This window comes from Arachis ipaensis, chromosome B1 (genome assembly GCF_059453495.1).
Source record: "Arachis ipaensis isolate K30076 ecotype BB chromosome B1, ASM5945349v1, whole genome shotgun sequence".
NCBI lineage: Eukaryota > Viridiplantae > Streptophyta > Magnoliopsida > Fabales > Fabaceae > Arachis > Arachis ipaensis.
The window spans coordinates 133894797-134038975 of NC_142436.1; the positions used below are offsets into that span (position 1 = coordinate 133894797).

Genomic DNA, 144179 nt, shown 5'->3' on the forward strand with positions numbered 1-144179 from the left:
TTGGTGATGGACCTGACCCGCTATTTGTGCCACAAGCTTCAAAACTCTCTGCTGGCTTGTCATTATTCCTCTGCGTTATGTTGAATGAAGAATTGAAAATCAGTTTTTGGATAAAAGATGTGACGATCATTATGGTTATTTCTGAATTCAGAAGCATATGCATTAAACTGCCTATATGATACTAATGACTCTATCCACTGGAAAACAAACAACCATGGTCAAAAATTAAAATCCCTCACACCATATAAGAGCAGTTCGTATGTTATTTACCCATGGCATCAGTTTTTCTGGCTCGTGGTTCCATCCTTGGAATGAACCTTCATACTTATGCACCTTCTCTTGTAAGAAATGAATATACTCAATGACCTACATATAGTTCAAATAAAGCATTAATAATAAATAGAACACATAAATAAGAAAAATCTGTCATAACATACATAAGAATGTGAATGTGAATGCACCTCGAGCAAAAAAGATGCTTTGTCTCTCTTTTGGTCACTGTGTGGAATTAACTCTCGTAGCATCTGGAATCTGCATTTTGAATTCAGTTGTTCCATGAGATTATTATTGTTATTATAGAGGTAGACATCTTATGCAAGATAGGTAATACTCGCCTGTCATTAATTTTGCTCCTCCTCCGCTGTTCTGTTGCTGAATGTTTTGACCTTGGTGTGTTTGGCTTTTGATCACTACTCTTTCCATCAACTTTCACCCTGAGTTCTGCTGTAAACAACAGCTTACGTTAATCCCCTAGTCAGAAAATTTCAAACCAAAGCAGACATATATGTGGACAATAAAATGTAGCTGTGTGCAATTGTCAATTGATCATTCCTTCTTACTTACTTATGATTGTAAGCAGTAATATAAAAATCAGAAACAACGAAAATGCATGGCATACATAACAACACAAAAACAAAGCCGTATCCCATTACCTGGGACAATAATGGAAAAAACAAGAAGTATAATTGTATTAAAACAGGGGTTTAAGGAGGACACATGTTAAGGTTATTGATTAATAAATTTTTTATAATAAAAAATATATAATTTAAATTTTTAATATGTTTATTGTGTATTTATTAAAATAAAATGTAAAACTTTTACTAAGAATGGTTTTCAGAGCACATATTAATTAAATCTATATCATAAAATCTATTCTGAAAACAGAAAATTGTTGCCGTCACAGAGATTCAACGGAAGCCATCACCTAATTTTAATTGTCAATTACTCAATTGAGTTCTAAGAAATCAGCCAAGCAGTCTTTTATAGTCCCAAGAAGAAGAAAGAAACACTACTGTTCAGAAATTTGAAGATAGACAGCGGCGGACCATTATTTTCGAGTACTGTATACATTTTTCCTTTCTTTATTTCTTCAATTCAAAGCACACATCAACATTATTTTCGAGTACTTACAAAGTATTACGTTAGTTGTATTAGCTAATAGGAGAAATTCAACACAAACAATAACTGGGCCAGCTAAAGTATTCCAAGTTATATACATACCTCTTTCAGGATTCGAGGACTCTTTCTTAAGAAAGTATGTTTCTTCATTGTCTAGCTCTTCATCTTGGGCACAATCTTTTGCTGACTTCATCATTTCTATGAAACTCTGATTCCTCTGTCCCGTTGTCCTATTGAATCATAACCCATAAATCCAGTACAACAAATATTAACAACTCAAGTTACAAAGCCAAGTATATATTATTCAATAATCTTTTTCAAATAGTGTTAGTAATAGAAACTCAAAATCATGGGAGAAGAGGCAGAGACATAATGACTTACTGAGAGGAAGAGCGAGAGTTGAAGCTGTTGTGACGATTGTTAGAAAAGGACTGTGGCGTTCCCTCCGTGGACGTCCAATGCCCTTGCTTGGCAGACTGTGTCTCTGAGAGAAAAGTGGTCAAGCATTAATACCATTATTTCATATATAGAACTTGATATTTAGTATACTATTTTACCAAGATTAATAGATCCATCAGCTCTAGGTGATGCCTATATATATACACACAAAGTGGAAAGTGATGATTGTTTCTATATGAAGACAAGTACTATTAGCCAAACCATTACACTTGAAAACTGTATCTCCTCTAAAAACCTTGAAACAATGTAACCTGATTTACCCAGTTTATACCGAAAGTAAGTATGCAAAATTTCAAGTAATGAACAACTAAAATTGAAAAGAAATATATTAATTATTCATTAGGAACATTTCAAGTTATGGATATAAATAAAGACAATTATTACTCTACCTAATTTTGTATCTTTGGAATCATATTATTGAATTAGAAGTCAACGTTTCGAAAAATTTATATTACATAATAATTTTTGAATGAGTGATAAATAATTGAGAACCTTAAAATTATTTAATATATTTGACTAAATTATTACCTAAATTATATATGAGTTTTGGCCTAGTTGTTTTCTTCAACAATAAATGCGAAAGCACATAGGCGAGAAACATTTTTGTCTGAGTAATAATATACAAATTTTTCAGTTAACATACAGTACACAACGACAACATGCACTTCATTAACTACGGTATATAATATTATAAGAAAAAATCAAAGGTAAATAATTTTATTAAATTCTGGCCGTGTAACCAGTAAAAGAAAAATAAGTATTCTTATATCATTAGATGAAATCTTACACCATTAAAAACATCATTGATAATTATTTGATGGCTACAAATCACAAAAATTGTTGACCCCTAGTACTCCTCATATTATAAATGAACAAAATTGAGAAAGAAAGGTGGTTGGTTGAATTGATTCTTGTTTTAACGTAAAAATATGGGCCGGGGTTAGGTTTCATGCACGTGTAAATGGCAGTTACATTGTACAGAGCCCCAACCCCCGGGGGGAAATTATTCTCAGGAAATTGGTGGGAAACATTTAATATAAGACACGTATAATAGAAGGAAACTTTATGGTTTACCTCCGGGAATAAGCTTGTCGCCCACAATATTATTCTCCTTCCCTGTCTTTCCCTTCTTAACTGCAGACTCATCCCATAGAGTGAAACCACTTGAGGTATAAGAACTGCAGTTGGAGTTTTCATCGTTTCTATCCGTGCTAGTTGCTTGACGCACAGTGAAAAGGGGTGCCTCTGGCTTTGGAACCCTTTGATTATTATTATTATTATTATTATTATTATTATTATTATTATTATTATTATTATTATTATTAAAATAAGAAATGTGGCTAATACTGTAAGTTCCAATCCCTCCAGGCAAGAGGTGCTGGTGGTGCTCAACAGAAGGTGGCGGTTGTGGTGCTGCAGGTGGTAGCTTTTGAACCGTCGATGATGTCTCGTCCGAGGCTTCTTCCTTTGTATTGGCTTTCGTTTCTACTCGCAAGAAATCATGGGTCTTGAGGTAGCTTCCTGTTCACATGAAGGAGGCAATTTATTAGGACACTGGGCTATTAAAATGTGTTAAAAGTAAGCTTTCTTAACTTTCCTTGTCTAAAAGAGTAAAAAAGTATCCAATAAATAAACTCATGTTTAACAATTTAGTATTTAAGATACCCTCATAATAAAGTTGGTTTATTTTGAAGGAAGTGTTAAGAGTAATTCCTATGCGTGAATTTTCACAAGGCTGTAACTCGTTCCCGCATTCACGATAAATTTTAAACAAAGCGAATGTCATAGCAAAGAACTAGAGCTTAAAGAAGATTATGATGAAAACTCTTATATATCGTATTCATTTCTTCTTAAGGGCTTCTATTATGGTTATTTTGGCAAGCAATAATGGAGCTAGAACCAAGTACAGATAACTGAACACAATAGCCATAACTAATATAAGCCGGCTTCTCTTACGTTTTAAAAAGTACTTTTAACTGAAGAAAAATATTAGTACTACTTCAAAGGCAAAAGCAGAAAATGAAAGTTCTTTCCTGTTTACAGAAAGTTAATAAAAACATAAGAATCCATATTATCGTTGAGTTTATCCGAGAAACTATTAAAAAGGGATAGAAAATGAAATAATAATAACAATAATAATAATAATAGTAATAATAATAATAATAATAATAATAATATGGATCACTTGTATTTTAGCTATTACCTAGTTGTACTTCGGATGAAAAATTACAGAAAAAAATCTTTCAAAATAAATAAAATTATAAAATAATAATAAAGATTATTAGACTTTGATATTTTTATTTTACTACTTTTCTCACTTATCCAAAGCTAGTTTTGATAATTTTTTAAGTCCTGTCTACGACTCGATCTATTTTTGTTTTTTTTTTTTTTTTTTTGGAGAGGACGACTCGATCTGTTAAACTGTGTAGTAAAAGTTTAAATATACGTGAGAATAGAATAAAATAAATTACTACAACCGTTTTCTTTTCTTTAATATAGTATCAGCCCGAACATATTGTTAAATTATCACTTATTCTAAAAGGAGAAATAATTAAGGCCAACCAAAGTACCAAACTGCATTATTCAGAGACACCAAAAAAAAAACTGCATTATTCATAACGAAGTTTATCGCATGCAACTTAAAAGTAGGTAAAAGCTACTTGCGTCAGTGTATGATAGAGGAAGAGAGATGTACACCAGGACAAAACTGAGAGAAAGCAAAACCAGAGCCCAGAGGTCCCAAATACATTGCATGCTACCAGACTCTTCCAAAATCAAGGCTACACATTTATCTCAGCAAAAAGACGAACCTTCCTCTTTGAGTAAACCGAAAGTGAAAGAAATATACAGCGCCCAAAGAACGAACATAAAAACGTAACAAAGTCTCTCGTTTTAAATTTCAAAGGTTAAAAAAGCTACCTGGAGCTGAGGGTGATGTGTTAGTGAATCGTGATTCATGAAATGGAGAAAAAAGAAAAAAGGAAAGGTAAACAAAACAGAAACAGGAATGCTATGTGGCTTGGCCTGATGTGAAACGTCAAATCAGCTGCAAGTCCAATTCCGAACTGGGCCCCGTTATCTGACGGTGTTAATTACATCGTGACTGACACTTTTCCAATGGATCGTGAAAGCATCGATCGGGTTCCAAATACGAATTAAAAGGACCATAGGAAATTTTGTTAAATTAATAAATGCCATAGGCCATAAGATTCATGGCCCAGATCCCTGATTAAATAGCAGTCACGTGCGCGAACAACCATGATGTATACACAACCGCTTTCAAAAATTCAATTATTTTTCAAAAACACACCGTGATGCATAATTTCATACGATATTTACGCCACCACGATCCCACGTCAAAAAAAAAAACATGGCTAAACCAAAACCGAGAAACACTCACTGTATATCATCTTTTTCCCCCTTCATAATTATCAGAAAATAAAAATAAAAAAATATGAAAAAAGCGGGAGTACCTTGAGAAGGTGGTCGTGGATCTTGTTGGGAAGTTGAATTACTGTAGAGTGACAGAAAGTCATGCGTAGGTTTTCTTCCTGCTCGTTTTTCAGCAAGGGAGAGAAAAAAAGAAAAAAGAAAAATAAATCAGACTATCTCACACAGTCATACATATCGAACGGAAATTCAGAAAACAAAATTAACGAAAAAAATATAGTAAGGATCAGTTTCCATGTGGAAATAAATATTAAATACCTTCGGTTCCAAATGACCGCGCTTGAGGAAGTTCCATCATCAAAACCAGAAAAATATTGCTATTCTTTTCCGTCTCTTTCGTGTCGTCCTCTTATTCCTTCCTGGTAATTCAACGGAATTTTGAATTTCAATCTTCCAGAATCTCAATTCACATAGAATCCAATTCCGTTACCACGTGAAAAAGGCTTGAATTCGTAAGACAGCGCTGGAATTGAGAGCTTCAAGCTTCGATCTCACTATCTCGCTGATGGAAGATCCTCAGATCCGAATTTAACAGAAACCGTTGTTTTCTTCGCTCCTTGGTTTAGATTCAAGTCCAAAGCAAGCTTAAGATCACAATCGCACCTACTCAATTTTCTTCTCCAAGTTCCTATATTAATCTAAGCTCTCCGTTCGTAATCAACAATCACAATTCTGCACGAGACGATAGATGGCTTAGCTTGTTTACATCAAAGGAAACTCGCATGATTGATTTCCGTAAAAAGAAACTTGAAGAATTAAGCGGTTTGGCTCCAAAATCGTCAATCGTGATGAGAATTTAGCGAATCTGAAATCAGAACTACACATAAATTCAATTTCCGAGAAAAGTAACTGTCGCTGAAGAAATTAAACTTGCAAGCTACCACAATTCAGCTTATAACACACCAAAATTAAGAAATCAGCAACTTTAACAAGACGAAACAGGAAAAAAAATACATTCAAATTAATTTCAAGTAAGAATCGCCATAAACAAAACTGTGGAGTGTAACAGTGAAAGAATCAAAGCTAAGGATGAATTGGAATAGCACCTGAAGTGGAATCCGGTGTAAAATAGCACACCTGAAGTGAAGAATAAGAATCTTAGAGCGTCGAAACAGAAGAGAGAGAGAGAGAGAGAGATATCTTCTTTCTTTCTTTCCTTTTTCTCCGTGGATTCCTTTGTTAGCTCTGAAAACAAGCACTGCGGCGAAAGAGAAGGCTTCGGGTCGGACCCTCCTCTTTCACTTTCTCTTTCTCTTTCTCTCTCTTGTGTGTCTGTTGATTTGAGAATTTGAGATGAAAGTTGTTTTTATATATAGTTTTGTTCCGCCTTCTCTGTGTTTTCTCCATCCATTTTCATCTCCTTTATTTTGCTTTTGGTTTTCTAATCCGTCAACTTGCAAACTCCGTTTACAAACGTCGTTGCGGCGGGTAACGCCGTTAGTTCCCACCCCAATGTAAACGGTTTATGCAGTGCCACACGTCGCCGTTTTTATACGGTAATTAAGGACAGCAGCTGATCACGTACTACTCAATATACTCCATTTATTGTTTTTTAAATATAAAAAAATAAAAACATTATACAAGTATTTTTAATTATAAATCTAATATTTTTAGTCTATTAGTCTAACATTATTCTTTTAATCAATACTTTAAATATTATTAATTAATTACTAACTAAAAATAATAAATTATACTAACTCTTTAATATTATTCTTAAAAAATATGTAATCAAATATTTTTTTACTAATCATATTTTGTGTATATCAAAATTAATTATTAATATAAAATATATATTAAAAATAAATTAAATAACATATATATAATTTTAATGATTAATTTTAGTGTATAAATATTTTATTTTTTCCACCTACTTAAAATTTTTAAGGCAATTAATGAAAAGTTAAAAAATGAAAATATTAATTAATAGAGTAGTAGGAATTGTAATCACATATGGATATTTTAATTACTCAAAATAAATTCTACCAGGAAAAAAACTTTTTTTTTGTCTAACCTATTTTTTTCTGCTCGAAGACTTAAACTAATTAAGCCAGTCCATTATTCGAATAAAAATTTTCAGGTTAGTCTTTTCTATTATAAATTTAAGATTTTATTTAAAGAATATAAATGTTAAATTACCTTTTTGCCAACTAAAAGTTAGTTATATAATTCAAACACTGTTTAAAAAAACACTTTTTTCCTAAATATTTATAAAACCTCTTTAAATATTCTTAAAATATTAGTATTTTAATTTTAATTAATATATTATATAATTAAAATTAACAGCTAAAATTCCTCCCCGCACCTATAAGAGAGATGCAGATAAAGATATATTATGTTACTGTATGAGCGTAATCACCAGCTTTGCTACTTTTAGAAATGAAAGCGAAAAAGAACATAATTGACATGTAGAGAACTCGGAAATTGTTATCTATTATCTATAGCTTGGGGTAACACAAAGTTCTACAAGGAAAAAAATCACTTTTCCTCTTCAATTTCAGTAACTTGCTACATAATTTTACGGTGTAAAAGTCGAAACAGTAGATTGTAGAGTTTTAAAATTTAAAAAAAAAAAAAAGAGTGTCGCGTGGGGAAAAAAGGTCACGTGACTACGAGAGGAATGGGAATAGTAAGGAGAGCGTTGACATAGGAACAGTAGGCAGTTGACGACGGCATTAGCCATGAAATTAAGAAAGGGAATAAATACGGAGCTGATGATTAGTGCACAGATCCCTAGCAATATTATCTGACCAAATTACACTCAACTGAAACTCTTCCCTTTTTTAATCTCCACAAAACATATTTACAATTCTTTTCCTTGTTTTTCTCCCCACTAATGAACATCACATTAAAAAGATAAGAATATTATTTTTTCTATTTCTATTTTGTTAACAAATATTTTTTTAAAACAAAAGAGAGAGAGTAGAAAATTGGTGCTGGGGGTAAGGGAGGAAATGTCACGTGCGGCGCGAGCTCTCTCGTCTGAAATTGTGAATACCGTGGAAGTGAACTTTTGAGCTGTGCCGGAAAACGCGGAATTATTTTATGGTTTCTTTTTTTTTTTTTTTAATCTCTTTGCTCTTTACTCTTTTCTTTTATCATGTCATGCCCTCTCTCCATGTGCATTGTGCATGCTCCTTCAAGATTCTCTCTCCTAACACCCACATCAACCATTTTTAGTCAAAAACTATTTTATTTTACATTTTATTTTATGATATATATACTTCCACCAACTGTTCTTGCCCTATAGTATTAATAGCTGGCCAATAAAATTTTACAAACATGCTTGCTTAAATTCTTCAGTTTTTGTTTTGGTCGCTTATATATACAACCTATCCATTAATTTTATGTACATATACATATACATGGACTATATACTAATTTATATCAATTATATCGGATATATATTAAAATTAATTACTAAAATTAATTATTAATATAAAAAATTTATTAAAATATAAAATATATATTAAAAATAAATTAAATAATACATATATTTATATATAAATTTACAGTGATTAATTTTAATGATTAATTTTAATATATAAATAATATTTTTAAATTTATATTTATATACTGACAATGGTAATTGAATTGGTATAATAATTCAGAATATAGGAACATTAACTCATGGTCATAATAAGAAAAATGCTTTTTGATACGCCCATAAAATATAATTCATTATATGATCTGCAATTAACGGGAAATTTACAAATTTGTCACGTTCTTAAGTTTAATATGTCCTCCTGGCATGTGAGTTTAATTACAATGTATGTACTTTCCATGGGCAGCAGCTTCCCCCTACCTTCTTTAAATTTGTTTTGTATTATTAGTAGCTTAATTTAATTAATTAAGCGTGATTTGTTATAATTACTAACACTCAAAACTAAACAATTAGTTCGATATTGATTTATTAATGAAAGGATTCTTTCGCACTCCGACAATCATGGCAAGCATTTACATTGTAATGCAAAGATACAATGAGACAGCTTGGCGTGACGATATCTTTAACTTTCTTCTTTCTCTTTTCGGAATATATAATTTTTTCACCCATATATGCTTCTCTCTATTTATTTATTTATCCATAAATGTACTTTTAATTATGTAACCCTAAAATATATCTCCTGATTAAATAATCCCTTGCAAGAGCGAAAGCGACACGTCCCCCTCTAATTCTCCTTATATTCCACTAAACATAATTACTCAAATTTCGACCCATCACTTCGCTTTTAATTTCCATAACTATATATTAAACAAGTGGCCAAGCTGGTATAACACAATTTTAAATGATAAAATTTTACGTACAGTGTTCGTTATCTAAAATTAATAGTTAAAAATGGTTAGATAATAATTTTTATTAAATATATTAAAATTATTTAATAATTATGTCAATTTTATATAAAAATAATTTCATATGATTTTTTTGAATTAAAATATGTAATTTCTTCTACCATATCACTAATTAAAAAATTTTACATGATTATATAATTAAATTTATATTTTAAATAATAAATATTATAAAATTAATAGAATTTATTATTTTTAATTATCACTTAATTATTAATTTAATTTTTTTAAATTTAATTCTTTTAATTTAATAATAATTTAATAATATATTTTATTCTATATTTTTAAATATTAATAATTAATTAATTGATGGTCAAAAATAATAAATTTTGATGATTTTTTAGCATTCTTTTTAAATCTATTATATATCTCTAATTTTACAACCAACATGTACCACATGTCATTTTTTTTATTGCAATTAGAATCAAAATTTTTCCTCCAAAATTAAGGAATTTTTCTCTCTTCCTTACTAATTTTACAACCAAAATGTACCACATGTCACTCTTTCATTGTAATTGAAATTAAATATTTCCTTCCTTCTAAAACTAAAGAGTTCTTTTCTCCTCTTTACTAATTTTACAACCATGTCAGATATCACTCCCTCATTACAATTGAAATCAAATCTTTCCTTCCAAAATTAAAGAGTTCTCCCATCCTCCCTCTTCCTTTCTCTATTTCTCTCATTCCTTCAACCACTTTATCTGTTTTATATATCGTTATCAATATCAATGATTAATTACTAATTTGACTATTAAAATGTGTAACATGTCATTCTTTAATTGCATTAAAATTAAAATTGAAATATTAAAATTAAAATTAAAATATACCTATATTATGTATCATATATTATTATCTAGTTTAATAATTAAATGTGTTACATAACACTCTTTTATTAAAATTGAGAGAAAATATTTTTTTTAATTAATAAACTCCCTTCCTAAATTCTCTCATCTACCTCTCTCCATTTTTTCTATTTCTCTCTACTATTTTTACTCTATATATAATTTATATTTTATATTAGTAATTTGACAAATCAAAATATGTCATCCGATATTTTTTTACAATTAAAATAAAAAATTTTCTTCCAAAATTAACAAATTCTCACTCTCATTCTCATTCTTCATCTTTATCTTTCTCTCTTTTCTCTCATTCTCTATTTTTTCTATCTTTCTGTTCTACAGAAAACAAAATTAACAAAATAATATAATTCAAATAAAAAATATTATTATTATATAATTTTTTAGTTTTTTATTTAGTTTTAAATTTTCACTGCTTATCTTTCTAATCTATATTTTCATTTCTCTTCTTTCAAATATTTATTACATATAATTTGAAGAGTATACTAATATTATAATTAAAAGTTAGAATCAAGATTCAATTGTTTTAAAAAAAATTAATTTTGAGTTAATTTTATAACTATCAGTATAATTTTTTTATATTAATATCTAATTATATTTTTATATACATAGAGAGAAAAAATATTATTTTTGAATAGCAAGTATAAAAATTAATTATTTCTATTTGTGCAACAGATTTAATACCTAATTAAATGTAAATTTATACACGTTAAATTGTTTTAAATTTTAAATAACAAACAACAACAACAACAACAACAACAACAACAACAAAGCCTTGTCCCACTAAGTGGGGTCGACTACATGAATCAAACGACGCCATTATGCTCTGTCATGTATCATGTCTACAGAGAGACCGTTTACATGTAGATCTCGTTTGACCATCTCATAGATGGTCTTCTTAGGTCTTCCTCTGCCTTTCGCCCCTTGTCCATCTTCCATCTCATCCACCCTCCTGACTGGATGTTCTATCGGTCTTCTTCTCACATGTCCAAACCGCATGAGACGCGATTCAACCATCTTTTCCACAATGGGAGCTACCCCAACTCTCTCCCATATATATTCGTTCCTTATTTTATCCAATCGCGTATGACCACTCATTCATCTCAACATCTTCATCTCTGCCACACTCAGCTTATGTTCGTGCTCTCTTTAGCCGCCCAACACTCCGTACCATAAAGCATAGCCGGTCTTATAGCGGTGCGATAGAATTTACCTTTAAGTTTTAAAGGTACTTTTTTGTCGCATATAAAACCAGATGCACTCCACCATTTTAAATAAAATTAGACTTTTTCATATAAAAATAATAACTAAAAGTCTTATTATTTGATTTTTTATCTACAGATATCTTGGTCTTCTTAGTTAGAGACTTTTGCCAACCTACAATTTTTGTTGTAAAAATAATTTGATTTTATAAATATTTCGTGCCATATATAATCTATGCTATCAGAATAAAAAATAGACCATAATTTCAAAATATTTAGGGTTAAGTTCGATTTTGGTCTCCAACGCAGATGTCGAAAATCGGAATCGTCCCTAACTTTTATTTGCTACAAAATAGTCTCCAAAGTTTCAGTTTGTTTTAAAATCGTCCCTCGGACGAAAATACCCCTCCCTCCCCTCTTCTTCCCCTTCTTCCCCAAAATTATGCAAAAGCACCAGCAGAAGCACCTCCCTGCCCTCTTCTTCCCCTTCTTTTCCAAAATTATGCAGAAGCACCAGCAGAAGCATAAGCAGAAACAGATCCAAAAGCAACAACAACAATTAATCAAACAGAAGCAGCAACAGGACAACAACAACAATAAATCACCAATAATTCAACAATGGAATCAAGTAGAAATAGAAGAAGAACAACAATAACAATGAAACAATATAATCAATCAGAATCAGAATCAACCAGAAACAACAATAATAAAAAATCAACAAATATAATAGAAGCAGAATGAAAGAAGAAGAAGAAGAATGATGGAAGCAGAAGCAGAGAAGTGCAGCGGTGGCGGCGGCGAAGACCCTTCCCTCTCTTCTTCCCGAACCCCCTCCCCCCTCCCCCCTTCTCCCTTCGCATAACCCCTTCCCCTTTTTCCCTTTACTTTACGCATAAAACCCCTCCCCTCTTCTTCCTCAACACCCCCTCCCTCCCCCTTCTTCCCTTTCCTCCCCCTCCCCCCAATCCAACAGTATTCCAAATTCAAGCCAAATTCAGTAACAACAATATTTCACAAAAAATTCAGAAATTCTACAAAAAATCTAGTTCACAGAAGAAGAAGAAGCGGTGGGCGGTGAGGGCGAGGAGGAAGAGTAGTGGCGGAGAAGAAGCTGGTGGTGGTGCTGTGCGATGCGGCAGGCGGCAGGGCGGTGGTGGTTCGGTGCAGTGCGGCAAGCGATAGGACAGCAGCGCGGCAGGGCGGCAGTCCCCCTTCTCTCCCCCCTCCTCCCCGTCCTCCCCCTCCTCTTTTCTCACCCCCCTTCTCTCTCCTCACCCCCGGGCTTCTGTTATCCATTTCTTTCTTTTTTTTATTTATTTTATATTTATTTTATTTTATAATTTTTTTATTGAGGAGTAATTTAGTAATAAAAAAATAAAATTGGTAAAAATGACGATTTTAAAACAAACTGAAACTTTGGGGATCATTTTGTGACAAAAAAAGGTTAGGGACGATTCTGATTTTCGGCCTCTACGTTGGGAACCAAAATCGAACTTAATCCAAATATTTATATTTCCGTAATGTTATTACGGATAAAAATACTAACAAATACTAAATTTAAAAATTATTTATTTCAATTAATGTGATAATATTCGGCTACTCGACTAACTGTTTATATAAAACGGTTTTACGTGATAAATATGTGAATTTAAATTCTATAAATATATGAGTAATATTTTATCTTTATTTTGGGGCAGATCTAAATCATACTTCATTTTGATTGCAAAGGCAAGCATATTGAAGTTCCTTGTTGGCGTGGCCACCAAAGAGACCTGTGAGAGAAAGAAGAAAAAGGAATACATCTTCCCTGGAGTCATTAATATACCCTCAATTTCCAAAAATAATATAATTAAGCAAGTGAATCACAAGTCTTTGATTTTGTTCACATTTTTTATTTAGAAGATGTTTTCGCTTTAGTTATTTTAAACATTTCAATTGTAGATATTTTTTCCCCTACATACAAAATAAACTAATTCAAATTGAACCGGTCAAAACTTGTACACTATAATATAAAATTAATAAAAGAGTAATATTAGATAATTAACAAATATTATTATTTTTTATTAATATTTATTATTAGTCAATAATAATTTATATTTATATTTATAAATATTTTATACGTAAAAAATATATAATTTATAATTATATTTATTAGTCTTATATACATTAATTAATATAATTTACACTCATAATTTTTAGAATTTATAACATGAATTAATAAATTTTATTTATTAAAAATAATTTAATATTTATGAAAAATTAAATAATGACTAAAACTACTAAAAATTACTATTTTAAAATTTTTTTTAATAAAAACAGGGTCAATCTCACCTTTATTTTTAGTTAAATTAAAAAATATACGGTGTAATAATTTAGTTTATAAAAATATATTTTGAAAAAAAGTAGTTCCCAATGAAAAAGAATCCGTATTATACTTATGCAAATGATATTATCTAATTAATATAATGCTTTAATTTATTCACCTGTATTTACTTTTCTGCAAATTTTTTCTCCTGTTTTACATATTAGGCTAATACATATTAACTGTTTAAAACATAAAAAAAATACACATGATATTAATTTAGTTTTTAAAAATTAGTTTAATTGATCCCACTTTCTAGAATATTTTTTTGTCACTTTAGCTGTAGTTATTAAAAAAAGAAAAAGATATGACTTTAGTAATTTATATTTAATATCACATAAATCTTTTAAGAATAACCAAAGTTATATATATATATATATATATATATATATATATATATATATATATATATATATATATATATTAAAAAATTGTAAAGACGAAATTAATGATACATAAAATTACGATTTTCAAAAATTAAATTGATGCCATGAATTTATTTCAATAATCAAATCAATATGATGACATATATCTGACAAACTAATATTCAAACTAGTTGATATAAAATCTAAATATAATACTTATACTGTGGCATGCCATGATTGGAATAGGTATCACTAATGAATTTGACGAGAATGAAGGATAAAACGTTAAAATAAAACGTGAAAAGGTGATAAAGGGTGGGTTTGTGTGAGTGAGTGAGTGTAGGTAAGCTGGTAAGGTATGGGGGCCACGTGAGTTGACCCCCCAGATCACGTGCAGAAAGAAAGAAAGGACTGTGCATATCACGAAGCGGCATAACCTAACCCTAACCGGTAGTACCCTCTTGTGTTTAACACTGTACTTGCAATTGCGAAAATACATCTATCATAGACTAAGTCACGGGTCCCCACAATTTTCCAGTTATTTTCTCCTTCATACAAATATATAACAACGCCATTCCACATACAAAATTACTGCTGCCTCCCCAATAGGAAGTTTTAAGACCAAGCTTAGGTTCCACACTATCATATATAGATGTTAATTTCACTATAAATATTTATATCGTTTTTTTTTTTCCACTTAAACATTTAGCAAGGTTAAATTGGAAAGGTAGTTAAAATAATATTGTTCCAGCTAACTTGAGTTCGTTTAAGTAAGCATTAAAAATTTAAATCTCACTTTATACATATAATAACTTATTAGTCAACTCAAAATTTTTAATGAAATTCAGATTCGTGATAAATTAATTATTTACTTGTCAGAATAAAAAATATCATAAAAAATTAAAAAACTTAATAATATTGTTTCTGTTCCGGTATAAATTAACTAGTTTCGAGATATAACTCGTTCTACTCGTGTTTAAACTCGCTTATTTTCGAGTAAAACGAAATACAAATCGATTCTTCAAAAAACAATGACAATAGACACTTATAAAGATATTCCAACATTTAAATTAAAAAAAAATAAAATATTAAAAATAATATTCAAAGTGAATAACATATCATCTATCCTTTTAAGTCTTGTTGTAATCCAACTTGAGGAGCAAAGCTTAAAGTTTTTCACTATTATAAATTCTACTCATGTAAGAGGAGTATTCTACACCATGCAAAAATACCCTTGCATTAAACTTGGGAAAAAGCCCCCACTTTGAAATGGTTAGTTATTATTTCAATTACTTTATAAATACCTCCATACAGCACGTAAATTTAATCTAGAACCACACTCTATTAAGATACTAAGTGATTTTGGTATCAGAGAGTCCTTTACAGATATTTCCAACTACCATTCAAACACATATGGAGAAGCACTTTAGAAATTTGGACTTCCATCAACTCAAATCCAATCTCCACAAGAAGCTTGAGTAAACACTTTGGAACAGATATCTTTGTGTATATATGAGCCTATTTTATATATTTTTAAGGATAATATTTAAAATTGTCTTAAAAAATCATGTGTAAATCAATTGGAAAATTTACCAATTCAATTTAGTTTCCAAAAATATTAGTCAAATTTCTCATTTCATTTACATTTTATTAATGTGTCACTACTAACTGATGTAGGGATATTCATGGATCAGATTCGATCCGCATATTTGTGGTATTTATTGGAATCTGATTCGAAAATTGCGAATATAAATATGATCTACAAGGCTATTGGATTGGATTACGAATTTTATGTAGGTATCCTCATATTTACAAATCTGCAAAATAAATAAAAAATAATTAAATATTCTTCTTATGTTTTATTTCAATTAATAATTATAATATATGTTGTATTATTTTAATTTTATTATTTAAGAAAAGTATGTTTTTTTTTTTGTGACTTAAGAAAAGTATGTTTAATATTATTTTAAGAGTAAACATATATATATATATATATACCAAAGTTATGAGACTCAAACCCGCAACTTCTTAATTGAGTATGAGGAGACTATGCCATTTGAGTTATTACTCATTGGCAAGAGTAAACATATTTAAAAGAATAGAAAAAAAGAATTTTATTAATATTTTTTAATAAAAATAAGCTCTTAAAAATATTTTTATGTTTTGCGGATATATCCGATCCGATCCAATCTACATATGTGCTGATCGGATTGGATCCAAACTTAAAAACGACGGATATTGAATCCGATCCGATGATTTTAGTGCGGATCAGATCGAATTTAGTCATATCCAATCCGATCTGATCCTGTTCATCACTAAGGCTGCGTTTGTTTTCAAAGACAGGAAAGAACATGGCACTGAGACACTAAAAATTATTGTTTATGTATTGTGTTTGGATATGATGTACAAGACACTAATGTAATGTCCAGTATTATGTTTGGATACACATGGACAAGACTAAAATATTATATGAAATTACTAAAATAACCATATGATTTCAAATTTTATACATCAAGTACAAACTAATTTAATAGACCATGAGAATACGTAGGAGTACAAACGAAACTTAAAAAAATATTTGAAGAGACCAACAATTTTAATAACAAATATATAATAATATTTATATTAAAATAAAAATTATAAATATATTTATTTTATTTTTAAATTTATTATTAATATGTAAAAATACATATGGTTAAAATTAATAAAAAAATAGATCTGAGTTTGATTAATAAAAAAATTTGTTTAGGTTAATAATTCAAATTTATTTTAAATAAAAAATCAGTTTTAAAAAAGAATCCGTTTTTACATGAAAAAAAAAAGTTTTTGCACATAAAAATCTATTTTTATTTAGAAAATCAATTTTTTTATCTAAAAACTGATTTTTTTTTAAATTATATAAAATCAATTACAACTTATAAATTATTTTTTAACATTTTAAAAGATCAATTTTACCTTTAATAATATTTATCTTTTAAAAGTTTCAAGACTAATTATAGAAAAAATAAGAAAGAATAATAGTGGAATAATAAAAAATATCTATGGACAAAAAGGAAAATAAAATTTATAAAAAAGTCTGTGTCTACTCTTCTAAATTCTGTGTCCATCATTGTCCTCCGTAAAAGAGTGGACACAAAAATATAAAAAACTGTCTTGGAGACAATGTGTTCCGTGTCCATGTCTCTGCTTCCAAACATATTTTAAATATGTACTGTCCATGTCTCTGTGTCATGTCTCCGAAAGCAAACGCTACCTAAATTACTGACGTGTCACGTTCTTAATGTGAAATGTGTCTTTTATCGTTGATACATTATTACAAATTTTTTTAAAATGATTAATTTGATTCATATATAACGATCGGTTTGAACATTAACCATGTATAAAATACTAATACTGATCGTCTTGGTGGATCAGTATGATGGCTCATCAACCCTCATTATTAAGTAATAAGGAGTGTTTCATTTTTTATTAATTAAAAAAAATTTAATATTTTATATAAATAGTTCAAATTAAAATTTAATATAGAATTCAAAATTTATAATTTATAAAACACTATTCTTTATTTTTTCCAGAACATTTTAACATTCGAGAAACGAGATTAATCATTATTTGTAGGAGACATCTTTGTAAACATTTTTTTGTTTCTTAAATATATATATAATCCATCTTATTGGACATATGTTTTATTTCCATATTGTTTCTATATGATTGACAAATGCAAGCAAAGAAATTGACTGTTGAAGTTTTATTTGCGGTATCTATCTCCAAAACGGCAAGGACCACACACCACAAAAGGATTCCAAGGGATAAAACTTTGTCGTCTACATGGTTGCTTAGAAAATAAAGAACAAAAATTTGCACATCTATGATAAATGTAACATTTATTAGTTGTATAAACCCTCCTAATTGACACTTTCATACGCGGCTTTGCACATGCTGCTTCATCATGCATGCCAAGCTTAATTACATTTCCAAATAATCTCTTCCAAAATTTTAATTAGTAAATATTGTATACCATAAACTTCATGATTTAATCTAAATACATTGATAGTGTATATATAGGTTTTTAGATAAATGTAGGTAAATAATAAAAATCAATTAACATGAACTTTAGTTGTGTAGCTTTTATTTGTTAACTATTTATTGGTTGATTTTTGTTATTTTTATAAGAAAAAATATATGAAATTAACTTTTAAGTAACATTAACCATTTTTTATTGTCAAATTATTTTTTTAATCTTTATTTTGGGAAACTTAAAATTTAAAATCTAAAATATAAAAATTAAGATTTAAAAATTAAAATATAAAATTTATAATTTAAAATGATAAAATTTAGTTGATATTGACTGAGAAAAATTAGCTTCTTAGTTAAACTCTTTTTATAATAATAACCAATGTTAATGTTGGTTGAGGCTAGTACATTTATGATTTATCACGCTATAGCACTATTCAAAGTATAATTAAATGGCGTGCGTTTTATATTTATATTTATAACATTAGAAAAAGTAAAGATTCTGATACATAAAGAGCATACCAAGTTCATGTACGCAGGATACAAACGATGTTTCCTGAACATAAAATTATAATTGAATTGCTTAAACACCTCCTTCTTCGCGTCGTGCATGATCCATAACTTATAATCACAATTTATTTTATAAATATTTGATGATACCGGCTTAACTATTCTTTAATGATATACTAACTTTAGTGCCGGATGAATTACATTATCATATTATTTTAACTAGAGAAAAGAAAAAGAAAAGATGCTATATAGAACGTGACGTTTCTAAAATATAATTCATCTGTAATGCAATGCACTTTTCTAGTATAGTTGTTAATTTAGTTTGAATATATAATTTTTTATAACGAAGATCTCAATCATTAGTTATGCTTTACATATCAAATTCTATTAAATTGTTCAATTATATGGATGCAGCAAAAGGCTGGGTGGATTTATATAATTGATAGTAGTGCTGATTAAAAATTGAATTATACGGTAAATTATGAAACATTGTCTCACTGGTCCCGGCATGTATATATAAAAAGCTAAGTACAAAAAGTATAGGGAGGTAATGAGTTTAGTGAATAATATGAATAATAGAATTTAAAAAAAAAAATTAAAATATGATGATAATTAATTTAAATAATTTTTAATGATTTTGAATTTTAAATTTAAAAAAAATTAAAAATTTGTAAATGGTATAGTTACGTATATGGTAATTGATAAAACTTAATTTTGTGGTTTATTTTGTATTTAATTTGGGAGATTTTATTAACTTATCTCACATTTATTCAATGAAATAGTATGATTTTGTAATTTTCCCTAATTTTGTGCTTAAGTGTGAAAACATGCTTTTTAGGCCTTAAAATATCTAAATTTAATTCACTTTAATTCTATTCGATGCCTTAATATGTTTGTTGAGTGATTTGAGATTCATAAAGTAAGTATTGGATAGAAGAGGTGAAGAGAAAAGCATACAAAGTGGAGAATTCATGGAAAAACAAGGATTTGGAGCATTCAGAGCGACGCGCACGCGTGACAGACGCGCACGCGTGAAGAGGTGCATCATCCAGGCGACGCGTACGCGTGACATGACGCGTACGCAGGCACGGACCCACCTTCATGAATGGGGGGGCACTTGCCCCCAGTGACATTTGATATTTTTAAACCCAAAAAAAAAAATATATATATATATATATATAATATGCCCCCACTTTAAATTTTAAATGACCCCACTACAAATAAACTAAGCCCAATTATTAAAAGTCTAAGTCCATTTTATCTTTTTATAATTTTGACTATTAGTTAACCTAATTAAATTTAGTCTTCTTCTGTTTTTAAATCCTAGCCGTCACTCATTTATTCTCTTAAACCCTTTTCTTAGTTTCATATTTTCAATCTTCTTTTTCTATTCCTTGTCTAGTGGTCATCTTCTCTTCATCAAAAGGTAAATTTTAAATTCTCTATTTTATTTTATATAGCTCTCTATGACTCTATGTATCTTTCAATTTCATTGTTTCTCTTTTTGATATTTTCAATTGCAAATTTTAATTCAAACAATTATAGTTTAAGTATTAATCTATTTTTTATTCTTTTCATGAATTTATATATTTTATTTTATTCTCAATTTAGTGATCCTTATTATTTATTTGTTTATCTTTCGTTCTATTCTATTATATGTAATTAGATTGCATATAAATTTTTAAAGTGAATTGATCAATTTACTAATTTAGAATATATATTTTTATTTTTAGAAATAGTAATGGAGAAATATTTCAAAAGAAAGCTACCACTAGAATCTGAAGTCACTCCATTAGTCTCTTCTAATAAAAAGTTCTTAGAATTCAATGTGGAAAGTCTGGTAGCTGATCCTGGACAACGACCCAAAATTTCAAATTATGATCCAAATGACAGAGATGAAGTTAGACGAGCTTATTTGCAAAAAGGTCCTTGTCAACCAAGAGAACATGATTTTCCACAAACATATTTTGGAACTTCTCTCCGTAGATTTAATGCTGATTGGTTTGATGAATTTGGCAATTGGTTGGAATATAGTATTTCAAAAGATGCTGTATTTTGTCTTTGTTGCTATCTTATGAAACCTGATGGTGCGAGTGGTGATGCTTTTGTAAAAGAGGGCTTTTCAAATTGGAAAAAGAAGGAGCGATTACAAACACATGTTGGAAATCATGATAGTGCTCATAATCAAGCTCGAAGAAAATGCGAAGCACTCATGAAGCAAAAACAACATATTGAAGTTGTTTTTCAAAAGCATTCAGACCAAGCTAAAAGAGATTACCGAACTCACTTAACAGCAACAATTGAGTGCATTAGGTTCTTATTGCGACAAGGATTGGCCTTTCGTGGTGATGATGAATCGCACAATTCAAATAATCAAGGTAATTTTTTGGAGCTTCTTGACTTTCTTGCTCAACATAATACAGAGATTGATCGTGTTTTCAAAAATGCTCGTGGAAACCTTAAGCTAGTAGCACCTAAAATTCAAAAAGATATTGTTAGAGCTGCTGCAAGTGAAACTACTAAAGTTATTATTGATGATCTTGGAGATGATTTATTTGCTGTTTTAGTTGATGAAGCTCGAGACATCTCTGTTAAAGAGCAAATGGCTGTTTGTTTGCGGTATGTGAACAAAGAAGGGATTGTAATGGAGCGATTTCTTGGCCTTGTCCATGTTTCTAGCACAAATGCGTTGTCATTAAAAGTAGCTTTGGAATCTTTATTAACAAAGCATAATTTAAGTTTAGCAAGAATACGTGGACAAGGTTACGATGGAGCTACTAATATGCAGGGAGAATTTAATGGCTTAAAAAGTTTGATCTTGAAAGAAAATGCTTGTGCTTTTTATGTTCATTGTTTTGCTCACCAACTTCAATTAGCACTTGTGGTTGTTGCAAAGAAACAGGTCGAAATTGCACTACTTTTTAATTTGCTTGCTAGTTTGTGCAATATTGTTGGAGCTTCTTGTAAACGTAAAGACATGCTTCGTGAAAGTCAAATGCAAAAGACAATTGTTGCATTACAAAATGGAGATGTTTCTAGTGGGCGTGGCTTAAATCAAGAAACAACATTGAAAAGGGCAGGTGATACTCGATGGGGCTCACATTATGGTACAATACTTAGCTTGATTTCTATTTTTTCTTCCGTGGTAGAAGTTCTTGAAGTTATTGAGGAAGATGGAAATAATCCTGAACAAAGAGCTGAAGCATGCCAATTATTGAATCATATTCAATCTTTTGAATTTGTATTCAATTTACATTTGATGAAAAGTATATTAGGAGTTACTAATGAGTTGTCTCAAGCTCTACAAAGAAGTGATCAAGACATTATAAATGCTATGACATTGGTTAAAGTGTCCAAGCAACGATTGCAAAGTATAAGAGACGATGGTTGGTCCTCTTTGCTCAACGAAGTTTTACTATTTTGTGATAGTCACAATATTCTTGCTCCAAATATGAATGATATATTTGTAACACAAGGAAGATCAAGGCGCAAAATCCAAAAGGTCTCAAACTTGCATCATTTTCAAGTTGAATTATTTTATCAAGTGATTGATAGACAACTTCAAGAGCTTAACAATCGTTTTACAGAGGTAAATACTGAGCTACTTCTTTGTATAGCTTGTTTGAATCCAAGTGACTCATTTTTTGCATTTGATAAGGAGAAGTTGCTTCGTTTAGCTGAATTTTATCCACATGAATTCTCTTCTACTCAAATTTTGGCACTTGATAGTCAACTTGAGAATTTTATATTGGATATGCGTCTTGATGATCAATTCTCAAATATAAATGGAATCAGTGGACTATCTCAAAAGTTAGTTGAGACAAAAAAGCATATTGTTTATCCATTGGTATTTCTTCTGTTGAAATTAGCTTTGATTCTACCTGTGGCAACAGCATCAGTTGAGAGAACATTTTCTGCTATGAATATCATAAAGAGTCGACTTCGTAATCGAATGGGAGATGAGTGGTTGAATGATTGTTTGGTTACATATATAGAAAGAGAGACATTCAATCAAGTTGATAATGAAACAATTATTCAACATTTTCAAAATATGAAAACAAGAAGAGAAGTACCTTCAAGATTTGAAGCGAAGAAAGTTAGCAGCTAATGTAATTTTTGGTTTTTTTTTTGTATTCGAATAATTAATGTGCACTTTTATATTTTTAAATTTAAATTAATATATATTTTGATAATAATGTGTATTATTTTTGCCCCCCCACCATAAATTTTCTGGGTCCGTCACTGCGCGTACGCGTGATAAGAAAAAGCTAGACGACGTGTACGGGTGACTCATGCGTACGCGTCACAGCCAGCACGTGACCCATTAAAGTGAATTTGCTGGGGGCGATTTCTGAGCTGCCTAGGCCCAATTCCACCTCATTTATGAGGCTATTTCATGCAGAATTTAAGATTAATCAAGGGGGGCAGTTAGATTAGCTTAGGAATCATGCTTTAGGTAGTTTCTAGAGAGAGAAGCTCCCTCTTCTCTCTAGAATTAGGTTAGGATTAGGTTAATTTCTCTTAGATCTAGGTTAATTTCTTGTTTACATCTTGTTTTCCTTTCAATTTCTTGTTATTACATATTTGCTCTCTTAGTTCTTTTGTTAATTTTTCTTTTATACCCATTTTGTGTTGATGAACTCTTGTTGGATTTGGATTTTCTTTTAATGCAATTCATGTTTATGTTCCTTTATTGTTTAATTGAGTTGTTGTGGCAATTGGGTAGTTGTAGAATTTATATTTCTTGCAATTTAACATGCTTTCCTTTTATGCCTTTCAAGTGTTTGACAAAATGGTTGGTTGGATGTTAGAGTAATTTCTTTTTAGCATTCTTGGCTTGGAAAGAGAAATTAGGCAATCTTGAGTCATTAATACCCAATTTAGATTGGTGATCTAGAGTTGTTAGTTAATATTGTTTCCATGGACTCTAATGTCTTGCTAATTCAATTAGTAAGCTGATTAGGACTTTTGGATTGGGATTAACTAGTCTTATTTGACTTTCTCTCATGTGAAGATAACATTATACCTTCTTCCATTGTTGGAGATGACTAAATAGGATTAGCTCTTGTTAATCATTGTATCATAATTAATGACTAGGATAGAAAGCCTATGTTCTCAATCCTTACCATGAATGTCTCTCTTTATTAATTGCTTTCTTTAATTGTTTGCTTTACTTTTCTTGTCCCCTTATTTGCAAACCACCCCCTTGGACACCATAACCAATAATGTGCATACCTCACTGCGATTCCTTTGAGAGACGATCCGAGATCTGATACTCTCGGTATTTTTATTGGTTTGCACTCATGACAAACAAATTAAATTTTGAATTAGCATTACTTGTTGGCTTGGAACTATACTTGCAACGAAGTTAATTCCTCTTTAACCGAGAAGAAATTCTTAGCCGACGGTTCTGTTCTTTTAAGTTTTTTGGCGTCGTTACTGGGGAATTGCAATGTGTGCTTGTTATTGGTTACTGTATATATGTGAATATTGTGAATATGTAGGACTTTGCTTTCTTTGTTTCTTGTTAGTTTTTGTTTCCATTTTTCCTTGCTACTATGAATTATAACCCCTTTGGCTATGAGTTTGGTTCTAACTATGTTGTAGGGAATGGAAGCTACAATGACAACATGCATCAAGGAATTGAAAATCAAAGGTGGGAGGAGTCTCGATCATATAGACAACCTTCTTGACAACAACCTCCTCCGGTTTCTTATGGGTATAATCCAACTCCTAATGCTTACCAATCCAATGGATGTGGTGATCCTAATTGTGGTTGTCAACCACAACCACCACATGCATACAATTCTTTCCCTCAATATAGGCCTCAACAACCTGACTCCCAAGCCCCATACCACCAAACACCTCCATATGACCCTAACCCTTATCCACCATACAAACCACCTTTTGAGCCATATGAACCATACATAGAACCGCAACAATTCCAACACAATTACTCCCAAGAACCACCTTGATATACACCATCTCCATACCCTTACCAAGATGAACCACCTTCCAATTATGAACCCTTTTTCCCAAAAAATGAACCCTCTCTTCTACCACCTCCTCCAATGGATGAATCTCTCCAAACCTTCTTACAAGAACAACGAAGAGATATTAGCTCTTATATCCAAAGGCAAGAAGAGAAGCAAAAGGAGTTAAAGAAGTTAGAAGTCATGGTTGCTACCATTGTGGAAGCCATTAACCACATGGCCTCCCGGCTAAGCTCATGCATCCTAAGTACTCTCATCGATGAATGTGGAGGATCAACCAAAGAGCACAGTGAGGGAGTGAATTTGAAGCTTCAAGGTGAAGAAGAGGAGCTAAAGCAGAATTTGCATTAAGAGGAGGAAGTTGAGGTCATTGATGTTAACAAAGTGGATAAAGAGTTGAGGGAAATTGATCAAGAAGTGGATTCCATCATTAGTGATTTTTTGTCCACATTGATCAATCCCGTTGATGATCTTATTGAGCCTTCTTCCATTGGACTAGAAAGCGATGTTGAGGAGGCTAATGCACAACCTCCGACACATGACTTAAGCAATAAGGAATGTGTAGAAGAAGTTGGTAAACAAGGAATTGAAATTGAAGATGCTTGTCAAGAGGTGGAGGAATTTAAAGAAGAGCACAAGGGAGTGGACCTTGCATTGTCAAAGTGTGAGGAGGCCCCCTTCCTAAGTCACCATCATTCCTTACATCATGCAAGTGGGTAAACCTCTTATCTCTAAGCTTTATCATCCCACTTGAATATGATTTGTTTGAAACGGATTGTCAACTTAGAGCTCTCTGTGGAATGGGAAGTAAGAGAAAGTTGGTTAGTGTTCGGCACCGCAATTTAAGGTTCACTATGGTTGAGTTTTCAAGCTCTAAGTATAAATGGTGGCATAATACTAAATTGAGAAGATCTAGGAGGAGAATTTGGTGCCTAAAGGAGAATTCCATGTGCTTGCCACCCGAGTGGAGTAATGACGATCAATTAGAAGACGGGTGTAGAAATAAGATTTGGGATCCCGGCATACATAAGGATAAATTGTGGGAGCTCCAAGCTTATGGAAAACTCCACCAAAAGTTGATGCGCTTGGTTGGAAACTCTGACAACCACTTGAAGTCCAAGCATTGGTGGAAGTTTAAGGATGAATTCAAGCACAAGCCTCCTTGATTAGGGCTCTCCAAAATGTCCAATTTAAGGAGTTTAAATAAAAGTGTTAGGTGGGAGCACCCCACCATGGTAAACTCTTTCTGTTATCTTGTAGATATAATCAATGAATGAATTGAGTTGCCATCGTTAGGTTGTTCTTTCCTTTTATTCTTTTGTATGTTTTGTTTTGGTTGCTAGGTTGTTTGTTGGTTTTATGCTTCGAATAAGGATGATTCTTTGAATTTGAGTTTTTGCCTGAATTGCAAGTTTTCTTAAATTTTGTGAAAACTCCGCAAAAACTCAAAAATATTGTTAATTTGCATTCTAGTTGGTCTGGAGTTGTAGATAGTGTTAAGGGAATTTTAAGCTCTGTTTTGGTGTTTAACAAAAAAAAAAATAGAGGGCAGCTCACGCGTGCGCATGCCTGACGCTTACGCGTCACATTGTTTCTCTTGCATTCCACGCGTGTGCGTGAGCGACGCGTACGCGTCAAAATGCTGCTGCTGCTGCTCCATATAAAATCCAGAGAGTTGCGCAAAAGGGGCATTGAAATTGTGCGTTTAGCACAATTATGCGCCACACGTATGCGTGGTTGATGCGTACGCATCATCTTCCATTCTCTCCCCTCACGCGTGCGCGCCGAGGATGCGTACGTGTCATACTCTCTTTTCCTCGTTCCACGCTCGCGCGTCAACGACGTGTATGCGTCGATACCTATTTTGCCTCTTCCACGCTCGCGCGTTGATAAACCCATATTTTATGATGTATTTTGTGCTCAATTTAAGTGATTTATTCAATCCTTCACCTACTTATTCATGTAAATTGCATGGTTTTACTTTTCCTTCCTTATTATGTGATATATGTGAAAAACATGTTTCCTATGCTTTAAAGATATTAATTTTAATTACCCTTTATTACCATTCGATGTCGTGATTTGTGTGTTAAGTATTTTCAGATCTCCTAAGGCAGGAATGGCTTAGAGGACAGAAAGAAAACATACAAAAATGGAAGGAAAGCACAAAAATGGAGTTTTGAAGAAAAGGGCAGCGACGCGAACGCATGGACGACGCGGCCGCGTGCCTAGCGCAAAAAGGCATCGATGCAAATGCGTGACTGACGCGGACGCGTGCCTTGAGCAGAACGCAAATGACGCGTACGCGTGACCGAAGCAAACGCGTGACAAGGAAAACTCTCAGATGACGCGAACGCGTGACCTACGCGAACGCGTGACCTACGCGAATGCGTGACAGACGCCACGCACCAGAATCTGCAGAAAATGCCCCCAGCGATTTATGGACCCTTTTTCGGCCCAATTCTGAATCCAGAAACATAGAATATAAGCAAGAGAATGGAGGAATCAAAAGGGAGAGGGGATCATACATTCATAATTTATAATTTTAGGATTGGATGTAGTTTTTAGAGAGAGAGGTTCTCTCCTCTCTCTTAGGATTTAGGATTTTAGGATTTCTATTAGTTTAGTTCATTTCATCTTCAGTCACAGGTTCAATACTCCTTTTACTTTATATTTCTCTTCTACTTTCAGATACTTTAATCCTTTTATTTGTTAATTACTTATGTTGCCAAATTGGCTTATGAACCATTCATGTTAGGATTTTCTTTATTTAATATAAACTGAGGTATTTCAGATTTATGATTCTTTTTTAGCTTTTTATATTCTTGGCTTTAATTGATTAATTGGAGACTCTTGAGTTATCAAACTCATCGTGATTGATAATTGTTATTTTTGATGATTGAATTGAATTCCAATAACTCTAGTCCTTTCTTAGGAATTGGCTAGGACCTGAAGATCAAACTAATTAGTCCACTTGACTTTTCTTTGCTTTAGTAAAGGTTAACTAAGTGGGATTAAAACTCAATTCTCATCACCATCGATAAGGATAACTAGGATAGGACTTCCAAATTCTCATACCTTGCCTAGAGTTTTCTTAGTTATTGATTTACTAATTCCTGCAATTTATTTCTCTTGTTCAAACCTTTTCAAAACCCAAAAATACTGTTTTCCATAACCAATAATAAATCATACTTCCCTGCAATTCCTTGAGAAGACGACCCGAGATTTAAATACTTCGGTTTATAAATTTTATTGAGTTTGTTACTTGTGACAACCAAACGTTTGTACGAAAGGATTTTCTGTTGGTTTAGAAGCTATACTTACAACGCGATCATATATTTGTGAATTTCTTTACCGACTGGAAAACCGATCGTCAAAATGGCGCCGTTGCCGAAAAACTGCAAACGTGTGCCTTATTATTGGTTATTGTAAATATTTTTCTTTTACTTGTTTATTTATTTTTTTCCCTTTTTATTTCTAATAGCTACTATGAGTTCTCACCCCTCTTGCTTTGAGTTTGGTTCTAAATTCGTTGAAAGGAATGGAAGCTATAATAGGACTATGCATCACGGTCATAGCAATCAAAGATGGATGGAGCCAAGAGGATCTGATTAACCCTTTAGGCAACAACACCCTCCAAGATATCATGGACAAGGACCATTCTACAATGCATACCAAGCTGATAGATATGGTGGGCCCCCTTGTATTTACCAACAAGCCCCAACCTGTGCTTATAGACCATCCTCTCAACATAGCTTTGAACCACCACACTCACAAGTTCCTTTTCACCATTCACCACCGTATGACCTTTATCCACCACAATTCCAATCCAATTACTCCCAAGAACCACCACCGCAATATTCACCATCTCCATATCCTTATCAAGAAGAACCACCTCTGTATTATGTGCCTCTCTCCCAATCAATGAACCCTCATATCCACCCCAATCTCCAATGGATGACACCCTTCGTGTTCTTCTTCAAGGGCAAGCAAAGATGCAAAGGGTCGTACTGGAACTCGCTACTGCCTTAACCAGGGTAGTAAATAAATTAGCTTCCCAACATCTGAGCACTCAAAATACTCCCATGGCTACATGTGGGGAATCAAAAGAAGAGCGAAGCATGAAGGAGACACTAGAAACTTCGGTGGACAATGAGGAGCATGGCTTTGTATTGGAACAAGTGGAGGAAGCCTAATAGTTGTAGAGGAAGAAGTGGTTGGAGATTTAGGAGATGTTGAACCTCCATGGGAATCGAGAACTGTAAAGGATTCCGCCGAGAAGTTCGAATTTGATGCCAAGGAGGATAGTGCACAACCTCCAAAGCATATACCTTATGAAAAATTGGACGGAACAGACCAAGAAGTTGATTCCATAGGCAGTGATGATCATGAATCAAGCTCTCCTAGTCATGAACTTGCATCCGCAACTGAACTCCTTGAGCCTGAAGAACCTTATCCAAGTGAATACGAAGATGATGTCGAGGTAGATTTCTCTCAACCTCCAACTTATGACTTGAGTGACGAGGAAGACATAGAAGACTTTGATCAAGACGCAGTTGCAGTTGAAGAATTTTGCAAAGAAGTGGAGAAATTCACAGAAGAATACAAGCTTCAAGTGGGTACAATCCTTAACCTTTATCTTTACTTTTCCACTTGAATATGGTTTGCTTGAAACAGATGGCCAGCTTAGAGCTCTCTGCGGCTTTAAGAGTAAGAGGGAAATGGCTCATACTCAGAGCTGGTGTGCAAGATTCAATAAGGTTCCACGCTTCAATTCGAAGTGCACGGATTGGTATCAAGTTCAATTGAATGGGTCTCGGAAGGCGTTTGGTCATCTCGGTGAGAATACAACTTTCAAACCGCCCGGCTGGAAAAATACAATTCCAGACAAAGGCGGGTGCAAAAGCAAGGTTTAGGATCCTGGAATCTATTCTGACATTCGTCATCCCGGGAGCCTGAGAATCAGTTTGAAGCTGCTCAAGGGCTTTACATGCCTAGTTTGGGACCCCGGAGGCTGTCGGAATTCCAAACACTGGTGGAGATTTTTGGATGAATTCAAGCATAAGCCACCATAGCAGGATGTTCATCAAATGTCCAACTTAAGGACTTTAACTAAAAGTGCTAGGTGGGAGACAACCCACCATGGTATGATCGTTTCTTTTTCAATTTTATTTCGTGTTGTTTGTTTTTATTTTATTTTAATTTCATTGAACCTGGAATTATTCATAGCATCTACATTAGCACTGCATAATTGCATTAAAAAAAAAAGAAGAAGAGATCACCCCAAGCGAGCGCGCAGGCCACGCGTGGGCGTGAAAAGGAAATCGGCGTAAAGATCCAACGCCCAGAAAGCTGGGCTGGAATCGTGCGGCTGGTGTGCGTTTAGCACAAAATAGCCCACGCGCTCGCATCCCTGACACAAACCCGTGACTTGCATAACACTCAACCCACGCGAAAGCGTGAGCGACGCGTCCGCATCGCGTGGATATTATGGCGCCCTAAATGGAAACAGAGAGTTGCGCCAAAACGACGCTAGAACTGTGCGTTTAGCAAAATTTTCAACTACGCATTCGCGTGCTTCACGCGTACGCGTCACCTACCTTTTACCTAATTCATGCGATCGCGTCAACGACGCAGCCGCGTCACACCCCTTTCACCCATATCACGCGATCGCGTAATCCACGTGATCGCGTGGATTCAAAAATACTAACCCCCTTCACGCGAAACCCTAGCCCCCCGCGTCACCATTTCCCCTCCCAACCCCCCTCTGCACTCTCTCTTCTCCCCACCCAACTACCACCACACCCAGCCGCCATTTCGACCATCGCGCCGCCATCCCGACCGTTGCACCACCCTCGCGACACCCCCCTCTCTTCCTTCTCCCCTTCTTCTCTTCCCTCCCCTTCCACTCCCCTCCGCCACTGCCCCCACTGCGGCCAACCTCAGACCGCCGTCTCCCACCACCACAACCCTCGCCCCAACCTTCTTTCCATCACTGCCCTTTACCCCTAACAAAACCCCAACCTCCACACCGCCCCTGCTCCACCACCGCGCCGCCGTGCTCCCTCCCAGCGCCGCCACGTCACCACCACCATCTCTCTGCCCTCACCTCTGTTCATACACACCAGGTTCCGCCATACTGCGATTCCTCTTTTCGATTACTTAGTTGGTTTTTCAATTGTTGTTCAGAATAGGATAGTTAGAGATGCATGTTTGTAGTGGATTCTAGGTGGTTAGGTAGCTAGGATGTGGTTAGTGAATTTAGGCCTGATAATTGCGCCGTTCTTGTTACTTGTTTTACCTATTCTGCAATTTTGATCTGGCTGTGATGTTAATACTGTTCATATGTTGTTCTTTAATGTTTCATGCTGCTGTTAGACTATTCTTTACTACTCCTATTGTTTGTGACTCTTTGCAAGTGTTTTTTGATCTCATATGAACTGTTTTTCTTGCTGTTTCTTATCTGGGAACATCCAATTTTAGCCGAAATGCTGCCCAATTTTCTGCAAATTGTTTCATTTTTTTCATTCATGTATTGGTTTTGGCAATTTTGAATTTTGCACTACTTGGCTACAACCAACCAATGCATGAATGCACGGGATAGCATTCTTATTCCTTTTTGATTCCCTGGCTAGTAAATTGCATTATTGATGATTTCATTTTAATTTTTGCTACTCTCGTATCTATCTGAATTATCATCAATAACCTGATATCCTTGCTTGAATATGAGTTGACTGTTCTTTAAATTTGTGAATCTCTTGTTACCTAGGAAACCGATCATCATGCTACTTACTTTAACTTTCTTTTTACTAACTCACTGCTTTAACTTTCTAACTTCCTTTCTCACTCCTAACCATTTTCACTTTCAAACTTCTCTTTTCGGTTTTTCACTAACTACTTGAACTTTCTAACTCAGGGCATGATCATTGTTTTTCCTATTTAACTTGACTTCCACTTATCCTATATTTTGGATTGCACTTCTTCTTTTCAGACTTTTTCACTCGAATACAATCCAAATTGCACATATATTTAACTCATTTCATGCTTCTCTTGCTCTTTTGCCACTTTATGCTTATATTGCTATTATTCTATTTGCCTACTTATTTTTTCTACTTTTGTTCTTCAATTATATCCTGGAATTTCTGCTTTTCAGGATGTCTGACCCTCAACACAAAGGGAAAGGCAAAGCAACCACTGGCAAAAGGAAAAGAGGCGAATCCTCTATGACTATCCTCGATATTTTGCATGATGATTCCTGGCGGGAAAAGAACTTTACCCCGCAGGAAAAGGCTGACTAGCTCCTCCCCGCCACAGATCAGGTCAAATTTGCAAATAGATACTGTGAGCTAAAGTATCCAGTATTTACCACTTCCAGGAACTTGTACCTGGAAAGAACTCTAAAAATTCCAGAAGAACTACAGCAGTACACCTCCGAACAGATAAAATAGAGAGGCTGGTTCTTCTTGGAACGAAACTTGACAGAGGTCAATGCTTCCTGGGTCAGAGAATTTTACTGTAACTATTTCAAGACTTCCCTGGATGCAGTGCACCTCAGAGGGAAACAGATTTTGGTCACTGAGGAAGCTATTGAGGATATCCTTCAGCTTCAGCCTAAGTCAGATCAGCCTGACGGTTACCAAAAGGCTGAAGAGGATACGAGATTTATGAGATTTGACTGGGATGCTGTCAAGCAGAGGATAGCCCTTGATCCTACTGTCCCATGGGTCATGGGAAAGAATACAGTGATGCCTAAGGGAATCAAGCTGATATACTTGAATGATGAGGCTCGGCTCTGGCACCAGATTCTGAGCAACTATGTGATGCCGAGCACTCATGAGACGGAGCTGCCCGCTGCTATGATCACCCTCATCTGGTGTGTGATGGAGGGTAAGGACCTGTATCTTCCACGTTTCATCCGGTATTATATGGCCAGGGTCTATGTCAGCGGCACTCTCCCTTTCCCTTATCTGATCACCCAGCTAGACCGCCGAGCTGACGTGCCTTGGGAGCTGGCCGATGCGAAGCCGACTGCTGCAGATTGCAAGAAGATCATTCCTCACAGTAGGAAGTTTCAGGCTTTAGGCTACAGACCCCCATTCCTTACCGCTTCTGATGAGGCAGCCATACCTTCAGCTGCCCCTTCTGCATCCACTGCTGCACCAGCTTCATCCACTGCACATCCACCTGCCCCTGAGCCCATTTATCATCTGGTGCACCGCCTCTTCGCCCGCCTAGATCGTATGGAGCGTCGCGACAAGCGACGCTATGAGCACCTCAAGTTGATGATCCGATCCGGCAGCGACATCCCCTCCGAGCCTGACACCCCTTCTGATACATCTGAGGTGGAGGCGGATGATCATGAGGAGGAGGCACATACCCAGGCCGAGCAGGGAGGACCAGAGTAGGCTGCGCCACAACATGAGGAGCCACACCAGATCCAGGTCGCAGACCCAGAGATTCCTCTACAGTCAGAGCCTCCACTGCAGCAGACAGATCCTCCTACACTTATCCAGTCTGCAGCCCTTCAGGCCACCACAAAGACTCCAACAGCCCATCCTTCCGGAGATGACACTTCTTCACACCCCGCTTGAGTGAGCATCGAGGACGATGCTATATTTTAAGTGTGGGGAGGTCACCATCTCTGGCTTATCTTTTTTGGTGAACCACTACAGACTCTTCTATCTTATTTTGTTTATTTTTCTGTATTTTTATTTTTATTTTTATTTTTCAGTACTTGCACATTGTTCTTTTGCTGTATTTTTACTTTATTTCCGCATTTTGTACTTTAGTTTATATCTTAGACATTTAGTTTAGTTTGCAATTCTAAACTTGTTAGTTATAGAATATGTGGATTAATTAGTATAGTTTACCTTTTTAGCATATAATAGTTTGATTTAATTGAAAATAAAAAGAAGTAAACTAGAGACTTTAACATAATCAAACATCCACACACCTTATATATATAGCATTACATGTTAGTTAGTTAACAACATTTCTTCAAGGAGGAACACTAAAGATTTTAAGGGCCACCCTAAGATTTACATTGAGAATAATGGGAACTCTTGATTTCTACTTGCATGACATACACAACTGATATATGGTTTTTGAGTCAAAAGAACACACAGCCTGTGATTTTTGAGCTTAATTGTATGGTTACATTCAAACCATAAATTTCATTCCTGTGTGTTTTGCCCTTCTTTTTCATTCTGGTGTTCTTTACTTTGTTTTAATCTATATGTCCAATATAAGAATATAGATACATACCAAGAGATGATTGAGGCCATCATTTGAATTTTTCCTCACTTATCCCAAATTAGCCTACCTTTTACATCACCCTTGTTAGCCCCCTTGAGCTTTTTAATCCCCTCTCGTTCTATAACCACATTACTAGCCTTAAGCAGAAAAAAAATAAAAATCTTAAGTTGAATCCTTGGTTAGCTTAAGATAGATATTGTGTATTATTTAAGTGTGAAAAATTTTATGGGATCATGGGATGATAGAAACAAAGTAGGGATGTAAATTGAATAAGTTATTTTAGAAATTTGGGAAGCATGTTCATGTGAAATCAAAATAACTAAATTACCATGTGCATAAATATATATATATATATATATATATATATATATATATATTCAGTATTCAAATAAGGGGATACAAAAATTCTCCAATTGCAAAATAAAAAGAATCAATGCACATGAGACAAAATTTCAAAATTAAATTTAATACATGAGCTTGTAATACAAAGTGGGAAAATTTGGTTAAATAGGTAAAGGAACTTTAAATTATATAAAGTATGTATGTTAGGTGAGATCTTAGACTAATCAAGGATTCACTTTGTTAGCTCACTTAGCCTTATACATATACCCTTACCTTTACCTTGGCCATATTACAGCCTTGAGAAAGACCTCATGATTTTTGTATGTCTATATTCAATATTTATTGATTGGTTAGATGAAGAACAAAGTTTTAGAAAGCAATGATAGAAAAAGAATAGAGTGATTAACCCAATAAACACTGAGTGACTAGAGAGTAAACACAAAAATCCAGTGAGGGTTCAATAGCTCATCACCATATATCTCTGCTTAATTGTTAATTGTCTTGCAGGTTTGTGAAATACTTTTACCCATCTCAATTATAAAAGTGCTTTAACATTATCTAGGGTCTGGCTATGTATACATGATTCCTTGAAAATATGAAACAAATTAACCACATGTAAGCTTTATATATATATATATATATATATATATATATATAGGTGGATAATAACTAAAGTTGCATGATTCATGTAGGTAGTTTGCATTTAGAATAGAATGCATTGCATGAGATTCCACCATTCTAACTTTACCCTTTCTCTTGGATTTAGCATGAGGACATGCTATTGTTTAAATGTGGGGAGGTTGATAAACCCATATTTTATGATGTTTTTTGTGCTCAATTTAAGTGATTTATTCAATCCTTCACCCACTTATTCATGTAAATTGTATGGTTTTACTTTCCCTTCCTTATTATGTGATATATGTGAAAAACATGTTTCCTATACTTTAAAAATATTAATTTTAATTACCCTTTATTACCATTCGATGTCGTGATTTGTGTGTTAAGTATTTTCAGATCTTCTAAGGCAGGAATGGCTTAGAGGACAGAAAGGAAACATACAAAAATGGAAGGAAAGCACAAAAAATGGAGTTTTGAAGAAAAGGGCAGCGACGCGAACGCATGGACCACGCGGCCGCGTGCCTAGCGCAAAAAGGCATCGACGCGAACGCGTCACTGACGCGGATGCATGCCTTGAGCAGAACGCAAATGACGCGTACGCGTGACCGAAGCAAACGCGTGACAAGGAAAACTCTCAGATGACGCGAACGCGTGACCTACGGGAACGCGTGACAGACGCCACGCACCAGAATCTGCAGAAAACGCCCCCAGCGATTTATGGACCCTTTTTCGGCCCAATTTTGAATCCAGAAACACAGAATATAAGCAAGAGAATGGAGGAATCAAAAGGGAGAGGGGATCATACATTCATAATTCATAATTTTAGGATTGGATGTAGTTTTTAGAGAGAGAGGTTCTCTCCTCTCTCTTAGGATTTAGGATTTTAGGATTTCTATTAGTTTAGTTCATTTCATCTTCAGTCACAGGTTCAATACTCCTTTTACTTTATATTTCTCTTTTACTTTCAGATACTTTAATCCTTTTATTTGTTAATTACTTATGTTGCCAAATTGGCTTATGAACCATTCATGTTAGGATTTTCTTTATTTAATATAAACTGAGGTATTTCAGATTTATGATTCTTATTTAGCTTTTTATATTCTTGGCTTTAATTGATTAATTGGAGACTCTTGAGTTATCAAAATCATCGTGATTGATAATTGTTATTTTTGCTGATTGAATTGAATTCCAATAACTCTAGTCCTATCTTAGGAATTGGCTAGGACCTGAAGATCAAACTAATTAGTCCACTTGACTTTCCTTTGCTTTAGTAAAGGTTAACTAAGTGGGATTAAAACTCAATTCTCATCACCATCGATAAGGATAACTAGGATAGGACTTCCAAATTCTCATACCTTGCCTAGAGTTTTCTTAGTTATTGATTTACTAATTCCTAAAATTTATTTCTCTTGTTCAAACCTTTTCAAAACCCAAAAATACTATTTTTCATAACCAATAATAAATCATACTTCCCTGCAATTCCTTGAGAAGACGACCCGATGTTTAAATACTTCGGTTTATAAATTTTATTGGGTTTGTTACTTGTGACTACCAAATGTTTGTACGAAAGGATTTTCTGTTAGTTTAGAAGTTATACTTACAACGCGATCATATATTTGTGAATTTCTTTACCGACTGAAAAACCGATCGTCACGCGTCAACGACGCGTACGCGTGGATTTAAATGTGATAACCCCCTGATTCGCGAACCCCTTCTCATTTTCGCAACCCTCCCTCTTCTCTTCACCCCCAACATCTCTCTTCTCCCTCCAAGAACCAGAAACCCCATTTCTGCCTCTCACTACCAGCCATCATTTCCGGCGACCAAACCGCCGCCGACCACCCGCTCTCTTCTCTCTGCTTTCTTTCTTCTCCTTTTCTTCCCTTTCATCGTCTCTTTCCTCTTCAACCACTGCCATCCATCACCGACGGTGACCCCATTACCGCCAACCTCTTTTTTACCTTTCTTCCCTCTTTCTTCCTCTTCTCCTCTCTCGCTCCATTTTCCCTTTCTTGCCACCACCAGCGTCCGCCGCGGCCAGCCACTCTGCCACCACTGGACCGTAGCAGCGCCGCTACTGAACCAGTAGCACCTCCGTCCTCCCAGTCTCTATTCCCATCTCCATTTCGATTCTTTTTCCGCTTCTGATTCATTCTTCCAGGTTCCAGTTTCTACTGTTTTAATTTCTGTTTCTGTTTTTAATTTTCTTTTAATTAATTTCCATGTTAGTATTAGTTGTTAATTAAGTTCTGTTTGATTAGGTTAGCTTAGATTGCATGTGGTTAGGTATTTTTAGGATTTTGGTTAGTGGATTTAGGTTTGATTTTTGCTACTGATGCTGTCTGGAATGGCTGATTTTCATTTGCTTTGTTGAGTGATGATGATGTTGATATTCTGTGATATTTTTCATGTTGTTGTTGTTGCTAATTTTGGGGTGCTACTGCTGTTTGATGCTGTTCTGCTTAATAATGCCAATTCATACGAGTTTGAAATTGCTACTGCTGTTTGAAATTGCTGCTCATGTTTGAATATGCACCTTAGTTCATATAAAATTATGGTTGCGGATTTTGTTTGAATTGTTCTGAATTCTTATGGGCTGAGTTTTGCTGCTTGTCTATATCCGGAAACGTCCAATTTACTACTGAGATGCTGCCAAAATTTTCAAAAATTTTTATGCTATTAAGTTTCAAATTGTGAATTGAATTTGGTGCTATTTTACCTTGGTACATTTTATTATGGTCAAGTTCAATTCATAATTCATTCGGTCTGCATTTCCGCATTTCTTTTGGTTCCCTTTCATGTGTATTTGTGATTGATAGAATCAAGGAACTATTTGACAGATTTCTATATCAAATAGGGCCTTGGTTAACCAAGTCAATGCGAATCTCTTGTGTGCTTTCAATATTTCAAGTTTAAGTCAAAACCTTTTCAGCTTCTTGGTTCAAGTTCAATTTCCATTTTCTTTAACCAATGAAGCTATTTCCATAATTTTGCCATTTGACTTGAACTTGAGGTTCTTATGTTTGTAATAATTGGTGCTTTCCACTGGTGTAAACCTTTTAAACTAGAAATTGTTTTAAACCGTCTGTTGGTTACACCAAGTGCATATTTCAATTCTTTTACACCAATTTTTACAAATTTAGTGACTAACTTCATTGATGATGATCTCACCTCTTTTTGCTTTTATAGTGCATGACATCTTTTATCATCAATGACTTGAATCGTCTTCATGAATGTGAGCATGCTTGTTTTGAAAAATTTTTATCCTGTTTTTGGTTAAGCTCAATAATTATCATGCCGCTGATTTCTAACTCACTTTTCTAACTTTTGACTTAATTGACTTTCTAACTTTTCTTTTTAGTTTTTTAAAACAACTCTTTTATATTCCTTTGGGTGTGATAATTGTTGTTTCTTAACAAACAAGCATCTTTACTATCATTGCATGAATTCTTGGATTGTGTTTCTGATTGATGTCTGAATTCTATTTTTCTTGCATTCCAAGAATTTATTTCTTTGGCTCACTTCATGAATGTACCTCAATACCTTTCTGTTTTCTATTTTCTGTTTGTTGTTTATATACTTGGTTCCTATTCTCCTGCTTTGCTTAATATTCTGTATCCTATGATTTCTATTTTTGAGGATGTCCGACAGAAGTAAAGGGAAAGCCAAGGCCACCTCCATCAAAAGGAAGAGGTCTCAGTCAGCTATTGAGCGGGTGACCTCCGGTCTTTCTGAGAAGCGTCTCTCTGAGAAGGAGAAGGCGGATCAAGCCACGCCTGCTACCAACTCAAAGAAGTTCACCAATCTATATTGTGAGCTCCGATTTCTGTACTTTGAGGAGCGAAAACTCATTCTGGAGAAGAAGCTAGTTATCCCCTCCGATCTGAGGCAGTATACTGAGCACCGGATTGAGTAGAGGGGCTGGGCCTTCCTAGACAGAGAGCTAGCGAGAGTGAACGAGTCCTGGGTCCGAGAGTTCTATTACAATTTTTTTAGAGCAACCCTTGACTCAATTCACCTCAGAGACAGGCAGGTCATGGTCACAGAGGTGGATATTGAGGAGATCCTCCACTGTCAGCCTAAAATCAGTGATAAGGATGCTTTCCAAAGGGTTGAGGAGGAGTTGCATAGCATGACCTTTGATTATGATGCACTGCACAGTGTGTTTACCCAGCCGGGTGCACCTTGGGAGATGGATTCCTCTAAAGTGAATCCCAAGGGCATGAAGTTTGAGTATCTGACGAAGAAGGCTAACATGTGGCAGCAAATCCTGTCCCATTATGTCATGCCTAGCACTCACTTCACCGAGATTCCGGTTGATATGCTTGTCCTGATCTGGTGCGTCCTTGAGGGGAAGGAGCTGTACCTTCCCTGACTCATCAGACGATTCATGTAGCGAGCCCATATCAAGGGTAACCTTCCTTTTCCGTGTTTGGTCACGCAGCTCGCTCACCGAGCTGGGGTACCTTGGCTATCAGAAGACGAGTCACCACCAGCAGTCCATGGCAAGGAGAAAGTTATTCCATGGAGGACTTGGGTTGGTGACCGACCAACAACCCAGCGTAGAGACCGAGCTGCCATAGCAGCAGCATCTGAGCCAGCTTCTTCTTCAGCAGCAGCATGACCCTCAACAGCACCATCAGCATCCACCAGACCAGCACCACCATCATCATCCCTGCCGACCTACCATCTTGTCAGTGCTTCTTCGAGCGCATGGACTAGATAGAACGTCGCAACAAGCAACGTTATGAGCACCTGAGATGGATGATAGCAGCATTGGGCATCGACATTCCCTCCGAGCCCGATACTCCTTTCGACCAGTCTGAGGCGGAGGAGGAGGCTCAGCAGGCAGAAGCCCCTACACAGACTCAGGCCCCCACAAAGACTCGGGCTCCTGATGAGCAGCAGACTTCTGTGGAGGCACAGCCAGAGCCACAGCCTCAGCCAGCTGCAGACGTTGACCCTCTCACCAAGCCTAAGTTGTAGCATCGAGGACGATGCTTTCTTCTATGTGTGGGGAGGTCGCCGTCTTCGGCGAATTTTATTTTGGTGACCATTTCAGACTCTTGTTTTATTTTTCTTTATTTTGTTTTATTTTCAATACTTGCACATTTTCACTTTATTGCAATTTTGGATTCTTGTATATATTAGTTATTCTGGATACTTTTTAGTTTATCGCATTCTGCACTTTTATTTGTATATATCTTAGATTTTTAGTTTGATTTGCACTTTTAATTTGCTAGTGTGTGTGTGTGTATAATATATATATATATATATATATATATATATATATATATATTAGTTTAGTTTATTAGCTGTGATTGGAAAAAAATGCACATAATTAAGCTTAGTTTATTCTGTTCCCTATGAGAATTGATTTGGTTGAAAATAGGGAATGAACTAAGGATTTTTAACTTTTCACAATCACACTATTTCATTTAGCATATATATATATATATTAAGCTTAGCAAAAATAATAAAATTTTTCAATAATTGTATCTGTAGGGCACCTCAATCGATTGAACAAATTTTTTTTTTAGAACTTGCTTGAACTATACATTGTGAAACATGATTTTTGAGCTAAGAATACAAGCATGTGAGTTTTGAGCCTAATTGTGTGGTTACATCATATAACCACTTATTTTCATTCTTGTTTGTATTATTCTCTTTCTATGATTGTAATCTTTGATTTGATTCTTTATGTCCATTATTTTGTGTATGAATGCACTTATATGATTGAGGCCATTGTTTCAATTAACTCACTTACCCAAATAGCCTTACCTTTTATCTCCCATTGTTAGCCAACTTTGAGCCTATGCTAAACCCATTTATTCTTAATTTCAGCACATTACAAGCCTTAAAGCAAAAACAATAAATGTCCCTTGTTTGGATCTTTGATTTGCTTAGGCTAGTGAGAGTGTTTATCATTTAATTGTGGGAGAGTTGGGAACATTGATTGGGATAAAAGAGTGTTAGTGTATTTTTATTGAAAATTCTAGGAATTGGGTACATACTCATGTATTAACTAAATGCTAAACCATATGCATTGATACTTTTGTATATACCTTATTGCAAAAAGAAAAAAAAATATAAATAAAAATATAAAATAAAAAATATATATAAAAAAATAGAAAAATATATAGAAAAAAAGCAATAAGAAGGGAACAAAATGTCCCAAAATGAAGTTCAATAATAATCAATGCATATGAGTTGTGATAAAAAAGAGAATGCATGAGTGTGTGAAAAAGTGAGAATTATGGGTAGTTAGGTTTGTTTAGAATTTTATAGGTTGTTATATAGGTTAGGTGGGAAGTTTAAATTAATCAAAGATTCAAATTTCTAGTCCACTTGACCAAATACAATCTCACCTTGACCCTAGCCCTATTACAACATTTGGATAAGTCCTCGTGATATTTGTATGCATGCATGAAATAATTGTTGATTGTTAGATGAAAAACAAATCTTGAAAAGCATGATTAGAGGATAATTGAGTGAATCAACCCTATACACTTGAGCGACTAGAGCGGATAAACATCCGATGAGGGTTCGATCGCTCAATTACATGTTTTCACCTATGATCATCTTTTTTCTTGAAAGTTTGTAAAATCTTTTCAAAACCTCAATTCAATTGTGAGTTTGACATGGTTGTTAATACCTTTAGCCCTTGTGTTCGTAGATGTATTCTTGAAAAATTGATTTATTTTGACCAAGTAGTTGCATTCATTTAGATAGTTGCATTTAGATAGTTTGCATTGAATAAATGTTGATAACCTTTGTTTTTTTCTCGAGTTTAGCATGAGGACAAGCTTAGTTTAAGTGTGGGGAGGTTTGATAAACCCTAATTTTGTGGTTTATCTTGTGTTTAATTTAGGAGATTTTATCAACTTATCTCACATTTATTCAGTGAAATAGCATGGTTTTGTAATTCTCCCTAGTTTTGTGTATAAGTGTGAAAACATGCTTTTTAGGCCTTAAAATAGCTAAATTTAATTCAATTTAATTCCATTCGATACCTTGATATGTTTGTTGAGTGATTTCAGATTCATATGGTAAGTATTGGATGGAAGAGATGAAGAGAAAAGCATGCAAAGTGGAGAATTCATGGAAAAACAAGGATTTGGAGAATTCAGAACGATGCGCACGCATGAAGAGGTGCATCATCCAGGCGATGCGTACACGTGACATGATGTGTACGCGTGATAAGAAAAAGCCAGACGACGCGTACGCATGACCCATGCGTTCGCGTCACAGCCAGCACGTGACCCATTAAAGTAAATTCGCTCGGGTCGATTTCTGAGCTGCCCAGGCCCAATTCCACCTCATTTCTGAGGCTATTTCATGCAGAATTCAAGATTGATCAAGGAAAAAAATTAGATTAGCTTAGGAATCATGCTTTAGGTAGTTTCTAGAGAGAGAAGCTCCATCTTCTCTCTAGAATTAGGTTAGGATTTGGTTAATTTCTCTTAGATCTATGTTAATTTCTTGTTTTCCTTTCAATTTCTTGTTATTACATATTTGCTCTCTTAGTTCTTTTGTTAATTTTCCTTTTATGTCATTTTGTGTTGATGAACTCTTGTTGGATTTGGATTTCCTTTTAATGCAATTTATGTTTATGTTCCTTTATTGTTTAATTGAGTTGTTGTGGCAACTGGGTAGTTGTAGAATTTATATTTCTTGCAATTTAACATGTTTTCCTTTTATGCCTTCCAAGTGTTTGACAAAATACTTGGTTGGATGTTAGAGTAGTTTTTTTAGCATTCTTGGCTTGGAAAGAGAAATTAGGCAATCTTGAGTCATTAATTCCCAATTTAGATTGGTGATCTAGAGTTGTTAGTTAATATTATTTTTATTGACTCTAATGTCTTGCTAATTCAATTAGTAAGTTGATTAGGACTTTTGTATTGAGATTAACTAGTCTTATTTGACTTTCTCTCATGTGAAGATAACATTTACCTTCTTCCATTGTTGGAGATGACTACATAGGATTAGCTCTTGTTAATCATTGCATGATAATTAATGACTAGGATAGAAAGCCTATATTCTCAATCCTTGCCATGAATGTCTCTCTTTATTAATTGCTTTCTTTATTTGTTTGTTTTACTTTTCTTGTCCCCTTATTTGCAAACCACCCCTTGGATACCATAACCAATAATGTGCATACCTCACTGCAATTCCTTTGAAAGATGACCCGAGATATGATACTCTCGGTATTTTTATTGGTTTGCACTCGTGACAAACAAATTAAATTTTGATTGAGCATTACTTGTTAGCTTGGAACTATACTTGCAACGAAGTTAATTCTTCTTTAACCGAGAAGAAATTCTTAGCCGACGGTTCTGTTCTTTCAGTAACCTCGTTTTTCTGCGTGTAATTTTTTTTCCTACAGTGTCTCCTCTCGAGTATTCTCTTCTACTCTCTCTACTCTGACGCGGAAAAGAACACCACCTGTCGCTGCCCAGCACACCAGCTGACGCCGCCCAGCTGTCCGCGAACGTCTTCGCGCACATTGCGTCCGTCGCGCAGCAGCCCACTAACGTGCCATTATGTATGCAGATGGTCATTTTAGTGTGTAATTGGATGGTTATTTTTTATCAAAGATGTCGGATGTTAATTTTCATACTTAGCCGGATGGTTATTGTTACTGTTTACGTAGATGGTTGTTTTTTGGGGCTTAATGGGTTCTGTTAAAACAGCAATGTAAGAACAAGCCTTACCGTGAGTTGGTGTCCGTCCGGTAGCAGGTCAACGATGGCTAGGGGTGGGTGCCGTAGCAGCAATGGGGCAACCTATTCAGCGGTCACGAGTTCGACGGTCTGGGACGCCAGGGTGACGGTGGCAGGACGCGACCTCCAAGCTGGGTACCGGCGCGGGAGACAGCGGCGAGCTAGGCACCAGGTGCGTGCGACGGGAATAACAAAGGCCTTCCTCGACTTGGGCGGCCGGCGGATGACACAGAGACTCGCGACGGGAAGGTGGCATCCGTCTGAGTTGTTGGATGCCGGCGACAGAGACAAATGCGCGAGAGAGAGGGGGTGGACTGGGGTCGAAGCTAATGGACGGTGATGGTGCCTCTGATGCCACGGAGGTAGGATGGTTAGTGAAGAACGTCGGGGGTGCTTGCCGGCTGGAGAGGAAGAAGGATTCGGGGGTGAGAACTGTTTGTAATTAGGGTTTGGATGGTTATTTTTGTGAAATAACTGAACAGGGGGTTTTTGGATTTAGGGTAATTTGCGAAGTGGTTTTCATTTTTTATCCTTATTGGGCTAAATAACCAGTCCATTGTTCACATTGTCAAAATTTCTCATTGTCTCCCTAGCGGAGTTGAATAAGAGAAAGATAAAGTATAGAAAATTATGTTGTACATATTTGTTTTCTTTTTTCTTATTATCTTCTTCCTCCTCCTCTTCTTCCTCTTCATCTTCCTCTTCTTTGTCAAATCTGCACCGCAGCATTGCGCTACCTATCATCCGCACACTAGTCACCACACGTATATATATAAAATAAAAAACGTATAGATAACCAATTGTGTATACAATCAACTTGAGTCAAATTTTTTAAATTTCAAAAAACGCGCTCCTGGTCTTTGCGATGCATACATTTGTCCTCTTCTTCTTCTAGATTTTAGATTACTCTTTTAACTAATTTTAAATATTTCTTTTTCTTGGGATTCAAATGTATTTTTTTTATATATATTTTAGATATACTTTTCTTATGTTTAGGATGGTTCTTCTTTTTAGGATTTTGATATTTTTTTTAATAATTTTAAATGTTCCTTTTTTTAGTTTTCAAAAGTTTTTTCCCCAATATTTTTGGATTGGTCTTTTTGTTACGTTTTAGATTTTTTTAAATGATTTTAAATATTTCTTTTTGTCATGTTTCAGATGTTTCTTTTTATTAAGTCTTAGATATTCATTTTATAATGATTTTGAATATTTGTTTTTATTTTGTTTTAGATTTTTTTAAAGATTTTGGATGTTTCTTTTTATTTAATTTTGGATGTTTCTCGTGATAATTTGAATTCACATTCTCTTCAAAAAAAATAAAAATAAAAAAATCCAATTTTTTTAATAGACTTTATTTTTTTACTAGTTGATTACAATTAACTGCACTCCTAATTAATTATCTAACAAAGTTGGAAATATTGTGATAAGGATGAAAAATGAGGTGAATGACCATCATTAACATGGGCGTTTGATTTCAATACTGAATGGCTTAACTTCTTAAGGCAAACTAAATTAATGAAGTTGACAAATGTAAAACTTTCTTGCCTATAAATAGAGAAGCAACTGAGAAATACTACACACAGCAATAACAAATCTTCTCTCTCTTTTATATTACTAATACAATTCTCTCTCTTTCTTTATTTTACAAGTATTTTTGAATATTCTTCTCTCTCACCCTTTATATATAATATTAGTAAATATATTAATCATCTTTATTATATTGAGATAGTAATTATGGTACTAGAATCTTCTACTTATATTTCTTTATTTTATATTTATTTTACAACAGAAAAGTAAATGCTCAAATTATTGATTGTGTGTATATATTTTCATTTTAAGCAAAATACAATCCATGGGTAAGGTAATTTTTGTGCTATGAAATTAATTAAAAAATAAAATTAAAATAGAGTGGAAATAGGATATAGGGTAGCGAAGCAACAAATAATATGCAATCAATATATATATATTGCTTGGTAGGTAATGTGGTTTTTTTTTCAATTATAAAACTTGCTTAATCAATTTGGATTGGTTGAGTAGTCAACTTATTCATAAAATTTAGTCTTTTATTTTTACTATTTTAAAAATATTAAAAAATATTTTTAGTTTTTATTTTATTTTTTATTTTTAATATTAAAAAAATTGTGTTTTATTGTATTATAAAAATGAGGGATGTATACAAAATTATGAATGATAATTAGAAGAAATCATATGATCAGATTTGGATACCAAAAATCTAAGGATTAAATTTATGTTTATATATATATTTTTTAAAGTCAGAAATTTGAGTATTAAATTTGTATTTATACTTTTTTATTTTTTAAAATTAAAAATTTTAGAATTAGATTTATGTTTATAAATTTTTTATTATTTTTAAATCACAAATTTAAAAGTTAAATTTGTGTATCCATAAAATTCTATCATAAGTCAAATCTTTTATTTTCACATTTTAAAAAAATACACGACCTATTCATATCAGCGGATAATACATTATATTTGTCTTTATTCTATATTCTATTATCATTTTTCAATTTATTTGTCATTTTCCGATCTTCATGTCCTAGTAAGAAAAATTGAATCTGAAAATCAAAACAAAGTGCAAAAGAGAATCTTATTATGAGAAGAAAATTATTCTCATTGCCTCTTGTTATGTGCAATTGTGTATTGCAAATTTGGATTTTAGGAATGGTGAGACGAATGGGTGTTTGCTCATTATTGATATGGAGTTTATATCTTTCAATTTTAGAGAAGAAAAAGAAAAGGTTGAAGAAATGTATTTTTTCCTTGCCATTCTTTTCTATAAATTCTTAGTTTTTCTTTTCTTTTTTGTATTTTTCTTACTAGTTTTTTGTTTAGTTATTTTCTTTTGATAATCTTAAAACTTGGTTCTAATTCAATTTTCTTAAAGTATCTGATTTTGCTATTATGTTATTGGTTACACACTTACACTAGTTCTACTTGTAACCTTATTTATATTTTATAAAATGAATACCTATCTTTAACTAAAAAAATATTATTAATTTTTGTAATAGTTTATGAAAAACTATTTTTTTTATACAACTACACTACATCTATAATAATACACAAAGGAAATTAGAAAATTTAGTGTATTTTTTTTATCTTAATTCTATTAATAAATAGTAAATAATATAACTGTTATTTTAAAAATAGGTAAAAAATATAATTATTAGTTAATTTTTTTTTATTCTACTACAACAACAAACAACAACAACAAAGCCTTGTCCCACTAAGTGGGGTCGGCTACATGAATCAAACGACGCCATTGTGCTCTGTCATGTATCATGTCTACAGAAAGACCGTTTACATGTAGATCTCGTTTGACCACCTCATGGATGGTCTTCTTAGGTCTTCCTCTGCCTTTCGCCCTTTGTCCATCTTCCATCTCATCCACCCTCCTGACTGGATGTTCTATCGGTCTTCTTCCCACATGTCCAAACCACCTGAGACGCGATTCAACCATCTTTTCCACAATGGGTGCTACTCCAACTTTCTCCCTTATATCTTCATTCCTTATTTTATCCAATCGCGTATGACCACTCATCCATCTCAACATCTTCATCTCTGCCACACTCAACTTATGTTCGTGCTCCCCTTTAGCCGCCCAACACTCCGTACCATACAGCATAGCCGGTCTTATAGCGGTGCGATAGAATTTACCTTTAAGTTTTAAAGGCACTTTTTTGTCGCATATAAAACCAGATGCGCTCCGCCATTTTGACCAACCTGCTTGGATCCTATGATTTACATCCTGTTCAATCTCTCCATTATCCTGTATGATGCACCCAAGATACTTAAAACTTTTAACTTTTCGCAGGATGTTTTCTCCAATCTTCACCTCTATATTGGAGTTTTCCCTTCTCAGACTGAACTTACATTCCATATATTCCGTCTTGCTACGGCTTATGCGCAGACCATACACTTCTAGAGCTTCTCTCCATAACTCCAACTTCTTATTTAGGTCTTCCCTTGACTCTCCTATAAGGACGATATCATCGGCAAAAAGCATGCACCATGGCACAGGCTCTTGGATGTGCTCTGTGAGTACTTCCAAGACTAATGTGAAAAGGTATGGACTTAAGGATGATCCCTGGTGTAATCCTATACCAATAGGGAATTCCTCTGTCACACCACCTTGAGTCTTCACACTAGTTGTGGCCCCATCATACATGTCTTTAATTGCCCGAATATATGCGATCCTTACTCTCCTCTTTTCTAAAACCTTCCATAAGACCTCCCTTGGTACCCTATCATACGCTTTTTCCAAATCAATAAACACCATGTGTAGATCCCTTTTATTACTACGATACCTCTCCATCATCCTTCTTAATAGGTATATCGCTTCAGTGGTAGATCTGCCTGGCATAAATCCAAATTGGTTCTCTGTTACTTGTGTCTCTTTTCTCAACCTCCGTTCTATCACCCTTTCCCATAACTTCATAGTATGACTCATAAGCTTAATCCCTCTATAGTTTCCGCAACTTTGTATATCCCCCTTATTCTTGTAGATAGGTACCAAGGTGCTCTTTCTCCACTCATCAGGCATCTTCTTTGACCTTAAAATCTCATTAAAAAGCTTGGTTAACCAGTTGATGCCTTTTCCTCCAAGACCCTTCCAAACCTCAATCGGGATATTATCAGGTCCTACTGCCCTGCCATTTTTCATCTGCTTTAGAGCCTCTTTTACCTCGAAGTCTCGAATCCTTCGATAGTAGTTAAAGTTTTGATCTTCTTCCCTTGTGCATAATCGACCAAGGCTCGGAAGAGTCTTCTGTCCCTCATTAAAAAAAAAAAAAAAAAAAAAAATTTTATTCTACTATTGATACTTTTTTTATTAGACACATAACTTTTATTTATGTTGTCTTCTTTTTTATTCTCTTGAGTATAGGTAGTATTTTTTTTCTATCTTTTTTCCACTTAGTTGTATCACTTTCACCTCATAGTTTCTGTAGTTTTTTACTACGTCAACATTTACATTTTTTTTTTTCTGTTTTTTTCTACGTTTTGGGTCATGTATATTTCAATTTATTATTTTTTTCATCATATATCTTATTTCTTTTAACCATTAATTTTTTATAAATTTTATTTGTTTTTTTATTTATTTTTTATTTATTTTAGATTGTTGAACATGAATAAGACTATGATACAAAATCTTTTTAACATTGAAATAATATAAAGAAAACTTCTTGACTCTTAACCATAGGAGAACATATGATTCATTTTTGAATGTAACCGAAATAAATATGAATTTATTCAATTTTTTTAAAATTTACATTAATTATTAAAGATATGATGTAATAGATACACTCCTATTAAAAATAAAAATGAATCCATAAATATTTTTTTGTCTAAAAAATCATGATTCAATAACAATAAAGTTTAATTAAAAAATAATAGATAAGTAAAACAAGTAATAAAAATTAGATATAAATTTTAATTTTTTTTATATGTGGTATAACAAAAATATAATGTAATAGATCATACCGTTTTTATGCATAATAACAAAAAATTTAACATTATTCTTCTCTAAAGACATCTATTTTTTTAGCTTTTATGTTTATTTTTTTTGTTTTATTTTAATTTTATTAAACTAAAAAATACTAATATCATTAACTTTAATTTTAACTTAAGTTAAATTTACTCCTTTATTATATTTATAGGAATGTAGATGATTCTTTAGAGTTATGAGACTTTTTTTTAATTTATTTTTAAAGTAGCATTCATCTTGAGTATAATAATTATAAACTAATATATTATGGTGATTAATTGCGATCAAAAGAAGAGAATGTGAAAGGAGAATAAGAAAAGAAATAAAGAAGAGAGAATAAGTCAATGTAATAGTTCGTGGTGAGACAATGATAAATATATGCATGGAGAATGGTAAGAAAAAAATAATGAAAATAAAATTAATGTATGAAGATTACCTGAAACGGGGTTATTTTCAGGCCTGAACGTGAAGTTCAGACTCCTTTAAAGGCCGCGTCCGACTTGTATCGGTGCTGCGGTGCCACTGTCCGAGTTCCTCGTAAGGAGATGGGGTGGTACCTGCAAGGGATTTTGATGCTTAAATTAGCAAGGGTTCAAAAAATATTGGGTTCTGAATATACCTGAGAGTGTCAGTGTATTTACAATAAAATTGATAATCATCTGAGTAGTTCTACCTGATGGATAACCATTTCTTTTTAGCAGGGAGTTGTTGAGATCTCTTTTCTAAATGAGTAGGAGTTAGTTGAAATTCAGCTCATTCGAATAAGTCGGGCCAAATGTCGGGCCGACTTTTATAAGGTCGGATAGGTCAACTTGGACTCTTGCTCTGTAGACTGGGATTTTAATCATTTTGGTTCTTGACTAAATTGTAGGTCAGAGTATGAACAATTAAAAATTTTAAAAGAATAATAAAACTGTTCTGGGGGTTACCTAAAATCGGACTGATTGGGCTTGAATGTGTGTCCCAAACATTGGAAAGAGGGGGCCTTAGACTGGTTTGCGTCCGTGAGCCGCCTTCCGAGTTGTTTGTATGCTTGAATAGGAGGGGGTGGTACCTGCAAGACACTCCGATGCCTAAGTCAGCAAGGGGCTAAGCAGGTTTGGAATGTATTGGAACTTATGTTTACCTGAGTGCATCAGTGTATTTATAGGTGATGGACCAATAACCACCGCTGAAGTAGTTCCACTTCTAATGGTGGATAATTGTCCCTTTATCTTAGGGTTGTTGAGATCTCCCTTCTAGAAGTGGGTGAGAGATTCTAGGAGGCAGTTACTTATTTGAATAAGTGCCACTTGCCAACTTATGTCGAATCCGACTTCTTGGAAGAGGTCAGATGGATTAGTGAAGGCCAACCCTTTGGATTGGGCCTTTTTGGCTTAATGGGCCTGACCATTGTATTGGATTAGGATATGAACAGTGCTCCTACTCGAATCCGATCTCTCAGTTACGAGTTGGATTCGAGTATTGATGGAGCTCGGAGACACCGGGGTTAGTATTTTCTGGCAAAGTCGGAAACCGACGTGATTTTGAATTATCAACTGTTGCATCTGTTTGGGTTTTTCATTTACACGCGGGGGCAGTTACATTGGTAACGGTGCGCTCTTTTAATGATAGCGTTGTTTTACTGTTATGCTCCTAGTGTGTTATAAATACCTTTCCCTCTTCTTTTCTTTCTTTTCTTTCGTTTGCTTTCTGAGAACTGTTTCCCTCCTTCGCTTTTTTTTCTCGCTTCCAAGAATTCTCAGGCTTTTTTTTGTTGCCGTGTTCTATCTTCTTCTTCACAAAGGTTAGTTTTTGCATCTTCCTTTCGCTTTTTACAGTATTTTTTGTACTTAATATGCCACAAACTTTGAGAGTGAAATTTCTTTGTGATATCTTTCTATTCATAGTTGGAAGATTTTTTGAGATTTTTGAGCTCTTCTTTTGTGAAAGTATTTTTGGCTGTAGTTCTCCTTGTTCTTTTGTTTGAAAAGAATTATCTTTGGCCTGGCTTTTGATGATGCCCCTTTTTCTTTGTATAATGTAGGTATATTTCCTTATATATTACCTTTCTGAAAATGTCTTCCCAAATCTTTGAAGCCCTTTTGAGATGGGTAGATACTTCCGTCCTCTCTGAAAACTCTTTAGTGGATGACATTTTTATAACTGAACTCCGAAAGCACCATAGGATTTGTAGCCTAGATGCTGATGAACCCAAGTATGAACTAGTCGCCCCGGGCTCTGAAGACCGAGTTTGTTGTGAGAGGCTTAACGACTCTGTTCCCCACTTCATTTTCATATATAATTGCCTTTTTACCCGTTTGGGGGTCACCTTCCCTTTTTCTGATTTTGGGATGGAGGTTTTGTCCCACTGCCGAGTAGCTCCTACCCAACTCCACCCCAATTCTTGGGGTTTCTTAAAAATATACCAGCTTGTCAACCTAGAGTTTGACTTCCCGACTTCTTTAAGAATCTTTTTCTACCTTTTCCACCTTACCAAGCCTTTTAGTAAGTAGAATAAGTAGCAATGGGTTTCTTTCCGAGCTATAGATGGTCGGAAGGTTTTTTCTATTTTTGATGAGTCCTTCCATAATTTTAAAAACTTATTTTTCAAAGTTCAAGATGTTGAGGGTTATCACCCCTTTTTTCTGAATGACCACCATGACCCCGCTTTCAATTATACTGGGCAGAGGCGGCCCCCATAGAGAAGTACAATACGGTTGCTTTGGACGAGAGGGAGGAGGTGGTGGTCGAGTTTTTCCAAGAGGCTTGGGGACGGGCTCCCAACCTCGATTTTGTAGTCATTTCCTAATTCTTCCGACTTGTGCTAGTCTACTTGTGTTCGATTTGTGTGCTAATCTTTCTTAATTTCCTTTTTCAGAAAAAATGAAAAGTGGGTCGACGGCAGCTTACCAGAAGGTGCAGGAGGCTAAGAGGAATGCTCGTGCCTGGGCTGCTGCTCAGGAGGCCGGGGCTTCTGTCACTCCTCCTCGTTATCAAGTCTCAAGTTTGGGGACTTCTTCTCTGCCCATTTTGGTAAACCCTATTCCTTCTCCTCCTCCTCCTGCTCCCCAGTTCAATCCACCTCGGAACCTGAGAAGAAGAAACGTAAGACCATGGAAGCTGGTTCCTCTAGTGTTGGGGATTCCGGCTTTGATGGACCTAAGTTTACTAGGAAGCACATCCTTCCCTACAGTCAAATTGCTATAGATGATGCTACTATCCGAAATCATCTTCAGATCTTGATCCGAGGCGGAATTTGGACTGCTGGGGTCTGTACCTCTCTTCTTGATATTTTTGACAAAACTCCATTGAGCACTACTCAAAAATCTTTGGAGGATCTTAAGGGAAGATTGTCATGTATCAGGAGGATGAGAAAAGGTTGCAGGAGGAGAATGATAGGCTAAAGGAAGAGTTTGCTCAGACCCAGGAGAGGGAGAAAAAAAATGATGGGCCAGTATGTTATGGCTGAGGATCTGAAAGACAAAGCTGAACAAAATTATGTGAGGATCTTTTCGGTGAATCTCGATTTGAAAAAAGAGTTGGAGCAACTTTGGGAGGGTTATCAGGATTTGGAGGACTCCATTGTCGAGGGTACTGAGGAGGTGTTCAGGGTTCTGAAGGAACAGGTCCGAGTCCTGGCTCCTGACTTGGACTTGTCACCTCTGCATCCTAACAAGGTCGTCGTTGATGGAGAGATAGTCTCTCCTCCTCGTCCTGAGACTGACTCCGAGTTGAAGACGGTGGGGCAGCGCATTATTGAATCCCCTCCTTGTGAGGTTGATATGCCGTCTTCTTTTGTTGCTCTCGAGGTGATCCTAGCTCCTGATTTCGAAGAGATCCTTCGGACCCCTCCGTCTTCTGTAGCTGAGCCAACCTCTGTTCCTGTTGATGACCTTAATGCTCTTCTTGGTCCCCAGTGATTTAAGCTATTTAAGGCTCGGCTTGTGGGTCCTTTTATGAACTCTTTATATTTGTTTTGTTGTATTTGTGTTGATGGCTGGTGACACTTGATCCTTTTTGGTAGGATCATAAACAACAATTTTTTGTTATTTTGGTCCTTTTTGGATAGGGCCTTTAACAAAATGGTTGCTTTCTTATTTGTGTGGTGATGTGTTTGAAACTTTGAATGGTTTGAGGCCCTTCAAAAAAACCATTTTGGTACCTTAGTTTCGTGAAGCTTTGAAAAATTTTTTCTAAGATAGTTTGACTGTGGCTTTGGAGAAGCTTTTTGTTAAGTTAGGTAATCTCAACTTTGATTAGATTCCTATGGGAATGTTGCCATCTTTGACCTTAAATGAGCTTTTATGTCTCTCATTTTCCATTATTTTATTTGGCTACATTTTAACTTTGCTGTGCTTATTAAAACATTTTCGAGACTTAGGTTATTCTTGCGATGCATTTAATTTTACTCGGGCTTTCTGGCTGGTAAGTTGTTAGCTATATGGTTTTCCGAGTTGTCATGATCAACTTTTATAACCTCTTTATACTGACTTGTACCTCGTCGTTTTATCTTGCCGACCATATAAGTCGATCAACAGATTTTTGCGCTTTTCCGAGCTTAAGTCAGTGCGTATCGCAGTAATGAAAAAATGGAAATTCTAAAGAGAAATATTATTACATGAATTCAATATGGCTTTACAAGGGTGCTTTTACTACTAAGGGGTTTAAATTTCTGCCCCTTAGTCCTTGCTTTGATGCCTCGTTAAAACCCCCTTCAGAAAAATCCTTTTTTGGGAAAAAACTGTGAAGTCGGGAAAAAGAGTACATCATGGAGTGAGGTTTGCTTCTAGATGTAGTATCTCTTCATATTGCAAGCGTGCCATGACCTTGAGAGCTCGAATCCTCCGAGGTCAGTTACTTTATAATAGCCCTTTCCCAAGACCTCAACTATCTTGTAGGGTCCTTTCCAGTTGGCAGCAAGTTTTTCTTCTCCCGACTTATTTGCTCTGATGTCATTTCGGATGAGGACTAAGTCATCTGAGGTGAAGCTTCTTCAAACGACATTTTGGTTATACCTTGTCGCCATCCTTTGCTTTAACGCTACTTCCCTTATTTGTGTTTGTTCTCGGACTTCTAGGAGTAACTCGAGTTCTTCTTTATGGGCTTGAACATTACCAACATCATTGTAAAATCTCACTCTTGGACTTTGCTCGTTGATTTCTATAGGGATCATGGCTTCAAAGCCATAAGCAAGTCGGAAAGGTGTTTCGCCAGTAGTTGAGTGAGGTGTGGTTCCGTAGGCCCATAGTACCTGAGGAAGCTCTTCAGCCCAAGCTCCCTTTGCTTCTTGAAGCCTTTTCTTTAACCCTACCAATATAACTTTATTGGCCGCCTCTGCTTGTCCATTCGCCTGGGAATGCTCGACCGAGGTGAATTGGTGCTTGATCTTCATGCTAGCTACTAAGCTTCTAAATATAGAGTTAGTGAACTGTGTACCATTATCAGTTGTGATGGAATGTGGAACTCCAAATCGAGTGATAATGTTTCTGTACAAAAATTTTCGACTTCTCTGCACCGTAATAGTAACTAACGGCTCTGCTTCTATCCACTTAGTGAAGTAGTCTACCCCCACAATGAGAAACTTTACTTGTCCTGGCGCTTGAGGGAAACGCCCGAGTAGGTCCAGTCCCCACTTTGCAAAGGGTCATGGAGAAGTTACACTAATGAGTTCTTCTGTGGGAGCGACGTGAAAATTTGCATGCACCTGACAAGGTTGACATTTTTTCACGAAGTCGGTGGCATCTCTTTGTAGGGTTGGACAAAAAAATCCAGCTCGGATAACCTTTCTGGCTAAAGATCTTGCTACAAGATGGTTTTCACAGATGCCACTATGCACTTCGTCCAGGACTTCTTCCACCTTAGAATTCGGGATGCACTTCAACAATGGTGTAGATATCTCCCTTCTGTAAAGGACATTTCTTACTAAAGTGTAGTTTTGTGCTTCCCTCCAGATCTTCTTGGCCTATTTTTGTTCTTCGGGTAGGATGTCGAATTTTAAGCATTCAATTAGAAGATTCATCCATCCGAGGTCTAATCCGAAAACTTCTAAGATGTCTAACTTGGTGCCTGTCTTCGTAACTGAGGGTTTTTGGAGAGTTTCTTGGATCAGGCTTCTATTGTTTCCCCCAGGTTTGGTACTTGATAACTTGGAAAGGGCGTCTGCTCTGCTGTTAAGTTCCCGAGTTATGTGTCTCACCTCGGTTTCAGAGAATCGCCTAAGGTACTCCATAGTTTTCTCTAAGTACCTTTTCATGTTTGGGTCTTTAACCTGATACTCTCCATTAATTTGAGAAGTCACAACTTGAGAGTTGCTGAAGACTATTACTTTGGTTGCTCTGACTTTATTGGCTAGCTTTAGTCCAACAATTAGGGCTTCATATTCTGCCTGATTGTTGGAGGTTGGGAACTCAAATTTCAAGGAGACTTCTATTTGAATTCCTTCCTGGCTAACCAATATTATGCCAACACCGCTTCTGACTTTGTTGGAGGAGCTAACCACATACAACTCCCAGATTGTGGAGGTCTCCTCTTGATCCCCTACGTATTCAGCCACGAAGTCGGTGAGACATTGGGCTTTGATGGCTGTCCGAGTTTCGTATTTCAAATCGAACTCGGATAGCTCTATCGTCCATTGAACCATTCTTCCCGTAATATCTATTTTTTTGAAGGATTTGCTTCATGGGCTGGTTCGTTCGTACTCTGATCGCATGAGATTGAAAATAAGGCCGAAGCCTTCTAGATTCTATTATCAAGGCATATGCGAACTTTTCAAGTTTTTGATACTTTAGTTCAGGGCCTTGTAACACCTTGCTTGTAAAGTAGACAAGATGCTGCCCGACCTCATCTCCTGCTTTTGGCCGGAAAAGAATGGGAGGTTGGCTCAAGTACCTTTTGAACTCTAGGAATGCCTCTTCGCATTTCGGAATCCATTCGAACTGACATCCTTTTCTTAGTAGAAAAAAATAGTGGTAGGGATCTTAATGCTGATCCTGCCAAGAATCTGGATAGAGCTTCAAGTCGGCCGTTTAGCTGCTGGACTTCCCTTAAACAGGTCGGGTTCTTCATTTCCAAGATCGCTTTACACTTATTGGGGTTAGCTTCAATCCCGCTTTGTATTAGCATGAATCCTATGAATTTTTCAGCCTCCACTGCAAAGGTGCACTTATCGGGATTCAATCTCATCCCGTGCAATCTTATGGTGTTGAAGACTTGCGAGAGATCATTCAGGAGGCTGGCGTCATCTTTGGTCTTTACCAGCATGTCGTCTATATATACCTCCATTAGTTCTCCCAGATGAGGTGCAAACACCTTATTCATCAGCCTTTGGTATGTGGCCCCTGCATTTTTTAATCCAAATGGCATGACCACGTAGCAATATTTAGCTCTGGGCGTGATGAATGATATCTTCTCTTGGTCCGACTTATACATTGGGATTTGGTTATATCCCGAGTAGGCATCCATGAACGACAAATATTGATACCCGAACTGGAATTCACTAGGGTATCATTGTTTGGTAGAGGATATAGGCCTTTAGGGCAAGTCCTGTTAAGGTCGGTGTAGTCAACGCACATTCTTCACTTGCCATTTTATTTTTTGACCAACTCCATGTTTGCCAGCCAGGCCGGATACTTGACTTCTCTAATAAAGCCCGCCTCAAGCAGGGTTTGCACTTACTCTTTGACCACTTGAGCTCGTTCAGGTCCTAGCTTCCGTCTTCTTTGCTGAACAGGTCGGGATCCCAGATAAACAGCTAATCTATGTCACATTAGTTCGGGGTCTATTCCAGGCATGTCGGAAGCTTTCCATGCAAAGAGATCGGAATTCTCTTGTAGGAGCTGTACCAGCTTCCTCTTCAGATCTTCTGCTAACTTGGCTCCTATGTTGGTGTTCTTCCCGACCTCTTATCTGATCTACACCTCTTTGGTTTTTTCTCCGGGCTGTGGCCGTAGCTCTTCCTTAACTCAGACTCTTCCGAGGTCAATGGCATTAACTTCTTTGCCTTTAACTCTCAGGTTTAGGCTTTCGTTATAACACTTTCTTGCCAGCTTCTGATCTCCTCTGATGGTGGCAATCCCTTCCGGCGTTGGGAACTTCAAGCAAATGTGGGGTGTAGAAACTACAGCTCCAACCCGATTTAAGGTTGTTTTGCCTATCAGGGTGTTGTAGGCAGAAGCTACATCAACGACAATAAAGTCGATGCTTAAGGTCTTAGATTTCATACCCTTTCCAAAATTTGTGTGTAGGGGAACGAAGTCTAGTGGCTTAATGGGAGTGTCCCCTAATCCAAAGAAGGTATCGGGGTAGGCCCTTAGCTCTTTGTCGTCCAATCCCAACTTGTCAAATGCTGGTTTGAACAAGATGTCAGCTGAACTCCCTTGATCCACCAGAGTTCTGTGTAGATGAGTATTGGCAAGAATCATAGTGATTACTACCGGGTCGTCATGCCCGAGCACAATACCTTGTCCGTCTTCCTTGGTAAAAGAAATGGTTGGGAGGTTGGGCCCTTCATTCCCGACTTAATAGACTTCCTTCAAATACCTTTTTTTGAGATGATTTGGTCAACCCTCCTCCTGCAAATTCTCCTGATATCATATGGATATGTCATTCTGGGGTCTGTGGAGGTGGACTTCTTCGTCCGTGACCTTCATCGTCTCTTTTTCTTTTTCCATGATTGTCTGACCTTTGCATGAGATATCTGTCTAGCAGACCTTCCTTGGCCAGCTTTTCTGTCATATTTTTTAGGTCGTAGCAATCATTAGTAGAGTGTCCATACAGCTTGTAATATTCATAGTATTCACTACGACCCCCCCTTCTTGTTCTTAATAGGTCGTGGAGGAGGAAGCTTTTCAGTATGGCAAATTTTCCTGTAGACGTCCACTAGGGAAACTCGTAAAGGAGTGTAAGAGTGATATCTTCTAGGCCTTTCAGATCCGACTTCTTCCTTTTTCTTGGGCTCCTTATCTTTTTCTTTTGATTGGTGGGGATTCCCTATCCGCCAACTCGGTTCTCGTAACCTGGAGTTTTCCTTCATATTGATGTATTTCTCAACTCGTTCTTGTACATCACTTAAAGAAGTCGGGTGTCTCTTTGAGATGGACTGGGAGAAAGGTCATTCTCGGAGTATATTGACTAAGCCCATTATCACTGCTTCAATGGGTAAGTCTTGAATTTTCAAGCACGCTTTGTTGAACCTTTCCATGTAGTCTCTCAGCGGTTCTCTGACCTCCTGTTTGACTCTTAAGAGGCTAGGAGCGTGCTTGACTTTGTCTTTCTGAATTGAAAATCACACAAGAAACTTGCACGAGAGGTTGTCGAAGCTGGTCACCGACTTGGGGGGGGAGGCCATCAAACCACTTCATGGCCGCCTTTGTTAGAGTTGTCGGAAAAGCCTTACAACGAGTGGCGTTCGACGCGTCGGCTAAGTACATCCGACTTTTAAAATTATTGAGGTGATGCTTCGGGTCTGTCTTCCCATCATACAGGTCCATATCAGGGCTTTTAAAGTTTCTGAAAACTTTAGCCCTCATGATATCTTCAATGAATGGGTCTTCTTCTCCCGATGGGCTGTCTTCTCGATCTCTACGGGAATCCTTATTTCGGAGATTGGAGTCTAGCCTTGAGAGCTTTTCTTCAAGCTCTCTTCGTCGCTCGATCTCCCTCCTTAGGCTTCGTTCCGCTTCACGCTGTCATTCCAGCCCTGTTCTAGTTGCTCGGGTTGACCTTGGTGACCATGTAATAATCCCATTAGGTCAGCTGAGTGAGGTTGTCCATCTTTTCCGGGCTGATGAACTTCAGAGAAGATTCTTTTTGTTCTCTTGATATTCGAGGGACCCTCGCCATGCTGTCCTTTCGTTCCTTGTAGGGATATTATCGCTCTGTCGTTGTTGACCGCGTCCTGATGCTCCTGTTCAGACTCAGATGCGGTGTGTCCGTCTTCATGCTGGTCGCCAATGTTCCAGAGATTACCTGAAACCGGACTAATTGGGCTTGAATATGTGGCCCAAACGTTGGAAAGAGGGGGCTTTAGACTGGTTCGCATTCGTGAGCCACCTTACGAGTTGTTTGTATGCTTGAATAGGAGAGGGGTGGTACCTGCAAGACACTCCGATGCCTAAGTCAGCAAGGGGCTAAGCAGGTTTGGAATGTATTGGAACTTAGGTTTACCTGAGTGTATCAGTGTATTTATAGATGATGGACCAATAACCACCGCTGAAGTAGTTCCACTTCTGATGGTGGATAATCGTTCCTTTATCTTAAGGTTGTTGAGATCTACCTTCTAGAAGTGGGTGAGAGATTCTAGGAGGCTGTTAGTTATTTGAATAAGTGTTACTTGCTAGCTTATGTCGAATCCGACCTCTTGGAAGAGGTCGGATGGATTAGTGAAGGCCAACCCTTTGGATTGGACCTTTTCGGCTTAATTGGGCCTGACCATTGTATTGGATCAGAATATGAACAAAAACTAAAGATGATTTAAGATATTGAATAAAAAATAGAATAAACAATTTTTAGCAATTAAAATCATGCAAAAAGAAAAATTCTTTAAATTTAAATTTTTATATATGTTTCAAATTAAATAAAATTGAGAAAATAAATAAATTTACAAACATTTATAAATTTTTATCTTGATTGTTATACATGATAACAACGTAATGATTTTAGTATTATACTTAAATTAATTTAAATTTTATTATTCTACACATTAAAATGACTAAATAACTTATAAAATTTTATTTATTAATAATTTTTATTATTAATTTTTTATATTTTATCTCAAATTTATAATTTAAAATATAAAAATTAATTTTCTAAAAATAATATTGTAATTGCTATTTTGTTTTGAAATTAAATAAAATTTTAAGAAAACCTTAAAAATTTTATTATTTAGAGACATAGAAGTTGACATACTAGATCTAGAAAAATATTAAGAATTATTACAAATAGTGTTGAGAATAGGAGAGGCACTCAATAATGTAAACTTTTTTCTAGATTAATTGTACATGTTAATAGTAGCTAAAATAGTAGTATCTATATAATATACTCTTTTAAGAAGATATAATATATTTGATATTATGTTTTTTATAATGGTCGACAAATTTTAATAATTTGATGAACAAAAATTTTGAATGTTTTATACCTTAATTTTTTTCTTAAAGAAATAAAATATGACTTAACAGTCATGTGTGAAAAATAATAAGTATCTATATAATAGTTATACGTCTAGATAGCTAAACCAAACAAAAAAAAAATTCTTTTAGCAAATCTTCAATAACTCAAAAGTTAACATAATGAATAGTTATGGATCAAAGTGATAAACAAAAATTCAAGTTGCGATAATAATATGATAGTAATTAATTGCGATTGGAATGAATAGAAGAAGAAAATAAGAAATGAGAATAAAATAAGACAAAATAATAGTGACGGTGAGCCAATAATAATTATACATGTATAAAGAATGATAAGAAAAAAGAATAGTGTATGATATGATAAGATGATATAATCAAAATAAAAATTAATAATTTAAAAAAAAATAAAATTAAAGATGTTCAAGATAAGATTGAAGAAATACATTTTTTATCTATTAGAATTATGGATGAAGACAAAAAATATTTTGGATATAAATTTTTAAACTTGTTTCCACTTAAATAGGATTAAAAAAATAAATAAATTTAATAACATTTATAAATAATTAATCTTTAAATAATATTAGTAAATTTTTATATTAATTTTATTACATATAATAACAATTTAATATTTTAAATTTTTTTAATTCAAAATTATTTATTTTATATAATTCACATGTTAAATAACTTAAGATATTTAATTTTTTATAATTTATTTTTGATTATTAATATTAAATTTATAATTTTAAAAATAAAAATATAAAATTAATTTTTTAAATTTAATAAAAAATAACTAAACAAACACAATAATACCTGTTAAATAAACCATTAATATCTACTAAAATCAATCAATAATATAAAATATATATTAAAAATAAATTAAACTATATATATATTTAATTTTATACAAATACAGTTTATTAGTAATGGATAAGAAATCAGAAGGGAAAAAAAAACCTAATTTATTACATGAAGACTGTGTGCATAAAAAAAGGTTGACTTTAATGATTATAATGAAACTTCTATAACATGCATTGTACAATGATTTAAAGAAGCGTGAATCCATAGCCTAATATTAACACATATTAGTGCTTTGGTAATAACAAATAAATTGTAGTATGTATATTTTATAGTTATTCCATGTGCTGGCTGAGGAAGGTGGTGACATTCCTTTGCCAAGGAATCAGTTTAGGGATCAGTTAACAAATCCATTTAAGTGCTGGTGTGTGTAATTATCAATAATTCTTCACTCATCTCACTACACTCTTTTATTTTCTATCCTCTTTGATGATCTGAACAAGTCATAATCCAAATAGAGACATTCTCGCTATTAATCTAATCTAATTGCCACTCACGCACACTTTAGTTTACAACATCTGCAAGTTATATAAAGCACACTTTTGTAGCTTTATTTGGCGTTCCATTTTTTATTATCATTTAAGAAATAACAATCCATCATATTCTATCAAAGACCGATACTTAGATGAGTTGTCAAATACATTTTGAATATGACGTTTATCTGATATTTATTTAATATATATATATATTTTATATTTAATTATATTTTAATAAAAAAATATTTTTTAAAATATATTTAAATATATCTAAATATTACTAAATATTAATATGTTTAATTTTATTTTTAATAATTATTTTTAAAATAAATTTAAATTTAATATATATTATTATGTATTAAAATAAAAAATTATTTTAAATATTTTATTTAATTAAAAAATATTTTATATTTTATAAATATGTCGTATTCATATAACTCGTAAAAATTTAAAATTTATGTATTCATATATTTTGTATCTCGTTGTATTTTGAATTTGTATCAATAGTTATGTATGTATCATATATCATATAGATTAAGGTGTTACTATTTATTATAAGAATATATTTTTTATTTAATTGGTTTATGATACATCTTTTTCTTATATATTTTTTTCCATTTAAAAATTATATAATGGAAAATCATATTTTATAATATCATGTATATATAAGAATGACTACAAATAATACACTCAATGTGATTTATTAAAGAATTATATTAACTGTGAGTTATGCCCAAAGGCAAACGGAATAGTAAATGGTTTTAGGGTTGCTGTACGTCTTAATTGGAGGGACACGTGGCGGTTTCTCCGTAGAATCCGCATCGCATCACGTGATTAAAAATGTTAGCCTACCTTTCATAGTTCACGTGGCCAACTCACCCTACATGGTTACGGGCCCTACCATATTACGTTAATTGAACTTCATTCCCTTCTTCATCTTTCTCTCTCTCTCTCTCTCTTATCTTAGCATAACACTTTTCTTCTATTTCTTTGTTAAATATAAAAAGCACAAATAAAGTTCGCTCATCATTCATCAAGTGAAGATATCTATAACCAATTAATTAACCACCATAAAATTACTTCTTCTTCATCAAGTGGTTATTAGCATAAAGTTCATGTTAAAATCGTAAATTCGCACAAGTTGTGAAGTTGGTACTATGCATTATAGTCCACCAAAATAACGAGATTATTTTCCGTTGGTTGAAAGGAAAAAAGAAAAAGAAAAGGAAGAAGCAAAGATGTAGAGGAAACAACACCCTCCATATTTGGCTATATGCTTGCGAATACGGCAGCATTCCTCCAGGGGGATACTCTCCAACCTTGACAGCATCCTCTTCATTAATTGATTATTAAAAAATATTTTAATATACAAGATTAACTATTTTAAATTTTATTTTCTTGTATTATTTTCTAAATGGTTGGTAGCTACGGGTAAAATCCAAGAAACGATTATTGACTTCATATCAAATAGTTAATAATATATAAAATAGTTTTAATTTATTAATTATAAGAAAATTTTAACTATGCTCAATATTTTGTAATTATGTTGGAAATTAATTTCATTTCGTAAAAAAGATTAGAGTAAAGTATTGTTTTTGTCTCCAATGTTTGGGGTAAATCCTATTTGTGTCCCTAACGTTTAAATCGTCATATTTGTATCTTTAACGTTTATAAAAGTGATTCAATGTTATCATACTATCAATTATACTAACAAATCAAGTTATATTTTTCAATTATTCTCATTTAGATATATTCATTCTCAATTAAGTCTCACTTGAATGTGTTCGATTTTAATATTATACCCACTATTTGTGTTTAGATTCAATTATGACCCTAGAAAAGTGAATTATGTAAATGTTGTAGGAATTAGTTTCAATATTTGATGAGCTATTTTTCGGAGTAGATCATCGATTATATCCCAAACATTTGTATTCTAACTTTAATAAAAGATTTTTAAAACTCAAACTAAAGCGCTCATGATGTGTAATTGACGGCAGGATAATATTGAATCACTTTTACAAACGTTAGGAATACAAATAGGACGATTTAAACGTTAGAGACACAAATAGAATTTATCCCAAACGTTAGGAACAAAAACGATACTTTACTCAAAAGATTATTATTTTACTCACATTTATAAAAATAATTATAGTCATATTCTCAATCGAAATTATCTTTTCAAAAGGTAATTTTAATAAGTTATTTTTAAAAAATAAAAATTTTATTAAATAAGTCGTATAACCATATTAGTAATAAGTTTAGTTTTAATATATTAAGAGTGAAAAATATTTTATATAATTATTTTATTACATTTATTTTTTCGAATGATTATTTATGTATTTAATAAAAAAAATAATTATTTTTATTGATGTGACAATATATAATTAAATGTCTATATAAATTTATTTTATACATACAATACATTAAAATTAAATTTTCTTTCCTAACAAAGGTAAGACGTCTAATAAATCAATCATTTTTTTTAAAATTAAATAGGAATGAGCATCTACAGAATCTTTTAAATAAATAAAATAAATATTAAAATTACATTAATCGACACATTATTAGGATTATTTATTTACAATTATGCACTATATTACATATCTCGTCCTCAACATAGACGAGTTAGTTATTAACATATTTCGTCTATGAAATATGTAAGATAAGTAATAAAAGATTAACAGTGTATCTAGTCTAAAAAAATTAACTCGTCTATAGCAAGAACGAGATACATTCATAACTAACTTGTTCATATCAAAGACGAGATGCCTGTTTAAATTCAACTATATATAATAATTCGTTGGCAGAATAGTTCATTTTCCATATTTTTCCAAATATCTCTTTATTTTTCTCTAGAGAATATCTCGTTGGATTTCTTCGTTGATGATAACATAGCAAGCACGAGTCTTGGACATCAACCAATTGAATGCAATTATACACATTGTCGCAGTGCTCGACTGTAAAGTTGGCAACTCAATTAGTTGATTATTTTAATATTATTATTATTTGACTCATTTTGTTAGTTGCACTGCTTTAGATTATCAGATAATATTGATTGGTGTTTGGTTTAGGTATTTATATTATTGTTTTTAGGCTGAAAAGTTTGAAATATTTAGTATTTTTTGTATTTGTTTTATATTTTAGTAATTCATAGTATTTGGTTTAATTTATGTTATTTAATTTATATTATTATTTTTACTATTTTTTTACTATTTTTTTTACTTTTTTTAGAGAAATCAAATTCATTAGTTATTTCATATGTTTGTAGCTGATGAGGATGTTTTATCTTAGGCAAATTTCTCACACCACGACTCCTCCAGATATTCTGTTGTCATATCTGAGAAAGGCTAGATTTGAGCATCTGGCAAGACTCAGAAACTTTTATTTTGACAACACCCTGATATCCGTATTTGTGGAGAGATGACGTTCGAAAATGCACACATTTCACCTACCATGGGACAAGTGTTCCACCACACTACAAAATGTGGCATACTATCTTGAGTTGCGTACAGATAAAAACCATGTTAGTAGTTGCATGTGGGATTTTTAGACGCACCACCAAAGCCGACTTGGAATTGGGTAGCAAAACTATTGTGAGTCATGCCACTGCAGCAACCAATGCCATAGGTTGGACATAATTCAGTTACATGAGATACGACATTTATAGTTGTTAACTTCAATAACTCTTATATTTCTCGCTTACGTCTAGTTACTAATAAGAGTGAGTGTGTATAGTTTAGGCGGATATGAGGCCCAGCCGTGAGTACATAGATTGGGGATGGGTGCGTGTAGGGTTCGATTCCTGTCACAGGGCAACATGCTTGTTTACTCTAGAGTTGCACCACTCTCTAATGACTTTCAATTGACAACTATGTAGCCTCTCGATGCCATGCAGCTTCCACCGGATACACCCGTCCTAAAGCAAAGAAGTCAAGCTAGACAAAGAAAGTTGAAGGTGGGAGCAGGTGATAGAGAGCCGAGGAGTGCAGGTGGTGGAAAGGCTAATGGATCAGATGCTAGACAACAAAGAGCAGTCAAGCAAAGTCATATGGACGAAAAGCAGAGAAAGAGGTTGGACGCGGAGTTTGGAAATAACTTGTTCTACTACATTTTTGGTGACTTACCACTACCATCATTGCCACCACCAGATCAGCAATTTGTCGCACCAGCACACTCTGATAGATACATAATATGTCATTCCTAGCACACCATATGGCGTCAGCCAGGAGAGGGAGATAAACCTAGATCACATCTGGAACATTGCATACGCAAATACTACTATAGTACAGAAGTTGGCAGACCGATATATCCAGCATTGTGATGCAACAACCAGGACCTCATCAGTAGCAATACCACCACCACCACATCTTTTTTCCCCTCCATTTGGGTTATTCAGCGTAGATACCGATTTATGTGTCTCCTCCCTAAGTTGGACATAGTTATTGAGGATAATCACAACTAGGGGTACTATATGCCACGCCACCTTCAGTAGACTATGGTTGGATAACAGATTCACAGTATTCTCAACAATCGTTTGGGTACTCGTAGTATTATTAGTATCCACAACCATAGTTATATCCACCACTTTCGTCGTTTTTACAGGATTCTCCAGCACAGTCTTATGTGGCACCTTCACCACCGTAACTTCAGAGGCCTACCCGTTAGATTCGACCGCTAACATGCGACACAATTGGTCATCTACATCATCAGCCTCCCCATCGCCTCCCATAGTTCATTATTATCTATTAAAAAAGTGTATTATGCATATTTGTATCTCAACTTTATATTAAATGTATAATTTGAAACTATGTTTATAGTTCATGATTATATTGAATGTATAATTTGAGACTATGTTTATTTGTATTATTGGACTTTATTATGCTTATAGTAGGTATATTTATATAGTTAAAAATTATTATCCAATATGTAAAACATGTATCTCGTTCTCAACGTGGACACATTAGTTATGAATGTATTTTGTCCTAGCATATATGAGATACGTTTATAAGGATTGTGGTGTCTTATCTCATCTGCAGACTTGATAATTGCTAATCTTTCGTTTCTTATCTCGTTTATCACAAGAACGAAATACGTTAATAACTAATTCATTCATGCTAAGGACAAAATATGTAATAAAGTGTATACACATATATAAAATTCTAGTATGTCTATTAGGGTTGTTCAAGACTTGGCCCTATCCGAAACCCAATCTGGACCCGAGATATATTTTGTTAGGTTCGGGTTTGTCATTTTTACTCGGTGTTATTTTCGGGTCACTCGATCTGGACCGAAGTTGTTTTTTACATTAAAAATATATATTTTAGAGTAAAATTAGTAATATGATATTATACTTTTATACTTCAATTAATATTTTTTATATTATATAGCATTATTTTTGCTTTAAAATAATTTATTTTGATATAAATATGATATAACATTTGTTAAATTTAAATTTTAAAAATAAAATTTTATTATTTTAATATATAAAATTCACAAATTTATATATACTAATTTTACATCGAATTGATCCGATTTAATCTGATTTATTTTAGGTCAGATTAAAATAGACTCGAAAATCTTTTGAGATCGAGTCTAGATATAATTAAACCGGACTCAACCCGACCCACAAACATATCTAGTTTTTGGCTCATTTTTTTGCAAATGGAGAAGCTCATGGAATAACACCATGAAATGGAGGCATAGCAAAATATTGCACTGCTATGAGTCAGTGACAAAACGTAAGTTACGTTTTGTGTTTATTTATTTTTTTTGAATTTTGAAATATACCAAACGTAGCTTACGTTTTGGTTTTTCTTTTTTTTTTTGGTTTAATACTAAACGCAAGTTGCGTTTTACTATGTTAGAAAAAGAAAAAATTTTTTGAAGCCCACAAAATGCAGGTTGCGTTTTGTTAGGGTCAGAAATTTTTTCTTGGAAGCCCCAAAACGCAGGTTGCATTTTGTACACAAAATAATATTTAAATCCACAAGTTTGCCTATAAATATGAAGTCCGGTGATGTTCATCTTCATCTTCACTTCTCCTCTTGTTTTTTCTTGCATAAAGTCTTTAGTGGGGTATTTTTTTGGCAGATAACTGTGTCAAAAAAAATAGAGTTAGTTAAGGCTGAAGTTATGGAAGGTGTTGCAAACTTGCGAGTATATTATAACGGTGAGGTTGTAACAAACACACATGAAAGAGTGACTTTTGTTTGTGAATGTCCGTTGTCATTTGCCATTCCATGTACCATGGGTTTTGTCGAGTTGCAAAATGGTCTTTGTAATAACATTCAAAGCCACATTTTGAAAATGATGAGCAATCTTTTATACAGAAGTCATGTGCAAGTATTTGGTGGGTTAATACAGTTTCAAATAATGCCCATCACTGACGATGCCAGTATGTAGCAGATGTTGTATATTTATCAACAAACCCGATCTCACGTGCTGATGATAGAGCTGTACGTTGAGTTTGAACAGCAGTCGGGGATGAGTATGGTCGACGACGAGATCAATGTTGATGAGCTCGGGGATATAGATTGGAAAGAAGATAATAATGACAGTGAAGACGAATTCGAAGCTAACTATGAAGTCGATGAAGAAAATGATGACGGAGACTTGGCAGGCAATCCGGCGGTGCAAGATGAAGCAAATGCGATTGTAAGCCAGCACCCATTTGGTATTCCGTCTTTTATGCGGACTCTAGATCTCGAAGCCATGCATGCTCCAGAATTTTCTGAGTATGCGAATACAGGTATGTCATAATTATTAACTGAAGTTTTCTATAGTGCTTATTTTATTTGCCTTGTCTGACTGATGGCGGTGCGCATGTCGTAGGTGAAGGCAACGTTGTGGCGGAAGATGGCGAGTTTAGTGTCGGAATGGAATTTGGTTCGAGAGAGTCGGTGATATCTGCAATCAAAAGCTCCACTATCTCTGGAGGAGTTGATTACACTGTGTATGAGTCTGAGCCGCAGACATTCTATGCGAAATGTAAGGGGTATGGTACAGGGTGCGACTGGCTTATCCGAGCTAGCTTGATTCGAAAAAAAAGCTTGTTGGGAGATCAGGAGATACAATGGCAAGCACACGTGCACCATGGGCACGATTTCACAAGATCATGCCAAGTTGGACTCAGACACAATTGCAGATGCCATTAGGCCGTTGGTTCAAGCAGACCCCTTGATAAAGGTGAAGTCTGTTATTGCAGAAGTTCAAGGCAAGTTCAACTATACTGTGAGTTACCGTAAGGCTTGGTTGACAAAGCAGAAAGCTGTCGCAAAAATTTTTGGTGATTGGGAAGTTTCTTACCAGACTCTTCCAGTATGGTTGAAAGCAATGACAGTGAAGATGCCAAGGTCTCGTGTTCAAATTAAAACGCTCCCCGTTTACCGTGAGAGTGAGGAGGTTCAAGGTGTAAGAGTTCTGCACCGCGTTTTTTGGAGCTTCTATCCGTGTATTGTAGCATTCAGACACTGCAAGCCACTGGTGCAGGTTGATGGCACGCACCTGTACGAAAAATATAAAGGAGCACTTCTTGTAGCGGTTGCACAAGATGGGAATCAAAACATTGTGCCTATTGCATTTGCGATTGTCGAGGGCGAGACAGCAGACGCGTGGGAGTTTTTTCTAACCAATTTGCGGAGATATGTTGTTACCATTGATGGTGTGGGTATTATTTATGACCGCCATACCTCCATTGACGCTGCAATAGCTCGCAGTAACGGTGCATGGTCACCACCAAGGGCGTGGCACATGTATTGCATCAGGCACATCGGGTCCAACTTCTTAGGGAGGTTCAAGGCTCCATATTTGCATAAACTCGTGGTGAATACAGGTATTTCAAATTGCTGTTATGGTTCTATTCATAGTAAATTTGTGGCAACTGCTTTTGATTAAATGGTTTGTTCAACAGGCTATTCTAGGACGGAGCAGGAGTACAACAAAAACTACCAAAGGCTTAAAGAGCAAGGTGAGGCATATACTCAATGGTGCGATGAGATCGGTGTTGAGAGATGGGTGTTGGCATTCGATGGTGGTCATCGTTGGGGACATATGACGACAAACTTGGTAGAGTGCATAAATTCTGTCCTGAAGGGTGCACGCAACCTTCCTGTAACTGCCCTTGTCCGGTCAACTTTTTATCGGCTGAATGGTTACAACTTACATCGTCAACTCCCATGTCATCCAGTCCTCGCCTGAAATGCGCAGTAGGCCGCCATGATGTATATCTAGTATGTCGGCGCCAATGACTCCACCTAACAAAAAACAGAATAACAATATTAGTAGGAGTAACAAATTAATAATAATAATAATGATAATAACGATAACGATAAAAGCCAATACCGTCGCGCAAGTGGAATACCATCATCGCCGAGCTGATCGCGGGGTATAGGTGCCAAGAGCGGCATACGCTCCCACGCCCAAACAAAAAGCAGTATCAGTGGGTCATCCATCTCCTTGCAGTTGTATCGTGATGCACGACACAACGATCTGTATAGGTGTGCCAGACTGGCCGCCCCCCAACTGTATGCTGAAATCCGGTGAAAATCACGAAGTAGCGGTAGAAACTTCGAGTTCAATGAAGTCATCGACTTATCCGGAAACATAATTGTTCCGAGCACGCAGAAAATGTGCGCCCGGACGTACCGCTCAAGAGACTCCTGAGTATCACACGGCTCGATGTCTCTGCACTGCCGGACCCAAGCAATATTGACCTTCTCCAACACGTGATCTTGCGGACCGGGCTCTCGACCAAAACACGCAATGCAGTTCTCCACCAAGAACTGGTGACTGCTGTCTGTTCTACCCGTAACGGGCTCCCCATTAATCGGGAGACCAAGAATATAGCTGACATCTTCCAGCGTCACCGTCACTTCACCGACTGGAAGATGAAATGTGTGAGTCTCCGGCCTCCAGCGTTCCACCAAAGCACTCAGTAGTGCAGAATAACCTCTCATTTCGCCTACTCGCAAAACGTATTGAAACCTAGTCGATGCCAATGTCGCTGCAGCTACCTCGTTAAAGGTATCTGACGGATCCAATTTCCTTGGCAACAAATTCCTGGTAGCCTGCAAATAGAAAAATAATAATTATTAAATTCTACATAATATCAGTTAATAATTTATTCAAAAAAATTAGCAACAATAACTTAACAATATTATTATTATTATTATTATTATTATTATTATTATTATTATCTTAAAACATAATAATAAATTATTAAAAAATCATAAGTATTTATTTATTATTTATTACTAGAAAATAATAATAACTGTTAGTCAGTATTCCATAATAATAATAATAATAATAATAATAATAATAATAATAATAATAATAATACGCTAATTAAACAGTATTGTTACTACTATTATTATCTTAAGAAATAATTATTATAATAACAGTAACAACATAATAATAATAATAATAATAATAATAATAATAATAATAATAATAATAATAATAATAATAACTATTTCATGATTACCGGTACACCAAAACATAATTATTATTCATATTATAGATATGATAATAATAATAATATCGTTATGATAAAATACAACTACTATTTATATCATAGGCATAATAATAATAATAATAATAATAATAATAATAATACATTATTATTATTATTATTATTATCTTAAAAAATAATCATAAATTATTAATAAATAATAAACAATTATTAAATATTATTTACTTTCCATTAAAAAACAATTACAATTTATTACTATTATTACACAGTATTATTTATTTATTATTAAAAAATATTAATATTTTATTATAAAAATTAATAACTTATTATTAAAAAATATTAATAATATATTTACACAACCGTATCATAATAATTAATAATAAATTATTTAAAAATAATAACAAACTTTCAATTTATTTTTTTAATTTATTAGACAGTGTCGTATGATAAAAAATATAAATAAATAATTAAAAAATAATAACAAATTTATTAAAGATAATAAAAAATTTATTACACAGTATTTTTTATTACTAAAAAATAATTATATTAATAATAATAATAATAACAATAACAATAACAACATTAATAATAATAGCAACAACAGTTACAATAATCACAATAATAATAATAACAATAATAATAATATTAAAATTAACAATAACATTATCAAAATAAAAAAAAATATTTATCCATTGAGGATGATCAAGATATTCAATAATGTGTTCTTTCGGTTTGGTAAAATTACGAACCATTATTTAATCTTTTACCGTTCTTCTTCTTCTCTCCTACTTCTTCCACACTTCTTCACTTTCACTTTTTCACTTTCACCTCTTCAGCTTTTTCCTTTTACTCTCGTTTCACTCCCTTACTCCTATCTGCGTTTGGTTTTCGTTTATATAAACAAATTTATCATCTTCTATGATGCGTGTCACACATGCAGCTAAGGTGGCTGCCAAACGTAACTTCCGATTTGCTTTGGTAGGCTGACAAACGCAACCTGCGTTTTGCCTTCTCCAAAGCTGGTCAAAAGTGAAGCTGTTTTCATGCGGGGGACATAGAGCCACATTTCGTTCTTTGATTGTCTGGGCCTGCCAAACGCAGGCTGCGTTTTGCAGCGTACTCCTCTTCCTTGTTTTTCGTCCCTGTCAAAATGTTATTTGCATTTTGTGTTCTCTGACAAATGCCAGCTCTACATTTATACACAACACACTATTTATCTATTTTTTACCAATTCACCATTTTCTAATCTATTTACAAATTAATTTCTGCTAGTTTTTATTAGTGTAGTTTTAATATTTATTTTATTTATTTAAAAAGAAACCATCTATAGCCCATAGGTAAATGATATATGTTAGAATTTAATAACTAAAAGGAATATAAGACTACAAGACAAGTGTAGGGAACAAAAATAATTATGTTAAAAAAGAAGTACGTAGATAATGCAAGGAGGGAGAGAGATGAATGAAAGAGAAATAGAGAAGAAGGGGGCAAGCTATGGAACAAGGCATGTGAAAATTGTATTACTATGCAATGAGGTAAAGGAAAGAGTGGGTTGTGGGGGGTAGGGGACTAGGTACGTAGGGTTTGTTGTCATAAATACGGGAGCATTGTCTGTAGGGCACGTGACCAAGTAGGTACTCACGTGCAATCATCCACTGCCGTTTCAGTTCGCGTGCGGTGGGGACCTTCTCTTTCTTCTCTCTCTTCCTTCTTTTGTTTTCTGTTGCGACTTGCGGCATTCGGCGCCCCCTCTTTTCTATTTGTCATTCTGTTCCCTTCACGCCGTCGTCCCTCGTTAACTGCTGTTGCACTCGTTACCTTACCTCATCTCCTTTTTCCGCCTCAATTACCTATTATGACCTTCTTCATTCTTTCTAAAAATCCAATATATATTATTCAACATTAAAATTAAAGATTTACACATTTAGGATTTAATTTATAATTAAATTAAATATAAATAATATATTTTTAAATAAGTATATATTTTTAAAATTTTTAAAATTTAATTTAACTAAATTTCCAATAAAAAATTAGATTAATTTAACATATTTATCGATTTTATCAAAATTTTCAACAATTTTTTTGTAATTAAGATTTATTTTGGTGTGCATAATAGTTCTTTTAAAATAAGATATATAAAAGAAGTAGTATAAAGATCATTAATTTTGTGTCAAACTTCTTTTTTAAAAAATAAAATATGACAAAAAAGATCCGGTGTCTAACTGTCTATACAAAATTTTACAATTAAACTATGTTGATTATAACTTTTTATAGTCATACAAGAAATAAAAAAATTAATTTTTTTTTTTGTTGGATCACGGAAGAGAGTTAATCAATTTTACTTATATATAAATAGATAGTTAGGTATTAGTATAATTTTTTATTAAAAATGTACAAAAATTAAAGTGAATTAAATAATAAATAGTACTCTTCTTCTAATAAGAACATATGTTTTTTTTTTTTTTTTTTTTTTTTGGTCAAACGGATTGGACAGCCCCCAATCCTAGACATTACACCCATATTTCACACACCCACACAACACACTCACACACACTACCATGGATACTATGGGTTCTTTAAACCACAACCAGCCTCAGCTGGGATTTGAACCCGGTGCACCTTAGAGCAAGGCAAATATAATTGCCACTCAACCAAGCCTTGCGGTGCAAGAACATATGTTTCAAACTTTCAATTGATCATTGATAAGAGCCGAACAGCCAAATGACTAATCCAATGAAAGAAATACAAAAGGGCCAATAAAAACAAGTGGATCACCCCCTGTCCCAAGGGAAAAAAAATAAGTGGATCACTCGAAGAGGCAATAATTAAACCAAGACCATAACGAATTATAATAATTAAATAAGAAAAAGAAGAAAAGAATTGGGATTAAAGTTGCTGCTTTGAGGTGTGGGCACCTCGGCTGATTTTGATATGAAAGAAGGGGTTGGAGTGATAATTAATTAATGTGAGGAATATATTAATAGCGGTATAGTTTAATAGTTTATAGTTTAGGGTTGGAAAATAGGCAAGGAATGTGTTATGGGCAATTAGATTAGGAGGGATATTATGGGAAAGGAAAATTAAGTGAATACAAGCGTACGTGAAAGCACGTGGAGATGAAGAAGGTGGATGGGATTTGATGGCGGTGGCTTCTGTTTCTCTCTCTTCACTGTGTGTCGCTTTCTTTCTCGTGACGGTGTCACGTGGGGGTGGGTAAGGGACCCACCAAGATGCAACGATCAAAAAAGCAAAAACAAAAGGAAAAAAGAAAAGAAGAGAGGGAGGAGAAGGAGTAAGTTAGTGGGGGCATGTGCTCTCCTTTCTCAACTGACCTGTCGTTTATGGGTCATTCAAATCTGAAAGCGATCCAACCCACACCACTGTTCCCCCCTTCTCTCACATGACGTGGCTCACTCACGTGCCTCTTCTCCCTCACCCTTCTCTCTTCCTCTCTTTGTCGTTTACTAACACACACAGGTGCGCACCACTGGACCCACCTATGGTAGGACAAGTGTCTCCATCCACCGTGCCATTGCCACGGATTATAAATCACCAACAACGGCTAATAGTAGCACGAATTATTTCTTGTACTTGTAAAGAATGTAATTACTCAAATATGTTATTTTCGGTAAACTTGACTTATGTAATTACTACATTATATTGGGCAATATTATTATCTTATTAGCATATTCTATTCCCTCTAAGTGCCACCACCACCCTCGTGGCCCTCGCTTCCTTCCCCACTCATGTACTCCTCGTTGTTTAGAGTTGGGTATACTGATTATTATTTTGTGAAAATTCACATCTTTTTATCTAAAATTGTTAATTAAAAATTATTAGATAATCTAATATATTAGATTAAATTATTTAATATTTTTTATTTATTAACTTCACATAAAAATATCTAGATGTGATTATTATTATTATTATTATTATTATTATTATTCCTCTCTCTTTTGTTTACTTCATTTTTTTTGGTGTAACTTTTTTTTCACTTCATGCTACCATCAACGATCCTATTTGCCAATCTTCGTTGCTGTGTTTGTTGAATCCAAGCATGCACGTTCAAGAAAAAATCAAAGCATATAGAAAAAATCATTGTGGTGATGTGGACATACGCGTTAAAATTATCATTGGGCTATACGCTTATATTATTCGAAATAAAATAAAACAAAAATATAGGCTTTCATGTTTAAGTTATATTGTAATTTGTAACAGGTATATAACGTTGACTCCAGAAACAGCAACTATTATATGACTAGGCATATTTCAAGTGCACCATCTTATCTACAAACAAAAAGAAGTTACAACTTGCTTTCACTGTAGGCTTTCATTTTTTAAATATTATTTTTAAATCATAATAAAAAAATGGCAGCTTATTACTTCTCATTCTTTATAGTACAAAATTAGACGACATCATAGGAAATTTAGCACTAAGAACTAGCAAAAAGCCCGGTAGAAATGCATGACAGTATCACATACAAGCAACGAGAATTGAGAAGTTCCAGTGAAAAAAAAAAGAGAATTGAGAAGTTAAAGTTATATTTATTTTTTGCTTGGAGAATATCCATCACTCCATATTCAATGCATCTGCTTCGGCATATGTTTTCCTCCCAAATGTGGCAAAAGATATGGGAATTAACTATTAAGTAGGATAGAAGAGCCCAAAAGGCCTAAACAATCGATATTCCAGAATTGAACAAAGCTAGAGCCCAACAAATCGGTTCTTTTTGTTTTCCTTTTGCGTTGATGGGTCTTATTCCGCTTAACTTTCCGTTGGGCCCGTTTCTTGCACGTTGAACAGACCACACAGTGAAGCGAGCAAATTTGCAAGCTACTTCTGATGGAGACAGGAGTTTATGTCAAACAACAGTTATGTAGAATTTCAAATGTTATTAGAATATCGATGTTCTAGTATTTTTAATATCTTAATTATAAAAAATATATATAATATTCAAGGTTCAGAAAACCGGACCGGTCATCAAACCGTTCTAGTCACTGGTTCACTGGTTTACTGGTCTAACCGGTTCAACCGATGGTTCAACCGAAAAAACCGTTTTAGAGTAGAATAATAAATAAATTATAAATACACATCCTAAAATATAATTATAGTCTGATACAAATCTTAAAATATCTTCGAAATTAAAAACACTACATAAAATATTATCAACCAAATACATATGATCTTATCAAAATCCAAACTCAAAAGTTAAATAGTAATAAAAGCATATGTAAATATTAAATCCCAACATCATGGTTTATCAATTATCAAAATCCGCAAGAACTTGTTGCAAATCTGCTTCGGTGGGATGATCTTCACCTTCATTCCCACCCTGATCAGCAGAAGAAAGAGATGCAAAACATGTATGAAATTAATAAAACATGTATGAAATTAAACAACACAACACAATACAGAAAATGCAGTTCAGTTCAGTTCAGTTCACAGAAAATGAAATCAGAAATTGACAACACAACACAATGCAGTTCAGTTCAGTCCACAACACAACACAATGCAGTTCAGTTCAGTCCATAACACAACACAATGCAATTCAGTTCAGTTCAGTTCATAACTGAAATTAATAAAACATGTATGAAATTTAAACAACACAACACAATGCAGTTCAGTTCAGTTCAGTTCACAGAAAATGCACAGTTGACAAAGAGCAAGTTCACAGGAATTGAAATCAGAAATTGAAATCAGAAAATTGAAAGAGCAAGTCCACCGAACACAACTTGAGCTGCACAGTTCAGTTCACAAAATAGAGCAGAAAATAGAGCAGAGGACCAAACACAAATTGACCAACAAATAGAAATTGTGCAACAAAGAGGAATTAAGCTACAAGACAGAGCAGAAAATGCACAGTTCAGTTCACAAAATAGTGCAGAAAATGGCAAAATGCAGTTCAGTTCAGTTCAGTTCACAGAAAATGCACAGTTGACAAAGAGCAAGTTCACAGGAATTGAAATCAGAAATTGAAATCAGAAAATTAAGCCGAGGTCTAAGTTCAGTTCACATTGAGGACAGAGAGAAAGAGAACATGAGCAGAGGTCTAAGTTCACTCACCTGGGGTCGATGGAGGGCTACCGGTGTTGACCGTTGAGGACCGCCGATGAGAGGCTACTGCGTGCTGGTGTTGAGACTTGAGAAGATGAGGACGATCGAAATTGAGGGCACCAGGCGACGAGAAGATGAAGATGAGCAGGAACCAGGAGACGCCGGAGATTGGAGGGTTGCTGGAGCTGAGGATGGCGACACCACGGCGGCGAGGGATGGCGACAGGGCTTCAGGCAGCGCCGCTAGGGTTCTTCTTCTCCATTGGAGATGATGATTGATGAATGAATGGGGTCGGGGCTCGGGGGAAGAAAGGGGGGGTGCTTCACGGGCGGGTCGGGTCGGGTTTGTTTTTTTTATTTTTTTTTAAAACGCAAAACGGCGTCGTTTAGTGAAAGATGCATAACCGGCCGGTCACCGGTTCGGTCCAACCGGCCGGTTTTTGACCGGTTCGCCGGTTCTTGAACGGTTCTTCCCTCTGCGGTTTTCAGATAAGGACCGGACCGCTTGCAGTGCCGGTTCGCGGTTAAACCGGTTGAACCGGCCGGTCCGGTCCGGTTTTCAGAACATTGATAATATATATTAATTAAAATAAAAAGTTAAAATTATTAGAATACCAATATTTTAAAACATTTGAAAATTTTTCTCTAACTTTTAAATAGAGTACACTTTTTACTCACTTTCTTTAAAATCCTTAAACTTATACATTCTGTGATAGATTTAGTTCACATGAAGACAATTAAAATATTTGCATTAATAATTTTGATTTTAAATTTTGATTTCTTATAATATCTCCTATTTTATCGAATTAAAAACTAATTTATCACGAATCTAAACTCTATTTAATGATTTTTTGCTAGCTAATGAATTATTGTAATACAAGATAAAATTTAAACTCTTAACACTTGTTTAAACAGACGAATAAAGTCAATAAACTATCTATCCTACAACCCAAAATGGTTAATTTGGATTTTAAATTTTTAATTTACCAACTTCGGAATCTCTAGTCTCTACAGACTCGTTGGATCATAAAACAAGCAAAAAGTCGTAAGATTTATCCTTATTTTTTTATGACTATTCTAAACCCATTCTAATACACGATCAGTACACATGGTCGAGATGTTGCAGCAATGTCTATCTAATTATTTTCCCATAATTTCATCATTTACCACTATTTGCATTTTGCACTTCCTTTAGCAGTTTGCTTCTACATAACTTGCCTCGGGATGCTGCCAAAAAATAAGGCCTGTTCCCAGCAGAAACTTCTAAACTATCAATTCTTCAATTATTGTGAATTACAATGTGCAGTTGATAAGTTTTCTGATTCTGCAAGAGGGATGATCCAATCTCACTCCCTGTAGAATGCTCTACTTTCTGTTGGTTCTTTGACGAGTCCCTTGCATCTTCTTTGCCTTCTCCAACATTTTCCAAGCCTTCTCAACATCTTTCACCCCCCTCTCATTCATTATGCCTCTAGATGAACCATCTTGGACACTCGAGTGCTGAATTCTTGGCGAAGCCACACAATCAGAATGCTGTTCGTGTGGTCCGCCACGCAAAATGGGACCAGATCCTCGGTTTACCAAAGCCATAGAATTAGAATGCTGTTCGTCTGATCTGCCATGCAAAACGGAACCAGAACACCTGTTTGCCAAAACCATAGAATTAGAATGTTGTTCATCTGATCTGCTGCGTGAAACAGAACCAGAACTGGAACCTAGGCTTCCCAAACCCATAGAATTAGAATGCTGTTTGTTGGGTCTGCCACATGAAGCAGAACCAGAATCTCGATTATGACAACCACCTATGCCACTGGTTTGAATGGAACCAGAACCGAACTTCATGGAACCACTTCTCAGTGCATTCCAATTATCACGGAGCGCTTGTATGTTACGTTGCACCTGCTGGGCATTTGACAGAGGTCTCTTTCCCCTGTATCTACTTAACCTATCAGCTGATTGAATACTAGGAGGAGGAGGGGACCGGCTTTGTTGTAAAGGACATGGTATTGCACTTATCGCCCCACTTTGCTCGACACTTCGTAGCTCTAAGTCTTCCCGCTCATTGGTCTCCCTGGCAATAGCACAGTCATAACAAAACCAATCGCCTTCAGGGACAGTGTAGCCAAGGCCAACACAGTAGGTATGAGAAGAAGCATCGCAAAGATCACAAATTAGCAGAAGATGTTCATCTGCCACACCATGACAGACAACGCATTTGGCCTCAGTATGAGAGTGAGTAGGACCGGTGCTCATATTCCCATAAGGATGATAAACCTACAACATGTAACACATCATCATTATTAAATTAACATAAGACAGTTAGTTATATTTCCCATACTATATAAATTATGCAATACACATTGTAATCACCTTTCAGATTTAGGTTAAATTCCGTTTCCGCGTTTGGTTGTGGAGGAGAGGGAAAGGCTTTTGAGAGTTTAACATGGTTCATAAGTTTATTATTCGGAGGATAATTTGGGACAAGAGGAGAAAAATAATTGATGTATCATTTGCTATTAGATCCATGAACCATGATACACTCTTCTATGTATCATCTATCTTTAACATAGATCTCATTTTCATCATGTGAAGATAAAATTTGTCATCTTCAACGTAGCAAACACCTTATTATATGCTACTAAGTTACCATTAAAATCAATATGGTAACGTACCAGTCTTATCGACTCACCACAAATACCTGGCTTTCCTGCTGCATTGTGCTCAAAACTAGGAGCATGTAAAATCATTGAAGAAACTAATCTTTATTTTTGTAATTTATCTACAATAAAGCCTTAATCTTAAATTTCCATAAGAGTAAACAATCAATTTAGACACTAAAAAAAGATTGAGAGAAAGGAATAAGGACCTGATCACGGAGAGGGACCTTAATGTCCCGAGAAGAAGAGAAGATGCCATGCTTGGGGAGCCTGCGAACGTTGGAGAATCTCCGGCGGCAGATCGGGCATCGGGATTCGTGCTTGGACCACTCCATGATGCATGCGAAGCAGAAGTAATGGCTGCAGCAGTCGATTTCTCCGGCGACAGGTGCGCCGCGCTCCGCGTAGCAGATCCCGCACCATACACCCTGGTTATCATCGTCTCCGCCACCGTCGACCTTCTTCGATGCTTCTTCGGTTTTGAGGCGTTTGTTTGGGGAGGACTCTGATTCTCCGTCGCCGTTGCTGCTTCCGCCTGACATTATTTTCCGTTGGAACTCTCCGATTCCGATGATGAGAGAAGGAGTTTCTCGAGGGTTTTGTGAATTTGAGATGTGGATGAGAATTCATCGCAACTGGGAACAAGACGGATGATGTTTTTTTGGGCGGAGGTGTTGTATTGGGCTTTTTTGTCTTGAGTTATACCGGGCTTAATGGGGATATTGAGGCCCAATTCAATACCGAAAACAAATTTTGGCCCAATACAGTCACTCTCTCACAGGGGAGGTCTCCTCTCAGCTGGTGAAAATCACTTTCACTTAAAGGGAAGCCTCACCGGTCTTCCTAAGCCTGGAGGTGGTGAGTTCGTAAACTGCTTCTTCGGCGTCGTCCACGGTAAGCTCCTCGCCTCTGACCGTCCCTGACTCCCTGAATCGTCGCCGTGGGTCATTCTCTGTTCTTTATCTCTGTTTTGGTTTTTTTTTTTTTTTTTATGATTTGATTTATTTTATTTTAAAATTATAGGTTAAACTAAACTCAAATAAATTAGTAATCTGATTTTGTGTTATTGTTCAACTGATTGTTGATAAAATAAAATTAGTAATCAGATTTTGTGATGTTTAGTGTTCGTTGTTGATAAAATTAAATTACTAATAGTAATATGATTCTGTGATGTTGTTCATTGTTGGTTGTTGTTCATTGTTGATTGTTGATAAAATAACATTAATAATCCGATTTTGACATTTTTGTGATGTTTTTATTTTTCCATTGTTGGTTGTTGTACTCTGTCACTTACTTGTTAGTCAATTAGTTATGATTTTGATGTTTGAACTTGAATTTGTGAACGGTTAATGATGAAATTTTTTAATTTTATTGTTATATAAATGATTGAATTTAAATATTTAAAATTTTTTATTATATTTTTAATAATTTTATTTTATATTTAATTAAACAGGATTGATTACGGTCGACCACAGTTGGACTATGAACCAGTAATTTGACTGGTTCATGGACCGGTTTGGTTATCGCAACCTTGCTTTTGAATCACTGAAGACTTGGCCATGGCTACAAGGAGGGTACTTGTCTTTGCTTCTCGTTCTGCCTTTGCTCGTCGTTTCTCGCTAGTTCCCGCTTCAGGTGAATTTTCTACCCTTACATTTTTAGGCTTAGTTGTTTTTTTAATTGATACTCTTTTGAGTTTGTTGTATCTTTTTCAAGATCAGATAGTGGTTGTGGATTCCAAAAATGGCAAAACGGGGGTGGCATATTCCACGAGTCAGCTTCTATAGACTCCACAGCAGTTGTTGAGGTTGGCGCTGTAGTCCATTCTGAATCTGTCATCGGTGCAAATGTGCATATAGGCTCTGGAACAGTTGTTGGTCCTTCTGTTTCTATTGCTCATTCAACTATAATTGGGTACAATTGCATTCTTTTCTTTCCACTCTATCAATTTTAAAGTTCCGATATTATACAATGGGAATTTGGATTAAGCAGATGTAGATTTCAGTGTAAACAACACAAATTTGATCAATGCTCTGGTCTTGCTTATTGTATGCAGAGGCTCAAGTGCATGCTTATGTATAAACAATCACGAATATGGTTTTCTCTTTTTATCAAATTTATGTCTACTAATGCTAAATGATCTGAGTTTGCACTAATATGGTCTTGGTTCTTCCATGTTTTTTCAGGTTTAATGTGGCCCTTAGTAATTGCTGTATAGGTGATATATGTGTAATTCACAGTGGAGTCTGCATTGGTCAAGATGGTATGGGCTGGATTTCTAAGCTTACTTGTTTATTATGTCGTTTAGTATGCTTGAGCCTTGGAACATTTATAATGTGTACTTCAGATGCATCCAACTATTTGTACCAGAGGATGCTTTTTTGCATAGTATTGAATAGCTGATACATGATAAACCAATTTGGCACTTAAACATGCCTTTTGATGAATCATTTCTTGTTTGATAATCTTGATCTGTTTAACATGCAGGGTTTGGATTTTATGTGGATGGTGATGGTAATATGATAAAGAAGCCTCAGGTTGGTAAAAAGTATTGTTTTAATTTCATTTTAAACTATATATGTTGCCAGTTGCTATTTGTCCAATATGATCTACTTTTCATCTTGCTTATATTTTTCTAAACACAATGTATATTTCTTTCTTAAAATCTGTCAGAAGTTGAATGTGGTAATAGGGAACCAAGTGGAAATTGGTGCTAATACATGTATTGACCGGGGCAGGTCAGTACTTTGCTCATTTACTAGGCTTTATCATTTTCTTTTTAGCTTAATCATGTGCCAAAATATGTTATAGTATGATTATCACTTTGCATGGATTCCAGGTTTATTACTAATTTACCTTGCATTTTGCGTACGCAGCTGGAGAGATACAGTTATTGGGGACAATTCAAAGATAGATAATTTAGTTCAGGTTAGCATTTAGCCTTTGCTTAATTGCGAAAAAAGAAGGGGGCTATTTTTTCCTTTCATTCTGATTGTTCTACAGATTGGCCATAATGTAGTTATTGGGAGGAATTGTATGCTTTGTGGGCAAGTTGGGATTGCAGGTTCAGCAACGTAAGTTATCCCCCTGTTTGTTGTGCTGTTACATATGAATTTTCGATTGATCATTGATGTACTGTGCTGAATTCATGTAAGCACTAAATTCCTGCTCAATCTTTTGGGCGTCTCAAGTTTACAACATTGTGTATTTGATCGGGGTGTTCAGCATAGGAGATTATGTAACCATGGGAGGAAGGGTAGCAGTGCGAGATCATGTATCTATTGTATCTAAGGTATGCTTCTATTTGTTCATGTGATTAGTGAATGAATAAGTGTCCCTATGGTTTAGGAAAGTGATACAACAACAAACAACAACAAAGCTTTATCCCAATGGGAGGAGTTGGCTGCATGGATCAAACACACAATTGCACCCTACCATGTATTGTTGTCTGCAATAAGCTTATTTATGCTTAGATCTTTGCTGAGAAAGTAGTTATCTAAGGTTTTAAATCACTTCAAATATACCCGTGCGCTTAACTTAGCAGTTCGCATGAGGAACCACTTGCAGCCTAATGGTGTCAAATACAACCTCGGATTGCTTGTCTGCTGGCTAAATATTGAGCAAGGAACACAATTCTAAATTTGGTTACTTTTGGACTGTTTTTATTTTCTAGGAATTAAGTTGTTCGAGTTTGAAAAATATATCTGAGCATACAGCTTTTGTAGGTTCGGCTTGCTGCAACAAGCTGTGTAACCAAGGACATCAAAGAGCCTGGGGACTATGGTGGCTTTCCAGCTGTAAGGATCTTGCCTTATGGCTTTAGTCCATTTAATGCATCAATGGCAAAGTTGACAATTTGTGATGCCTATTTACTTTGAGTGGATACATGAACTACCTGCTTTGATGCTTTGCAGGTTCCAGTTCACAAATGGCGGAGACAAGTCGCCAGAAGTTCCCGACACCGGTGAAAAGGAATACTTATATTCAGCAAACTGATATTTTATATGGAGTTAGCCAAGTGTAAGTACATGGCTTAGGAAGCAACGTTAGTGCAGTATTATTCAATAGATTGTTCTCCATTAGAGAACTATTTTAGGGATTATATCCAAATATTGAATCCAATATGTATTGGCTAAAGTTTAGTTCAATAGATACCATCACATGAGTACTTACTTCAAGGGCAAAAAAGAATACATAAATACTGAATTCATTGTTGCTACCTAGTACCTACTGACTATGCCCTCAAGAAATTTATACTAAAACCAAAACACACACACTGAAGGAGATGAGATAGCACCTTGCAATTTTTGGGACCTACGCTGAGTTTGTACTTGTTTTCTTAGTCTAAAGTTTAAGCTTCCCATCACTACCAATTGGTAGATCACCCATTCACCTGCCGGGTTTAACTAATGAAACTTGACAGAAGGGAAATAATGTTTTTTGTTTATTTAGGGCGATTTCATTAATAAATAATGTTTTTTATTTATTACAGAAAAAAATCATTCAAGAATAAGTCCATCTAAAATAGGCCCCATTAATTTAATTACTAAGTATTGGTTTTTGGTCAACATAGTGAATATTTTCTTATAATTAAATACTATTTTATATAATATTAACTAAAATTATGCATACAATATTAGTATGATTTACCTTTTCCTATAGGAAGAGCAATCATTGATAATTAACTTTATGAAATCAATAGTTATTTCTAGGATTTTGCCTTAGCTACCAACCATTTAGAAAACAATACAAGAAAATAAAATTTTAAATGTTTAATCTTTTATATGAAAATATTTTTTAATACTCAATGAAGACTTTATGAGATTTTAATTTTTCGGAAAAAAATGTAAAAGATGACTTTCCTAAATATGGTTAAACCACTTGGCGTAAGACTAAAACATTTAAAAGCAAGTTGCCTATGTTACATGATATGGATATTGCAGGTGATGAGCCTTCCATTTTATAGCTCTATTGAACCACCTCTTGGACCATAACCTTTCTTACTAGCTACTATATCACTCTTATTCACTTTGAAGGATATATCATCAACTTATTACCTAAAAAGAAAATAAAGAATTTAATTGAATATTAATGTATCACAAGAAGCGCACAACTTTCATGTTGAACAGTAGTGTGATGATAAATCAAAATCAGTGATATACATCCCTCACTAATATTGAAATCTTTCTTTTACATATATTCTGTATGCATCCCAATCAACAACTAGGAAACTGACAAAAATGACTAAACCACCTAACCAAGCTTAGATAGATATACATGAGAGAATGTGTAAGCAAAAAATGCACATCCTTTATAATATATGTTCCTCAATACAGTTAGCATTGCTTCCTAGTACATACTAAGTGTGATGATGGCTTCAAAACTGGTTCATTCCTCAGTGAATCAATTATTCTTAGGAGGGTGAGGCCTTGGAACAAAATAGTCAGCGTTCAAAGGTATGAACCCATCATTTTCCTTTGTATTCAATGAATTATTTGCTTTTCCTACTACTTCTTGCTGCTGGTTATTACACTTTGCAAGTACGCAACGCTTTTTGGGCTTGATGCTTGAACTTGATAAATTTCTAGACATCATCATCTTCCTTCCGAGGATAATAAGCCTCGTACTTTTATCACTCTCACCAACTGCTGCCACACCAATCTGCTGTAGAAAATTACGCGAATTATATATTTATTTATTTATTTTTATTACGCACAAAATTCTTAATAGTTTGATTTGTGTGTTTCTAGATTAATCAGGGGCTTATTAATTACATTGCAACTTACCTCTACGTTCGGTGGGCTTCTTGCATTTTCAAGCATGCTTCCAGCGGCAACCACCAATGTCTTCTTTACTGATGACGAAACTACAACAATTGCAACATATATAGTGATGATCAAGAATAAATAAACACAAAGCAAGAGAATAATAAAATTAGGCAGTGATGACTGATGAACCTTGGTGTGCAGTTGAAAATGTGAGAGGTAGCAAAATGAATGTAATGAGGAGAATGGTAGTGAACCTTAGCGACAACATTATTGTGACCATACAGAATGAATAACAATTAAGGGTGTATCAGGCATGTATGTCGTTTTGAACAAAATAATAAGTGGAGTGTGATGAAATCTTGTTTATTTATTTATTATGGTACGGTGTCCAATATTCTTAGCTGGGTCAAAGCTTGTTAGATATCTAGCCCTTGATGATTTAACATTATATTATGCCTTTGGTGCTCGTAACTTGGGATTACTAATTTGTTAATAGCGACAACAAAGTTGAAAGGTGCATGAAATGAAGAGAGGGAGATCGTTGACGTTCATGTTCTTTTGTTGACTTCTTGAATCTTGATGATGATGTTGGTTTGAACTTTGAAGAGAAGATGAGAAATACCAAGATTTTTTTTATAGTATAAAAATAAAATATTTTATCTTCTGTTATTTTTTATAATTATTTTTATTTTTTAATATAAAAATATTAATTATTTTCTTTTACTCTAAAAATATTAACTACTAGTATTTTCTTAAGGTAAACACTCACATTCACATGCAGTTAAAAAGTTTGACATGTTTGATAAAATATCATCTAAAGATTTTCAATGGTCAAACTATATGTGAATTTTCAATTTTTTTTAAATAAAAATGGAACATATAAGAAAAAAAAGGTGTGATCGCGTGAAACGGAAGATACGACATGTTCAGCGGTTGTCGGGCGTCATCCATGCAATATTTCGTCGATCTTGGGTGTCCGGTAACTCCCACACTCCATTTCCTATGCCCTTTTTTCTATGTTTACATGTATATATAATTAATAACTAACTGAATTGAATTGTTTGTGTTAAGTATTCATTTTAAGGATTAACATAATGTATAATTTTAGGTGAGGCGTGCCTCCCTCTTTTAGGTGTCTCTGTCCAGAGAAAGGTGCTCAATTGGGGGTTAAATTAATCGTAGATAATTCTAGGGATGGGAAAAAGTGAAAACACTCTCTGGACTCTCTCGTTTCCCTTTCAATATAATGCTTTCTATTTCATAGATTTTTGAACTTGGACATGTTATGCGACCAACACGGTAATCATCACATGGATCAAATTTGCTTTATTGTATTATGTTGATATATATAGTATACTAATGAAGTTACAAGATCATCGTCTATATAGGTTTGTCACATGCATTTACATATATTTTCACATTAACACTATATGTTATTTTAATCTATGTTGGCCAGGTTTCCCATACACGTAGAGTCAAAAGGGTTGAAAGAACAGCGGGATCTTCCATGTTTCTGTTTGAAGACCGGAATTAACGAACCTTGCCATATGATTCAAATGGCCACCGAACAGTTTGTCAACAATATATATGCGTGTGTTAACAAGTATCTTTAAATAGAGAAAATAATTTTTAACATGTTTAATATTATTGAAAATTTTAATAATCTCTTATTTTGCACAAAATACTTTTTCTATTATAATATATTTCTATGTAGTATTCTTAGAATACATATCAACAAAGCATATAGTGTTTTGTACAATTTTTTCTGTTCTTGAACAAAAGAGTAACAACAAAGTAGAACATAAAAGATAATAAAGAGAAATAAAGACAAAATAGAACAATTATATTTATTTCTTTGTTATTTTTTATTTTGTCACTAAGAACTAAAAAAATAATACTACTTCATTTTTTATAACTTCTAAAAGATCTATTAATATATTTTTTCACATATAATATTTTGTTAATGTTGGTCGAAGAATTTTGACCGATTGAATCAACAGGGACGTTGCTTCGAAGAATGGGAACTGACATAGAAGATTTTGAATTTGTCTAGGTTTGTCGAGAAAAGAGGTCAACAAGTTGAATATCAAGATCGATAGTGAGTTGTGCAAAGGACAGTTACTTGGATTTGCATTTGGCAGAAACAGTTATTTTTGAACTTCTCGATGGGTGACACTTGGCAATATAGGATTGGTCATCTTGTTCTATAAAGGGATAAGTATTGTTTTGGTCCTCACGTTAAGGGTCGGAATCGAACCCGTCCCCGATGTATATTTTGATTTAAAATCATACTTAACGTTTTTTTTTGTATTAAAATCGTCCTTTTAATTTTTTTTGGACAAATATACCCTCATCACTACCAGCACAATTACATCCTCCACCACCACCACCGCCAACACCACAACCACAACCACAACCACAACCACAACCACAACCAGCAACACCAACACCAACACCAACACCAACACCACCACTACCACCACAACCAGCACCACAGCCAGCACCACCACAATCACCACCACCACCACCAAGAACACCAAACAACAGCAATAACACCAAACAACACCAAACCACACCAAACAAAAAGCAGAAACAGAAACAGAAAGCAAAGCCACCACCAACACCAACACCAACAACACCACCACCACCAAGAACACGAAAAACAGAAAGCAAAAAAAAAACAGAAAGCAAGAAAGCAGAACGGCGGTGATGGGCTTCTGCTCAGTGGGCTCGACGGCAACGGCCATGGAAGCTTCTCGGACGGCGATAGAGGCGCGAACGGCAGTGATGGGCTTCTGCTCAGTGGGCTCGACGGCGGCGCAGCGAGGACGACGACGACTGGGTGGCGCGATCCTCCTCCTCGCGGCTCTCTCTCTCTTCGTCGTTGACTTGCGATGGCGGCTCGTGGCGGATCGGCAGCGACTCCCCATAGACGGCGAAGCAGCACGGCGGCAGGAAACTGACGCGGTGGCAGGGCGCGGACAGCATCCCTTCCTCTTCCTCTCCTTCTCCTCGGCGGCGGCAAGGGCGTCTGGAGGTGGCGGCGTGCTTCTCTGCTCCCTCAACTCCACGCTCTCTCTCTCTCCCTCGGATCTCCCTCCTAACGGCACAGCGGCGGCGACGGTGGCAGTGATGCCCACCCTTCCCCCCTTCCCCTTCCCCCTTCTCATTCCCCCCTTCCCTCTCAACTCCACGCTCTCTCTCTCTCCCTCGGATCTCCCTCCTAACGGCACAGCGGCGGCGACGGTGGCAGTGATGCCCACCCTTCCCCCTTCTCCTTCCCCCCTTCCCCCTTTCCCTCCCCCCTCCCTTCGAATACCCTTTTCTCTTCCCCCCCTCACCGTGTTTTCTTTTATTTTTTTTTAAATTTTATAATTTTTTATTATAGGGGTAGTTTAGGAATAAATTAAAAAATTTTATTAGAAAGGACGATTTTAAATTTAAATACGATTTTAAGGATGATTTTAAATCAAAATATACATCAGGGACGGATTCGATTCCGACCCCTCAACGTGAGGGACCAAAACAATACTTATCCCTTCTATAAATTAAGAAGGTTCGGTAGCATCAAGCGGTTGGAATTCGTCTTCAGAAAGTACTCTCATACACTCACATCCCAATGACTTTCTGAGTCTGCTTCGAGTTCATTTTCTATAGGATTCCTTCTATGTCTTTACTTTTTATTTAAATTTTTTGTAATTTTCTTTTCTGCAATTTATCTTTCCTTTACAAATTCTTTTTCTCTTTTCTTTAAATTCTTATATTGTCTTTTAAATTTAAAGTCCTTCGATTGCGTTAGAGGCATTTTATTACTTTCTTTAAATTTGAAGTCATTTACTTGTTTCTTCTGTAATTTCAAATTCAAGTAATTCAATTTCAATTTACTTTTCAAAGTTTTTTCTTTCTTTTACTTGTTCAAATGGAGTTTTTGGTGCAATTTTGGAAACTGGTATCCATAGGAGAGAAGTAGGTTTCGCTCCTAGGCCATAAATATCGAACCAGTCCAGATTTGCTAAAAATTTGCATAACAATTTGGCATGTCCAGTGGGACAATTTTTTTTTATAAAATCGTGTCAAAAATTGTTATAGTGGACTCATTTAGTGCATGCAACTTTGAAGTAGAAAGATTCTTAATATGACTAAAGAAAATTCAAATAGTAATTTGGAATCTTCGAATAATAATGTTCCTATTGTTGTAGCCCAAACTTCTGCAAGTTTGATATCAAATGCAGAAGGGGTCATTCAAAATCCCATTTCTAGGGAAAATGATGCGGTTAATAATGCAACTGCTAGAGAAAATAGGCGTAGTCCATGTCCTAGAATTTCTCCAGCTCTGGTGCAACCGCCAGTAATCGTAAGTTGGTCTCCTTTTGGTCTTCCTCCCGGTTACACTCCACCTACAGACAATTTTGCACCCCCAGTCCAATTTGAGAATGTGACAAATGCAGTTAATGACCATCTTAGTTTTTCTCATTCTGAAATGAATCGAGAGTATCATGCTGGTTCAACTTCAAATAATTCGGGGTCTATGGCTGCTTTTCAACAACATATTGATGAAACCCATCACGACTTGGTCAATTTATTAACTCAACAAATGACTACCATTCTAAATATAATAATAGCCAATAATAAAACTAAGTATGAGCGTTTGGCTAGACAAGTTGAACAAATTGCTCAAATTGTTGATTATAATAAAGTTCAACCCCATAATCAAAATTTCGGAATGAATCCCAAAAATTTGGGTCTCAATCAAGGGAAATACATGTTAATCCCAATGAAAATGAGGTTGTGCCTCATATAGTTCAACGCAATCAGAATGATGTGTTGAACAAGATACGCACAAATCAGCGTGGAGATCATTATCAAAGGACTAGAATTGTCAAAAATATGCTCAATCGTGTAGGTATTAATGTGGAATTTATTAACCGACCTTATTTTATGTCGACTTTTCTTGTTGAAGTCCTAACAGCTGAAGTGCCAAGAGGTGTAAAGAATTCTAAGATTGTTACTAAGTTTGCTGGAGAAGTGAGAGAATCAACTATTGAGCATATTTCTTGATACATGGTCAAATTAGGGAATTTGGCGAATGATGAAAATTTAAAAATAAAGTTCTTTCCTTATTTTTTAACAAAAAATGTTGTTACTTGGTTTTCGAACTTAAGGCCTAATTTGATTTTAACATGGGCACAATTAGAAAATGCTTTCCATACCCAATTTTATAGGGGAGAATTGAATGTCATCATAACTGACTTGGTTGCTATCAAGCGTGACATAAACGATTCGATTGATGATTTCATGATTCGATTCAAACGCATGTAATCGTTGCTATATGTCATTGTCCGAGAGCGAGGTAGTCAAGATTGAAACCATTGGTTTGGTTTTTTATATGCCTAAAAAATTGTTGAATGTTCATATTCCCGATCTGGCTCATTTGGCTGAGAGAGTTTGACAAGTTGAGTTGCTTAAAAAGGAAAAAAAAAGAAGCATTTAAAAATGAAAAGAAGTCTAAGAATTATAAATCTCTTGCTCGATAAGAAAATGTTTCTTACGCTGATATGGAGATTTCAAGTGAAGATTATGAAAATGAATATTTCGAAGTCAATTTGGCTGAATTGAAAAAAAGGGCCACCTTATGTGTGTTCTTCTTTAAAGAAAGTTTCAAATATTGATAAAGTTAATGAAATAAAGCATAAAGGTGGTAAGAAGTATAGTTTTGATATCTTAAAGTCGGAACAAATTTTTGATGTGTTGCAATTTTTGATGTGTTGCTTAAAGACAAACGGTTGGTTTTACTTGAGGAAAAAATTTTACCCTTAATTAAAGATTTGAAAGGAAAATTTTTTTGTAAGTTTCATCAAGCAACTAGCCATTTGACTAATAATTGTATTGGTTTCATGGATTTGATTCAAGAAGCGATCATGGAAGGAAGGTTAAAATTCGATGAAGGAAGAAAAGATATGAAGGTTGATGTTGATCCCTTCGATACGGTTGCGAATTTTGCTAAGCCTCAATTTTTCGGAGTGAATATGGTTGGTTTCACTTCTTTTGAATTTGATACCATCTTGGGTGACTTTGAGGCAAATGTCTCACAAGTATATCCCAAATTAGAAGATGGCTTGCTAGATTTCTTGATGCACCATAAGCTGAAAGACAAGGACATGTCTTTATGTCCCAGGTGCCATGATGTTTTTGATGCAGAAGATGCTACAATATTCAAAAAGGAAAGAATGAAAAAGGAGTTGGCTCATAAAGGAGCAAGTCTGTCAGAGGTATCCTTTTCGACGACAGGAAGGACAAAGTTCTCGAAATCCTCAAGAGAACTATTCCCCTTTGTTTAATTGCTCTCAAGCAATTGTTGCTCAGTGGATTAAGAACTGTCATGAGTTTTGTAATTGCGAAGTACAAGAATATCGACAACGTCAGGCTCAAAGGGGCTATTGAGGATTTAATCGGGGTCCTTACCCATATCCTCGAGGAAAAACAAGAGAAAATTGAGGCGGAAGATATTTTTGATGAGTTGCATTAGGGAAGCCATCGGCTTCTACAAATAAGGAGGCAAATCCTTCTATTCATACGAGGGTGATTTTTTCGTCAGATGGTGAGACTTATCCAAAAGGAATAAAGTCTCCAGTGCAGGTTGGTAAAGGTAAAGCTGTCGAGGCTGATTCTGTTAAGCCAAATGAGAAAGATGTTGATCTTGGTGAGGAGTATTTTAAAGAAGGAGATGATGAAATGGTTGGTATAATTTCGATCATCCCATCTGAATTCTTGGGGAGCTATGAGGGGAATCTTATTGATGACTATGAATGTGAACTCAAGGATGAGAATGTTTTTGCTTTTACTTGTGACTATGAAGAGGTGGGTTGTTTTAATAAGCCTACTATGCTCAAAAAGTACACCTTCGTCCATTGCATATTAAAACTAAAATGGATAATATTGTTGTTAATAAAGTCTTGGTCAATGGTGGTGCAACTATTAGTCTTCTTCCAAAATGAATGTTAGTTAAGGTTGGGAAATGCATCAGTGATTTGGTCCTAACAAGCGTTGCTGTTATTGATTACGGTGTGTTTTCAACTTCGACAAAAGGACTGGTTACTCTCCAAGTTCAAGTTGGTTCTATAGTTCGAACAACTATCTTCATGGTAGTGCCCTCAAAGGCTAGTTATAATGCTTTGTTGGGTTGAGATTGGATCCATAGTATGGGAGTGATACCTTCGATAGTGCACCAAAAACTACATCTTTGGACAAATGGAGGAGAAACTGAAGTGATAGAGACTGATGATGGTCTTTATGTAGAGAAGATGCATGTTGACTTCCAAGTTTACAATAACAAGCTGAAACGTTTGGATGTTGACAGAAATCTAACTACTTCCAATTGTGAAGGTTGTTTCTTGACTAAGGAAGGCCTCAACATAAAGTTCAAGTTCCCGATACCAGAGTACACTTCCCTTGTCTGGGAGTAAGATTATCTTTTTAAAGAAAATAATAATTTGACAACTTCTATAATCGAGATGACTAATGAAGAAGATCCGTTGAATTATTTATTGTCTTTAAAAAATTATGTGTATAGTTTTTCTTCTGCAATATTTTTTTCTTTTTCTAGTAATGATTCTTCTGATGAAGTCGAATCAAGTAGGAATTTCAATTTAGAAAAATATATTTCAATTCCTAGAATAGTTTCGATTCCCAAAGTCAATTCTGATAGTACTTTATCTTATGTAGCATGTACTTTCATTTCTAGGTCTAGTGTTGTTGGCTAGTCTAGTGTCAATGTATCTTAAGATATGTGTGTTGTATAAGACTCAATAGCTGATTTGGCTGAAGATCTTAATAAAGTTTGTATTTTCTCATGTGACTTAGCTGATCTTTTTTTTTTATTGTATTTATAATCTCAAATCTTTAGGTTTTGAAAAATCTTTAGTTAATGATGATCATATCAAAAAGGGATTTGAATCTCAAGATTCAATTGAAAAAAATTAATTTAGGACTTAATGGTGATTTGAGACCTACTTATATTCGTAAAAATATTAGTGAGAAATTTCAAACAAGTTTGATTAAACTTTTGACCGAATACAAAGATTGTTTTACTTGGGACTATGATGAAATATCTAGTCTTGATCGATCTTTAGTGGAGCATCAATTATTGCTGAAACTATTTTCTCGACTATTAAAACAGGCTCCTAGACACTTTTTCCCTGAAATAAATATTAAAATAAAAGAAGAAATTGAACGTTTAATCAAAGCTAAATTTATTCAGACAACCCAATATGTTGATTGGGTTTCAAATATTGTTCCTGTAATAAAAAAGAATAGAAAATTGCGTTGTGCATTGATTTTTGAGATTTAAACAATGCCACTCCTAAGGATGAGTATTTCATGCATGTGGCAGATATGTTAAATGATTCCGTAGCTAGTACTAAAATTTTAAGTTTCATGGATGATTTTTCTGGTTATATAATCAAATCTTTATTGTTGAAGAAGATGTGTCGAAAACAGTTTTTTGATGTCATGGTGCTTTTGCCACTTATGAATGGATTATGATGCCTTTTGGTTTGAAAAATGCGGGGTGACCTATCAACGTGCTGTGAATGCTATTTTTCATGTACATTGGAAAATTTATGGAAGTTTACATTGATGATGTGATGGTCAAATCAAGTTCAATTGATCAATATCTCGATTATTTACGTAAAGCCTTTGATACAATACGTCAGAAGGGATTAAAAATGAATCCTTTGAAGTGTGTATTTGGAGTCTCTGCAGAAAAATTTTAGGATTTGTGGTTCAAAAGAAAGGAATTGCCATTGATCAAAATAAGGTTAAAGCAATTTTGGAGTTATCGCCTCCGACATCGAAAAAAGAAGTTTAATCTTTCTTAGGAAATATCAATTTCTTACGACGATTTATTTCGAATCTATCTGGTTGAACTTGAATTTTTTCTCTTTTAGTCAAATTAAAGATGGTTTACAATATGTATGGACTAAGGAACATCAAGCAGCATTTGACTCCATCAAGGATTATCTATCTAATGCACCTATCATGGTCACTGTTTGTCCTTTGGAACCATTAAAATTGTATGTTGCAGCTTCAACAAACACTATTAGGTGTATGTTAGCATAGGATGAAAAATCTGGGAATGAGAGAGCCATTTATTATTTGAGTAGAGTTTTGTCTGATATCGAGAAGAGATAATCTCTTATCGAAAAACTGTGCCTTTCCCTTTATTATGCTTGCACAAAGCTAAAATGTTATATGATTGCAGAAACTATTAGGGTAATTGCACAGACGGATCTTGTGAAATATATATTATCCTATCTGATATTACGAGGTAGAATTGGAAAACGGATGCTTGCTTTGACAGAATTCTATTTATAGTATGTCCCAGTTAAGGCAGTAAAAGGACAGGTCATTGCAGATTTTTTGGTTGGTCGACCAAATAATCTTAATAACCAGGGGAAAAATATTGTTGAAGTTGAACCTTGGAAGTTATATTTCGATTGTTCAAAGAATAAAGATAATGCTGGTGTTGGTATTTTGATTATATCCCCAAAATGGGTTCATCAAAATTTTTGTTTGAAGTAAAATATCTATGTTCGAATAATATAGCCGAATATGAGGCTTTAATATTGGGGGTTAGAAATATTGAATAATAAAGGAGTACTAGATGTTCAAATTTTAGGAGACTTCCAATTAACTTTAACGCAGTTACCGAAAGAATTTAAGTGTACAAGTGAGATAATGCAAAAGTATTTGTTGACAACATGGGAGTTGTTGGTGTCATTCCAAAAAATATCATTAATTCATATTCCAAGAGTTCAAAATGAGGTAACAAACAAGTTAGCTCATGTTGCTTCAAGATATAAGGTTTCTCCTGGAACTTTAGAAAAATTGCTAGAGGTACAATAGATCCTTATACCCATCGAAGAATGAGAAATTTTGGCAATTGACGAGTGGGATGGAAACCAATTGCTGAGTACTTAGAGAATTCTAATGTTCAGGTCGATAAAAAAAAAAGATTAAGAGCAATGGGTTTTGTAGTAATAGGTGATGAGTTGTATAAAAAAGGTGTCGAAAGAAGTCTTATGAGATGTTTAAGCAAATCTGAACAAGTAATTGCTCTTGGTGAAGTTCATGAAGGTATTTGTGGAGCACATCAAGCAGGAGAAAGAATCAAATGGGTACTTCGGCGTGATCAAGTGTTTTGTGTAAGAACTGGCTTAACCGCTTTAATAAAATAATAATTTAATCGCCTGAAATAGGTTTGAAAATATAGAAATGATATTTTGAAAATAAAGATGTAAAATTTGATTTCAATAATTTTTTCTGAGTTGGAAAATGTATCTTTTACGGAAAAATTTTGTAAAAATGCGTACTAGCGCTTAAGCCGGCAGTACCGACTCTAGTCTATCCAGTACCGCATATTTTGGAAAATAAGATTTTAAAAATTGATTTATTATTTTGAAAGGATAAAAATAATTTAGAATTGAAAACCGGACACTAATTTTAAAGGTTTAGGCCCAAAGTGGGCCAAACAGACCTAAAACGCTAATGAGTTGGACCGGGCCCAAACCAAGTCTAAGATCCAACATATATATGCTCATTTAATGAGAAATTCAGCTCATTCCACCCCAAAATAAGAGAAAGGGGCGCTGATGGGTGAGAGAGGGGAGGAAAAAGGTTACTATTCACCTCATCCTTCAAAGTTTCATAACTTTTGATCCGGAGCTCTGATTGACGAGCCGTTTGCGGCCACGCAAAGCTCTTGTTGAGTCCGTCATTTCTAACTAGAATTTGTTGGTAAGATCTCTAAAATCATACTCCAGTTTCTATCCCTAGTATTTTTGCATTTTTGAGTTTTGTTTTTTAGTAGATTTTGTGATTTTGTTTGTTTAGGGGTGATCTAGCATTGGAGTGTTGTTGGGTTTTGCCCCTAATCTCTTTGGGTAAGGTAAGTCTCTTCAAAATCTTATGGTTTGATATTTTGGTTAGCCATAGTGCTGATTCTCGGTATGTTATATGTGTATAGCTTGATAGTTGGTGAGTTTTGGAAGTGATGTTGGTGTTTGAGGCTTGTTCATCTTGTTGGAATCAAGTTTGGTATTTGAGCATATTGGGAATCGGCCAAGGTATGGTTTCAGTTTTCTTTATATAATATATAATATTTCTATACACTTAGGCTAGTAGACCTTAGGATAGGATTGAATTGATGTAATTGTTAGTTGTTATTGATTATTGTGGTTAATGATGATTGTTGGAAATTATTGGTATTGATAAGTATTTATGGTAATTGGTTATACTGATGATTCGTGAGGATTATGAGAATTTATGGTAATAAGTAACTGTACAATATTTGTGATGGTGTGGAATTATGGCTATGTGATTTATTAATTGTTGAATGGATGGTTGGTGATAATGGAGATATGTGATGTAGGAATTGTGGGAGAAATAGAGGATTTGAAACTAAATGATTTAAGTATGGTGTAATGGTTGAGTGAATTAGGTGTGGAATTGATGGGAATGGTATGAAATGGTAAGTTGTTGTGTGGTGTGATGATGGTTGAGTGGGCTTTGAATTGGTTTTAAATTGAGAGTTTTGGTGAAATTGAGTTATTAGTGAGCTTTGGTAAAAATGGATTTTTGGTGAACTTTGACGGATCATATCTTGAGCTACAGTTTTTGAAATTGAATGAATTTTATATCAAATTAAAGATAATTCAAAGAGCTTTAAAACAGTATAGATTTGGTAGAAATATGAATTTTGTAGGGAAAGATATGATCGTTGGGAGTTTGTGTCAGAAATCTGAATTCTGTGAGGTTTGCAGAATTTATAATTTTTGGTTTGTGTGCGCACGCACACTACTGTGCGCGTGCTCTGATCAGTGGTTATTTTTGACTTGTGCGTACGCATAGCCTTGTGTACACGCACACCCTGTGAAATTTTGAAAACGTGCGTACGCACACTCTTGTGCGCACGCACACACGGGGAGGTGCCTACTGTTGGGAGCGCTAGCACACTCAGGTGCGAACACACACCCTGCGAAATTTGCAAGTTGTGCGTACGCACATCCTCGTGCGCACGCACACGCTGGGAGTGGCAGTCTGTTCAGGGCGATCGCACGTATCTGTGCGCGTGTTTAAAATGAAAACTTTTACTATCTGGGTGCGCGCACACTTCTATGTGTACGTACACTGCCCTGTCTTTAAGAGAACATTGTTTTCAACTGTTTTACCTTCCCAGCAAGCTTGCAAACTTCTGTAACATTTGTTTAAAACCCTTTTTTATTAGTTTTTAGACTTTGAATCAAGGGAGGATACATTAAGTGAATGAAAGGGGTATTTTTGGTTATGAGTTTAGAAGATAGAGACTTAGATTTCTGAAGTTGTGGGTGAGCGAGCAAAATACTACATTGGGGATGACTAACAGGACTTGAGAGGTGATGATAGTTGATGGTAAATTTGAGGAAATGGAAATTGATGATGGTTATGATGAGTTGAGGACTCAGAAGGGAATGATGATCTTGTGGAATGTTGAGAGTGTGTCAGGCACTATATCCTTGGGTTAAGTATGATAGTGTACAGGGCACTATATCCCTGGAATGATTTATGATGAAATAGATGTTGTTGTTGTTTTCCTTCTCTGCCGCAAGAGTGTGCTAGGCACTATATCCTCAGAATGAGCATGCAAGTGGGCCATGCACTATATCCTCATAACGATAGTATGCCAGACACTATATCCTTGGAACAAAAGCGTGCCAGGCGCTATATCCTCGGAAGTGGCAGAAAGGCAACATTCGAAAGGATGTGTCGGGTTGGCATTTATAGACCAACAAGTGATATCACAGCCAATAGGACAGGCATTCATCATATACATCTCTTATGTGCTTGTTTGCTTTGATTACTTGCAGTTTGCCTAAATGTAAAATATGCCTACTTGCTTCTTGAATTAGTTGCTTGCATTATCTGTGTTTGAATGGTGCTGAGGAGGTTAGGTAGGCGGTGGCGATGGGATCGCATGAAGGGTAGGTTGGCGAAGGCTGTGGGATACAGCGGTGTGTTTGGTATTAGTTAGAAATCCCCTAAGTTTAGATAACCCTGTTTATGGTTTATGGTTTAAGTTATTTATTTTTACTAAGCTTGAATATCCGTTTTCGATGTGAATTTCTAGGATTGCCTTTGGTGTCCCGAAACCTTACATCTTATATTTTGGGTACTGTTACCATACTGAGAACCTCCGGTTCTCATACCATATATTGTTGCTGATTTTCAGATGCAGGTCATAATTCACCTCAGTGAAATTATGGACATGGTGACAGAGCGGAGTATGGTTCCTTCCTTGTTTACTTCTGTTTTACTTTTGTTGTAGTACTCTCTCACCTTGAGTATATTTAAATTTGTTGCCTTAGAGGCTCTATTTTCTGAAAACTTTGAGAGATAGGTTGTTGCTGTTTTAAACTTCAAAACTCTATTGTATTCAATTTGACTAGCCGGTCTAAACTCTGTAGGCTGTGACTAGTCCTCTTTTCGGTATTCCATACTTATATATATATTTTGTTTACTTAAATTATTACCTTGTGTATCCGGGAGCTATCTACAAGGTTTATATGTATTATGTCTTGTCCTATTCGTGCTTACGCATTTAGTTATCGTGTGTGAACACTTCGTTTTTGTATTTCCGCTTTACGCGACTTTGAGCTTTATTCCTTTATCGAGCTTCTAGTTATATCTATTTTTGGACATATATTATATATTATAAGCTTTAGAACTGTCGTGGCACTTTGTTGTTCTTTGCTTTACGGCTAGAGGTAAGGCTTAGGGTAATGGGGTGTTACATTTTGGCCGACAATGATTGAAGGTTGTATTGAATATGCAAAAGCATGTCAAGAATGCCAAAAACATGGTTGTAATACAACAAATACCTGCTTCTGAATTATATTCGATCATAAAACCTTGGCCATTTAGAGGTTGGACTTTGGACTTGATTGGAATAACTCATCCCCCATCATCGAAAAATCATAAGTTCATCTTGGTAGCAATTGATTATTTTACTAAATGGGTAGAAACTGTTCCTTTAGTAGAAGTTGGTCAAAATGAAATCATTGATTTTATTGAAGAACATATAATTCATTGTTTTGGAATTTCTCAAACTTTAAGTACTAATCAAGGTATCATGTTTACTGGTCAATGTATTAAAAATTTTTCAGCGTTGAAAGATATATCAATGGTAACTTCAACTTCATACTATGCATAAGCAAATGGTCAAGTTGAGGCTGCAAATAAAATTTTGATTAATTTAATAAAAAATAGATCGGTAAAAAGCCTCGCACTTGGCATGAGACATTAAGCCAAATATTATGGGCTTATCGAAATTTACCAAGAGGATCGACAAATACATCCCCTTATAAGTTGATTTATGGCTATGCTGCGATGTTACCTTTGGAATTAATCTTAACACCATGCAAGTGATGAGGAAAAATGAATTGCCAATCGAAAATTACTGGAATGCAATATTCGATGAGTTGAATAATTTAGGTAGTGAGCATATCTTAGCTCTCGATAATCTCATCCATCAAGAGGAGAGCATAGCTCATGTTTATAATCGACGGATGAAGAAAAATGTGTTTTATATTGGTAAATTGGTCTTAAAAGCTATTTTACCATTATATAAGAAGTCGAGAGTTGATAGAAAATGGTCTCCTAATTAGGAATGACTTTATAAAGTAATTAAGTTGTATTTAGGAAATGCTTATAAAATCAAACATATAGATACTAGTATCGAGGTAAAGCCGATTAATAGAAAATATCTAAAACAGTATCGATGTCTTGAAGATAACATGTGAAATAAAAGTCAAGATGTCGAAAGTAGAAAGACAACAAAATATATATATAAAAAAAGAAAAAAAGATAGATTTTGACGTGATTTTCTTCGTAGATAAGGCTCCAAGCTTCGAAAGTTCTCCTAGGTCGAATATGAGATGTATTCTTTCTTCATCAATTGAGTTGAAAATGAGAACTTCTTCATGCTCTTCGAGTTGTAACTTCTCCTATTTTGTTTTGAGTTCAGCTTAAGTGCTTTCTATTTCGTATAGTTCTCGATTAAGATCTTTTTTTCTCTTATCAGCTTTGAGGAGGGGGCCTTGCAGTAGAGCTTCATCTGCACAAACTTGAGCAAGTTTTTTTTTAAGTTCTTCTCTTCAATGAACCAGTTGATTGAGAGTATTAGTTGCATGAGCAACGCTTGTTTCATACTTTTGGTAAGTTTTCTGTGATGATGCATATAAAACTTCGAGTTGCGTAGATTTTGTCTCGATTTCTGTTATACCCTTTTTATCGTCAGCAAGTTTGCTATGAGAGATGAGCAAGCTGCTAATGATTTTCTCAAATTTCTTTACTTGTTCAAAAAAGCTGATGGGTACTTAATATTCGAGAGTTGAGCTCAGAATGTCAGAAAGCAAGTTGTTTAGATCATCTTGATTTAGCCATTCATTGATAGTGTGCTTTGATAGATGAATAAGCCTTTTAAAACTTTTGAGAGTTCGAGGAGTCAATTCTTTTGGGAATTGAAATTCTAATGACTTGTCGATGGATGAAGATTGAGGAGTCATTCTCATTTTGTGAGACAAATTGGATACAGCAGAAAGGAGTTCCTTCAGATAGCCTTCCTGTGGGCTAAGAGCTTGATCTGATGCAGTTTGTTTATGTCTTTGATTGCTGTCAGCATCAGGGTTGGCTTCATTAATGGGATTTGCCTGGTCAACTGGATTTGATGTTGTATTAGGCTCAAAATTTCCAAATGAGACAAGTTCGTTTACTTCCTTGTGTTCGTCAATCGGACTATTCTCTTTAGAAGGAGAAGACAAAAGAGTGAGGTCGACATCGATTTTGTGAGGAGAAGAATCTTTTTCTACAGATTGAATTCTTGGAGGTTTTTTTTCTTGTTTTTCTTCTTTGAAGTTAGCTTCTTTGATAGGTTGACAATTTTCTTTTTTGGAGTCAGCCTTTTCGACAGGTTGGTTAATTTCTTTGTCAGATTGCTCAACCTCTTTGTTAGCTTGGAAGTAATGTGATAAATCATGTCCACTAGACAAAGAAACCAAAGAAGCTTCTTTCTCTTTGTTATCAGGAGATTTGGTTTCTAGTGATGTCGGAATTGAAATTGCAGGTAATTCCTGAGGAGCTTTCTCAACTTGAAATGGTTCAAATGATAAGAATCGAAGTTAGTGTTAGAAATTGTAAAAAATATAACGATTCTTGTAAGTAAACAGTAGAGATTGGAGATTACTTTTATTTTTGAGGGTGGAAATCTAATGAAGATGTCAAGTTTGTTGAAGAATCATCAGAACTTGAGTTACTAGAAGCAGCGGTAGATTCACTGGAATCGATAAGAGTTTGTTTGAAAGAAAAACTGGTGGATATATCAATAGTTTCTTGAATGGGAGCATCTTCCTAAAATTAAGTTTTTTTGGAAATCACCATTAGTTAGTTTTAAAAGTAAAAGATATTTAGGTTTGAATAAGAAGATGGATTTGAAGTCGTATTTGTTACTGTGCTAGGGAGAGGAAATTTTGGTGAAACTTTGGTTTTCTTCTTATTTTTTGGCTGTTTTGATGATTCAATTTTTCTTTTTGATGACTTCGAAATTGGCACTTCAATGGTTTCTGGATAGGATTTGATATGCCTTTTGAAAATGTCTTCTAACGACCGATCATAACAAGAGTAGTAGTTATCCCACCACTTGACAAATGACTTGGTCATGTAGCTGTTACAAAGAAAAAGAGTGGGAAGTAGTGACTTCGATGCTTCTCATTGCGTTCGAGACATTTGTTGATTTCTTTCTTCCTATTGAAATTTAATTGGCAGAGAGGAGGGGAGTGCTAGAAATTGTGCTGGAATAGCTTGAGAGAAACCTATTTGCCTTGCAACGTAATGTGGGGCTTGAAGGGTGACTTGGAATTGATCTTTCTTATACTAAGGGATGCCTGTTAGGATAATTTGAATAGAAAGAAAGTTAGACCACATGTCATTGTTCGAGTGTTGTTGATCATTATTATTATCCTGTCAAACCATGGGGCGCCAAAACCAAGTTGCCCCATATTTTTGATCAACAAATAGAGTAAAGTTTAAATTTTCATTTTGAAAGCTTTTACACGAGTGAAACTTCGAAAATACTTCCCAGAAGAGTTCACTGGTAGAGTGTGAGTGAGCAAAGTTTGGTTGCAAAGTAATTGGTCTAAGTCCTCCAGTACTTTGTCTTTCAACAGGAGGAATCCCTTTGCGTTTCATGTGTTTACCAAAAACAATGTTCAGCCAAAGTTGTAGTAACCAAAGAGGTCCTCCATTGCTTGGCCTAAAAGTAGCTTGGCCAATTTGAGTTTTTATTTTTCATGAATCAAGGAGGCTAGTGGGATGTATAGTTTTTGCATTGAAATACTTCTTGAGTAGAAGACTATAACATTAAGCTATTAGTGTAGAAAAGTCACATGTTCGTCCTCCGTAACTGGGCTATTTCCTTCTCCCATGTTTTGTCTGATTAATTATCCATAAGAGCTTTTTTCAATTATATCATATTTATGCTCAGGTTTCATCTCAATAGTAACTGTTGGTCCATTTACAGAAAGTCTTATGATAGCAGCAACATCGAAAAGTGTAGGTTCGACTATACCACATGGAAGATGGAAGTTGTTAGTGTTTTTATTCCAAAAGAACAATGCAACTCCGATAATCCAGTGATGAGTTGGAGGTTGAAAATGAGAGAGTCAGAGGAGGTTGTAAATCCCTCGAAATTTCCACTCTTCCAATTTGAAGGGCTCAAGTTTCTTATACCAAGCCAGGAAGTCTATATTCTTAAAAGAGATTTGTTGCGAAATGGTCGAGCATGATCAACAAATGGGGCCACAAATAAGTCTTGTTTGATTAGCAAGTCCTGATTATCGCAACTGGGGAAGTAATGAAGAACTTTTTGTGCCTGTTTTGGAGAATTCAGGGGGATTAAGAAGTAGTGGAGTTCGTTCTCGATGAAAAAAGAAAAGAGGAGTTTTTATCGTTTGTAGTGTTGATCGTGTCCTCAATAATGGTATCCATTGCATTTAAGAGAATGTTTAAGCTTGGTTGTTTAAAGGTTCTTGTGGCCGTTTGTTCTTCCTGGTGTTAAGAGGATTGTTTTCTTTTTGTTTTTGTTGGAGAAATAGCAAGAGAAGTTGAAGCATCCATTTCTGCATGATAGAAAATAGAAAAATAATTTTAATTGTGGTTTATTCGGAATTTGGTCAAAGTAAGAATGGCGATAATTATTTTAGAATAAGAAACCCCAAATGTTATGCTCATTTACTAAAGATTAGATTTTTATGAGTGAGGGTATGATTATATTGACAAAGATAAAATAGAACTATATCAGGAGAAATGCAAAAAGTAAAATGAAGTAGGAGCATACCAGGAAAACGTAGAAGGGAAGTGAGGTTTGAAGCTTGAAATGCTTCATAGTAATGAAAACAAAATTAGAAGTTGAAATAGAGGATTCTCTGAAGATAAATGGCCTTAGAGGAAGATTTGAATTTTGAAAGAGAAGTTGTTCCTCGTTAAATTTATAATTTTGGGAAATTGAAGAATAATTAATTAAGGATGTATGTGATGTTCATAATTAATAGGTTCGTGCAAATTAAGGCAGATATTAAGCATGTGAACGCACTTTCTTTTCTTTTTATTTTGGTGATTAGGGTAAAACTTATTTAGGATTAATTATTTCATCTTCTTAAAATTTTCGATGATAATAATATTCCTAGGGGGCAATTTGTTGGTCGAAAAATTTCGACCGACTGAATCAACAGGGACATATCTTCGAAGGATGGGAACCGACATAGAATGTTTTGATTTTTCCTAGGCTTATCAAGAAAAGAGGTCAACAAGTTGAATATTAAGATCGATAGTGAGTTGTGCAAAGGGGAGTTACTTGGATTTGTATTTGGCGAGAACATTTATTTTTAAACTCTTCGAGGGTTGACACTTGACAATATAGGATTGGTCAGCTTGTTCCATAAATTAAGAAGGTTCCGTAGCGTCAAGGGGTTGTAATTCGTCTTCAGAAAGTGCTTTCGTACACTCACATCTCAACGACTTTCTGAGTCTACTACAAGTTCATTTTCTGTAGGATTCCTTTCTATGTCTTTACTTTTTATTTAAATTCTTTGTAATTTTCTTTTCTGTAATTTACCTTTCCTTTGAAAATTCTTTTTCTCTTTTCTTTAAATTCTTTTATTGTCTTTTGAATTTAAAGTCTTTCAACTGCATTGGAGGCATTTTATTGCTTTCTTTAAATTTAAAGTCATTTACTTGTTTCTTCTATAATTTAAAATTCAAGTAATTCAATTCCAATTTACTTTCCAAAGTTTTTTCTTTCTTTTACTTGTTCAAATGGAGTCTTTGGTGCAATTTTTGAAACTGGTATCAAAAGAGGAGTTGGTTTCGCTTCCAAACCATAGATATCGAACCAATCCAGATTTGCTAAGAATCTGCATAACAGTTAGTCAATTAGATCCTTTCATTTCTTATCAACCAAATATTCTAAATGACAGAAGTTACATGAAGTCAATCCATAACTTTTTATGCTCTTCTTTTTTCATATATATTGATGTCCAACTTTTAGAGTGTTGCTTTATTGTAAGCACACTACATCTACCAAGTAAACTCATCACAAACAACAAATAAATGTTGAATATTTTTAACATTATTTGTATAGTAGACACATATTGTCGCTCTGATCAGTAATGCCATATCCACTCAATCTATCCCTAGTGTTAATCTTACTAATTAAAACAAACAAGTAATCAACTTAAACCAACTCCCCTCCAGATATCTTTAGTGAAATAGTAATTTGATATATCCTCCAATAATGTTTTTGCCAGCAAAATCTATACAAAATAGGTTAGTAAAAAATGCATTTTTTTAATCAAACTTTCACACAACTTTATCTTCTATTCTTCTTGTCAATTTAGCTTATTGTAAAGTTTTATAAAGTTGGTTTAATAGTTCCAACTCCTATGTATTGACAAAGTTTCTATCTCTATTGAAAATTCTAAATCCAGTCTATTCTATTTTAGAATTTATAATCTTCTATGACAGATATTTTTTAATTTAAAACTGAGAAAAGTCTTAGAAATATAACTTTCAAAGTACTACATTGTAATCAATTATCCTTATAAAATTAAAATTTTCATCCATTCTCTAGTTTTATATACAATTCATTGATCATTTTATCTATCACATGTTATTTTTTTATTTATATTAGACATATGTCTTTTTATGGATTATTTCCTTTTTTGTAGACGGAAATACCTAAATCGACAGTATCTCATTAAAATTTAAGTTATACATAAGCACATAATCTTTTTTTTATAGTAGATAATCCTCCTAAAAAATTGTCACCACTAAATCTAACGCTCTTGATTTCTTTGTTTTATACTATTTATCTACCTAGAATAATCATGAAAATTAGAAAAGGAGTACATGATTAAATATATCTTTTAAATTTTTTTTAAATCAAATTAATTTACAATCTATTTTGATTTTGTTATCATTTGGTCTATGTTAAGCATTGTTAAAATTTATGAAGGATGCATCAAAATAAAACCACATCAGTTATGTTGTGATAAGAATGATGGATGTCCATTTAATATAGACGGTTCATATTTTAAAATATTGAAGGCTAAAGTTATCAAGAGAGCATGAAGTTAATAATGATTGAAAAGAATGAATTTATGTGTGTATAAATAGAGGAAGCGAAAGTCTGAAAAATACACAGCAACAACAAAAATATTCTTCCCTTTTTTCATATATATACGCTACAATAAACTCTCTTTCTTCATGTATAATATATATGAATCATCTATATATTATTGAGATATTAATATTGGTGGATATCAATACTAAAGTTATTTATTTATATCTCTTTATTTTATATTTATTTTCTCTTTCTTATTTATTTATTTTATAATACGTTATCAACATGATACTCTGAAATTTTACGAAGACTCAGGTAATAAATTTTTATTATGTCAAAACTCTCTCATCTTGAATTTAATACTCTTGATATATCTGGAAATAACTACTTATCATGGATACTAGATGCTAAAATCCATCTTGATTCAATGGATCTTAGAGATACCATTAAGGCTGAAAATAATACATCCCAGAAGGATAAAGCCAAATTCATGATCTTCGTTCGTCATCATCTTGACGAAGGATTGAAAAATGAATATCTCACATTAAAAGATCCTGCAGACTTGTGGAAAAACCTTGAAAAAAGGTATAATCATCAAACGATAATGATACTTCCTCAAGCCTGAGATGAGTGGACGCACTTGTGTCTACAGATTTTTAAATCCATAAATGAATATAATTCATTAATGTTCTGAATTACCTCACGAATGAAATTATGTGGGAAAAAGATAACTGATAATGACATGTTAGAGAAAATTTTCTCGATCTTTCATGCCTCGAATGTGCTCCTGTAGCAGCAGTATCGAGAAAAAGAATTTAAAAAATATTCTAAGCTAATTTCATGCCTTCTTGTTGTTGAACGTAACAATGAGTTACTTTTAAAAAATCATGAAGCACATCCAGTTGGTGCCGCTCCATTTTCTGAAGCAAATGTGGCAAATCATTACCCCATAAGAGGTAAATGGCAAAGTTTTAGTAACGAGAAAAATTATAAAAGGAAGAAAAATTATGTTCACAAGAAAGAATCTCACCAGAAGTGAGATAAAGAAAGAAATAATGGGCAAAATAAATCAACAGAGGATAAATGTTTCCGTTGTGATGGAAAGGGCCATTTGTCGCGTAACTGTCGTACTCTGAGGCACCTAGTTAATCTTTCTCAAGCATTCTTGAAAAAGGACGACAAAGGAAAGGAGAAGAATTTTGTTTCAAAGAATGTTATTGAAAATTATACCACTCATTATGAAGTATCTGATTTCTTTGAGGATCCTGAAGGAAATATTGACCATTTGATCAATGATGGAAAAGTTTAATGTGTGGGTTTGTTAAAGTACTAATGTAAATAAAAAAAAATTTCTTGTTAAGTTTTATTTTCAATGTATTTAAATTTCAAGTATAATGTATATAAATAATGTTTAATAAAATATTAATGTTTATGTTTAAGAATTTCGAAATCATTGAATGTATCAAGTTTTAAAATAATAATAATAGTAATAATAATAAAATTTTAGCATATGACACTATTTTTATGTACAGTGTTTCTTAGAAAAATAATTCCAATCAGGAATACAATTTTACTGTGCATGTACTGCTACTCATTTTATTATTATTTGTCTTTGAAAAAAATGGCAAGGATCTATAATGAAGATGTTTGCCTTACGGATAGTGCAAATTCGCACATCATTCTCAAAAGTAATATATATTTTACTCATCTTGTGTCAAAAGAAGAATATGTTAATACTATTATTGGCTCAGGCAATGTGATAGAAGGCTCCGGAAGAGCTATAATTTTGTTTTCCGGAGGAACAAAATTCATAATAAATAATGCACTATTGTCTACTAAGTCTCTAAGGAACTTGTTGAGTTTTAAAGATATTCGTCGAAATGGATATCATATTGAAACAATGAATGAAGAAAATCATGAGTACTTATATATCACAACTCATGATTCAAATAAAAAGGTTATATTAGAAAAGTTACCCTCACTTTCATCTGGGTTATATTATATTAAAATTAGTGCAATTGAATCACATACCATTGTAAACCAGAAGTTTACTAGCCCAAATAAATTTATAAGTTGGTATGATCGATTGGGTCATTCGAAAACAACCATGATGTGGAGAATTATTGAAAACTCCCATAGACATTCACCAAAGAACCAGAAGATTCTTAAATCTAGTGAATTTTGTTGTGTTGCATGTTCTCAAGGAAATCTAATTTTAAGGCTATCACCAATAAAGATTGGATTTAAGCCCCCTGAATTCCTAGAAAGTATTCAAGGAGATATATGTGGACCTATTCATCCACCATGTAGATCTTTTAGATATTTTATAGTCCTAATAGATTCATCTTCGAGATGGTCACATGTGTGCTTATTGTTTTCTCACAACCTGGCGTTTGCAAGATTACTTACTCAAATTATTCGATTAAAAGTACAGTTTCTAGAAAATCCAATCAAAGCAATTCATCTTGATAATGTTAGTGAATTTACTTTCCAAGCCTTTGATGCTTATTGTATGGCTAACGGAATAAACGTTGAACATCCAGTAGCTCATGTTCACACACAAAATGGGTTAGAAGAATCACTTATTAAACACCTCAAATTAATTACTAGACCCTTACTTATGAGAATAAATCTCCCAACCTCGCCTTGGGGGTATGCTATTTTACATGCCGGAACACTTATTCATTTGAGGCCAACAAGTTACCATCAGTTCTCTCCTATGCAATTAGCTTTTGGCCAGCAACTAACTATTTCCCATTTGAGAATATTCGGATGTTCAATATATGTTCACATTGCACAACCTTCTCGCACCAAAATGGGACCCCAAAGAAAATTGGGGATATATGTTGGATATGATTCTCTATCTATAGTGAGGTATTTTGAGATACAAATTGGAAATGTATTTAAAGTTTGATTTGTAGATTGTCTTTTTGATGAATCAAAATTTTCAACATTAGGGAGAGAGAATAAACTTCTTGAAAATAAACTTAATTGGAATGCATCATCCTTGATGCATTTAGATCCTCAATCAGGATAATGTGAACTAGAAGTTCAAAAGATTATACATTTGCAAAGACTAGCAAATGAATTGCCTGATGCATTTTCTGATACGAAAAGGATAACTAAATCATATATACCAGCTGAAAATGCTCCAATTCAAATTGATGTCACAGTCGGACAAATGGCCACCAAAAGTCCGAAACAAAATCACGTCAAAAGCGTGGTAGGCCTGTTGTAACACCCTACCACACAGAGCCTTACGCTTAAGTCGTAAAGCAGAGGTGGTGAGGTATTATGACCTCTAAAAGAAAAGACTTATATAAATATAGTTGAAGAAATTCATATCTAGGAGCCTTGAAAAAGAAGTTAAACAAAAGCAAAAACAGAAAATCATTTCACACTCGCATGGATAATCGTAAAATGGATAAGATCAAAAGAAGGCTAAAAATATAATATACAGATCAGAGTTCTAAAACACAGATATCAAGCTCCAGACTTCGACCTGCAAAGCTAAAGATGGCCAGAGTATATATATATATATATATATATATATATAACAACTCAAAATAAAACTCAAACGACAGAATAAACACCTGTTTCTCGAATTCAACCTCTAGGAGGGATAAACATAAAATATATACAAAGAAGAATTTATATACATATATACATAGCATAAATACAAAATACAGCATCCCAAAATAACCAAACTTCACTTCCACAGAAACTCCAAACGCTCAGCGAGGTGCCTCTTGACCTGCATCTGAAAAACAATAGAAATATGTATGGAATGAGAACCGGAGGTTCTCAACATGGTAAAGGTGCCCACATAGTTAATATAAAAGGTCTCAAGAAAACCAGAGGCATTCCTAGAACTTTGACACTCAGATTTCAGCTTAAAGACCCAACTAAACTAGAAATTAAGTAAGTTATCTAAGGTATTCAAGTTCTAAATCTAACTTTAATTTAACACTTCACTTTCTGTCTCCTCCAATCCTTCGAATTGCCGGTGGAACAACCCCCCTCACACCTCCGCTAAAAGGGGTCTCTTAGAAAATATACACACACAATTCAAGCAAGCAAAACACGACAGAGGTGCAGTTACAGCAAATAGAACAAGTAGCAGATAAGCAGAGTTAAGCAATTAAGCAAACCAAAACAATGCACACCCAAGGAAAACATATAAATGCACATGATGTATGCCTCTCCTATGGCTGATGAGTCTCATCTGTCGGTTATATAGCCAACCTGACATGTCTTGGTAGTTAACCATTAGACAGTTCCTCTGTGCGCGCATCCCCAAGCTCAAAAATAATATCTATGGAGTCAAACTCCAAGCTCAAATATAATATTCTATGGAGTCAAACTCCAAGATCAATAATATTCCATGGAGTCAAACTCCAAGCTCAATAATATAATATTCAAAATCCATATATATATGCAAGCCCATAGGGGAACCCGAGGAGTTAAAGTGGCCAGTCACATCTTGCGACAGAGGGTCAACAATTAGTCTCAGTGTCATTATCATTCATAAAAAATTCATACTCAAAACTTAATTCATTCTGTTTTAAATAAATCAAATCATAAAATTCTTAAACCTAAATCCTTCTAGATAATCACTTCAAACGAAGCCTCCAATTTTTTATAAAAATTTCGGCAGCATCTCCTCTAAAACTTGGACTTTTGCCATCCCTCAAGGGTTCCAACCACCAAACCAAACACCTTTCGATCATTCAAATCATTTCCAGTATCAAATTATTTCAAAAATCAAACCAATTCAAATATTAAATCTTTTCCGAAAAAAAAAACCAACTCCAATAGCAAACCGTTTACAAAATTGAATCACACATCACATGCTATATACACAATCCATCAATAATTCATTCAGTTCATTCCTATCTTAATGTCTTCTAGCCTAAGTTTTCACGTGACATTAAACATTAACTACGAGAAACCAAAATATACCTTGGCCGATTTCTCCCTAAGCTCGGAACACCTAAAAAGTCTCTCATTTCACAAGCTCCAAGCTTCCAAACGTCAATTCCTCAAGCTTAATCATCCGGATTTTGTTCCAAACCACCCAATTGAACTCCAAATCAACAAGAACACAATCTAATTCACACAATATCACTATAATCATCATAGGGTTCACTAACTCAATGATTCACAAGGGTTCAACAGTTTCTTACCTTACCCATGGATCAATTAGACAAAACCCAATGATATTTTGCTGCTAGAGTTCACCTAAACCATCAAAATCATTCAATTTCTCAATACCCAAACTCAAAAATCTTGAAATTAAGGAGGCAATAACTGGGTAAGAAATGAAAATTTCTTATCACTTTGTTCAAATAGAATTGAAAAGAATTCTGAGACGAACACATGGCCACTAACTGCTCATCAATCGGAGCTCCGGATTGAAAGTTATGGACGACGGAAGTTAACGGTGGTGAGGGTTAGGGATTTTACGCTAATCTCTCTCTCCTTCAACGTTTTTTGCAGGTATGAAGAAGATGGAGCTCGTTCGCAGTGTTTAATAGGTTGGGCTTGACCCCGATTTGGGCTCGGTCCAACCGGTTCAGTCTGTTGGTCCGTTTTTAGGCCAAAATCTTTAAAATTAGTGTCAAAATTTGTATTTTTAATATTCTTACTCATCTAGATTATAAAAATTTAATTTCCTAATTTCTTTGAATAATAATTAATTTATTGGCTAATTATTTATTTATTTCACTGAGTTTACATCCTACCACCTAATTAAGAATTTTGCCCCCAAATTTCATATTCAATTACCTAAAAATAGGTGTGGGTAGTCTTTTCTCATTTCTGGCTCAAGTTCCCAAGTGTGTTCCTCAATTCTAGCTCGACTCCAAGCAACTTTTACTAATGAGACTTTCTTTCCGCGTAATCGCTTAATACTAGTATCATCAATTCGAATCGGAGTCACTTAAAGCGTCAGATCCTCTTTCAATTGAACTGATTCAGGTTCTAAAATGTGGCTAGCATCAGAAGTGTATTTCCGAAGCTACGACATGTGAAATACGTTTGCAAGTTTGAAAGGTGCGGTGGTAAAGCTATTCGATACGTCACCGGCCCAATTCTATTCAAGATTTGAAAAGGAATGATATAACGAGAATTCAATTTCTTTGCCTTGATCGCTTTACCCACTTTTATTGTTGGAGTAACTCTTAGGAATACATGATCTCCTTCATCAAATTCTAATGGTTTCCATCTCTGATCAGCGTAGCTCTTCTAGCGACTCTAAGCAGTAAGCATTCGGTTTTGGATTTTCTTAATCTGTTCGGCAGTTTCAGCTACTAACTCAGGCCCTAACAAACTTATTTTCCCAACTTCTTACCAACATAGTGGAGATTGAAACTTTCTCCCATACAGAACCTCATACGGAGTAATTCCAATGCTCGCATGGTAACTATTATTATATGCAAACTCTACTAGCGGTATATACCGATCCCAACTCGCCGGTTGGTCCAAAATGCAAGCCTTCATATCCTCTAGGGTCTGAATTGTCCTCTCTAATTGGCCATCAATTTGAGGATGATACGCTGTACTTAAACTCAACTGAGTTCCAAACTCCCGCTGGAAAGCTCCCCAGAATCTCGAAGTGAAATGAGGATCTTTGTCGGAGATTATGGTGGTAGGCATACCATGCAACCTTACAATTTTCTTGATGTACAAACATGCTAACTCCTCTAAGGTACAATTCATCCGAACAGGTAAAAAGTGAGCTGACTTCGTCAGCCGATCCACAATCACCCAAATTGTATTAAATCCAGCTTGAGTTCTTGGCAAACTCGACACAAAATCCATGGTGATGCTTTCTCACTTCCATTGTGGAATTTCTAAAGGTTGTAATATTCCAGACGGTCTCTGGTGTTCAATCTTTACTTTCTGACAAGTCAAACATTTTGAAACATGCAACGCCACATCATTCTTCACTCCCGGCTACCAGAACATTGCCTTTAGATCATGGTACATCTTGGTACTTCCCGGGTGGATAGAGAATCCCCTCCTATGCACCTCCTTCAAGATATCTTGCCGTAAATTCCCAATATTCGGCACGCAAATCCTACCCTTGTACCTCCATATTCCGTCTTTGTCCCACAAAACTCCCCATCATTTTCCCTTTTCGATTGCTGGCAACACCTTCTATAACTCTTGATCGTCTTGTTGAGCTTTTAAAATTTTGGACTTGAAGTCATTAGAGATCTATAGTTGATTCAGGCATACACTCCCATTAGATTCTCTGGCACCCAGTCTCAATTCCCCAAACTTGCTCACCAACTCCTCTTCCTTAATTATCATCCAAGCGATCGTCAACGACTTCCAACTCAAGACATCCGCTACAACGTTTGCCTTCCCTAGGTGGTAACTTAAATCAAAGTCGTAATCCTCCAGCAACTCCATCCACCTTCTTTGCCGCATGTTGAGCTCCTTATGATCAAAGAGATACTTGAGACTCTTGTGATCAGAGAAGACTCAAAACTTCAATCCATACGAGTAATGCCTCCAAATTTTTAATGCAAATACAATCACTGCCAATTCCAAGTCATGAGTTGGGTAATTCATCTCGTGAGGTCTCAGTTGACGCAATGCGTAAGCTACCACGTTCTGGTGTTGCATCAACACACACCCTAGACCTTTCAACGGAGCATCGTAATACACTTCAAAAGGCTCATTAGGTTCAGGTAACACAATCACAGACACTGTAGTCAGTTTTCACTTCAAAACTTGAAAGCTCTCATCACATTCTGATGTCTAGGAAAATGGCGTATCCTTTCGAGTTAAGTTTGTCAAAGGCAATGCAATTTGTGAAAACCCCTTGATAAGCCTCCGATAATATCCTGCCAAACCTAAGAAGCTTCTAATCTCTGTCACGGATGTAGGTCGTCCCCAATCCATTACTACCTCAACTTTAGAAGGATCCACCGCTATTCCCGGCTTACTCACTACGTGACCTAGAAATTTCACCTCATTCTTCTAGAATTCACATTTAGAAATTTTAGGGTACAACTTCCTCTCTTTCAGAATCCGCAACACGATCTGCAAGTGTTTCGCGTGCTCCTCCTCAGTCTTAGAGTAGATTAGAATATCATCAATGAAAACGATGACAAATCTATCCAAAAAAGGATGGAATATCCAGTTCATATAGTCCATAAATACAGCAGGGGCATTGGTTAATCCAAATGACATCACAGTGTATTCATAGTGACCATATCGAGTTCCAAAAGCAGTTTTCAGAATATCTTCATCTCCTACCTTTATCTGGTAATAACCAGACCTTAAGTCAATCTTAGAAAAGACAGCAGTTCCTTGCAATTGGTCCATCAGATCATCAATTCTCGGCATCGGGTATTTATTCTTTACAGTTACTTTGTTTAGTTGTTTGTAGTCTACGCATAGTTACATACTTTCATAATTCTTTTTCACTAATAACACCGGTGCTCCCTATGGAGAAACGCTCGGACGAATGATGTTCTTACTCATTAAGTCCTCTAGCTGAGCCTTAAGTTCAGCCAGCTCCAAAGGCGATATTCGATAAGGCGTAATTGAAATTGGTCCTGCTCCAGGAACCAGCTCAATTGCAAACTCGATTACTCGAGAAGGAGGAAATTCAGGTATATCCTTAGGGAATACTTCTGGAAATTCATTCACAACTGGAATCTGATTTAAACTTTGTTCATCACCCGACACACTGGCAGCCAATAGTATTAATCCCGAACGCTCACTTCCACTACAATTCACCATGACAAAATTTAAGTAATATCCATTTGCCACCACCAATCCTTCTGAACCTTCCGACATAAATTGTAGTGATCTTTCAAAACAACTGAGAAGAACATGATTCTTTGATAATCAATCCAATTCCAGAATGAGATCTAGACCAATCATCGGTGGACAATTAAATCATGGACAAAAGTTCGGTGCTTAATTCGGAACGGAACTTGTTAACAGCCTAATCTAGTTATGACAGCCTCAGAGGTAGGAGCATGTACTTGCAAATCATAGGCTAACGTGGTTATCTTCAATCCTAACTCACTAGCTTTTTCAAATGATATAAACAAATGTGATGCCCTAGTATTAAATAAAGCAATTAAGATTCTACCACCGATTTCACAATTAACTCTAATCAGAGTGTCTGACCTCTCAGCACCATTTACCGTCATGGTAAACACACGTCCCTGCTGCTAAACTCTCTCAACTTCCTGTCTCTTCGTCTCTGGACAATTCCAGGACAGATGTCCGGCTCCACCACAGTAGTAGTAGGGGTGTTCGCGGTGCGATTTGGTTCGGTTATTGAAGAAAAAGTCATCCAATCCAATTTTATATTTATTTTTCGGTTCGGTTTGGTTCGATTTTTTTATCAACACCAACCAAACCAAACCAAACCAATTGAAATCGGTTTGGTTCGGTTCGGTTTTTTGGTTTTTCAAATAATTCAAAAAAATATCCCGATCTAAACTTCTATCCATACCCTAAAATCAAATACCAGAGCAGAACCCAAATCAAGAACAAATAATAAAAAACCAAAATAACAGATGATCAGTAATCACAACCAAAGAAGTAATCAGATCCAGAATCCTAAGCAAAACTCAAAATAGAACATACAATCAAAATAAAGAAGTAATCAGATCCAAAATCTTAAGCAAAACTCAAAACAGAACATACAATCAAAATAAAGAAGTAATCAGATCCAAAACCCTAAACAAAACTCACAACCAAGAACAAATAATCAGTAATCAAAGCTAAAAATCAAAATAACAAATCAGAACGGATACAAGTATCAGATCAGAATCCAAAAACAAAACAACAACAAATAGTCAGATCCAACAAATTTAGAACTGTGATTCAGAGATGCGAAGAGCCAGCGAACTATTATTGAAAACGACGGTGTGGAGGACAACGCTGGGAGGATAACGGGAGGAAGATGATGGGAGCAGATGACGGCTTCTGTGCATGGAGGAGACGACAGCTTCTGTGCGTGGAGGAAGGGCGGCTTCTATGCGTGGAGGAAGGGCGGCTTCTGTACGTGGAGGAAGGGCGGCGCCGAGGAGAGGGAATCGCGATGAGGAAGAGAAGGAGAGAAAGGGCCACACCGAGAATAGGGAAGCACGAAGAGGAAGGCCACCGTGAGGGTGCTGTTCGGCGACGTCAGGGGATTAGAGAATGACGGCGTGTGAGAGTGGGATGTGGAAGTGGAAAAAGAGAGTGGAGAGTGGGGAAGAGGAGAGATTTAGGGTTCCTGAGCGGCGCTGTATCTTGCTGGAAGGGGGTGGGGTTTGGTTTTTATATAGGGTTTTTTAGTAAACCGGTTCGGTTCGGTTTGGTTAGGGTTTTTCAAATTAAAACCGAAAACCGAACCGAACCACAAAAAAAACTTCAAAATATCATTTTTTCGATTTTTTTGGTTTTCGGTTTGTTCGGTTATCGATTTTTTTGGCTCGGTTGGTCGGTTTTGTTCGGATTGGATCAGTTTTAAACACCCCTAAGTAGTAGCATACACCAAGTCCAGCTCTATATGGAGTGTTCGGATGATATGCCCCACATCTCTTACATGTCAAGTTGTTGGGAGGATCCTGAATCTGCTTTCCTTTGCGTCTTCCCTGGTTGTTGTTATTATTGAATCTCTAGAAGTTATTCTGACCCATATGTTATTGTGGAGCATAACCACCTCGCTTTAAATTCTGTCCTCTAGGTGTGAAGTTCCTCCCCTGATCTCTCCTAACAAAAGTTCGGTGATCACCGTTGTCTAATGCTACTTTTCTCACACAATCCTCCATAAATCGGCTCTTGTTTACCAGTTCAGAAAAAACTATTATCTCCATTGAGCCCACTATACTCAGGATGTCACTCCGCAGACCACCTTCATATTTTATGCATTTTCATTCTTCAAAATTTCCCGGAGCACCTTGACAAATTCTAGAAAACCGACATAGTTCCTCAAACCGAAGGGTGTACTCTACCACTAACATAGGACCCTACTTCAGCTGTAACAACTTAAGCTCTTTTGCCGTCCTAACTGAATTAGGGAAATACTTGTTATAAACTCGGAGTGGAATACATCCCAATGGGTTGCAATATTATCTCGCTGCAGAAGGCGTCGGGTCCCCTACCACTAATACTGAGCTTCACCCATCAGCTGATAAGTAGCAAACTCAACACACTGATTGAATTTTTTATAAAAACTTCGGCAGCATCTTCTCTAAAACTCAGACTTTTGCCATCCCTCAAGGGTCCCAACCATCAAACCAAACACCCCTCGATCATTCAAATCATTTGCAATATCAAATTATTTCAAAATCAAACCAATTCCAGTATTAAATCTATTCCAAAAAAACAACCAACTCCAATAGCAAACTGTTTACAAAATTGAATCACACATCACATGCCATATACACAATCCATCAATAATTCATTCATTTCATTCCTATCTTAAGGTCTTCTAGCCTAAGTTTTTACGTGACATTAAACATTAACTACGAGAAACCAAAAGTCCAAAACCATACCTTGGCCGATTTCTCTCTAAGCTCGGAACACCTCAAAAACCTCTCCTTTCACAAGCTCTAAGTGTCCAAGTGTCAATTCCTCAAGCTTAATAACCCGGATTTTGTTCCAAACCGCCCAATCAAACTCCAAATCAACAAGAACACAATCTAATTCACACAATATCACTATAATCATCATAGGGTTCACTAACTCAATGATTCACAAGGGTTCAACAGTTTCTTATCTTATCCACATATCAATTAGACAAAACCCAATAATTTTTTGCTGCTAGAGTTCACCTAAACCATCAAAATTATTCAATTTCTCAATACCTAAACTCAAAAATCTCAAAATTAAGGAGGAGAGAACTGGGTGAGAATCTTACCACTTTGTTCAGAAATAATTGAAGAGAATTTTGAGACGAACATGTGGCCGCGACGACTCGTCAATCGGAACTCCGGATTGAAAGTTATAGACGACAAAAGTTAACGATGGTGAGGGTTAGGGATTATACGCTAATCTCTCTCTCCTTCAACGTTTTTTGCAGGTAAGAAGAAGATGAAGCTCGTTCACGGTGTTTAATAGGTTGGGCTTGAGTCCGGTTTGGGTCTGGTCTGACCGGTTCGGTCTGTTAGTTCGTTTTTGGGCCAAAATCTTTAAAATTAGTGTCAAAATTTGTATTTTTAATATTCCTACTCCTATAAATTTAATTTCTTAATTTTTTTGAATAATAATTAATTTATTTCGCAGGGTTTACACCTGTCGGTTCCAAAGACAAAAATTCTCGAAAAAGAAAAGAGGTAAATACCATTCCTGTTGAAAAAGATAAAGATATAGTAAAGACACCTACAGTTGTCCAAAATTCTGATATAATTTTGACACTAGAAGATGTTCAGGTACCTGAAAATACTGAAAATTGTGAAAATGATGAGCTCTCGATAAATTATGTCTTTACAGGAGAAAAATGGGACTGGAAAAAGACAATTGTCGATGAAATATTTGCATATAATGTAGTGTTAAATATCATGCATGAAAGTAAGAATCTCGAGCCAAGAACAGTCGAAATGTCGACAAAGGAATGATTGGCTAAAATGGAAAGAAGCTATGAAGGTTGAGTTAGACTCATTTGCAAAACGTGAAGTCTTTGGACCTGTAGTCCGTACACTAGAAGATGTAAAATCTGTTGGATACAGATGGGTATTTGTGACAAAACGAAATGAAAAAATGAAGTTGTACGCTACAAAGCTCGACTTGTAGCACAAGATTTTTCACAAAGGCCCGGTATAGATTATGAAGAAACATATTCCCCTGTAGTGGATGTAATAACATTGCGTTATTTGGTCAGTTTATCCGCATACCATAAACTACATATGCATCTAATGGATGTGGTAATAGCCTATTTATACAAATTATTAGATCGTGATATATATATATATATATGAAAGTCCCTGAAGGACTAAAGATATCTAAATCATCCAATGAATATTTGCAGGGGTTATATTCAATCAAATTGCAAATATTTTTATATAGTCTAAAGCAATCGACGAATGTGGTATAATCGTCTTACTGAGTATCTGGCCAAAAACGGATTCAAGAATGATGATATCTTCCCACGTGGTTTCATAAAAAAATATGCATCTGAATTCATTATAATTGCTGTGTACGTTGATGATTTAAATATCATTGGAATCCCTGAATATATTCCAACAATTATAAAATCTCTAAAAGAAGAGTTTGAGATGAAAGATCTTGAAAAAACTAAATTTTGTCTTGGCCTGCAAATCGAGCATACAAAAAATGAGATCTTTATTCATCAAACAACATACACAGAAAAGATCTTGAAGAGATTTTATATGGATAAGTCACATCCATTAAGTACCCCAATAATCGTAAGGTCTTTGGATGTGAAAAATGATCAATTCCATCCGAAAGAAAAAAAATGAAGATATCCTTGGTCCTGAAGTACCATATCTCAGTGCCATTGGGGCACTAATGTATCTTGCTAATAATATACTACCTGATATATCATTTTCTGTGAATTTACTATCAAGGTATGGTTCCTCTCCAACCAGAAGACATTGGAATGGAATCAAACAAATCTTTCAATATCTTTATGAAACGGTTGATATGGGATTGTTTTATCCATATGGATCCAAGTCACAATTAGTTGGTTATGCAGATGCTGGATACTTGTCTGATCCACATAAGGGAAGATCTCAAACAGGATACCTGTTCACATATAATGATACAACTATATCATGGAGGTTCACGAAACAGACGATTGCAGCAACATTCTCTAATCATGCTGAAATACTAGCGATACATGAAGCTAGTCGCGATTATTTTTGGCTCAAGAGTTTGATCTAGTATATTCTGTCATCATGTGGACTGATTGATCATAAGATAGCTCCAACTGTTCTGTTTGAAGATAATACAACATGCATTGCTCAACTTAAAGCTGAATACATCAAAGGTGATAGAACAAAGCATATTTCTCCCAAATTCTTCTTCACTCATGACCTTCAAAATCAAGGAACAATTCATGTCCAACAGATCCACTCAAACGATAATTTGGCAGATTTATTTACAAAGTCACTTTCAAAATCCTCCTTTGAAAGATTGGTACATCAAATTGGGATGCGCCGATTTCAAGATATAAAATAATGTCGGTAAGAGGGAAGACTGAACTCTTTTTCTCTTAGTAAGATTTTTCTCCCTAATGGATTTTTCTTGATAAAGTTTTTAATGAGGCAGTCCTCATCATAAAGGATATTTTACTCTTTTTCTTTCACTAAAATTTTTTTTTCACTGAATTTTTTTTTAGTAAAGTTTTAACGAAGCATAATTCTAAATAGACATTCAAGAGGAGTGTTGTGATAAGAATGATGGATGCCCATTTAATATGGGCGGTTCATATTTTACAATATTAAAGGCTGAAGTTATTAAGAGAGAATGAAGTTAATAATGGTTGAAAAGAATGACTTTATGTGTGTATAAATAGGAAAAACGAACCCTAAATAATACACAACAACAACAAAAATATCTTTCCCTCTTTTTATATATATACACTACAATAAATTCTCTTTTTTTTATGTATAATATATATGAATCATCTATATATTATTAAAATATTAATATTAGTGAATATTAATATTAGAATTATTTATTTATATTTTTTATTTTATATTTATTTATTTTATAACAAGTTATACGGGACATTAGCACGGAATAAATATATGAAAACGAAAATATATTAAAAATTAATTAAAACTTGAGCCAAAATCATTATTTAATTAAAATATGGGATATCACTATCATGGTTAATTTTGTAAGTATTATTATTATTATTTTATTTATAGCAACATTGACGTTTTGTCTATTAATGCACTACTCAACATAACGTTAAAATATCCGTACTATAATGTGTAAAACAAGTTTAACACTGCTTAAATTACGTGGATGTTATATAGTTGTCAGCATTAGCTAACATCGATAGGGATTTAATTAAGAACTTTGTTAGGTAGATAATGATTTTTGTGAATAATGTGAATAATAAATTTTAAAATTTGTCCAATAAAATAAAAATATATTACACCTCTAAATTATTCACGAAAATCTTAATATTACAAATAAGAGAAAAATTTAAAACAGCCTCTGACAATTACCTCGAAAGACAACGAGGCCCTTGATAAAAAAACCCAACCCAGCTCCTGAAAATTACTTCGAAAGGACAACGAGGCTCCTGTGCCAAAAAAAGTAAATGTTATTTTATTTTGGTACAGGGACTAATCAGTCCAAAAAAAAAGATCAGGGACTGGATTGGGTGTTTTTTTTTTGGGGACCTCGATGTCCTTTCGAGGTAATTGTCAGAGACCGGGTGGGTAGGGACGGATCTACTCTTACGGGTGTGGGGCAAGCGCCCCATTATAATTTGGAATTTTATTGAGTAGTATATAATAATAATATTTATTTGCCCCTACTAAATTATTAAATTTGACCCCACAATAATTTTTTATTCAACTTTCGACACTTAATAGTCAATTTGAGTACTTCATATTAGATGTCCATTATAATGATCAATTTTTAAATTTAAATAAGATTGGTATTCTTTCTTAGAAATCGACTTGAAAGAATATTATCTATCCATTTGTGTTTCTTCTTTTAAAATTAGTTTTAGTTTTTTATAACTATACTAATTGAATGAACTTTTTTAACTATGAATATCATCAAAAATTAATTGTATGAAAGTTGAATTTTAAATGATTGTTCAACAACATATTAAAAAAAAAAGACATTTTGATTATATTGTCAAGGTTTCAAAATATGAAATATAAAAAATCAAATTTTAAATTATATGTTATTATTTAAATTACTATTTTAGTATTTTAATTTGTAATTAGATATTTTGAAGTCTAATAATATTTTATAATAACAAAATATAATTATAACAATAATTATGCTACGTATACATAAAATAATCACTTGTACAAAATAAATCTTAAAATACAAATTTTGAAATACAAAATACACATTAAAAATAAGTTAAATAATATATGTATTTATACACAAATCTATAGTAGATAATTTAATACCTAGTTTTTTATGTAAACTTAATTTTTTATTATAAAAATTATTATCATGTTATATATATTTTGCCCCATTATCAAAATTTTTTGAATCTGCCATTACGAGTGGGGTATTCACTCTTAGAATAATCATTCGCACACCTAATGAATTGAACATTTCATATATCTATTGTTCATATTATTTAATATTTTTATTATCTATTTATACTTTTTCTTTAATTAAACACAAGTTAACATGTTTGTGTGGTTAACATTGCCACAAGAAATAGTACTTTAGGTCTAATTTGGATAAACAACTTAATTAAATTACTTTTGAAAAAATAATTTAAACAATAAATAACTATATTAAAAGTAGCTTATAAATAAATTATTCTGCATTTAGATTTTTAATTCTAAAAATATTTATTTTATAAAAATATGATAAAAAGTAATAATATTATGAAAAAAATTATTTTTTTTCTATAAATTTTTAAATAATTTTTTAAAAAATTATACCAAATATTAATATTATTACTTTTTATAAGTCAAAAATTTAAAAAAATTACTTTTAAAACTTTGCAAACTGGCGCTTAAACCTATCATCATGCAAGAAAATGTTATAATACGATTTGAGTAACGCAATACATCTTCTTCCAATATAATCCGCTCCATATAATACACTACTAAATTTTTAATTCGTAACTAAATAATAACCTCTCATAATAATTAGGGGTGCGTTTTCTGAATTGTAAGCTCTCTCCATATTTCTTGGGTATGATTGTATGAATTTATTTCTATGCAGTATATGAGTATAAACCCATGACGACCATTAGACCATATCAATCAAGTTGTTATGATGAAAATAGGAAACTTAAAGTTTGCTTATAATTCGGATTATTTTTACTAAAAAATTCTCATCCTCATTCTTAACAATATGTAAAATTTGTATTTTTTTTTAAAAATTAAATAACAATTCTTATATTACCATATTAACAACAATAACTAACTTTTAAATCTGGTATTTAAAATGTCATTTAAATGTAAAATTTAATTAGATAACTAAACAAATATCTATACAAATGTATAAAATTAAAATTTTGGCAGGGAATAAATCTTAATATCCTAGTATCGGCAAGAAAATTCGCCCACCTCTTGGAAAATATTCAAAAAAATCATTACATATATCATATGGCAAACAAAATTGGCATAATCATGATATGAATGTTACAATGGAACAAACTTTTGCTGTTAGATCTGAGTCAAACTTTAATAAACAAAAGCATATTTTAAGGAAAAAATAGGAATACTATTTTTGGAACGTGTGCGTAAAGAGAGCAATAAAAGGTGTTCTTCCCCTCACACACCGGAGCGTGCAATAAAATCAAAGATCAAAGATAAAAAATAAAAAAAGAATAGAGGGGCACTTCCGTCACTTCACCTTCACCTTCACCACAATACAAACACAACCCACAGTTTTTCCTTCTTCACACAAAAAAAAAAAAAAAGAAAACTTTTTAGCACTCCTCAAGTTTTTCGATCCATCAATGGCAGATGTAACGTACCTTCTCCACCATCACCACCCTGAACACGACGACGACCCTCACCAAACGCTAACTCTACCACCCTACTGGTCTCCTCACGATTTCGATTTCTACGCCTCCGATCCCGAATTCCCCCAACAACCGCATAACAACCACCATCACCACCACCACCACCATCGCCACCACCACTTTCCCCAATCTGGTTCGTCCACCATTCTCGACCGAGAGAATCAGGTCAATTTCGTTATGGATTTATTCCAGCAGCGTGTTGAGCAGTCACAGGTCATGGGACACCCTTTAAACGACGCCGTTTTCGGGAGCAGCGATTTTGGGATTGAAATGGACGCTTTTACCCTTGATTTAGGGTTCCCTTCTGACAGAGACTCCCACCACCGCGCCAATGCCGCTGGAGGGGATTCTTCCGCCGGTGGTGTCGTTGTCGTCGACGATGACGATTTCTTCTTCGGGAGGAGGGTTTCGGGGTCCGAATCCGGCGACGCGGCGGCGTTCGAGAACTGCGTGAGCCTCCTAGGGTTCGGATCGGACTCCGACGAGGAAGAAGACAACGGCGTTCTCCGAATCTGCGTGCATTCCGACGAGGATTACAATTTGCACGACGAAAACGACGACGTTTCGAGTATTCCTCTGTGCTGGGACTCGCTGCAGTTGGAAGATAACAGAGAGAACAACGACGATTTTGAGTGGGAGGAGGTTGATGGAAGGGTCGACGAGAGGGAAGTTCTAAGCATGCTCACCGTCGAAGACGATAGATCCGGCTCGGTGTCCGTTTCGCCGATCACCGGAATCGAAGTAGCCGAAGAAGAAGAGGTTAACGTTTTTAGGGTTGGAGGAATGGAGAATTTGGAATGGGAAGTGCTTCTGAATGCAAACAATTTGGACACAATCACGAGCCCGGATTTGGATCACGATTCCGAACCCTATTTTGGTGATCACGATGATTATATTTACACTGCAGAGTATGAAATGATGTTTGGCCAATTCGCCGATAATGATAATCCATTGAACGGTAGGCCTCCGGCTTCGGCTGCCGTCGTCCGGAGCCTGCCGTCAGTGGTGGTAACAAAGGATGACGTGGAAGGGAACAATGCGCTCTGTGCTGTTTGCAAGGATGAGTTTTGTGTTGGGGAGAATGTAAAGGTGTTGCCTTGTTCCCATCGTTATCATGGTGACTGCATTCTGCCATGGTTGGGGATTAGGAACACTTGCCCCGTCTGCCGCCATGAGTTCCCCACTGATGATGCTGATTATGAACGTAGGAGGCTGCACAGATCTGGCCAGAGGATTTGATCATTGCTTGATGAAAATGGATCAGATTCGCCTCCAGAGTTTGATGAGAATTTTAGGTTAAGGGTATATATTATTTTTTTTTTATTTTTTTTGGACATGTGCTGGTAATTTTGTTCTGATTTTCACAATGGAGGTTTGAGGTTTTGATTATAAGAATGTTTACTCACTACTCTTCTAATTGTACCATGGATACATTATAGAAATTAATCAACTTTCCAAAATGTAAATGATTGTACGATTATTTATTTATTTATTTATTTATTTATTTGCTGAATTTTTCGATGCTTGTTGATTTCTGTTCTGTGGAATTCTTCTTCATATGCATGTTAGAACAATGAGTGCGAGCAAGATCCTCTTTGATATATAAGTTGAGTGACTGAAAAGCTCTAATTGGTTGCAAGTTGTAACTGTGAGAGTTCTCTACCAATCTTGGAAGAGAATGGGGGAAGCTTTTCTGTGATCATGATTCAGGAATTTCACTTATTTATGTCGATTCTGGCATTGACCAACTTTTTATTTGGGATGTTTTAAGAGCTCTGTTTCTTTTCTGTTTTGTTCTTTTGACTTGCTTTAAATGTATTGCAAGTCCTTTTTCTGATTGGAGTGTCTTTTTTAGGATTGTTGCCGTGGTAGTAAATTTTGACAAGCAGATATCAGTTATGCGGCATCCTTAGTGCTAAGTTTACATTCTTGTTGGAGTTGCTTGAAATCTAATATTCTGGTAAAAAGATAACAAGGGTTGACAGCAGTGGTAAGTGAGTCTTGGAGAAGATAATGGTAAGAAAGGTCTCTTAGTCCTAACAATTTTCAGAGGTAGAAACAATTTAAAGAACATAAAACATAGAGATATTACTTTCTTAGTACAGTGCCTACACTGCAATGTTAGAATGGTGTGTATGGTTGCAGTTCTGCACGATTTAGTTAGTTAGTTGAAAGTCTTGGAGATTCAGTTATGCTTTTCCATTGTTTCACAAACTATTCTTTTTCAAATTGTGGCACATTTTGCAGCTTTTTCATGTGTATCGCAGATGATGTTGTCTTTGACTCTATTAACTTGTGTAACCCTAGGACATATTTAAGCCTTGCCTTCATTTACAACCCTACAATGCTTCCTTGTTCGTAGATTCTGTATCACACGAGAAAAAGACTAGATGATTAGAGTTACTGCTACCTCACCCTAAAAATTGATTCAGTTCATTATTTTCAAGTGAAGTGCTAGTGAATTTACTTTGGATGAGATTCCTTATCATACCCGTTATTAGAATCATTGTTAACATCAGTACTATGTTGAAGAAAGCACCTATTGAAAAGGCAAGGCAAATTAAATGTATAAACTTTGGCATATTAAATTTAATGCATGCAAGTTATTATCTCACTGTCATAGCCCACCATGCAAAAATGGTACTTTATGACGAAGAATCCTTAGAAGACATTGCCAGGAATGCAAATTACTTGCCTTCCTTTCCCCTTAATATCTGTCATGTTGCTTAATATAGAACCTGAAATTACTCTGGATAGCATTTTCATTTTTGTATATCCTTAAATATCAGTGGTTCAATTAAATCTCTGGGGTTAAGTAAATTTTTTGCTTCAGTTTGGTTTTGGGGTTGAATACAAGTTAACTCGAAGTGTATTATTTATAGCACATTCTCATTTATATTTGGGTAGAATTCCATAATCATGATTAAATATTGAAAGAGAATTGCAGAAACATTGTCACAGAGCCAGCATTTTTTCTGAATTAGGTATGCGGCTATGCACTCATATATGGCTTTGGTTTTATAGTGTTAAATTGTTACTTTCTACCTTGTTTTTAGGCATACTTTGTCAAAGAGTTTCTTTTAGTGCCCTCCCAGCCATTGTTGTCAAACTCTCGAGTTAACTCGTAAACTCGTACGAGTTTACGAGTTTAGATATGGAATCGAGTTGACTCGGGCATAGACTCTATCTTGAGTAAACTCGGCTAGACTCGGCTAAACTCGGTCAAACTCGGACAAACTCGTGAGTCTAGGACCAAGTTAGCGAGTTTGTATTTTTTTTCATTTTTCCTAAAAAAAGCGTCATTTTGAAACTAAAAAAACACTTTTTTTTTATTTGTATTACGATAACACTCGCAAAGAATAAAAGAAAACTCACTCACAACTCACTCATCTACGTCGTTTCTCTCAAGTCTCACTTTCTCCATGTTCTGCCGTAGTCGCCGTTCCCCGTCGAGCTTCCATTGTTCGCCTGTGTCTGCTACCTCTGCTCTGATTTGCGCCATTGTCTTTGTGAATTTTACCTGTGTTACCCTCTGCTTTGTATTTCTTCACATCTCCACTATCTGCAACTCCATCGTGCTATCACTGTTCAACTCCCTCTGCTTTGTCCATGACTATTTGTCGCCGTTGTTTCGTGCTGTTGCTGCACCCTCACCACCGCTGCCTGCTGCACCCTTGTCTTCGATCTGCTATTGTTGGGACTTTGCCCCTTCTTTTCTTCTGTATCCTCTATTTTTTGAATGCCTTTTGCCTTTCTTTGAGCCTTTGCTTCTTGATTTAGTTTTTTTTTTTTTTGCTTTTTAAATTTTATTGCTTTTAATTTTAGCCTATTGCTTATCATTTATGTTAGATGGCCAGATGGTTCATCCATTCATGGCTGATTAGTAATTAATTATTTTTATTAGAGTTAATTTAATTATTTAATATTATTCAATGTTCAATTAAAGATTTAGTATTACAGATTTAGAATTTTTAATTTTGTGTGCTCTATGTTGTACTTGTATAAGAATAATTATAGAGGATTTGAATGTGTATTTTAAAGTATTTGTTATAATGTATGCTATTATTTTAATTTATTATGTGCTTTAAGATTGATATTATTAATTTTGAATGATTAGAATTGAGTAAATATACATTATGTATGACATATATAAACTTCATAACAGGTGAACTCGTACGAGTCTACGAGTTAACTCGCGAGTCGAGTCTAGGTCAGCTCCACGAGTTTACTTAGACTCGCGGGTTTGACAACCTTGCTCCCAGCTATTAAACCATCTCAATTTTAAGTTTTCTTGTATCTCAATGTCAATTATTACCAAACCATTTGTAGAACATTGATTATCTAACTATTATTTTGTTATTAATCTTGATCACACTTGCTTTCTTAACTTTCCAAGCATGTAGAACCAAGATGATATACGACACTAGACATATCCAAAAATGCATCAGCAGACATTCAATGCCAAGAAAACTTTTATCTACTTTTGCTCTTGCATTAAGTATCTCATCTATATAACATCTAAGCCTATTTCCTTCTGCTTTCTCTATCTCTCTATCTGTGTCTATGACTGTTTCTTCATCCTCATGAAAATTGTTGATATGGAAGGCGATGATGCCGAGCAAGTCCATTCTGGAGTACCTTATGTTACCTTACCACACTATCTGCACTATCCTTCCCAAAACCAGAAACCTATGTTGACCTCAAGCTTCTCAAACATGGAATTTGGAGAAGACCACCATGCTTTGAAACATTTGGATTCTTCTCATGGTTTAGATCATCTTCCTTTGTGCTACTCCCAACTTCAGCTTCCTGGTAATAATAGCAACAATCCAATTCATATCCCTGTTCATAAGTCCTCCCCAACAAACACACCATCCAACAGAAACAACAATTCCGACGAAGCAAAGGCTATCCTTGATGATCGAAAGAAAAAGAGGATGTTCTCCAACAGGGAGTCGGCTCGCAGGTCATGGATGCGAAAGAAGCAACAGATCGAAGTCCTTCAGTACCATGTTGAGCATCTTCAGACGTTGAACCATCAGCTGTCCCAAAAAATCATTTACTTGTTGGAATGTAACCAACAAATTAACCAACAGAATGCTCAACTTAAGGAGAAGGTTTCTTCTCTTCAAGTAGCCCTCTCTGACTTGTTAGTTCCTGTTGGACATGCTACTGACCAACCTCAACACATCCCTGGCGGCTTCCTCTCCAAGCGTTCGACTCAAACAATTGCTAGCTCTGGAGCATAACATTTCTGATCCAAAGGTTGTGAAGTAGAGAGGTACACATTTAGTCTACAAGAACACCTATTTTGTTATTTATATTAATATCTTTGGTAATTCATTGAACTTTTGTGGTCAATTTCAGTGATGCAATTCAAGAAATCTAGCTTGGAAGAAAATTATGAACTTAAATAGTAGGGATACTTTGTTAGTAGCTCCGAGAGTCCGAGCTCCAAACTAATGTCCTGTAATTTGGTTTTTAATTAGATACTGTACTGTACTAGGGGCAAGACTTTGCTTAGAGTGAATATTGCAGTTCTCTTTGTTTTATACTAACTTGACCCTCTCCCAAACCGAAAAAAGAGAGAAAAGTGCACTAGTCAACATATAAAATAGCTTCAGTTCATTTCTATGGAATGCGAATCTTAGAAGGTAACATACTCAGTTATAGAGAGTGAAATTCTATCACCTGGGATGAACCTAAGAATCTCTCATGTTTATTGACCCCTATATGCAGTATGCTTACATTTCCAATGTAAACGGCAAACTGAATGAAAACTTTATTTGAACAAAAAAAAAAAAAAAAGAAGGAAAACCATTGGTAAGAATTATCATGGCTACAAGGAATTCAGGCAATTTTTCATGAATGGCAAAATGCAGTTGAGGTTTAGATGTCCTTCGAATTTCTGAAACATGATTCAATGATTCCATCGATCCGCGCTTGAACTCCATTAGAAAATGCCGAGTCCTGTGACAATTCCTTTAACGTTGTGTCTACCTCAACGATAGAACTACCTAGACTTCTCAAAATCTCGGGTAGAGAAGGGGTGGGTCTTGAGAGCTCCACAACAGTAACCTGCCACATGGCTCATGCATAATAACCATGAGGAACATGAAATTCTAAGAACACAACATTCTAAGTGCTAAAATAAAGCTATTCACAAACCAACCTGTCTGTCATTAGGTATATTGGCCATTGATTTAGCTATGGAAATGGCCCGAGAAAGGCCACCAACAGCATCAACTAAACCATGTGAAGCTGCATCCTTGCCCATCCAAATCCTCCCCTGCGCAACCTCTTCCATCTTTTCTACCTAGTGGATAGTAGCTGTAAGCTTGTAACTTAGATAAACAATGAGGATGAACAGAAAGGAATGAAATTAACTTATCAAGAACATACTGTCATTGATCGCGAAAGAGCTGCCTTGTCACGAAACTGTTTATAAATGCGTTGTGCAGACTTTGCAAATAACTCTGCTTCATGTGGCCTGTACTCCAGAAAATGGACGGTAAAGAGAAAGAAATAATCATATTTGCATATACTAGAGGATAGAGACAGTAAGATCTTAATATGAACAAAAACTATTACCGAAAAGAACGCTGCTCAGCAGCAAGGAGTTCAGCGTATCTTCCCCTTGATATGATTTCCTTGTTGAAGCCAATCATCTCATACAATTTCCCCAGGTTAAATTTTGCTACAAAAAGAAATTTTATCCCATCAATATAACAGATTACAATATCCAACAAGAATATATAGAGCTCAAGCTCATAACTTCAAATTGTATTTTAATCCCTCGTTTATGCCACAGTTGAAATGACTTCATTTTTCTCATCTTCAGTTTCCTTTGACGTAAAACTGATGATGAAATGGTAATGATGTATAACATCTATTTCATCTCATGTCAATGCATTACGAGGCAATCTTGCACCTGTACTTGGGGCATATTCGTAATTGGAAATGTGTTATCCTTTGAATGCAAATTCATCCTATATAGGCTGTGTATACAAAATTATTGATCAGATTTTCCTCAAAATGGAGAGGTAACAGAAATCAGTTCTCTGTGAAGTCATGCATACCTCTTACTAAGGTTGGTTGGGAGAAATTTCAACAAAAGGAAAACTAGATACCCAATGACTATAATCAGCAAGGAATATTTAGTGATACCTAATGCGTCTACCTCAAAATAATAGACGGATTTAGCTTGGTGTCTGGACAAATGTTTAAAAGTGAGCAAATATCAAGGATTTAATGCAGATATAGATGAGATCGTCTGATTTGAATTGCATACACCAGCACAGGTATGTTGATTTGTAATAAATCTACATTATCCCTTCTCCATCCTCAAACTGACACTCAAGCTCACCTGTAACCACTCCAATTGAACCAGTTAAAGTAAGACTTTCAGCAACAATTGCCCTTGCTCCCATTGCCGTGTAGTACCCTCCACTTGCTGCAATATCAGACATTGAAGCAATGACTGGTTTTGAGGCTGCCAGAAGCCTGATTTCTCTCCACATCCTGCAGATCATGACACTAAAATATATTAACTGAACAAAGAGAACTCGCCAAAACACAGCATCATATTCACTACAAATATAACAGATTTATGTCAAATTTAACTAAAACAAAGGCTTCACTTGATCCATATAGCGTCAAGACATGGTTACTATTGTTGTCATTATATTGAAGCTATGTTAATGCACAATAAAGAAGCAGCTGCTGCTAACATTAAGGACAAATCAATGTAAGACACGCTCCCCTAAAGCATTAATACCATGTTACAGACCCATCCTAGATGTATCTGACCAGTCATTTCTTGAATTTCATATTCACAGTTCCTTTTTGGGATGGGAATTCACCAGCACTTACATATCAGAAGCAAGAGCATCACCTCCCGGACTATCAATTCGGATAATCACAGCCTTAAATTGTTTTGATTCTGAGAAGAAAAGCAAGTTAGTATGACTGGTGCAAACTATGGTGCCGATTCAACAAGTGAAATGAAATAAAGCATAATAACAGTGTCAAATTACAAGGTTTGGCAAACAGCATTATGGATGAATAATGAAAACCAATGTTCTAAAAGCTATGATGCACGGATACTGACACGGACACGGGACACGACACGCACCGACACGCGAATTTTAAAATCTTATAAGACACGGGGATACGCATACATATAAAATATAAAATATTTTTTAGATAAATTATAATGATATTTTGATATTTTATTGATATTAAAATATAAATTAATTTTTTAATTATTTTTAATGTCTTATTTTAATTATATCAAGTATTTAAATTTTTTTTTGTTTTAATAAATAATAATATATATTATATCTAAATTTATTTCAAAAATATATGTTAAGAATAAGACTGGACATGCTGACATGTGATGGTATTTACGTGTGTCTAAGTGTGTCCGGCGAAGAATTTTTTATTTTTTATTAAGACACGGTTAGACATAGCAAACACGCGTGTCGGACGGTGAGTGTCGTGTCCGAAATGTGTCCCACACGCGGACATGACAACTCAGCGAAGTGTCCGTGATTCATAGCCTAAAAGTATGTATAAGAGTTGGATCTCAGTTTATTTAAACACTCAACAGAATTATGCCCCCAGCTCCCCACTGCTTACATCTTGGAACACTAGCATGAACAACTCTATAAGCCACGAGTTTATTTGTTCTCTTAGATTTCCTCTAGTGGACAGATCTCTCTCTGTCAAAATTACACATCGACTAATTTTATTTGTAATCCCTTGGCCCGTTCTTGTAACTCCCTCTTACTTTTTTTGAATTTATACCTCATAGTCTTCGAGTCAGCCAAATCTCAGGCAAATAGCTCTCGAAAAGCCATTATAGTGAAAACTGCGACTAACATAACAGACTCTAATCAAACAGAGACAACCATGATACTACAATCATGAAAACTATCATAATTGAGGTAAATAGCTCAATAGCATTACAAGAATTATATTAATTTCGAGACGGTCCTGCTTGGAATTTAAAGGTAAATTTATAAAAAAAATCAAGTATACCTCTGACTTTGCGAATCTTCTCAATGATCTTCTCTGCAATGACACCTGAGGAACGAACACCTGATGAACTATCACCACGGCGGATGAGCCCTGTGGCTCTGATTATGGCTATCAAATCTTTACCACCAGATACTCCAAGAGTCCATTTCCTGACTAAAGAGTATTTTCTGCATTAAATTGAAGAAACAAATTACAATTTCATACAGTTAATGAGTCGCTTGCCAGTCTGATTATTCATAATAGAAGTCTGATAGGAAGCAGGAAGCCATAGTAAGTGAGACAAGTTAATAAGAACTGTATTGTACACAAATAAATGTGTCTCAACTCTCAATACATGAGAACTAATTTTCCACTTGTCTTGGGGAAAATATGAATTCTACTAAAACAAAAAATGTCAACATTACATAATCTCAGACCACAGAAGATCGTAAGCTTGTCTAACAGCCAGGTTAAAATGTTAAAATAGTTACAAGCCAACAAGGGATTAGTCACTGTGTTCAACGGTGGATATCCCAGTCGTGAACCAAAAAAAAAAAAAACACTGATGTAGTAGTAAGTAATTCTGTAATCTCAAGTAATTTTATGTAACCAGAGGGCAAGGAGATATGCAGCCACAGGGTTAATCCCCAATCAGTGGGCAAGGAGTGAAGATAAAAGAAAGACCATTGACAAAAGAAAAACTACTGGGTAGGGATTTAGCTCTTTTGCGGTGTGGAGATTTGTAAAGTAAGAAAACGAGAGTATAATCACCCTTGGATTATTTACTGGGACCCACACATATTTGAAGTGATCCTTCTTATTCTTCAAATCTCCGTACTTTAGAGAGGGAAAATCCATTAGGTACAGCTATAGAGGTATATATGTATATAAATGGTATCATATTTCTAGTGAGGTTATGGGTGTTGAGATATTTCTAATACCATGAGGAATTAAAAACATTCAATATAAACTAGACTACTAGAGTACATTCTTTCAGGCACTAGAAAACATATTTTACCTGTAATCAACCATAGGTAGATTTTTATTAATTTTCACTCCTAGTCTCTTCCTTAACTTGGCCATAATCTGCAAAACATGTAATGTTTCTTATTCTTTTAACCTCCCCTTGATTGTATCTCTCAAAACAATTTGTCAACCTATATAAGTTAACGAGCATACATGAATAGTGTGGGCACCACAAATTAGTTGATTGAAGAAGCAAATAAAAGCAACATACTCTACATTCTACAGGAGCAGCACAAAGCTCTGACTACTTTCGTTCAGATTTCTATAGACAACTAACCATCAGAGATCCTATCTTACTCTCTCATTAATCACGACTTACGACAGTACTGAAAGGTGTAATTTAACATATTACACTAGAGTGCAGTTAAGTACCTCATCCTCATAGATTACGTCTGATATGTAGCCCTTTTCCTTCAGTCTGTCCACATCATACACACCTTCATTTATGAAGTTCTCAATATCTTCTTTTTTCTTCCCTGTATGAAATATGTAAAGCTCGTAAGTTGATTTATCGATCCAAGGTCGAACTACACAGGACATCAAATGCAAATGCAAATGCACCTTTAGCAGAAGACACTTTATCCAGCCAATTTGTATAGATATTGTCAAGCAATTGGTTCAGCACCTCAGAACTCTCTTCAGTCATTGATCTATGAGTAAGGTTATCTCCTGATTTGTATTTGCCAATCCTTTCCAAATGAGGCTCAATTCCTAGGTTATCTAAAATACCTGAAAAACATATATATCAGTTTTAGGTTAAGTATATTGATAAAAAAAAAATTAAAATTCAAAAGCATGTAGCAATATGATACTTACCTCTGAAGAAAGGTGCTTGAATGGCCAATCCATACAAAGAAACATAGGCACTTGGAGGGGCATATATCTCTTCACATGCAGACGCAAGGTAATACTCCTTTTCTCCACATGAAGGGACAAACGCCACAACAAATTTCCCTACCAACCATAACCATAAGTAGCAAAGACCGACACCACTCAATATATATATACACACTCACAAAATCACAATATAATATAAACTTGAGTTGCATCGCATCAGAGCTCCATAATTGTAACTCAAATCTACTTGGCACTGTTGTTTATTTACCTGATTTTCTGAAATCGAAGATGTGACGTCGAATTTCATCGAGTTTAGCCCAGCCGCAGCTCAAAGGATCAATACGGAGGTAGATGCCGGCGATCCGAGGATCATAAGCTGCTTTGAAGAAATTTTCACAAATCTGAGGCAGAGACAGTGCTCGAGAGTACCTACTCTGCAGCTGATCCGTTATCTGAAAAAAATAAAATAAAAAACGCGCCAAAAAAAACTATTTCTCAAAAAACGAGAAAACGGTTAGAGCCGTTAGAGAGAGAACCCGGCCGCGCAGCTTGACGGAGTAGAGGGAGCCGTATTGGACACGCTCCCAGGGAAAGGCGAGTAGAATCTTAAGCTTGACGAGTTGCTTGTTCCATCCAGTAACTGGCTCGAACTTATCATCATCCTTAGCAGCTGACACGGCGCCGTTTTCTGGTTGTGGTTGACTTGAATAGGAAAACGAAGAACGAGTGAGGAGGAAGCGCCATCGGAATTCAATCGAAGTAGTTGCAGTTGAAGTTGAGCTGAATCGCTGAATGGCGGAGTAAGAGCGCGTGTGTGAGCGCGTGAACGTGTAACTGTGTTGAAGGACATTCTTCCACTTCCACATTTCTCTGCGTCTTCGTTGAGTTTCCTTTGCATCATTGCATGCCACGCTTATAACCACTTTCCTCTCCACTTGTTGCTTCCTCCTCCATGCCACTATTTTCTCTTTTTAATCAATTTACAAAGATATTCCTTTCAAAAAAAAAAATATTATAACGTCATTAAAATTTATTTATTTTTATTGTTAATTATATTTAAAAATATAAAATAAAATATATTATTAAATTATTAAATTAAAAAAATTATACTAAAAAAATTAAATTAATAACTAAATAATAATAAAAATAAATTTTAATAATCTCTAATATTTCTAGAAAAAAAATACGATCTTCCCTCTTTTTTTCTATTTTTTAACCTACACTTTTTTTTAAGAAAGTTAAAATCGAAATTTATATAAAATTAAAAAAGAATGATTACTAACTATTCTTTTTAGTTCAATAATTAGTCAATATTTTTTCTTTAAAGCCTTTTTCTCTTTTTAATAGTTTGTCCACTTATTATTTTAATTATTAATTAAGTCTTAATTAAACTAAAAACAAAATAAGTGAATTAAAATAATAAAAATATAAATTATTAGTTAATTATTATTTAAATCATTAATAAATTTTTTAAAATATTATATACACACAAAAAATATTTGTGTGTAAATATATATATTATTTAATTTATTTATAATATATGTTTATATTTTAATATATATAATATTAATTTTTTACATAATAAATATTTAAATATTGAATAAATTACTATTTTTAATCATTAAAGATTTAGACACTAATAAAACTAACCATAAAAAAAGTAAACTAATTTTATATCTATACAAGATAAAATTTTTTTACAAAATTATCTAATCGTTAAATTTCTATTCGCGTCCTTATAAAAACACAAAATTCTAAACAAATAAAATTCTAATTACACTAATCGTTAAATTCTATTGGCGTCAGGCACGGACCTAGGCACAACAGTGAGGGGGCACTTTCCCCCATTGTGTTTTTAATTTTTTTTTTTAAAAAAAATAGTTATACATATTATATAATGTGACCCATCTCAAATTTTAAATGATCCTACTATAAATAAATTAAATTCAATTAGCAAAGTTTTAAATTTATTTTTTTATTTTTCTATCATTTTGACTATTATTTAATCTAATCAAATTTAGTTTTTGTGTCGTCACTCTTTTATTCCATTAAACTCTCCTCTTATTTTTATATTTTCAACATTTTTTTTCTATTTCTTGTCTAGTGGTCATCCTCTCTTCATCAAAAAGAAAATTTCAAATTCTCCATGTTTTATATATAACTCTCCATGACTCTATGTATGTATTTTCTAATTTCATTGTTTCTCTTTTAATATTTTCAATTGAAAATTTTAATTCAAACAATTATAGTTTAGGTATTAATCTAATGTTTTATTCTCTTCATTAATTTATATATTTTATTTTATTCTCAATTTATTCATCCTTATTATTTGTTTTTTTTTACTTTTATTCTATTATATGTACTTATATTGCATATAAAATTTTAAAATAAATTTAATTAATTTAATAATTTAAAATAGTTTTTTTATTTTTAGAAATAATAATAAAAAGTATTTTAATTACAATACATAATTAAACAGATGCATAAAATTTTTCATCTAACATTATATCAAAATTAAATTAAAAAATATATAACAAATTTAATTATTTTAAAAAGAAAGAAAGAAAAAAATTATAAATTAAATTTCTATTATTTTATATAAACATACTTTTCATATACAAATTTAATTTTTTTAGTATTTATATATAATTCTAATTTCAAATTATAAATACTAGTGTATCGTTAGACATTAATATGCCAATTGATTCAGGCTTTTATTATTAAATGTGTATAAAATAATTAGTTAGGATAACAAATTATTTATAATTTAATTAAAATATTTTAAGTTCAAGTTTTAGAAATAAAAAGTTATTTTTTTATAAATTATATATAATGAATAGTATTTTAAGAATAAAAGTGTTCACTAATTCTTTTTAATTTTTATATCTTCATATAATTAATAATATTTAACAAAATTTATTTTAGTATATATATTTTTGCCCCCACTTCTAAAATTTTCTGATCCGTCACTGATTGGCGTCCTTATAATCGTTTTTACGTAATGTGCTTCTTCTTCTTTCTCTTCCTCCTCCCAACCCTAGTACTGCTACTTCTTCTTTTTCTTCTCCTCCTTTTTCTTTATTTTTCTCTTTCATTATCGTCGTCGCCATCACCACTTCACCACCTCTATCTCCTCCTCCTCTTCCCTTTCCTCTCATTTGAATTTCTTTAATCTCCTCCTTCCTTTTCCTCCTCTTCCTCCATCATCATCGTCGTTGTCGTTATCGTCATCGTCATCGTCATCGTCATCGTCGTCATCGTCATCGTCATTGCCATCGTCATCATTATTGTTATTGTCATCATCGTCTTCTTCTTCTTATACATATAACCGTTTAAATCCACGAAATTACTTAAATGATAACTACATAAAAATAGACTCAGTTCAAAACAAGTACAGACTAAGTGCACTTTATTTTAAATCCAGAATATACCGAAATTACTTAATAATAATGACACATAAACAAACTCCTCCTCCTCCTTCATCATTATCATAATCTTTTTCTTCTTTTTTTTTCTAATTCATTTTCTCCTTCTTGTTTTACCTTTTTATGATTCTTCTTATTTTATCCTATTAACAAGAATAAAATGCAGCAACAAAGAAAAAGAAACACATAATACTGCAAAATCACTAGAAAAAAGAACGACGATGAGAAGAAAACACGTGAAAAAGAAAAAGGAGGAAGACAAAAAAAAAAAAGAGAAGAAGGAGAAAGAAGAGGGGAAGGAGAAAGAGAAACACGAAATACAAACATTTATGTTAATAAGGATAGTTAGAACGTGTATTCACTCTCATTAATAAAATTGATTTTTACTATACTTGACCAACTTGATTACTAAAAAAGTTTAGATGTATAACAAAACTGATTCTCAAATTACTCCTACTACCATCATCAAGTTTTGAAACCCTCAATCCATCTACACTATCAACAATAAGAACTACTGCCACGACACCAACCCTTTTCAAAATCTAAATCTCCATAACCTTCTTCCATCACCACTTTAACCACCTTCAAAGTGAGGGCAACATCACTACTAATATCATCAACAACGTCATCAAATCAAAATTAAGCAAAAATGATGAGGGCAAGCTGGAGGCATTATCACCCAAATTGCGCCTCAACGGTTGAGGTGATGATTGAAGAACATGGAGGTGAGAACCAGAGTAGCAAAACGACATATTTAGATTCTAGAACAAACAACAATTCAATAACTCAATAAAAGCACTTTAGCAGTTCAGAACACTATTAGTATATATAACTAAATTCTCCTTTTACTATTTTAGCAATCATAATTATTTATACTCTTAACTATATCATAACTGCAAATTGAGCAAGTAATATAATATAGTTTGAAATACTAACAACAGAAACATCAAAAAACACTTCTCCAAAAGGACTTTGTACAATAGCAACAAAGGCGTACCTTGGGATAACTGGAGCAAGAACAAGTACAGGATTTTTGGGAGAACGTAGCAGTTTTTGAAGCCACAGCTACCTTGACAGCATTTTGATTCAGAACAAGAGCTACTGAAATAGCTCCTCCTCCTCCATTTACAGCACTTTGATCTGGAACAAGAACAGCAGCGGCTCCATTTACAACAACTTGATTTGAAAAATAAGCAGCAGTTACTCTCTTTACAGCAATTTGACAACGGAGTGGGACACAAGCAGCAACACAACCATTTTGGCAAGGAGCAATTGATGGAGGGAAGACAATTGACATCAGAAAATTTTGTAGGCAATACTTCTTTCTGAGTACAAAACGTTGTGATAATAAAGTAGCATCTTTTGATCAGTTATTACAGCTTGTTAATTTCATCCCGGATTTAGAGAAACATTTTGTCAGTCTTATACTTCCCAAGTTGTATTTCATGGGTTAATAATTAAAATTGTTAGGCCACACAAATGCCTAATAACCTACCTTGACAATGAAGATACTCCAATGCAACTACGACCTCAGTAGCATAAAATCTATGAATATTGAGAACTTGATGTCAGTTAGAGGAAAGTAGGAGCCATGTGCATGTAGCAGCATATTATTATACCTGGCAGCCTTTTTCTTAAAAGAATATATAGAAGTTCAAATTAAGTTTTCAAAATATCGAGTTTTCTTGAATTGTCCGCTATCGTTAGAGGAAAATTCACCTATAAGACTCTCATATATGTTGAAAATACGAAATAGAAATAGGGAAGAACAAATTAAATCCTGCCAGTATATCCTGATTACAAAGGTTTAACTGGCCTAAAGTGCTTTAAGCATGTTCTCCACTGTCCAGGATCTACAAAACCAAGGTTACATAAATTTTAATGGAAGTCACAATTCTTAGATTTTGAAGACTTCAATATTTGGCACAAGTTGGCACAAGTTGAATATGTAATGATGCTAATAGAGTTTAATGATTTGAGACTCAGTATATGGTAAATTAATGAAGCACTTGAATAGAGTCCAAATCAGTTGTTCTCCTTCTTTTGCAATATTTTCTGCGATGCAGTTGTGAAGAGACTCCACATGTTGGTTATCGTCGAGTTGAACAGTGAACACCAATAAAATATTGACCTCTCCCTGTTGAACCGAGTAAAAAAGAAGTGTTTATCCATTCAAGGCAGAGGAGACAGCTGCAAAGTATAGATCAACTGGAACAGCTCCAAAAAAAATATTTGGTTGTTTCTAACTCTACAATCTTCTAGGCTTGATTCAAATGTTAGTATGTGTGTGTTCTGGGCTGATTTTTTAGCTCATGTATTGTTATGTGTGCATAGTGATATGTTGACATGTATATAACATTACTTTTGTCAATAAGAAATTGAATAATTTAATTGGATAAGTTTCTTGTAGCATTAGGTCACGCATACCCATCTCCTTAATTTTGCTATGCAGCCAAACGTCCAATTAATGCCTTTGTCTTATTGACAAATGGATTTAGCAATAAACAATTGAAAAGTACTTCTAAAATCAAATATAAAGAGGATTAAATTATTTTGTTCTTTGTTTCCTGCATAAGTGTCATTATGTCTCGACAACCATAGCAGAAAGTTTAACCTTTTTGTTTGATGATATGAAGCTCAAGTTGCAGTAATTGCCAGTTATTGGCATGACAAAAAATTCTCAAGGGACCAATCACGAACATGAACAATATCATTAACTATGAAATATTAATGTTGAAGTTTAACTAGAACTCTGGCAAGTAGTAACTATTCCTCTATCCACCCCTTTTACTTCACTAAACCTGACAGCATTGTAATAACTAACAAAAACAAAACATGGATAAGTTTCTAACTACTTATGGTGGCTGCATTTACAAAAGTACGAAGATATCAATAAGGCAAACAAAAATTTTCTATCATAATATATATGGTTAGAAACATCTTAGTCACATCTATCATCATCTTCATCATCCTCATCATCATCATTAGGAGGGTTCAGGAAACTGTCAGTGTGGTCTAAGAATTCTATATCTTTAAGTGATTACTGATCACTCTATTGTGACTGATTTGTAAAAATTTCATAGAATTTTGATTAATAACTTTAGGATAAATAATTACAATAACATAATAAGAATAGGAACTCTATAGCACAAATTCAATCGTACACAATAGAAGAACAAAAAAACTTTGCCCTCAATGCAATACTAAAACCAGAGAGAATACAGAGCAAAATCCATTCAATTCACCAAACTATGAAGTTAGAATTCATATTCTCTGAAAAACTCATCTTCAATGAAAAGAGAATCGTAAAGAAGACCAAACTAACTAAGAATGATCAATATAAACCGAGCTAAATTACTTAAGACCTTAGTCTAGAGGACTATTATGAGATCTTTACACTTGACAAAGTCTTGAAGGAGCAACATGTAATGAATAAATAATAAGGATCCGAGTTAAGTGCTTGTGGTGTTTATGTATCAAGCAAAAGTTTGAAAACAAAGTATTTAGAGTCACGACTAGACTCAAGGTGCAAAACACCCCCTCCAAAAGAAGAGGAAGCCAAAGGCTCTGAGCACTAATAATAAGGAATGTTAAAACTTAAAAGGATAATGTAAGCTCAAAGGGTTCCCCAATCAAGTGCTTGTGGTGTTTCTGTGTTGAACAAAGCTTGAGACAAAACATTTAGAGTCACGACTAGATTCAAAGTGTAAGTACGCAATGAAAATAAAATGTGAAAAAAAAGTAAATAAGCTTGCTTCAAGGTGATGATTCAAGGAAGGGTTCTATAATCTAATCCGGACAGAGGCCTTGAAAGATTATAACTAATTATGTTGAATTGTACATAAGTGAAATGGCTAGCCAAATTTATTTGGATTGAAACCATTCACCCTTGTATTTTAAGGTTGAAAAGTTTGATGACTAAGCCATGATTCTTTGCTTGCTTGAGGACAAGTAAGAGCTTAAGTTTGGTGTTGTGATACATGAGCATTTTAAGCACTTTTCGTTGGCATTTCTTATAGAAAAGTTATAACTTTTCCTTGGTAATTATATGATTTTCAAGGTTATTTTATTAGTACTTTGATTTTCTTAGTTTTATTATTCATGTAGGAAAATGATAGGAAAAGAGAAGCAAAAGTACAAGAAGGAACCAAGAATTGAAGACAAGTGCAGAGATGATTCGTGGCTGCTGTCAACCCTGCCCTCCTCACATTCCAACGAGTATAACTTGAGCTACATAGGTCCAAATGATGCGGTTCTAGTGGCATTAGAAAGCCACCTTCCAGAAATTTCCAACGATATATAATAGTTCTTACTTGTTCTTGGGCATCACGTCGCTAAACGCCGCAATATTGGCATTCAGCGCCGAACCACGTCCAGCACCAGGAAGGAAGTCATGCGTACGCATCCCATGTGCGTACACACAACCAGCGCCAAAAGAAAACTTGTGTGTATGCATCTGGTATGCATACGCACAACACCCAGTCCACGTTTGACATGATGAAGCAGCGTGAAATGCCTGGGACGCGATTCACTTCTGGAGGCTTGCCGTTAAACGCTACCTTTCCGACGTTTAGCATCAGTTACGCTGCAACGCAATCCAAGATTGCAATTAAGGCAGAGGATTTGATTTTAATTTTGGATTCTTTTTGAACAATTAGGTTTTACTATAAAAAGGGATGAGATTAGCTCTTCCTCTCTCTTCTTCTTCTTCTTCTTCTTCTCTTCTTCTCAATTTCTTCTGCACTTGAGAGTTTACACACTTTTACACTTTAAGATTTTTTCTGCACCATGAGTAACTAAATCTCCATTGTAAAAGTTAAGAACTCTGTTTATTTTGATGGGTTAATACTATTGGTTCTTCTACTCTTTGATTAATGCATTGATTTATGTTCAAGAATTGGTTTCGGTCTTTATTCTACAGATTATGGTATATTAGAAAATAATCTTAATCTAAATTGAATCCCGTTGAATCTTGAAAAAGTTACATAATTGGAATTAAAGCTTGAAACCTTTTTCTCATAATTCTTCAATTATTTGGTTTTAATATGATACGTGACATATAATCGGATTATTTTTGGGTTTTTAAGAATTGTGTGGCTTATAAATACGAATTTGGACTTAACCTTTTGACATAATTAATTGATTAAGGAATTGACAGTTGATTAGGTTAGAAGAAATTGAATTGTCAAGGAATTAAAATTCAATCACCTAGGGTTTGCTATGAATTAAATCTTTGCATGATCAAGATAGATGACAATAATTGTTAATCCAAAAATCTAAACATCTCCAAAATCTTGACTCTCTTCTCGTATTATTTTTTCACACATTTACTGTTTGCATTCTTCAATTCTCTGTCTTCTATGTTATTTGATATTCAAAACTCTCAATTTCACTTATCTAAATAGAATATTCAGTCAACCATTACTTGTTTAATCCGTTAATTTTCGTGTGATCGATACTCAATCACGGTAAATTTATTACTTTGTACGACTTGATACACTTGCCAGTAATTTGTGATTTGTAAAAATTCGCATCAAATGCTCTGCAGTTATTGGCTTCAAATGGCTGCTTAATCGGGTAGTTACCATGTCATTTACTGCTGAACACACTCCTTTGTTTTTAAAATTTTTTGAACATGTAAAAATTTTAAATTTGCTTATTCTTTGGGATCTTGACAGTGAGAGAGAAGAGAACAAGAGTAACTTTGTGTTGATGG

At 34.6% G+C, this 144179-nt stretch overlaps 12 protein-coding genes across 23 annotated transcripts in view; 5 read left to right on the top strand and 7 right to left on the bottom strand.

Annotated features, from left to right (window-relative positions):
• The window catches only part of BIM1 (basic helix-loop-helix (bHLH) DNA-binding superfamily protein), an 8128-nt gene extending 1486 nt beyond the window's left edge, over positions 1–6642 (bottom strand). The window contains exons 1-10 of one of the 4 annotated variants that reach the window (XM_088501779.1): positions 6354–6642; positions 5566–6112; positions 5331–5408; positions 2932–3378; positions 1780–1882; positions 1501–1628; positions 615–720; positions 462–531; positions 271–366; positions 1–70 (exon numbers count right to left, since the gene is read on the bottom strand). The exon at positions 1–70 is cut by the window's left edge and continues 373 nt beyond it. In XM_088501779.1, the coding sequence (XP_088357905.1) occupies positions 1–70; positions 271–366; positions 462–531; positions 615–720; positions 1501–1628; positions 1780–1882; positions 2932–3378; positions 5331–5408; positions 5566–5605 (1138 nt within the window). In that variant the 5' untranslated portion in view covers positions 5606–6112; positions 6354–6642. Of the gene's footprint in view, positions 71–270; positions 367–461; positions 532–614; positions 724–1500; positions 1629–1779; positions 1883–2931; positions 3379–5330; positions 5409–5565; positions 6125–6353 lie in introns of all 4 variants that reach the window. The other 3 variants (XM_016338201.3, XM_088501778.1, XM_088501777.1) reach the window with 3 other exon arrangements.
• A 14057-nt stretch (positions 6643–20699) lies between these two features.
• LOC148578442 (uncharacterized) lies at positions 20700–23066 on the top strand. Its single transcript, XM_088503046.1, has one exon. The coding sequence runs from the start codon at positions 20700–20702 to the stop codon at positions 23064–23066; it is 2367 nt and encodes a 788-aa protein (XP_088359172.1).
• A 31298-nt stretch (positions 23067–54364) lies between these two features.
• LOC148578443 (uncharacterized) lies at positions 54365–54763 on the bottom strand. Its single transcript, XM_088503047.1, has one exon. It carries the CDS (start codon positions 54761–54763, stop codon positions 54365–54367), a length of 399 nt encoding a protein of 132 aa, XP_088359173.1.
• Positions 54764–55333: 570 nt separating this feature from the next.
• On the bottom strand, positions 55334–56011 carry LOC148578444 (uncharacterized). The gene has a single exon (XM_088503048.1). It carries the CDS (start codon positions 56009–56011, stop codon positions 55334–55336), a length of 678 nt encoding a protein of 225 aa, XP_088359174.1.
• A 13146-nt stretch (positions 56012–69157) lies between these two features.
• On the top strand, positions 69158–69763 carry LOC148578445 (uncharacterized; the record flags this gene model as incomplete). Its single annotated transcript, XM_088503049.1, has 2 exons — positions 69158–69656; positions 69735–69763. Coding segments are annotated over exons 1-2 (528 nt in total), but the record flags the coding sequence as incomplete, so codon positions are not given.
• A 16-nt stretch (positions 69764–69779) lies between these two features.
• LOC148578446 (serine/threonine-protein phosphatase 7 long form homolog) lies at positions 69780–70779 on the bottom strand. Its single transcript, XM_088503050.1, has 2 exons — positions 70166–70779; positions 69780–70077 (listed from the first exon to the last, which is right to left on the bottom strand). The coding sequence occupies exons 1-2, from the start codon at positions 70777–70779 to the stop codon at positions 69780–69782; spliced, it is 912 nt and encodes a 303-aa protein (XP_088359176.1).
• Positions 70780–78394: 7615 nt separating this feature from the next.
• LOC107634764 (uncharacterized) lies at positions 78395–80657 on the bottom strand. Its single transcript, XM_016338190.3, has 2 exons — positions 80215–80657; positions 78395–79622 (listed from the first exon to the last, which is right to left on the bottom strand). Exons 1-2 carry the CDS (start codon positions 80545–80547, stop codon positions 78714–78716), a joined length of 1242 nt encoding a protein of 413 aa, XP_016193676.1. The 5' UTR covers positions 80548–80657; the 3' UTR covers positions 78395–78713.
• Positions 80420–84224, top strand: LOC107634731 (putative UDP-3-O-acylglucosamine N-acyltransferase 1, mitochondrial). Of its 8 annotated transcripts, none has more exons than XR_015902459.1 (11): positions 80420–80899; positions 81459–81640; positions 81727–81919; positions 82192–82268; positions 82493–82542; positions 82679–82743; positions 82882–82933; positions 83009–83079; positions 83161–83297; positions 83731–83802; positions 83920–84224. XR_015902459.1 is itself a non-coding variant. In XM_016338171.3 (11 exons), exons 2-11 carry the CDS (start codon positions 81565–81567, stop codon positions 83971–83973), a joined length of 777 nt encoding a protein of 258 aa, XP_016193657.1. In that variant the 5' UTR covers positions 80420–80899; positions 81459–81564; the 3' UTR covers positions 83974–84224. The 8 variants fall into 8 exon arrangements, 6 of the variants coding, with proteins under 6 accessions (XP_016193657.1, XP_020979975.1, XP_088357907.1 ...); XR_015902460.1 differs by having other exon boundaries at positions 83197–83297; XM_016338171.3 differs by having other exon boundaries at positions 83231–83297.
• A 1092-nt stretch (positions 84225–85316) lies between these two features.
• Positions 85317–86052, bottom strand: LOC110272255 (uncharacterized). Its single transcript, XM_021124280.2, has 3 exons — positions 85963–86052; positions 85792–85871; positions 85317–85669 (listed from the first exon to the last, which is right to left on the bottom strand). Exons 1-3 carry the CDS (start codon positions 86039–86041, stop codon positions 85409–85411), a joined length of 420 nt encoding a protein of 139 aa, XP_020979939.2. The 5' UTR covers positions 86042–86052; the 3' UTR covers positions 85317–85408.
• Positions 86053–123920: 37868 nt separating this feature from the next.
• LOC107634718 (uncharacterized) lies at positions 123921–125620 on the top strand. Its single transcript, XM_016338147.3, has one exon. It carries the CDS (start codon positions 124089–124091, stop codon positions 125391–125393), a length of 1305 nt encoding a protein of 434 aa, XP_016193633.1. The 5' UTR covers positions 123921–124088; the 3' UTR covers positions 125394–125620.
• A 2922-nt stretch (positions 125621–128542) lies between these two features.
• Positions 128543–129710, top strand: LOC148578447 (uncharacterized). Its single transcript, XM_088501785.1, has 2 exons — positions 128543–129435; positions 129522–129710. The coding sequence occupies exon 1, from the start codon at positions 128594–128596 to the stop codon at positions 129401–129403; it is 810 nt and encodes a 269-aa protein (XP_088357911.1). The 5' UTR covers positions 128543–128593; the 3' UTR covers positions 129404–129435; positions 129522–129710.
• A 52-nt stretch (positions 129711–129762) lies between these two features.
• LOC107634708 (serine protease SPPA, chloroplastic) lies at positions 129763–136021 on the bottom strand. 2 transcript variants are annotated; one of them, XR_015902461.1, is made up of 13 exons: positions 135575–136021; positions 135307–135490; positions 135018–135155; positions 134763–134930; positions 134574–134677; positions 134194–134261; positions 133197–133363; positions 132027–132096; positions 131521–131675; positions 130746–130851; positions 130557–130644; positions 130327–130484; positions 129763–130232 (listed from the first exon to the last, which is right to left on the bottom strand). XR_015902461.1 is itself a non-coding variant. In XM_016338138.3 (13 exons), exons 1-13 carry the CDS (start codon positions 135902–135904, stop codon positions 130044–130046), a joined length of 1911 nt encoding a protein of 636 aa, XP_016193624.1. In that variant the 5' UTR covers positions 135905–136019; the 3' UTR covers positions 129763–130043. The 2 variants fall into 2 exon arrangements, 1 of the variants encoding a protein (XP_016193624.1); XM_016338138.3 differs by having other exon boundaries at positions 130327–130470; positions 135575–136019.
• Between the last annotated feature and the right edge of the window lie 8158 nt (positions 136022–144179).

What these genes read in the sequence shown, in the direction of transcription:
- LOC107634718 (XM_016338147.3), top strand. Translation starts at nt 124,089, where the DNA reads ATGGCAGATGTAACGTACCTTCTCCACCATCACCACCCTGAACACGAC.
- LOC107634731 (XM_021124316.2), top strand. Translation starts at nt 81,565, where the DNA reads ATGGCTACAAGGAGGGTACTTGTCTTTGCTTCTCGTTCTGCCTTTGCT. An exon ending in CTCGCTAGTTCCCGCTTCAG is followed by an intron (nt 81,641 to 81,726) that starts GTGAATTTTCTA and finishes TTTCAAGATCAG; the next exon opens with ATAGTGGTTGTGGATTCCAA. An exon ending in AGATAGATAATTTAGTTCAG is followed by an intron (nt 82,934 to 83,024) that starts GTTAGCATTTAG and finishes GCCATAATGTAG; the next exon opens with TTATTGGGAGGAATTGTATG.
- LOC148578446 (XM_088503050.1), bottom strand. Translation starts at nt 70,779, where the DNA reads ATGAGAGGTTATTCTGCACTACTGAGTGCTTTGGTGGAACGCTGGAGG. An exon ending in GGTATTCCACTTGCGCGACG is followed by an intron (nt 70,078 to 70,165) that starts GTATTGGCTTTT and finishes GTTTTTTGTTAG; the next exon opens with GTGGAGTCATTGGCGCCGAC.
- LOC110272255 (XM_021124280.2), bottom strand. Translation starts at nt 86,041, where the DNA reads ATGTTGTCGCTAAGGTTCACTACCATTCTCCTCATTACATTCATTTTG. An exon ending in ATTTTCAACTGCACACCAAG is followed by an intron (nt 85,872 to 85,962) that starts GTTCATCAGTCA and finishes CAATTGTTGTAG; the next exon opens with TTTCGTCATCAGTAAAGAAG. An exon ending in GAAGCCCACCGAACGTAGAG is followed by an intron (nt 85,670 to 85,791) that starts GTAAGTTGCAAT and finishes AATTTTCTACAG; the next exon opens with CAGATTGGTGTGGCAGCAGT.
- LOC148578443 (XM_088503047.1), bottom strand. Translation starts at nt 54,763, where the DNA reads ATGAAGATCAAGCACCAATTCACCTCGGTCGAGCATTCCCAGGCGAAT.
- LOC148578447 (XM_088501785.1), top strand. Translation starts at nt 128,594, where the DNA reads ATGCATCAGCAGACATTCAATGCCAAGAAAACTTTTATCTACTTTTGC.
- LOC107634708 (XM_016338138.3), bottom strand. Translation starts at nt 135,904, where the DNA reads ATGTGGAAGTGGAAGAATGTCCTTCAACACAGTTACACGTTCACGCGC. An exon ending in GCTGAGCAGCGTTCTTTTCG is followed by an intron (nt 130,645 to 130,745) that starts GTAATAGTTTTT and finishes TCTGGAGTACAG; the next exon opens with GCCACATGAAGCAGAGTTAT. An exon ending in ATATACCTAATGACAGACAG is followed by an intron (nt 130,233 to 130,326) that starts GTTGGTTTGTGA and finishes GCCATGTGGCAG; the next exon opens with GTTACTGTTGTGGAGCTCTC.
- LOC107634764 (XM_016338190.3), bottom strand. Translation starts at nt 80,547, where the DNA reads ATGTCAGGCGGAAGCAGCAACGGCGACGGAGAATCAGAGTCCTCCCCA. An exon ending in AGGTCCCTCTCCGTGATCAG is followed by an intron (nt 79,623 to 80,214) that starts GTCCTTATTCCT and finishes TACATGTTGTAG; the next exon opens with GTTTATCATCCTTATGGGAA.
- LOC148578442 (XM_088503046.1), top strand. Translation starts at nt 20,700, where the DNA reads ATGGAGAAATATTTCAAAAGAAAGCTACCACTAGAATCTGAAGTCACT.
- LOC148578444 (XM_088503048.1), bottom strand. Translation starts at nt 56,011, where the DNA reads ATGGTTCAATGGACGATAGAGCTATCCGAGTTCGATTTGAAATACGAA.